This window comes from Falco rusticolus, chromosome 5, assembly GCF_015220075.1.
Source record: "Falco rusticolus isolate bFalRus1 chromosome 5, bFalRus1.pri, whole genome shotgun sequence".
In the NCBI taxonomy this organism is placed as follows: domain Eukaryota; kingdom Metazoa; phylum Chordata; class Aves; order Falconiformes; family Falconidae; genus Falco; species Falco rusticolus.
In genome coordinates this window covers 77,419,712-77,563,890 of record NC_051191.1, presented here as the reverse complement: position 1 = coordinate 77,563,890, position 144,179 = coordinate 77,419,712, and the positions used below count along the sequence as shown (strand labels likewise).

General features: G+C 43.1%; 1 protein-coding gene across 6 annotated transcripts; it reads right to left on the bottom strand.

Annotated features, from left to right (window-relative positions):
• Positions 1 to 32,236: 32,236 nt before the first annotated feature.
• Positions 32,237 to 126,408, bottom strand: PRR5 (proline rich 5). Of its 6 annotated transcripts, XM_037389064.1 has the most exons (10): positions 126,252 to 126,408; positions 102,599 to 102,730; positions 86,820 to 86,933; positions 76,498 to 76,578; positions 69,330 to 69,378; positions 68,584 to 68,641; positions 63,317 to 63,408; positions 60,999 to 61,139; positions 36,411 to 36,549; positions 32,237 to 33,607 (listed from the first exon to the last, which is right to left on the bottom strand). In XM_037389064.1, exons 3-10 carry the CDS (start codon positions 86,921 to 86,923, stop codon positions 33,057 to 33,059), a joined length of 1,215 nt encoding a protein of 404 aa, XP_037244961.1. In that variant the 5' UTR covers positions 86,924 to 86,933; positions 102,599 to 102,730; positions 126,252 to 126,408; the 3' UTR covers positions 32,237 to 33,056. The 6 variants fall into 6 exon arrangements, with proteins under 6 accessions (XP_037244961.1, XP_037244958.1, XP_037244956.1 ...); XM_037389061.1 differs by lacking the exon at positions 102,599 to 102,730 and having other exon boundaries at positions 126,252 to 126,343; XM_037389059.1 differs by lacking the exons at positions 102,599 to 102,730; positions 126,252 to 126,408 and adding an exon at positions 87,369 to 87,458.
• Between the last annotated feature and the right edge of the window lie 17,771 nt (positions 126,409 to 144,179).

Here is a 144,179-nt window from a genome sequence, read left to right as displayed (position 1 = left end):
ATTCTTATTTATATGGTAATTGAATGGTCAGGGAGTTTGACTGTTATTTTCCTAAAACATGGTATGTGTCAATTAAAACTATGTTGCAGTACTCTTCTAATGGGGCCTGGCACCATTAAGAAATCTTTTCTTCCTCCTAAGATGTGATGGGGAAGGAGGCATTGAAAGTCAACCAATTTATGCAACCTACTTTGTGACATGATTGCTGGCTTTTGCCTTTCTACAGACAAAGCAAAATTAATAATTCTTCTCTGTAACAAGTGACAAGAGAATTATTTCTATCAAACCCATCCTAAATAGGAGTAAGAATATTGCTTCTCCTCCCATAAATTTGCATATTTAGAGTGTTCCTAGTAAAATCTGGCATGTTGTACTTCAATGGCTCATATTCTTTGTCAATCAGGCTTCTTTCAAGAGTGAAAATATTTTTAAAAGCCAGTGTACAACTGCAATTCTCTTCCGTCCAAGCAGCACATGTTGTAAATCATGGTGCAGAAAACTCTGGCTTCATTCAGATGGGCAGAGTTCCACTGGCACTGGTGGTGCTGAGGTTGGCCTGAGCTGGCTCCAAGAAGTCCAGCGAGCTCTTCTGCAAATGCATCATTAACAGAGATCATTGTCAGTGCTGAAAAAGCACCCTGAGAAGACATCTCTTACTGTTGTGTAAGTATTGTGTTAGTACCCTTGGTTCATCACTCAAGCTGGAGCTGCTGTTAGCGTTCAAGCCAAGGGAGCCATTCGTCACCGTTTTATGCTTACCTGTCTCTCAATTTATGCAAATTCCCCAGGGACTCACCAAAAAACGAACCAAAAAGACAAATTACTATCCAGTGGTGTGGGATTATTAGCATATTTTGCTGAACGTGCTTACACATATGGCACTAGTTTTCCTCCCTATGTAGTCTGAGCTTGAAAAGGAACTAGCTGAGGCACAGAGAGGCAAATGCTTTAGTGCTGTCAGGAATTACAGAGGTCAAACCCATCATTTAAAAAAGGGTTTGAAAGGGTTGTTGTTGTGAACAGCTGTCAGAAAATTCTAAAAGGTGAATTGCATAAGTCCCAGAGTAGCATGTCTAGATAACAAAGATAACAGAAAAAGACAAAACTCAGACTCACAGGCTGTCCAACATCCGTCTGCTCTAGACGAGTGTCCAGCATCCCATGAGGAGGACACGTCAGAGCATGAGTGTGGAAGACAAATTGCATAAACACTTGACATGCTAAGCACAAGCCCAGTCCCTAAACACAGACTCTGTAATCCTGAAGGGGAGAATAAAGTATCTTCCCAAATAAATTTGTGCTAGATCTGTGTAATGCATTTATCTTATCACATGTTTTGGCCATGGAACATATTTCTGCAAATAGAATTTGGAGGAAATTTTAGATCGGGAATAATTGGGGGTAGGGTGACAGTTCTGGTTTTCATGTGGGCATGAGAAATAATTTACAAAATTATAGTATTTACAAAACCCAGTGATGCAGTCATACAAGTTCTCAAATTTGGATCCCACCTGCAGTGCCCTAAAACATATACATTTTTATTTTATAAAAAGAGGGGATTCAGAAGACAAGAAGCATTCCTGAGCCAATGGAATATATGTACTTAAAACTAAATGACATGAGTTGGCCAAAGCTATGCTAGGCAGCCTAATGATCTTGCAACTGTGCAACTGAGTTAATGGTGAACTTGAAAGGGTGACTGATAAGCATCTAGACTAACATGGACAATATTTATAATCTGTCAGTGAAGAAAAAAAGGACCAAGGAAAAACTAAGCTGGACACTGGTTTCATAGGATGAGGATGTGCAGTGGAGGGAGTCGAGATACTTGCAGGTTGGTTTAAAGCATCTGGAGTGGGTGAAGAACTCTGGTCTTAGCTGAACACCTAATGAATGGAGTTAGGACTTCCCATAAGGATGAGGTAAGCAGCCAATTAACAAGTGCATATAGAAGATGGTGGTACTACTACTGCTCTTTGTATTAACAACAGCAAGTACATAATACATGTCCCAGCTTCAAAGGTTTATCGTGTTTGGTGCTTTTCATATATATAATTGGCAAAAACATCCAGGAAAATGACATGTAACATCTTACTAACACTAAAAAATTGTACTGCTTTAGCTGTACTGCTATACTTGTTGCAGCACAGCTACCTGTAGTAATGGATGCTGATACAAACAGGAATAAGGGATTCTGCCCATCTACTGCCATTTTCATCAAAGACCAGGGTTTCCACCTAAGTAATTAGGGTTATCAACAACAATAACAAAAAAAATAACCCCACAAAAAAGTTAAAAAAAAAAAAAAGTGAAACAAAAACTTAGACCAAATTCATGTATTGTCCTTGTGGGACAATATTGGAAAAATGGAAAATTCAAGAACCCTACTGGTAGAGACATGTACCAGAAGAAAGTGAAGATTTAAGATACCAAGGTTTAAAAAAAAAAGGAAAAAAAAAGAAAGAAAAGAAAAGAAAGAAAAGAAAATAAAAAAAAGGTTGCACAAATTTGCACTGGACTTGGAATTCTCCCAAGTTACAGGACTCTAGAATTTTATAACATTTGAACTTTTAAAGTATAAATTATTGAAAAGCAAATGAGCATTGTGCATTATTCTCGAAAACATTAATTTTGACTTGCACACTATTACAGAAATATTTCCTTTTCCAATACTAGAGTTTTTAATAAAAAAATAATTTGAAAAGCATTCCCTTTCATGCATTTAATTGTTATCTTAAGATACCACTCTGGAAAAAAGAATAGGAAAGGAAAACCCAAACACCAAAGAAAAAAACATAGGAGTACATTTTCTCTACTGAAATAATATTTTTGATCAGGATAATTGGGAAATGGTAGCGGAGGGGGTGCAATTCTGCCTCCCCCTCAGTTGCTGAAGGAAATATGTTTGTTATATACTCCTTCACAATAGGCAGAGGCCCTATGCAAAGACAATGTTGGGGCTTATAGCAGAGCTGGATGTTGGAGCTGATGTACTGGAAGTAAGCTTGCTGGTGGGTAACGCTCATCCATGTCTGCAGGTGGGAATATAGCAATAGAGATTATGGGCACCCGCTGAAGTTGTCTATGCCTGAAAATAATTTTTTCTAACCAAAGAACTCGTGGGGAGGAAGGGGCTTCTGAATGAGAAAAATGATTGCAGCTATGAAGTCTGGCAGAGCAGGGGAGGGGGGTGTTACATTTTATTCATAGGAAGATTTGAGAAATCAGTGGAAAATAACAGGGAGACAGAGAAAACAAAATAATGCCATAAAAGAATTGAACGCTGAAAACAAAGAGTTTGTTTTTTCATGGACTTTTGCATTTTTCATACATATTTTCACTCTGAGCCTTTGCATGCACTCCCAGAAATCTGCCAAGATGGAAGAAAATGAAACCAACCCCATTTTCCCACCTCACCCCCATGCAAGAGATATATTTTTGTCCCTTCTGTTTTTACCCCAGGCTTTCCTAATGACTTATTTTCCTCATTCATCATGTGTGCCGCTCTGCCTGCCTCTTGTTCATTTATACGTCTCGCGCTGCACACCTTCCAGGATACAGGGGTTGCCAGAGTGACGATGCATATTTCAAGGGTGACAAAAGAAGTCATTCATTTAAATAGCACACCAAAACCTGTGCTGAATATTCCCAAACACATCAGTACTTGGCAGATAATCATTCTCCTTGACAGTCTCTTCCTAAGGATGTACCAAGTGAAGATTATTCAGAATAGGCTGTAAATGCAAAATGAGTTGTGTTTGAAAACCAGCAAAGTCAAGTCAGCTTGCTAACATATAGTTTGGAGCTCCTGTAGTTATAAGACCCTGTGGATCAATTTTTGGAATCCCTGGCCCCATTATAAATTCCACAAACAATATCCTGCTCCTAGATGTTAACATGCTGAGTATAGCAAGGAATCAGTTTACAGAAGTCCCTGCAGAGAGGGCAATGATATTGCAAGCATCTGTTGTATTTTCAGAAGCATTATGCTGCCTTTTCTCTTAGGGGTTATTACTATGAACAACCATTGCACAGGAAAAGCCAAAACCCATTGGAAATAAAGCAGGAAAAATTAAAAGGAAGGTGTATAGTGCTTAGAAATTCTTTGAAAATCTCTGTAGTTATGCAGAAACTTTCTTCAGAAAGTCCCAAAATACAAGGGGAATTCTACCTTTTCTATAGATGGTATTACTCAACCTCTGGGCTGTAGCCTTTTATTTCTTTATATGCATTGGAGGAACTCAAGCCTTGGGCTTCTCTGCGCTAGGATCTTCACAAATGCAGAAGAGAAGGGAACCAGGCCCTCGAAAAATTACAATTTAAGAAACACACAGAGAGCAAGCAGCAGGGCAGGGGCAGTGATGAGTTAGGCTATCCTACTAGAAAGTCTTCCAGAGCACACAGGCCAAGAGCTATCTTCTAATTCTTCCTGACAAAAATCTCCAAACCAATATAATTATGATCGAGTAACTTAGAAAAGCCTTTTTGGCCTAAAGGAAGGCTAATCTTTGTGTCATATTAATATTCCTTATCCTGTATGTGTGCCTGCATTTTAGTGTACGATAGCAGATTTGTTTGGTTGTTGTTGTTTGTTTTTTTTAAGGTAGATTCTAGCAATAAAGATAGTTGGAGTTTCCAGTGATAGCAGATAACAACAAATAGGTTCCCCAATAGTTGAATAGTATGTCTGAAGAAGATCTTTGCAAAGAAGAGGAAGGATTTTGCAAATCTGCTTACTGCAATTAGACATAGTTTTAGAACCCCTCATACAGTGTCTTTAGAAGCTGTAAGCCAGATAAATTCCTCAGTGCCCAGGAAAAAAGGCCAAACCAAAAAAAGACTCCAAACTTGTGCAAATAAACATTTCTCTTTGCATTAAAATCTCTAAGCCTATACAGGTAATCAAGCACTGTATGGTGAATTTCAATTAGATTTTCATTCAAGATTTTCATTCAAGATTTTCCTAGCAGGCTTTGATATTTTTCCCTGTGTTACTTGATGTTTGATCCATCCTTGCCAAAAAGAGAGGGGAATTTTGGGGCACAGTGTATACTTTGTACATTTCTCGGTAAGCCCATCAATCAGTACCTATTATGTCTGTTGCCAATTGGGTATTACTACTAAATAATATATGCAGGTTAAGTCCTCTGCTTGGGAAAGTCATTAAATCTGAGATGATCAAAAATCTCCCGATCTAGTAGTGCTCACTACAGCAGCTACTGCCCAGGAGCTTTATCAATAGAAGAGAATTGGTACATTGGCTATCTTGCCATCTCAAACTGCCAAAGACCCGGTGCCCTGTGTACTTCCACACAGAGCAGCTGAAACCTTTACAGCAGTAATTGGTAGCTTGCCAGGTGAAAGCTGAGGTCAAAATCAATGGCACTGCCGGCTTTCTAAGAATTGCTGCTATCCATTGCTGTAAATTATGACCGGTCACCTTGAGAAAAGCACTGAAAGTTGAAGAACAAACCAAAAGCCTTTTTAAGTAGCTCATCATCAATTATATTTAGGCAATCCCCCCTGTACTGAGTTCACACATCTTTCATGTAATTTAAGTAACTATGATCAGAAAGGGGGCTGCAATTACTTAAAGCTGAAGTGCATCCATCCTTCATACATTACACAGATTCTACTGAAATATTGGATTTGTCCCATTCATTTATATCAACACTTTGTCTCCCATTAGAGCTTTAAAAGGACAAGACTCCATGTCTCTGAATCTCTTTTTCCATGTTTAAGACGCAGTGTGATTTGCTGAGGGCTCTGTAGCTCGTGGGAGAGGGCACACAGGGCTAGCAATGAGCATTTGGCAAGAGAATAGAGCGCTGTCATTTCCATAGTACCAATTTAATTTAGCTTTGTTATTTTTTGGCAAGACACAGACGTAGTTGAAACGACTTGTCCCAATATGTAAAACGATAATCTCTGTTCACATATTGCTGTTCTAGGGATATGTGTTTTGCAAAGTAATCTTTAAAAATAGGGAAGTGAGTAACATGAAAGGCAGCGTGATTCTGAAACCTATTTAAGAAAAGCACATTTCTTTGCTGAAACTCATAGTGCATCATTACCGTGATCAAAAGTTAGAGGAGGCTTTTTGATGACGTTGCAAATGCCTCTGGCAGATGTGAGAGGTTGTACAAAGATGTTGCATTAAGTGTCACAGACAGAGGGATTTTTAAACATTGGAGACTGTTGATTGCCCTCATGTCAAGTGAAGTAAGCCGAGTTACACCAATTAGTGCTAATAATAACATCCTCAGCTGGCATAAATATTTTAATGGCTGTTAGGATAGCAGTGCCTAACAAGCAGTCAGGGACAGATCCTTGCCTTGCAAAGGACTCAGTAGAACATGTTTGTAACCCAGCGGGCTAAACAGACAAGGTGATGGCAAGCATCGGCTCTAGAATCATTACTTCTTCCTCCCACAGGTTTACTTTGGAGGTGAAGTGGTATATGCAAATCAAGGCAAAAAAAAAAGGGGGGGGGGAACTCTGGAGAAATAAGTGTGAAGAGAATAGGGGAGTTTGAGCAGCAGCCAGGTAGCATGAAAAGAGAGAAAAATGAGCAGGAGCTGTGGGTTGGTTGTGGGCTCCTGCTTTCCCTTTCTGTTGTCTGCTGGCACTGCCTGGCTCTTGGCTCTAGTGTTTCACCACCACCACACGGTTAAAGGAGACACTGTTGGATCCAAGTAGAATGCTGCAAGGGAACCTCCTTTCCCTGTAGTGGGATGGAGAGAGGTGGCACCCCTCGTGCTGTGCCTACCCCCGTTCTTATAGAGCGACTGCAGAAGACAGTAATAGAGGGACTGCTGTAATGTTGCTGAAGTCTTGCCCTAACGTTGGAGTAACAATCTCTGAAAAAGAGTATTGTTGTGTCATCCAGACTGTCTGCATCTCATTTCAGCATGTGGCAGGTGGCCTCGGTGCTGCAAGGTAGAAAGTATTGCTCAAAATTAAATAGCCTTTGCTGGCAAGGGGTGGCCCAGATTAAATAGCCTTCACTGGCATCTTGCTGGCCTAAGCTCAGTTTTGCTTTATACTAAACAAAGGCAGATGAAAGCAGAAGTCAAGCAAATCTTGGCCTCCGGGGTAATCAAATAAAATACACTACATGCAGCTTTTGCTACAATGGGCCAGTAAAAACAGAAGTGTCAATCAGCTGTTAAGCTAATGCATGAGGAAGCAACTCCAAAACTGAATTAGGAAGCTAATTGCATGCATTTCCAGGAATGGGAATAAAAGGTTTTACTGCATAGTCCTGAACATCCAGGTAAGCCCTGGAATTCAACCAGATCTTCATTTTTTAACAGCATTCCTCATACAACCATATAGCATTAATAAAAATAAAGAAGTAATAACAACGTTTGTACTGCACCTTACATCTCAAGATCTACAATTCACCATCCAGAATTCTAGAATTCTAATAGGGTTTTTTAGTGCCTTGAAAATGCAGTTTGTTCTACGTCACTATTATCTATTTCAGAATCAAAACTTGTACAGTAATTGAAGATTCTTTCTGTCAATTCATACAACATTATCAAATGATGTCTGAGATTATTTCAATACACAAAATTTTGCTTTAGCATTTAGAGACAGATTTTTATCTTCAGTAAATCTGCCTCTGTGCAAGATCCACTAGGTGAATGTAAAGTTATTATTTTGAGCTGCTGACAACCATTAGCACGCAGAGAGCATCACTGTGGCTGTGAATGTTGCTCAAAGTCCAACACACAAACTGAAAAATACCACACAATTCTGTCCATGTCAGATGTCAAAGCAGAAACTGGAAATTCAGAGTCTGACATGCATTAAGAGCCTTTACTGCTCCTCCCCCCCCCTTTTTTTTTTTTTTTGGTTTGTCTGTATGAACTGTAATCACAGCTGTTTGCTTTGAGAAGAGCAAAAAATAATCTGCTGCTCTCAGCACTGCAGCTCATTGAATTTCCTCTCACGCATGTGCATTCACATACCCCAACCTGACAAAGCAGAGTTAACACTGTATTTATTAAATAGGAAGATAAGGACAATTGAACTGATCTCAGTGTTTAAATACGCTGTAACATTTCAATGTCTATAAATCTTGTAAAACAAAGCTGAAAAAATTTAACAGCACTGAATTCAGCCATTTACACTGAGGCTAAAAAGGCTCAGCTGGTATTTCCTGAATGCAAGGTCACAGGCACTGTGGCTTCAGAAGAGGGAAAAAAACAACCTTGGAGGAGCGGGAAGGAAGCACTGTTTAGTTGCAAGACAGGAATATACAGAAAACACTAATAGGAAAAAAAAATCATTTAAATTAAACTATAATAACTACCTAGTTTATAAATATGTAACCTGGACCTCTCTGTCTTAATTTTCTTCCCATTTTTTTTTTTGCTGTTGCATTTTTAGCTTTCCTGCCTGTAGTCAGGCCCAGACACTGCAGTGAAATCCAGAGCCCACCTCAGGCTTAGGCCTTTCACTCTTAAGTATCTCATTTAAATGCAGGCTATCAAGATGTATGATTTTAAACAGATTCAGTCAATCCTGTGCAAAAAGCTGCCTGGGTGCTTATTTTGCTTGAAACCAAGTTTATTTTGGTTCAGCTGATATGAGTTAGCCATGGTTTTGCACAGTTTGTCCTGGTCCGGCATAAATTAACATAAAATACAGCTAAAATCAGAATTTTGTTAGAAAAAAGTGTGCACTTTGAACCAGGAAAATTTTTATTCTGGTCTACATGACTTTGATTAAAGGATACGAAGAGCTGAGCCTGTGTTATTTGTATAGCTAACCCTTATGTAGGGGACATAGGAGACACAACAGCAAAGAACCCTACAACCTATAGAAAAGCTGTTTAGAAGTAGATAAACAGTCACAAATGTGTCTCTTGAAAGTAAAAAAACTTGCATGAGTGACAACAATAGGCTATTCCTCTTGCTGTTCTTTTCAGTTCTGTAGCAGCTTTGGGCTGCCCTTAGTGCTCCACAGTGATTAGGGAAATGAGCACTTTCTTCACTCACCACCAGCCAAGTGTTGCGAACCCCAAAGGAGAAGCTCCACAGTAATGCCCATACAAAAAAAAAAAGCATTTATGATCTTACTGAAATCCATTATTTAGACCAAAGAAGTTGAATATCTGCACATGCCTTGACAGTTTAAAAATTATTCTTTCAAGGTGGAAAGATGAAATTGGCAACATCCCCTTTGTTACAACATGAACTCGTGCGGCTTCCCTTGCTGCTGCAAAGGTGCTTTTGAATTCACCAGCATATTTGTGCAGTTGGTTTCTTTCTTTCTTTCTCTTTCAGGGGTAAGATAAAATAATTATCAAAGTTGTTTAGAGAATCTTTGCTACTTTCCTGTCTTGAGACATTCCCTGCTTTGCAATTTATGTGCTCTGTTCTGCAGTTGATATGTGGTAAAGGCCAATATTGCAGAGTATATATTTATCTTTGTGCTTCCCACAAGCTGAGCACAGATATTTTATCACATCCATTTCAAATTAGAGGGTTTAACCATTTTCTTTCAGGGGACAGAGAGATTACCAAGGGCAAAGGACTGCCCAATAAAGATCTGAACACAGTTGGACCTGATGATCTTAAAGGTCTTCACCAATCTAAATGATTCTATGATTCTATGGTTTTGAAAGAGGAATACTTTTTTGTTCTTTAAAGGTGAAATGAGAGAAGTGTAACTAGAGACAGAAGGTGAAAGCATCTTTCATGCTTTGGTGATGAAAGGGAGATACAGCTTAAGACTTTCTGGAGAAGAAGAAACATATTAGAAGAGATAAATATTTCTTTACAAAAGACACAACCCAAAACATTGCTATGCTTCAATGTAGACATCACAACCAAGTCTGCCATTTAGAAAATAACAGGAATGTGTCCCTGCAGTCAGGGAACCCTGGAGTCTCATCCTTTGAGTAGACTCTTGTACAGTCATGTTAGTATTGACTTGTTATTAGTACTACTTAGGTGTAAAATGAATTAATGGAGTAAGGGACAAAGTTTTCCAAGTTTCATCTCTGGCCTTGGCTTCTTGCATACTTCTTTGCATGAACACCAAAGGATGGGATTTTTTTCCTCTGTATAGCAGCTATTTAAATCTTTCTGGTTTCAAGAGAATCAGCACAGGATGAAAACCATTTTTTTTCAAAACTTCCATCATTACATGCCCTGGTTCATAACTGAAGAAATGCATAAAATATTCTTTTTTCTTACAGATAATGTACTTTCCATTTAGAATCAAGCTGGGGACTTAATTCTCTAGTTTTTGTGAAAAATCCTCCCAGCTTAACATGTCAATTTACTTGTTATTCTTAACAGAGAAACGTAGTCCAATGCTAGTGAAAATTAAGGTTTGACCTCATTTTTGTTGCTGCTTATGCTTTCTCAAAGGCTAACCTTAGCTGGCAAATGCCACATTTCCTGCATTTCTGATGATTCATCTGACCATTTGGAGGAGCCTAACAGCTCTGGACAGAAAGCTGTATTGGCTGGTAAATCAATTTATTGTTTCCACACACAATATTCACTTGCCTTGCCTCCAAAAGTCAAGTCAACTATAGCATCTGAGAGCTTTGGCTCAGAGGCTATGAAAGTAATCAGTATGGTATCAACTGGATAATTAAAACACATTTAATATAACCTCTTTTGGCATCAATCCAGTTCTAGAAGGCTGTAATCTACACCAGGAGAACCACAACCAACAGCTACTGGAGCCAGCTCAGTAGAGAGACCAAAGGAAAAACAGGTCTCTTGCACCACATTAGTCTGATACAGTTTGGACGATGGAAATGAGATTGTTGCTCTTCTCTTCTCTGGATAGAAATTTCAGTTTGCTTCTTCCTCCCATACCGCGGAATTCACACTGACAAAAAAAAATTGACAAACCACTACAATCCTCCAAGTGATGGATTGTCAGCAAGTTCTTTGTGGCTGTTACTTGACACATAATGTAAGACCGACAGAAAATAATTTCCCCTTCCCAGTCATTGTCAGAAGTCACTAAGCCATTTTTACAGTGTCTTCTATCGATTCAAAAATGTCTGTACACAAGAGATGGCCTTACAGAAAGATAATCCCAACACATGGTACTTTGCTGCCAAATGTGTAAAGGGCAGGAGGAAGCACTGTGAAGCACGTAGCAGGAGAGAATCCAAAAGGGAATCAAGCTTTGATAATATCTCTCCCTCCCTGTAGTCTGTCTCCAACATTGTCCCTTCTTGACAGTGTTATTTTGTCTTTAAAGAATGCTTTTTATTTTGTGCAGATGAATGCTCAGAGACAAGCAACAGCAAGCTCAGGGCACAGGGCACCAGGCATCATCATTTAACAGTGTAGAAATACCATGGCATTGCTCTGTAGCTGGAAGTCAGCGAGTCAGTGCAGAGCCGCGTGGCAGTGTGCATCTCAAAGTCACATCTGCAGCTAGAGCCTGAAAACAAGGGCAAAGCTCTTCAGAGGGTGTGGTATGCATGGGCGCTTGGTATTACTCATCCAAATATAGTATGAGGCATAACACTCAAATGGGTAACAGTTTTTTGCTTAACACGGTAGCTGTTGAATGCCATATCCTCTCCATCCTGAAGCATCAGGTGATGTCCAGCACCTAGGTTTCCTGGTGAAACCTAGCTAGTTTTAGTACTAAGGTCCAGGGGTAAGAGGAACAACAACCAAAATCCAAAACTTAAAAAGAGAGTGAAGAATAAATGTAATTCATTAGAAAGCTTGGAAGAGGGAAAAGGGTCCGGGAAAAGGGTCCTTGCAAGAGAAGGGAAGAAGAGAATGGTATGGGAGAGGCTCTGAGCAGAAACAAGCTACGTGGAAAACAGTAGCCCTCATACACAGGCATACTCTGCCCTAAAATGTCTCAAATTAGGTTGTGAGCAAGAGGCCAAAAGTAAGAAATAACAAAAAGATGACCAATGGAAGCAAATAAAATAAAATGTCTTGGAGGTTAGCTGCTGTGTAACTCTCTTGTCCCAAAGGTGATTCCAGTTTTGGTCTTCAAATACTTTTTAGAAAACATCTGTTTTCAGTAATTATGGCTCATTTTGGCTTGCTGATTTCTTAGAGAGATTTTTGCAATAAAGCAGGTCATGTAGAAAGATTTTGAGGAGATGTGTGGCTTTATGGAGAAGCGCCAAGAAGAAATCATGGTTCCCAAGGATGTCCTGCTATTGCCCAAGGACACCACGCACAGGTGACTGCAACGAGGCTCGAGGTGGAAGCAGCATTTGGGAAGAGGCTGTGGCATTTACATCTGCTTATCAACAACCTGAAGCAGAGTGCAGCATTCTGACACCATGCCAACTTGCCTCAGTTGTCCCTAAACTTTTTAGGCTACTAAATGACTTTCAGCATCGTGAGCTCAAGGACTGAGAAGTTAAAATAAATTATTTTTTTCTTATTGCCAGCACCCAATGCTCGCTTGCCCATGCTAGCAGGTGACAGTGCAGCCTAGGAGGTATCTGGACCAGGGCAGGCGAGGTCATACAGGTAATGTGTACTTTTTTGCACGGAGCATAGGATATGGTAGAGGAGCATAGGATAAAGTACAAGTGAGTGAGCAGAACAAAATATGAGGGGAGAGCAAATGGAAGAAGTTCTTTCCAGCTGTCTCCTGCCCTGGTCAGTCCGTGCCTAGGTATGCAAGTGTGCTGACAATTTAGTCTGTAATCAGGTAGCTTTGGTAAAAAAACAGTAGCAACAACCCTTTCTCCCACCTCTCAACAGCCACCAGCATTAAACAAATTGCTAAATGTATTCTCCTGCACGCTGAAGAAGGGACCAAGTAAAGCACTGCATAGCTTAGCTCCCTTTCCTTTCAGCACTGTCTCCTTTTGTGCTGGTACAACTTGGCACAGCCGTAACTTGGGGATACTAAACGCGGAATACCGGCAGATTCACCTACGAGGGCACACAGAAAGCAGTCTGAGGACTCCATGCCTTCCATCCTTTAGATGCGAAGGGTTGCATTCAGATTACTGGAGACACCCCATTCACTTCAGGAGGAACTAACTATATCAGGCCTTTGTGGACAGCTAGTCAGAAATGCCCTGAATTTGCCCCTTTTTCCAAAGAAATTATTTTTCTGATTTACTTTATTTCTCACAGACAGCAAAAATGTATACAACTACTACTCCTGTTTTTTGTAGGTCTCCCCTGGATTCCTTAACACGATTCAGCAGTTTCACTTTTTATGCCATGTTAGAGTGACTTAATGCAAAGTTTCCAATTAAGGATGGATTAACCCTAGAAAGCAGAATCAGTGCTAAGCTAAAGTAATGCAGACATTTTGACCAATTCATTTAAAAAGCAAGTGATCATTGCACAATAGCTTTATGGAAGTCACTATGCGTGTGACACAGCAGGGGTGAGAAATAGCCTGTAGACTTGAGGGCAATCCTACTAGATGAATGGATCAGTGGATTCTCATTTTCAGCTCTCTAAGGCACAATCGATTCCCATATCTGACTTGTTGGGGTGGAACCACTGGGAAAGTCCCAGGCTGGGTCTTATACTTTAAGGGACATATAATTCTATTTCTATCCAAAACAGTTTTAAAGCACTGTCTGTGACTTTCAGGGAAGTAGGTTAAACAGTACTAGGATCCATGAATCAAGCTGGGTTTCCTTTTCATAGTTGTTACTGATGAGGAGGAACATGGAGGTACTGTGATCATAGGATTCAGTTCATCCCTTGTCTATCCCCATCAGCACTGTTGCTTGTTTTCAACAAGGACCTACACAAGGTATGATTTGGGCCCCAGGTGTAGAGCATCGGCATTCTTCTCCCCTTCCTCTCAGTCAGCATCCTACTCCATTAATAGCTGCACTTTTGCAAGACAGGGATGTTGCCAGAAACAGTCTAAGGTCTTTGAAGGTCATTCCTGAAGGATAAGCTTTCTGCAGCAGAGCAACAAGGCGAAGGAGGGCAATAGGTACCCCATGAGATTGTGGTGGGCTCTGTGGGATCCCTGTGCAGTTAGAAATGATATGCAGGATCCACCACCTAAGTTAGGCTGTGGCTCTTGGCTCTGAATTGCTCCTTCTCTTCCACTGAGCATCCAGACCATCTGTGCAGAATAAGCATCTAACTTCAATGCTTTTGCGATACCGTATGAGCTCCTGCCCCACCATGGGTTTGCTTGAAAAAAAGAAAAAAAGACAAAACAAAAACCCCAAAACAAAGTAAAAGGGCTTTACTACGTGTAAGTAGGGTGTAAGCAATGCAAGAAGATGACTAGATTCATACCTCAAATAAGTAGTTCCTAAGTGCCATGTCTCTATGGCTTTGATCTTCATTTATTAATGGGTGTCAGCTAGTGACCTTTTGCCATGGTTTAACTCTTGTTGGTTTGCATACAACTAACCACATAACTAAAATGTATCTCTTCCTTTCTCTCTTCCAAATTTGTACAACTTAAATATGTCTTAGGTTAAAATAGGGAGGAGGTAGAGAAAAAAGTAGAATTAATCCACTGACTTTCTTGAGTTGGGTTAGGAATATGGCCGGGCTATACAGTTTTAATTGGTGCTGCTAATTAGCAAGGTATTGACATCTTTGCTCATTGGCTCAGATTCATGGGATGAGGGGGAACTTTTTTCTTTAAAGAAACTTAATTTCAGACCTTCTATTTAAGTGGGAGACTGTTTGAAGCCTGCAGAATTAATTTCTGTACCACTTCTTGCAGCTAGTCCCAGTGGGAGGGTGGGGAACTGAGTGATTTGCTCTGTCATTTCACCCTCTCTAGATCCCTTTGCACATCCCCACACCTCAGTGCCACTTTGCAAGTATTACAAAAAGTGCACAGTAGCGAAAGGATTTCCTATTTTGAAACCAACAGACCCTTGGCATCTGGGGAACAAAAAGCAGTGGCAAATACCAAAGGTTCTCTGCAGAGAATCCTCGGTCACGCTTTTGGCAGTAGCTTTATAGAGGTCCGCACTCCACCTACAAAATAATAAACTGGGTGCTCTTGAAGGAGAATACTTTCTAGTCGAGAGAAAGCTTTTCCTCGAGGGTGTTTCGAGGCAGGGTGAGAGGATGCTGCTTTGGGGAAATGTGGTTGGAGAAACTATTCCCAGAATTCACATCTGTCTGCAGCTGGTGTTCTTACCTGGAACAAAATGCGGACAGACATACATCCTTCTCCTAATTAACAGCCAGTTCTGTTTTTACAAAGCCTTTCATAGTACTACCCAGCCACTGCCAGATATAACACAGAGTCTACAATAAAAAAAGGTGCTTCCTCTGACTTAAGAACCAGATAATGAGTTTGAAGAGCTTTGACCCAGTACTGCTGAGAACCCAAATGATTTGTCTGTCAGATTCCTAGAGAAGGAAACAGAGCTAAGCCCTTCGTTAAAGCAAAAGACATTTAGAAGGCTCTGAAGACAAAAGACATGAGAAAATACATTTCACATCTTGTTCCTTCTTCATATTCAACAATTAGACACTGACTAGTTTCTGCCTCCAGTCTTCGTGTTTGTAAAGAGAAAATAAAATATTCTGCTGGCTATACCCATACATTTCTCCTCTCTGTTAATGCTCAGTGGAAGCAGAGAGATGAGACCAAATCCCTGCAGATTAGAAATCTTGGAAAAAACCCACCTGAGAGTTACTTACTCTGCTCCAGATGAAAAAACAAGCAATACTGCCACACTGCTCTTTTTCAGTCTCTTTGAAAATCTCAACTTAAAGTCTGATCTTATGTGCATAGCTTTGAGTTCACAGTGTGTTCCTACTCCAAGGCTTTCACATGCCTTACTTCCACTTGATATTCTGTCCCTTTTTGCATTTCTGATATCTGGCTGCACAAAGTTTATCAAAGGGAGTGCAATTTGATGTTCCTGCTATGCTTTCCTTGAAAGGTCATGGACTAAACACCGCAGTCCTTGTTTGTTACAAGCCCTTTTCTCTAGTTCACAAGGTTAAAGAAATCCCATCACATCGCTCAAGCTATTAATTAATCCAGCATACAGCAAGGGCTTGTAATTAGAAGTATTTTTCTAAGTGCTTTCTAGAAAAACCCTGTAGCAAATTCCCTTGGATGTACAAAGTAAAGTGGCTTTTGTGGGACCACAGGATTCCACACAGCCTAATGCCAGTCCATCGTATGACCAGATCATTTAACCACAAAAATACAGTCTGGGTCAAGCATCGATCACATTTCTATCAGGTTCACCAACACACATGATGCAGAGACTTATGCTAGGTGTAAAAAGATGAACAACCCCGGCTTCACCTTGCTATTGCTTATTGGTTTATAATTACTTTAAAAACAAATGTGACCAGTAGAGGAATTTTATGTTAGTTCAGCAATTTGCATCCTGTGGCTGTGGCAGTTTTCATCTGGCCCTACAAACCTCACAACTGGACATGCTGCACTGTTGAACTACAGAGGGCTGAAAACAGGTAAAGCAAGTCTGATAAATCCTGCTATGATTATTTTAGGAAGTTGTTAAAACAGTGGTCTGTTTTCCCCCTCTTCCACCTCGTTCTCCCCATGCCCGTGTCTTTTAGCAGGGAATATATTCACAGCTCAGTTGCTTGAGCCTATTTAATTTAGAACAAGCTCTGGACTGACTACAACAAGAGCGTATGTTCCTTCATATTACTGACTACAGGCCTGAGAAGAAGAACAGGAGACCCGTATTGCCTTTGCTGAGTATCTTGGAGGGTTCTGAGATCAGCAGAGAGGTAAGGAGGAGAGCAGGATGGGGCAATGCCTTAAACTGCCATACGGTGACAATGCTAGGGCATGGGGATCCTAACAGAAAAATTTCCAGTATATGTGTGTGTGCAAACATGGGAGAAATGCAATAAAAAAATAAATAAAAAAAAATCCTGCAGAACGAGAAGACTGTAAGTTACTGGGCAACAAGAAATGGCCATTACCTTGGAAAGGACTTTATAACCTTTTCATATACAATTATTTTTGCTGACATGGGAGGCTGCCCCATGCCTGTCTCCTTGACTTTGTTACTAACTGAGAAAATCCCAACTCAGTTGTGACTGTGCAGGCACAGTGAACTCCCTCTTCTGCTGGATTCCTCCTGGCTGATTTGGTTGCAGCACTGGGCTCGAGAGAAGAGAGATACAAGAATGAGAAACGCCTGTGGAGAGTTATAATGTTTTCATGGGGGGGTAGGGGTGGGGGCGGGGCGGACATGGACACGACACATGCTGATGCCAACGATGACACCAAACTATCCCCCAGATAAAAGCCAGCCTTGTTCTAGTAACTTTGTCTTCATAGCACCTCTACCCAAGAACTGGGTGCATTTCCCAGACCACAGTCTGAAGGCACACAAAACAAACCAGGGATTTGGTTCTCCAGAAGAAACAAATGGAAGTTCAACTAAAACAGAGCCATGTCTTTTGAAAGTGTAGGAGATGCACCATGGTTCACTTTCTTTTTAAGTGTAGATGGTGGGAAATTCCAACCAAATGGACTGTCCATGGGCCTCTTTGACAACGCTTCTTTCAGGGATGGTCCTCCTCAAGGGCCCATCCACAACAGAGGGTAGACATGGTGTTCAAGAGCTAAGGAACCTGCTTCTGAGAGGAACCTTTGAGGCAAAGAGAAACCTATTGACCAGAGACTCCCATTTATGCCTAAGAAGTGCCCAAGAGCTCTTTCTTACAACCACAACCCCCAAACTGATGACATGCTGAAGAATCAACCAGTTCTTAAGTCCTGGCTTGTTCCTGCACCCATGCAGGAACCCTCTGCTGCTTTTTTAGCTTGGTGTATTGGCAAAGACCTCTCTTCCTCCCAGGACATTGTCACTGTTGCCACCCTTCTTTGGCCAGCACTGCCTTTGTGCCCATACTGAGCAGGGCTCTCTGGGTAGCCTGGCACAGGAGACTGATGATCACTGGAGCTTTGAAAGGAGCTGGGCAGAAGATAATCTGGAGCCTTGGCTGGACTGTCTTCTCTGTAGCTTGGTTAGGCCTCTGAAGGAAGCAGCAGGCAGGGACCAAGTGGAAGCTGTGGTCTGTAGGCTTAGCAAGGGCTGATTCCCTTTTATGCAGCTTGAGTGCACCCACACAAGAAAGTTCTGGATCAACCAGAGACATTTGGGTCAAGCTGAACTAGACGTGACTGAGTGGTCCTTCAAAGAACCAAGGGTAGAGGCCCTTGCAGGACCTCCAAGGCCACTCTGCAGAGGGCTGCTAGGCTGCACTGAGCCAAGAGCCCCAGCTGGGTGGCAGACATGGGGTGAACTGGCCTGCTTTTGCTCTTTCAAGGAAAAGCAACCCCTGTAAAGCTCTTCTGTCAGCAGTGGTCCTTGCCATGGGCCTTGGCCAACAGCCAGAGTTTGGGAGGCATTTTGTCACAGGGCTCAAGATCCTGCTCCTCATATTCTTCTCCCAGACACCCAGGATTCCAAAGCGTTGGCTTTGCTTACCTCTTCACCAAGCGTCTTTCCAAGTGGTGATATCACTGCATCTCCTTGGGACTGGGCTCCATCCTTTTCAAAAAGGGCTGTGTTCAGTCTCCCAGACAAGCAAAAACCTGCAGTCCTGTGCCCCGACTCCAATGCTCCTTCTCCAGGAGGACTCAGAGCCACCTCTGTATCCTCCAAAGAGAGAAAACCTTGCCCTGAGATGCCATGGGGCATTGTCACTTATGGTTGCAAGAGGTCAGTCTGTCCTCCTGGCAGAGGAAGGCCTTCATTGGGAAGAACTGTGATGTCCCCTCCTGAAATGAGAACTGTGTTGAGCTCTGTCACTCCACCTGGTGAAAGCGATTTGTGAAAGCTTCTTATTGTGCTCTTCCTACTTGTCCTTGTGTGGCACAGAGCAGAAAAGAGCCTGAAAAGGCTGTATGCCAAGTGAATGTGCCACTTAAAGATTGGACCATTTTGCTTGGTACCGAGGGCAGAAACTGTGCAAGCAATGCTCAGCGTGGGCTCTGTCAGCCTGCCAGCCAAGGTGCCTGGGCACCACAAACCTGTGGAGCTCTCAGAAGCATCTTCTGGTACTGCCTGATGCAGCTGCCTTGTGCTACTTTGATGTGAGCCTTCAGCACAGCTAGAAAAATGAAGTTCTTCCAAAGGAGTAGAGGATCAGTCTATGGTTTTCTAGGAATTAGGCTTTCTCCACTGATGGGAGCTCCTTGCAGTACCCTTACAAGAGCCCTCAGGTTTTCACCGCAGGGTCTCATTCATGTCCCCCAGCTCCCCGCTTCGTGCCTGAGCCTGGAGGACTGTGTGTTCACTGGACTATGAAACAATCTGTTCAATCATCAATTTAGATAGGTTCTTTTTATGGCCTTGGACAAGCCCTTGATCTTCTGGGTCATTTTTGCTGGTTACTTAAGAGGAATAACAGAAAATCCCAAAGGACACTGTTAATATGACAGTGTGCCTAGGTTGCAAGAATGCTGTCCCAGGTTATCTCTAAATACTGTAAAATGGAAGCAGAGAGCTACACCTGCCCTTGCCTTTACCTATACCTTCCTTCTCCTCATACCTAAAGATTTTAAAAAAAATGAGCACAATATTCACCTTCCTGGTATAAAAAATATGTTGATCCAACAACATCAGCCAGTTAACTGTAGCTTTGGTTTTAAGCTAAGTGTGCAAAACAAAGCAGCTACTATGCACTTTAATATGTTACTACACTAATGGCATATAAATAAAACCACAAAACCCGTTATCTCATCCTGTAAGATATATATTAAATTCAGTCATTCATCAGACAAATATTGTAGACATTTTTTTTGTATCATAGTCAGGAATAGCAGCATAGAGCTTTTATCAAAACCAAACTGTTAAGCCTTCTTGCAAGCCCAATTGAATCATCCAAAGCATCCCTGAAAATGACCGAGTAGTTATATCAAATAGTCTCAAACAATCACAAATATTTGGCAACATTCAAAGCTAGGGTACTTCCTCCCTACACTGAGGATTTGTTTTGAAGATATAGATTCTTTTTGAACTCACCATTTCCTAAGGGCACCTTAAATTACAACTCAACAATGACCGCAAAGCTTAACTTTCACATTTGCACAATATATCTGGTTTTCAGCAAAATAAATGCACATTACTTCTTAAAATGCTGGAGTATATTGTATAGATAACCATTCTTGGATTCTCTGTACATACTAGTATCCTGCTAACTTTCATTAGAGTTCTTTTTTAATTTATTTGAGATCTTGGGGCACAGTGATGAAGCAATTAATATGTCTTGCTAGACATGAGTTAAGCACCTCAGTCTGAATTTGTTTTGAAGTCTGCCTTGCCTTAAGACCAGCTATACACGAGCTAAACAACCAGATGCAATGATAGTCACTCCCCTTCTTGCATGCTCTGGGAATGGGTGTCCCTTAGCTGTGTTGGCCCACTGCACCACCCGAGGCAAACCAAAGCTCTTCTGTTTTCAGTGCCACCTCTTCTGCTCCCACAGCTGTACTGGTTGTGTGCAAGCAGCCTTATATCTTTCTCACTTCTCAGAAAAGTCAGCAAGGTGGTTCATCAATCACAGATCATAGAATTGTTTAAGTTAGAAAAGACCATTAAGATCGTTGAGTCCAACCGTTAACCCAGCATTGCCAATTCCACCACTAAACCGTGTCCCTAAACATCACATTTGCACCTCTTTTAACTACCTCCAGGGATGGTGACTCAACCATTTCCCCGGGCAGCCTGTTCCAATGCTTGACAACCCTTTCGGTGAAGAATTTTTTCCTATAGTGCTAAGGTTTTCCTCAGCATTAAAGTTTTGGTCAGCATAACAGAGTCTTTGATGGTGATCTCATTGTCAAAAAGGTTCACAGAGTTAATACCACAGGTTTAGATACAAGCAATCAAGTTAATACTCATGAGAGGAGCAGTGTCACCAGAGGAAACAGATAATATTCTGTGTTGAGCTGTGAGGTGAAAGCGGGCACAGGTGAGATGGGAAGATACAAAAAGTCCAGCCCAGACATCCAGAAGCACAGAGGGCACAGCTGTGGCACAGGCAACAGAAAGGAACAGGACTAAGCACTTGGCTGAAATGCTTCTCCAGGCAGAAAGCACAATAAAGCCCAGGGGTCTCACATACACAATTAGTAGATAAAGAACTACGTGTTTCACGTAAAGATGCATGAAATGGAGAAGTCGACTATCTCATCGCTGAAAGCCAAACCTACCTTTTTGCTTTACCACTTTAGAGGAAAAGTGTGCCATTTGAACCCAGGGAGATCAGGGGAGGCTGCCCCTCAGAGGAAAGGTGTCCGGGAGCTTATTAACAGTATTTTGCATCCTGAAAACCTCTCACATGGGAAGGAACAAGGGACTGCCTTGCTGGGGAGACCCTGGCCCTCAGCCCTCAACCCCCTGCCAGCCCCTCTGTGCCTCTCTGTAACCTGCCCATTGGCTCTGCTGGGGACCTGTGCAGGAGCCTGCAGGGCCTTCCCTGGTCACCTGGCACATGCTGGAGAAATGCCTAAACCCTGGCTTTGAGGTGATGGGCAGCACATGCAACAACTATAGCTGCCAGTCACAACAGAGTCATGGTCCACTAGAGACTTATGACAACTGAATACCAAGCCAAGACTAAAGAGGGTCTAACTGGATGACCAGAAACCCCCAACACAAGCACAAGCTGTGGCAGGTCAGGTTTGGGGAAGGGGGAAGCCCCTCAATGGGAGACCCACTGGTGGACCTAAACATCAATGATAGAGGTCCCAGCCTTGCAGAGTGCCTGAGGCAGAGGAGCTACACATGAAGGCCCTGGTCCAAATCTGTAGAGGGTCATCTGATCTCTCTGTAGAAATGGATGTTTTAGTTACGGAGCCTCAGCAGCCCTGTGGCGGTGCCTGTGTCTCAGACTGCTGGCTCCGGGGCTGTGGTATGGGGAAGGCATTGGCAACTCCAGGCATGCCTGGGGTTAGAGAGGTGACATGCAGGGTGGAAGCAAGACGGATATTGCAAGAACTGTTTTATGCAGTTCATCAAAAGGGCCTTCCACATCCCAGCTCTCCATGTCTCTGGGGATGGCCCTGCTGTGACAGCTGTGTTGGGCAGCCTGGACTCTACCTTTCTGTCCTGACCCCTGCTGTTCCTTCCTCTCATCAGGGTCTTTCAAAAGAGCAGTTAGTTCTCCAAGTTGATCAGTCTTCTCACCTTCACCACAAGATGTCTTCCTCTAAATCACCGTGCAGCAGCTCTTGCCCAGTGCTTCGCCAGCCTGTGCATGGCCAAGTACGCCGCGGGAGCCAGGGCCCAAGGTGATCAAAGGGTGCTGAGGCTGTTGTGTTTCCCAGCCTTTGCTGTGTCAGCCTGCAAATGAAGACACAAGTTTGATCTGAGGCTGATTTTCTTGTAGCAAGCTCGTAATTTGCTGCTGGTCTCTCAGAGGGACTTTGGAAAGTGAGAACAGAAAAGGCGTTTTATATACAGAGCTGGCTCCTCTGCTCTCAGATGCTGCATTGCTTTCAGATTTATTTGGAGCAATGGTGCAATCCAGTGGCCAGTTTGGATAGTAACACAGTAATACTGTACAAATTCTGATCTACTGCAAAACCAGGAAGCACCTAAAGGGAGCTGCGATACCTCTGAGCCTGCAGAGAAGCGGTGATGCCTATTGATAAGTGATCTTAAGAGTTGCACAGAAGATCCATGTTTCTTGATAAGCGAGGCTCAGGACTGAGCTGATGGAATCAATAACGGGGGCAGCTCTTCTTTAGGGGCAGTAAGACCCATCCTCACAAAACTGTACAACCCCCCCTAACATTTTTGTGAGTATTTTCCCCCTGTGGTGCTAAGCACAGGTGCTGGCATCAAACCCAGCACCACACCACTCTGCAGCGGAAAAGACATCCCAGAAGAGGACCTGCACCCCGGACCAGGGAGCACACAACTTCCACCACAAACCTCCAGCAAGGAAGGGGCCCACTGCCTAGAAGGCATTAGCACTGCCGCTGTCAGTAATAAATTAACATTTTGAATATGTTCATTTTCTGAGGGCCAGCATCTGGAGGCAGGAATGCGGATTTATTTGATCTGTATGCTATAAACTAGGCATTTTGGCCTGGAGAGCACATGGAGAGAGGCAAAGAAGTGGACCTGCAGGACCCTTTCATCCCAATAGGAAATGGTGTAAGCTTGATATCACTGCTCACCCGAGGAATCACAGACGTGAGGCCATAGAAACCCTGCAGAAATAGACTGTAGGAAACCTTAGTCTGAAGACTGACTGCTACCCAGCCAGTTGTGAGGCAGGATCTCCCATCTGGGAACTGCCTTTGGACTCCTGCACCGGGAAAACATTGGCTTGTGGCAGTGACTTGAGCAAACCTTGCACTGCGGGGCCCTCCTGAAAAGCCTCTGCTGGAAGGGGAAGCATTTATGCTGAGTAGACTCCTTACTCCGTGTAGTTTTACACATGCTGTAGTCTGGAGAAGAGGATGTGGTGTTGCTGAAGGAAGTTCTTCACCACTTTTGACCATATGAGATGTGAAATTGTCTTCTGCAAGCCAGGCTGCAACAGAAGTACCTCCAAGGAGATGCTCAGCTCTGGGTGCATCTCCTTGCCATCTTCATCTCCCTCATCCACAGGCTTCTTGCCCATGCAAAAAGGAGCCCAAGAAACAGATCCTGATCCCCAACCACGTTATTGTGGTGTCTTTGTAGCTTGTAGCATCAACAGGATTGGTCAGAACGGCAACAGCAGCTAGATTAATGACGGAAAAAAGGAATTCCAGCGGAAAGAGCAAGCAGCATAGGCATTGTGAGTCAGGCCTGTTTACAGTTATGTCTCCCTTCTTAAACAAGCAGCCCAGCCACAGGCACACTGCTGAGGGAGCAGCTCCTCACATGGAACCAGTCATCAGCTTTTGTCACAGTGTCCCAATGAGCTAGCTGGCATGGTTACTGTGCAACAAAGGAAATAAGAACAGTATAGTCATCTGCATTAGAAAAGACGGAGGGATAACCCTAGCGTGTACCAAGAGCAGAAAGGCAGGGCTTTGGGTTTGATTTAAAGCGTCCTCTGGGTAAAAACAAACAAGTAAAAAAATCCACCCACCACACACATAAATCTATGAACTCTACTTAACCAGTAAGAGGAAAATATATGACAGTTTCAGGAGTAAGGAAAAAGAAAACTCCTATCTTTGTATACATGAGACTGTTTAGCATATTTGAATACTACTACAACCTGAACCAAGATGGATACATCCGCTGTGAAGCATTTCAACCACAGCATTACCAGCCAAGAACCCCCGCCTACACATAGCATTTAAGGAACAACTTTTGGAAGATGCAAAAGGTAGAATACCAAATTATGTCTTCGGTGTGAGCAAATCATTAAGTGATTCATGCTGACGGGAAGTTGGATTCACTTGAATCTGCACAGTAACCACGTGCATGGTCCTTTGAGCCTGCACATGCAAACAGGAGGGACCAATGTGCAGTCTCTTTCCCTGCAAAGTGTAGCATCAGTTTTACTGTTTCTTTATCATTTGCTAATTCCAGACTGACAGGGCCAGATTCTGTGCTGGATGCTTGCAGTCTCTGATTACAGAAGGCTCCCTGATGCTCCGTGGACAACCTCAGTGGAAGTATCTGGATGCATCCATGCACTGTGGATGCACCTACAGTACCTTCCAGGGCTTGACCCATGCAAGACCAATTTAAAAATATTAGAGCTGTTTGTAAATAATCAGCAATTACTCATTTATAGGAAGTCAAAGAAAAAGAGGAGGCAGGGGGACTAGCACTGCCACAGATATGTTTGGCTGTGTCTGGATCTGACAGAGAAAAACTTCAAATGCTGCGTTGGGTCTTGGCACCCAAGTGCCACTTTGTGCCTGGAGTCCTTAGTGTTTGACCCAAGGAAGAAAGAAGTGAATCCAGAAAATCACTAATGTACCAACCTTGTTTTTCTCGACAGTGTTCATCATATCCTGGAGAGTGCAGCTGATCGCCTTCCCCCTCGTGGTGCACAGCAGCAGCTGGGGACTTGCAGGAATGTTTGTGCAACACAGTCCTTTCTTCCTCCTCTCAGTCAAGTGCCGTGGAAATTCGGAGTTTTCTTCAGAAAGCTTTTATCCACTTGAGTACTGGTTTGCTAGCAGTACAATGTACTTGACTGTCACCACTCTTCACTCCAGTGGGTGACACAAAAAGCAGGTAAAAATAATTTTAAAAGCCCATTTTGCCAAAAATTGGGAACATTTGTATGACAAATCAGCATTTCAATTGAACCAGTGAAACTGAAAATATTTTCCACCCTTACTCTGACAAATTCATCCCCTCACAAGCCTTACAAAATTCTCTATTCAGAGCTGTGTACCATTTTTTCTTCTAAACAATTTCTGTTCACCCTCCTCCCCCAGGTAGGCTTGAACAAGGTTTAAGAACAGGGTCATTCCTAAGCAGATGTGGGGCAAGATCCTGGCTGCATTTGAAGTCAGTTCAGTTTTGCCTTTAAATTTTTTGCACCTTTTGTCCGCTTTAGCACCCACTTGACACTCTGCTTCCAATTTTTAGGTGCAGCATTTCCATTTCTACTTTTACTGCTCTATCTTACTGTGTAAAGAGGTTGCCTGTGTATACCCCAAGAGGTTGCCAGCTTCGCCAGCTTCCTGCAGCGTGTTACCATCCCAGATGACTGCATACCCATGGGGTTTAAGAATGAAGTAGCTTAGTAATTGACAGCAAACTGAGTATTTATGAAAGACAGACACTGTTGTAGAGAACTGGAGAGCACAAGTACCACACCTGTATTTTAACGTAAGCCTGAGGGTATGATCCAAACGCTTACAAACTCGCAACCTTTACATCTGTATCTGGGAAAAAACAGTTTGAGTGATCATGAACAGAACATTATGATCTCAATTTTCCACAAAACTACTGCAAGTGGGAAGATAAATCTTCCTCTCTGAAAATCAAGCCTAATGCTTTCCAGTTTTTTGATTGGAAAAGATGGATGAAGCATGAAGCAGATATTTGCTCCTGGGGTTTACTGAGTATATTCAGGACAAAACACGAGGAATTTCAGAGGGACCTAAACTATTTAGAGTAATGAGCAACAGGAAGCTTGACATTGATAAGAACAAAGTAACATGGACTGAAGGAAAAAACCCCTTGAAGTGCTTAAAGCACACAGAGTATAAAAGAGGTAACGTCAGCTAAAGAAACAGAGCCTGGTGTCATTGAAAACGTATCTGTGAAGATTGTTGTTGAGGAAGAAAGCCAAACAAGGCATGAGGATAGATAGGGAATGGAACATAAACAAGAATTAATTAGCATGTATAGGCCTAAATCAGTGATGCAGCTACATTAAAAAAATATGATGGCAACAAAGTTACATACACAAAAATTATGGTTGCATTGCTAATTTACGTTCAGTCGTTCTCCGGTACACTGTCCTCTCCTCTTGTTGTGCATGCTTTACCATGAAACCTTCACACGACAGACAATCCACTCCACAATTTAAAATGTGAGGAAGACAGGTAAGAACATTATCCCCATGTTCTGAAGAGGTGTGGAGCTATTAAGTGATGTAAACCTATGCAAAATGCCTGTGGGGGACATGGAATTAAGCCATTCCCATCTCTTAGTTCCAGCCCAGCAATCTGTTCCCAAGACTTCACTGTAAAGACAACAGTGCCCTAAGAATTCCCTTCAAATCCTGATTTTCAAATGCAGGGTTCAGAGGGCTAGGATTTATAAAGGGAATGTATTTTGAAATCTAGCTAAAACTCTGCCTAAGACTATTTGCTTTTGCAAGGGAAAAAAATATTTCATCCTAAAATAATTAGAAAATAAATACATTCTGGAAGAGTTAGCAATCTTAAGGTGAAAATGCTGATGCAGACCCTTAGTAATAGAAATGCAAGCTTAGCCTCTGACACCTCATTTTACAAAGGCAACTAACAATAAACTTCTGGCAGGGTTATTAGCCCAGCAGTTCCACGGGTCTTCACACACCCAGTTTTCCCTTCCCTCTCTCCCCGGGCTTTGGCAGAGCATCCTGGCAGCTCCTCAGGTAGGCAATCCTGCTATAGGCAGGGCAGCAGCCAATTTGCTAATCCAATTATGCAACACAAGACCTGAGGGGTGCACCATTTGTGAAAGAATAGGCCATTTTCATTATTTAATTACTAGTCAAGTTACCTGCCTGAAGAATATTAAAATGCCAGCGTAATTGTGGCATTGAGATACTAGGTCAAAGCTAGTTCCTTTCTGCTGATCACCCCAAAACGCAACTTCTGAGGGTGACACAGAGGAGTAAGCAGCAACTGCAAGCCAGGTAGAGCATTTCAGGGATAAAACACATCAGCCTGATTCTAAGTCTGATGAAACCAGTCACATCTAACCATTGGTTTTGATGAAGCAGTTAGGCCAACACATAGCATGCGGGGAACTTGGTGTCTGCTTGTTTGCAGTATCCTGGGACCACACAAAATATTCGGACTACTTCTCTCGATAGCTTGGGAGGTTCGATTATTTGGTGTCATCTCCATCCCTCAGAAATCCCTAATCTGTTGCTAATGTCAGAAAACAGGCAGAAGCCTGAGGTCCTTCAGGGTGTACAGAGGGAGCTGGAGTCACCTTGGATGCCCCAGCAGCTATTCCCTGGCAGTTCTCCTCTGCATCACCCTCCTGGGAAGGGTGGGCTGGCAACTGAGCCACGGCAGCCCAAAACCCATCAGGTGGTCTGAAGCCTGCTGCCAGTTAAGACACTCTGCCTTGAGCAGCTCTAACCTGAGTTGGATTTTAGGGGCACAATGGCCCAGCTCCTTTCTTGGCACCTTTCACTCTACACCCAGCTTGAGATGCTGTCCTGCTTTTCCAGCCCCAGGCACCGTCTCCTCTCTTTGCGCAGGAAGGAGTTTAGGAACTTGCAAACCACTGAGCACAGCAATCTGCTGCTGTTACTACCACACCATGTGAAGAGAAAGTGATGCGAGAAGGCTCTTCAAGGCAAATATATATTTATTCCCCTTAGAAGAGTATTTCTTCCTTTGTGGAAAGGTACGAACAAGACTTCAATTGTAAACCAAGCATTTTATTCTCCCGGAGAGCATGGTGGCAAGGATTTATGTATTATTAAAATGGCTGCATATGTTATTTGCAGCACTGCGAGCTCCATTGATATTTGGGTTTCTGCTCCCTGCCTCCAAATTTTGATACTTTGAGAAAAGCTCTGGAACAACAGTCACACCGCTGCAGACCAGAGCTCAAAAATCACACTAAGAGCTTTCTGACATCTTTATTTCCAAGATGTTCTTACAGCATATTATCCTAGTAAAGGGGCAATCCATACACCTCTAACCAGAACTTCAGAGAGAGCGCAGGCATTTTCATATACTCTCATGTCTGTGTGGTGGCCTTAGAAGAAGGTGGCCCATAGCTCTTCTATCACCACAGCTTAGTGGTTCAGATGATATCAGCAAGCATGTTTATTTTAGTCAAAAGCACTATCAAAACAAGCTTGCCAGGAGCTAATTGAATAATGGAAAGTAATTTTCCCCACTTCTATGAAAAAAAACCCTCTATTTGGGCAGCATTATTTGCAGCCAATTATTCCGTTGTTTCCAGTTGTGCTCCAGGGAGCTGTATTTCTTCTCCACAGAGCTCAGCAGCTGTTCAGTAGGTTAGTCTCCCAGTTCCTTTTGCTTGCATAACGTTCACCCTGCAGTGCCAGATGATAGGAGATTTAAGTGCTATCTGTTGCTCTGTATTATCCCTCATAGGGTTTTGGAACCTGTCCCAACCAGGGAAAGAGCAGAGAGCTTTTGATTTTTGGATGAGGATACACTCTAATGCCACAGTTTATCATAACAAAGGAAGGGTGGAGCGGAATAACTGGCGTACTGAGAATGTCCCCTTAAGGACAAAGCTTTAGTAACACTGGTGCACTGGGACACTACCATATAGCAGCATTTGAAAGCAGAAAGCCATCGCTTCCTAAATATATTTTGGCAAGGACTTGCACTAGTCTTTTTGATATAAAATTTTCATTTGTAATGACTCTGTGATTTGTCTCTAAGACCACTGCATCCCTGACTTGTCTGCATTGGGATTACTAGGAGAAGGGTCACAAATTAGGGTAGTCTCACATCTGTGCAGCATTTAAAGTCACCGGACACTTGGCTTCGATTGCCTGCACACACCTGGCTCAGCATCACTTACACGATCTGTCCTCCCAGGGCCACCTCTTACTATGCCCCTCTGCACCTTGCACACTCACACACGCGACAGTGCGGCTACAAACCAGACCTGCCCAGAAGCTCAAAGCTAGAGCCCAGCTCCACCTGCATCTTCCCGCAGAGAACGTAGTGCCCCCAGCCATGCCACTTCTTGGGGAATGAGCTGGTGAGAAACTTCATCTCTGAGGACAAAGGACATGCTGGGTTTCACAGGAATCAGGGAAAACACTACACACGTTTTTTCAATTTACAGTCTTATCTGCCTGTGTACTTTAATACAAACTTCGAGGGGGAGACAAGATGCTACCCTATCACCATTGCAGTAGGGAACTTAAATGTGACTTCAGGGTTTCAGGCTCTTCATAGCCAGCCTGCTGAGTTTATAAAGTTTTCTTTAATTAAAAAATAGCCCTGAAACTGCAGCTTGAAGCCTTACAGTCAGAATGCATTTGCTCCTCCTTCAGTCCTTACCCCAGTAGCAGAGCTTTAGCATAGCAGACAGAACACTTTTGTGAATACCACATTTGCTAGCAGAGGCAAGTTTAGTTCAGCAAGCCCTAAACCACAGCAAGAGCAGAGATCAGTTTGTCCCCCTGCAGCATCACCTTTAAATAATAAATTTATTTTTATCATCTAAAAAAAACTTACTTTAACTGAAGCCAGTTGAGAGCCTCTTCATCCTACAGAGAGTAAGTAGAAGCCTTTTACTTCAGCTCAGCAGCACTCACAGAACATCCAATACCTAACAAGTCGCAATGAATCCCAACAGGTCTGAACCCAATTTTCTTAACAACTCATTCAACCCTATCACAGCTGGTAATCACAGTTTTGGTGATAGGGCTGGGCTGGGCTTTGCTTTTCTGCCTTTTTCCAAAGCGGTCCTGGTGAATGTGCCTTGGTCTGTATCTTCTGAAGAGTCTGCGCTGCTGAGAAAAGCCTACAGAAGATCTTTCTGCTGCTAGAGCTCTGACCCCAAAGAGCCCACTTGAAGAATTAGGTATGTAAAGGCTAGATCAGGAGTGCTGGGCTGCAGTGCTACAATGCTCCAGGGTAGCTGCTTTCCCCCGCAGTGCATGTGAGAAGGCAAAGCATCCAAGAACCAGCCATTACACCAGGCTGCCTGCCTTGGGCAAGAGGAAGCACTAAAGACAAGACTATTTCCTAAACCCTGCTCCTCTTTGAGGTTATCTGAGGTGCCTGTTAGGAGTACTCCTCTTCAGCAGTCAGAGTCTTGAACCCAGTCCTCAAATAACCTTCTAAACCAGCTACAGGAGGATTTTCATTCACTAGCTCTATCCGTGCCAGGTGGGAGAGGTTAGTTCATTGCCAGCATACCAGGGGATCCAAGGTCTCCTAATATAGGAGAGGGCACTGACCGTGCAAAAGCTCAGGTGGGGAGGGTCCTAGCAGTGCCTTTCTACTCTCACTTGAAAGTGTGCTTGAATATTCCCCAGTAATTAAGTAAGCTTATGACGCTTATAATATTCCCTAAGGGAAGAAAGTGTGCTGAGGCCTTGATCCACTGGATTTTTTAAATTTTCTTGTAGGGGTTTCGATCTATCTCCCCCTTCCCTGCACTGTGTCCTTAGAACAAAACTGCAGATATTCTTTTTCTCCAACCTAAGTAATAATTGGGCAAACAGTGGCAGTCAGAAGGAACAAGGTCGGAGACTGAGGGTGCCAGCAATGGGGGCTTGTACGACTTTAGGACACTTTTGGAAATCACCGATCCTGTCATATATCAGAGCCTGTTTCAGTGAGACCTCCTCCCTCTCCTGTGCTTTGCACAGGGCCAAATGTGGCACCAAACCTGCCTTGAGACTACAGGTTCATCATGTCCCCAGCTAGGAGAGGGTGGGCAAACACCCACTGGTAGCACCAACCAGTTGGTAGGAACCTGCTGCACCTCAGACGTGAGCAGGCTGCCAACCCACTCAGCTCCACCAGGAGTGAAGCACTCCTGAGCGCGCCTCAGTGCGATCCTGCAGGATGGTACAGGCAGTGCCACGGCCAGGGAGCGGCCAAACAGGTGGCCTGATAATCTGCAACTTTTAGCTGCACATCCAGAGGGCTAGTTAGGTACCTGCATCCTAAGCAGTTCCATTCATTGGACCTCAAAGATCCCATTCCCTCCCCCAGGCACCGGAGTTTCTCTCACTGAGGGTATGTTTTGCTGCACCTGCGTTTCTGCCAACTGGTGTGAAGTCGCCCCGTGCTGACTGTGCCCTGCATCAGATGGTCCCATCCAGGTGCACTCCCTGGCTGTTAGGTTTGAGACTGGTGGCACATAGAAGCAGTTATGTATCTCTCTGTAAAAGAAACTTTTAAGTATGACCTAACGTTAAGTGCTCACCTGTAGGGAAGGCTGCACAGCTGAACATGCCAAATACAAAGAAGCAAAACAGACACCAAACACCTGCTTCACTTATGGGTCTCCTTCTTCAGCTTGCTTCTGAGGTTCTCAAACCTCTGTGTTATGGGGAGCCTGCACATCCATCCAGAAGCTGAAATACCTAGCAGTGAAGTAAGGCAGTAGCAAAAGATAGAGCTAACACTTTCCAAAAGATCAAGTAGTGAGGCCAAAAGAAATAACGCATCAGAAGTGGGGCTTTGAGCCTAGAAATGTAATCAAAGCCTGGGGAAGTTCGGCAAATGTTTGGGTCAGCAGTGCCAGCGCAGAGCAAAGCTACAAACTCCTTGAGCATCTGAGCTAAGTCCCAGGCACTGCCAAACTGAACTGACAACCTGTCTGCTGAGCAGCTCAGGAGTTACCAACTCATTCCTCCAGAGAAGACGCTTAGAATGGAGTGACCTGAAGTAGCTCTTTCTTCACCGTAAAACCATCTGGTCAAAAATCTAGCATGCATCAAGATTTCTACTTCACCTTAATGTCTATGTGCATCAATCCTCTATAAAATCACTGAGACAGCTCTTACACCACCATGTTACTGAGAGAGAATCAAAGAGCTGGGAGCGCTCAGGATGAGAAGAGCTGCAAGGTTCACACTCCCTAAGTATCAGTACATAAATGACAGTATATGCATTATTGTATTTCTTTAATAACATAAATATACAATGAAGATTTCCACCAAGAAGCCATATTTTTATTTATTTAGGAAACAAGTAAGTTGAATTCTGCTGGAGTTTCTCCATACAATGGATACTCCAGGAGTCAATAGTGCACAGATTTCTTGGAATTGCCACTTTCAGAGCAAATGAACTTGGCCTCAAAAGCCAGTTTCAAGACAACTCTCTCACAGACGCAAGGTATTGGCTGTGAAACAGAACATGAGACATGAGGCATCGCGTGACATCAGGTAGCACATTTCTGTTTATTTGCCTTTCTTCAAGAACCCTAACTCACCATTAGGCAAAGGAGTGCATACAAGATGTACAAGAAAAAGATTAGAAGAGACTTCTTTACCACTGTATTCTGTGGCATGAAGGCCCACAGTCTCTGGGTTTTTTTCATTTTTTAAAAGGATATGATTTTACTCTGGCTGCGGTGTTACAGTTCAGAGAACAACCTGCTGTCAACAGGAAACCTCTTGAGAAAATTAAAAGTGAACACGGCTATTTGCTAGGCTGTTTTCCTGAACAAACACTGCCAGCTGCACTAACAGCATTTTACCAGACACTTGTCAGCTTGTGAACGCCTAAGTTTATAAAGACAATAGGAAATCTGACTGCAGAGTGACAGGGAAAGGGAGAAGTGGTCGGAGTTTCTTCCCACTTGCAGCAGATTCCCAGCTGCTATAAACTTGCGTTTGTGTACTTCAGTACAGCTGTGATGACCTACAACAGAGGTTCTGCCCTAGACATACATAGCTTGCCCACAGTCTCAGTGCGTTAGTAACTTTCATATATAATGTTAAAACTCAAGGTTTGTCTCCCAACGTCCTTCACATGATGCTCTGTCTGTTCACATCCACATTGTATGTTGATGAATTGGAACAGCCTCGGCCAAAATCAATAAAAATACCTTCAGAATCAGAGTCGATCGACTCCAAAATCTGATCCACTATGTTCTCAGGGCTGGAAGAGGGAACTGGAATCAAGGAAGGGTCCCTGTCCAGCTCAAAAGACCTATGTGGGTCATCCATTGCGTGGAAGAGTCCTTTCTGTTGCTCAACTGTACTGAGTTTGCTAGAGCATTGCACTGACCCAGTGCTGGGCCTCTCCTGGTCTCCTGACAGTGAGCTTTTTGTGGCTGTCATGGAGCTCTTGGAACCGTTGTCCATGATGGTGGTGAGGTTGGAGTACCCCTGGAGCTCCAGGCAGGAGGTCATTTCTGAAACAGAGTGCCTTCGGATGCCTGTTCCATTGGCAGCCATGCCCTCGGTTTCATACTCGGCCACTGGCGTCAGCAGTGGATTGTTGTAGCTTTTTGATCGCACCACGGGGTTCTTGGCAAGGATGTCACCTGATTTTGAACGCCTGAAGAATCGCTTCTCTGTAAATAGAGAAAAATCCAGAGTAATATCTACAAACTCACCTATTTTCATACAACTAATAATTACGAGTGTTTAAAAGAAAAGTCAAGGCCTGAATATTCATGAGCTTCTCTTGAATAACAGAAACTTCTATAAAAGAACACATTTTACTGGTTTTGTAGATCCGTAGGCCTCAGACTTCCTAGATTTCTTTAGCATACTGAAACCCTCAAACCTATCTTTACAAGTAATAGCTGAGATTCCCTTATATTCAAACAACTTCAGCAGCTGGAGTAAAACAGTAAATATTTTGGAAGACCTGACACAATTGCAAATACTCTCTTTAGACAGGAATGGAAAGTGCAGTTCTGTTCTTGATCAGGCTATAAAGGTCATCACTAATTTCTAGTAGTTCAAATTTAAATTTTCCACCCACCCTGGGAAAATCGGGTCTCTTCAGATTTGGGGCACAAGGATTAAGACAGGCAGTCTTACTAATAATTTGGGGAAAACTCAGATGCAAAGCATCGTTCAGAGACCACACAAGGAGAAAACCCCAAGAGTGTTTGGAAACATGAACTGGAAGGTAGTGCCCACAGCAACCTTTTTGGGGAACAAACCTGCGCTCAGTCCGGCCGGGATTGCTGGCCGTTAGCCAAGCGGGCTCCTTCCAAGGAACGAGCAGCAGGTGGCAGCAAGTCAGCACGGAGACCCGCCACCAGCGGCCTGGGGCTGGCGCGCTCGCCCGCAGCTACAGCAAAGTCATCATCATGCAAACTTTCTGCAGACCTCAGTGCTTCAGACGCATTTGTGCTTGAAAAATAAGTGGTGTGATTAATAGGTCTCACTTCTGAAGCTTTCTCCCTCCTACGTTCACTTTGCCATCCCCATGAAAGGGGCACGGCTGGAGAAGGGAATCAAATTATGCTCTGGAAGTCAACCGTAGCCACTGCATATAAATTCTCTGCTTTAAATCAGGATGCTGGTATATGTTTGCTCCTCTGCAAATCACGCAATATCCTTTACAAATGCCTGTCTCTTCTAAAATTATACTTAGGTATAATTATGTGCTTACCTGAACACAAATTCCAATCATATATACCAAGAAAGCCAGTTTCTGTACTTAAGATTGTATTTTGCACTTATGTCTGCCTCAGTAATTAAATCAACTGAGCCAAGTCCACTTTCAGCCTTTTTCTTTGTTAGGGAGTTTGACCCGGCAAACAGAGAAGGTTCCTTGGGCTGTCCTGCCGCAGGAACTCTGGCTTTTTGGTCACACCAAGGCTTGGCCAGAAAGGAAGGCTGGGTGTGCTAGCCTGACTGGGAAGAAAAGTCAGTGGCCACACCAGTCCCAAGGACCGTATGTCACAGCTTCAAATCACGCTACCAAAATAGCTGGACAGAACTAGTTGCAGTAGCTTAAAAGCAGCAGAGACTTATGCACTCAGCTCCTTTGGATACAGGTTCACTGACTACAGTAAGACCTATTCAGGGGTACTGCTACAGATCTACACCCCAGCGCCCAGTCCGCCAAAACCTTCCTATCTTCTGCAGTCCTATAATACAACAAGACTGCAATTTATTTTCTAACAATATTTGGGTACATTTTCTCTGTCCTGACATACAAAAGCTTGTATTCAGAAAATGACAATTTGGGGCGCCATTTAAATGCTTGTGGCCTTTTAATGGCAAGCAATGAAAACAAAGTAGTAATCCTGAACCATTTTCCATAAACAGCTGGCCTCTATTTATTTATGTAAAACTGATTTGTTTCTTAAACACTTACTGCAATACAACCATTTTTCCATTCAGCTTCAAGGGGAAATCAACTACCTTATTGACCATTTCTGACAAGCAAACAAATTAAATTGCATAGAAAACATACAATTTAATGTATTTCCCTGTTTTCTCTGTTCAAACAGGCCATCACAGTATTTACATTAAAATACTCACATACTATCACATTTCCTTTTTAACTTATGCTGGTAGCACCCCCCTTGCATTTTCAACAGACTGAATTACTGTGTGGGATATTCAAAAGACCTTCATCTTGGCCAAATCTTACCTTCACAGAAGTCACTGAATGCTTCAGAGCTCAAAGAATCATAGAAAATAAGATGGAAAGGACTCAAGCAGGTCGGTCACTCAGCTCTGTTACCAGGCAGGACCATGTTTACCCACCTTGCTCCTTCTGATGCTTATCTACGTAACATGTATATAGGATCTCTAGCAGTAAAGATTGAACAGCCTCCAGGGGTGGTTCATGTGACATTAGAGATTTTTCCTTCTGTGCAATCTGAATTTCCCCTGCTACGTGTGGTCCACTCTATTCTTCTTATCTCCAGAGGGAAGGAGAACAGCTTTTTACCTTCCACTCTACAGAAAGCTTTTACATGTTTGAAGGCTTACCCATTTGCCTTCTCTAAGACAAATTCCTACTCACTTCCCTGCTTTGAACAGCCTTGTATGATCTTTGTGTGCTAATGAACAGACACTATACAGCACTCTAGAAATGGCTTCCGTCCATAAAACATCCTGTGTTAAAGCTCTCTCATTAAAAGGTAGAACGGAAATGCTAAACACACTCTAGATTCACAGACTTTTTTTATTAATGAGCACTGTTATGACGATCTGTTTTCGTCTTCCACCACTGGCAAGTTGCACTACGATTTTGCAGACTCAAAGAGCATGGCCTTAGAAAAGGAGCCTGGCCACACTGCATTAGTACTGGTAGTCTCCTCTCGTGTGGGCCCTGGCCTGTGTGGACCACGGTTTTGGTGAAGCCCTCTGTGCTGTGTCAAACTGAGCCTCTGTTATTCTTACCCAAGATACAGGAAGAGTGTGTGAAGGGTCCGTCACTGGAATACAGGCCATATGTGCCCAAGTAAGGAGAAACGACTTTCTGGATCAGGGATTCCAGTTTCAAATAATCTTCAGTCACACCTTTTGACTCGTGAACCCCCTGAAAGAGAGAAAATACCCAAGATGAGCACTTTCCCCTCCAACCAGAAGCTTTCCTTGCTCGCTGGGGCAAGCAGAGAGGCAGCAAGCATTTTCACTAAATTATATAGCAAAGGTACACTGTCATGCAATTCTGGTTTGTAACGAGAGCTGATTCCTCTCACTGTAAAGCCAAGAGATGGGAGTTGAACCAGAGAGAGTCACCATGCAGGCACTGCACAAACGCTCAGAAAGAGGCAGTAGCTACTTCCAGGACGTTTAAATCCGGAAAGGTGCACCCTGCTTAGTGCAAAGGCACTCAGGGAGGATGGAAAATGTGGTCTGTGAAGATGAATTAAAAACATCCCTGGACTTTTTGTTAGTGCAATCTTATACTGACTGCCTAAACTACTGCCGAGTGATGCACCAGCGGCTGGTACCACAGGGTGTCACTGCCATCTAAGCAATACCAACAGGGTTAAGAAAACGGTGAAACGACTCGGATATCTTTCTTCCAGGATACTTTCAACAAGAAATATGTATAGTGAGGAGGTTTGTATCTCCTTCCTCACTCCCTCCCCAGCACCTGCTACTATCCAGGCAATAGTCACATTATAACTAGCACAGCAAGATTCACCTATAGGCAAAATCTTTTGCCCTTAGCTGTTATCTCTGCACTTCCACCCACAAATGGGTTTATAAGGCTGCAGGGGTGGCAGCAAACCCTGTGAGGCTGTAGTCTCCCTTCCACTTGCAGCTGCAGTGTGCATGCTCCTGCATTGTCTGAGCAGAGCCCTGTATACTCGTGTAAGATTCCTCTTGCAACCCGAAGTAAATTCACATTTTAGTGTGTTGCTACGTGGCCATATGTTTGACATAGCTTGTTGCAGAATTAAGATCCTAAATTTCATACTCAGCAAGAAGTTTGCTTGAATTTAGCCGAATTCCAGATTTCATAATATGTCCCTGAATTACTGTAAAAAGAAACATGTTGGGATGAAAGCCTCCGGAGAGCAATATGCAGGTCAAGTGAGTAAAACTGCAACACTTCCTTCAGTATGTGAAAGGATGCTGATGTTCAGGATGTATTCGCTGCTCAGTATGATTCACCAGCCAGTGTCTATGGGCGGCTATAAGCCTGCAGTTTGTTTGTGAATGGCTTACTTCACCTCTTGGCTGCTGCGCTGCCTGAATGCCGCCTGCTGTTACTTGATAAAAGTTTATGAATGGAAAATAAATAATGGCCAATAGAGAACAGATAGAATTTGGATTCCAGTTCAGTGCATTTTAAATAATGAATAACAATCTTTGCAGATGTGCAATGCCCTGTAAAACTCTGGGAGAGTCACAAATACAAACATGAACATAAGGGCATATGCAGTGAATCTGAAAGCCTGCAAACATGGAAGTAACAGCAGAATGACCCCATAGCTAATCAACCAATGTTAGCCAGAAAAAAATAACATTGGAGTAATTCTGAAGACTTAGTGAAGGTGCAGGCATTATTTCCAAGTCACTGTTAGAATATCAGATACCTCTGCATCAGAGAAAACATTTCAAGTAACCGGAGTAAGGGTCTCAATTTTTGTTATGTTGAGATCTGCTCCAGGGTTTCCCCTCCTATCTTGCTGGGATTTAGCCAAGATTTTTTCAGTCCTCAGAAGGGCAATACGCCTGCTACCTTACTACATATTCATGATGGCATCAAGTTCATAATCCACTGATGAAGGCCAGACCGTTAGGCCATCCACTACAGGCTCCCACACCAATTACCTCCAGAACTGGTGTCCTAAACATGATACATAATCCTAGTGGCAAAAATCAGTGATATTTAGCATTGCTCATGCCCAGACTTCGCAGTAAGGCTTTATTTACTTTTTTGCCATTTGAAGTATTTTTGATACTTGTGAAAGAGGGTAGCTAACTATCAGCTGCAGAGAACGAAACCCAGTAATTCACTAGTACATGCTGCCCACAAAACAGCAGAACTGCGACACTGAGTGATAGAAGTGTCCTTGCTCACTGGCATCTTAACACTGATTTCCTATTGGCTTTACATGCCTAAAAAGTTATTTTGACTTCCCTCCTAGTAGTAAATTATCTGTTCTGCTATACACTCCTTCTTCCTTGATGAACACCTCAAAAGCCCGAGCTGTATTCTGCATTGATGGCTGCTCTGGCAGGGCCACCAAGAGGCTTCCAGCAGCTCTGTTGGGTTGCGGTAGGCTCCTGGGATTAGCTGAGGGGATGAAGACTCGACTCACAAGCTCCAGATGCTTCGGCACCCCTCTATCACAGGGCTGGGGAGCAGCTGTGCTGGGACACAGATGCACCTTGTCCCCACCGCTGCTGCCCTGCAGCTCCTGTGCCTGGAGAGGTCATCAGCTCACTGCTGCTAAGAAACACCCTCTTCTCTCAAAATCACAACTCCTTAACCACTTGCATCAGCTTCCTCTTCAGACTTGCCCTCAACCTTCACTCCTGCTCTCCCAAGAGCAGGGCTAATCTCCATCCCCGTTCAGCCTCTTTTAGTTCTCACCTCTGAAGAGGCCACAAAGTACCACCTTTACAATGTAAACCCACCCAGTATTAACACAGCCTGCCATCAGTCTTATTCTTCAGCTCTGCAATCATCTACAGGATACTTTTCAAAACATACTGAAAAGTCATAAAACATCTGGCGCCTGCTGGAGCCATGGTGACTTCTCTTCTGCTCTGCACCTTGGCACAAATGTGCTGTATCCACCTGCGACATCCTTCCTGCACTGGCCATTGTTCCAGGCCTTCCTGCAGGTGCCTGACGGGATAGTTCCCTTAAACCGTTTTCTCGGTGTGGGGCTTCTGTGAGAAGGAGCATAACAGCCTGCGGACTTGTAAAAGAATGTTTTTCCTGCATTTCTTTCCACTGGAGCAGGGAGGGGGGAGTGACTGAGCAGCCGCATGGTACTTGGTTGCTGCATGGGGTTAAACCACGATAGTTATTCAGTGACAAACATCCTCCGGGCCTCTGTTTAACCACATACAAGTACATCCCAATATTCAGCAAGGACCATCTCAGCTCTCCAAACCTAAACTTCCCATATGACCTAAACAACACCATCACTTATTTAGAAATTATCCCAGCCCAATTGGCCCCGAGGAGTGTCTGCAGGCTCAGAGCAAGCTGGGGCCACCTTCCACCTGGCCCTGCAGTTACTGTGTGCTGCTCATGAAGCCAATGGCCGTGACCCAGAGCCAGCTGGTCCTTGCTGCTGATGTGCAGCCCCTGCTCCTCTTCATGAGCTTTTAAGATCATGGCCCATGAAGAAGGTAAGCGCAGGTTCATATGTCAGCCCACAACAGGTTAGCTGAGATATACCAAAGGTAGTGACGGGGCAGGGCTGCCCCACATCCCTACCGAGAAAGTAGTGCTTCCCAGTTCTGCAATTCATCCAATATCAGTTCTTTAGTGAACCCCAGGCGTGGCTGGTGCTGCCCTTGGGGCAGATGAAGGGCAGCCAGACGGGGGCTGAGGGGGGCTTGCTGTGGCACCGGCGCCTCTGAGCCAGCTGGTACCAGGGAACGGCAAGCCCACAGCAACAGGGGCAGCAGCACCTAGCAGATCCTATGGCTGGGGGGGGGGGGGGAGGAGGGGCTGCAGAATCCCAGCTCTTACTGCCTCACTGGTACTAGTATCCAGCACAGCTGGGTTAGGGAAGGGTCTGAAACAGTGACTGACCTACCAATTCTTATCACCACAGTGTGCAAACCTCACTTCAGAGGGCACTGTAATTCGGCACTGTAAGGGGCTGAGGGAGGCAAGGAGCCTCAAGGGGAAGGACGGACACCTCCTAAAGCAGATCAACTTTAGGAGGCCAGGGGAAGCTTCTGTTTTCCTTTAGCTACCAGCCCCAAGGGTGCATTTAAACTCTTCCCTCCACCAGAGGTTTCCACCTCATCCACTGTGCGACATGCGAAATCACTTGTTTGTGTGACACCAAATTCAGTGGGAAGCCACTTCTGGTGGAAGTTTAGGATGGAGCAAAGTATGGTTATAAATGCTTCACATATCTATACACAAATATACACAGAGATAGATATACATGTACAGACATCTATACACCTATCTACATGGATATCTATAGATACTCAAAGATATATGAAGTCCTTTTTAGATCCTTTCCCAAATTTGTAAGTGATTGTGCATATAAAGGAAAAATAGTTTTACAGTAAAGCCAACTTCGGATTCTTACCTATGTCACAATAGTTTCTGAAAAACTGTTGGCGGGACTTAAAATTCACCAATGAAATAACAAAAGGAAGTATTTTGCTGTTATTTTGGCAGCTCGTGGTTCTTCTAGTACTCACTGCTTGGGGCCTCGCTAGTTTGGTAAGTCATTGTATAGCAATAAAGAAAAAAGTGCTATCTAGCAGGCTGGTTGCTTAGCTTGCAGGAAGCTATATCGTAATTTGGAAGAAAAAAGAAAGCATGGAGCATTATCAGTAAAACAGCGATTCTACCCTTATCTTTAATGCAATATTTGCTCTGCAGACATGCAAAAACTTACTTAAAAAGATAACTGTGACCTTTCATGAACCCAATTTCATTTTAACAGGAGAGTTTCATGCTTCTCTGCAAGTGTGAGATGTGTCTATTAAAATTCTTTTCAAAGGCCTTGCCTGATCTGTTTCTCAGTTGAGGGCCAAACTGGCTCAGTATCAAATAGCTGCCAGTACCTTAGTACTTCTGGAAGAGTGTGGCTGATGGATCAAAACCTCATCTTGGTCACACTGTTTTGAAATGCAACGAGAGTCACCTCATTATCTTTGGAAGGATTATAATGTGATATTATGACAAGAGTCTGCCCTACTCTCAAGGCATGGATAATGGGGATTTGAGCCCTGGATATGTGAATACTATTGCAAATGGAAAAGTTCTGTACTCGGCACCAAGAACAGAGACGTATTTCTGCATGTTACACACTATCCAAGTCCCTTACTTCACTAACCTGTAATTAAATCACTTGGAAACAGAGAATTGTATATTATAGTTCAAAAGCATTAAAAGGACCCTATACACTACTGGTTTTGATATGTAAATCTGTAAGCACTCACAGAAGGGCCATATACCCTAAAGACCACAGGTAATTAAGGTAGCTACTTTATTAAGTTAGTGCCCCATCTGCTGAACCATGGCACCAGCTGTGCGCACGCCCTCCGTTGCTGCATTCAAGTATGTTGCTGGAACAAAACACTCCTTGTGTTTGGGAACAAAACCCCATGAGTCCAAACCATAAGTCATTCCAGCAAGAACAGATACACCAAATTGCTCAGGTTTCCATCCCTATTAATTCTGTAAGTTAACCACAAATGCCTACTGAGTTTCTAAAGGGCGCAAGGGCTTCTTAAGAAAGCACAGATGAAAGAATTAATTAATCATTTGGCACTGCAAATAAACAGGTACATTCAGAAGAAAAAAGCTGGGGGTTTTATAACTCCATGTAAGGCCACAGCCTCCTCTTCCAGTATATAGGGCTTCTCTAAGCCTTAAAGTGGTCCTAAAGCGGAGGTCACTCTAGGCAGGCATTTACAGACTTGAAGAATCCTCCTCAGTCATGACCTTAAAACCTGCCCGAGGCCAAGATTTAACCTTTTGCATGCTGTACAACCAAGATGGATTGCTTTGAAGTTTTTAATGAATGAATGTTTTAACAAAAAATAATATTAAGCCATTATCAACATTGTACCTAAGCAGGGGCTATATTTCTTGCAATGCTGCCAGAAACGTAAACTCTTATGTAGCAAACATTTGCCATAATTTTCCTTTAAAAAAAACAAAAAGTATCAAATGCCCTTCCTTTATTTTACCATGGCAATGAAATAACCACAATCACAACTATCCTGTTATATTAATTTTTAACACTCTGCTCTTCTCTTCATAGGCAGTCAACAATGATAGTGGCACACAGATGAGCAGACCTGCCATCAGTCCAACTCAGTGCAAGATGCCAGCCTGCCTGCAGCCTCTGTCTCTGTGCAACTAGGTGGTCATTGCTGCAGACCCCTTGAGGCTTCAGCTCTGCCTTTCTATTCATCACCATAACTGAAATCCTTTCGGTTTTGGTAAAAAAGCACACCTAAAATATAACTGGAGAGTATCAGCCCTTCCAAATGAATGCTCTGAAATGACCACAAACTGGGCTGCAAGCCCAGCGCACCAGGGAGGCGTTCAGGCTGTGAGTTGCAAAGGAGCCCAGAAATTAATCATCCACCTTCCACGACTTTTCACCTGGTATTGGCTACTTCACTTCCTCAGGCTCTGGTAAAAAACACAGACATGAAGCAATTCCCAAAGGCAGTCACAGCCATGAAAATCTGTTTTGGCTGCTGATGGTCTGGTATGTCTCATTAGATAGCCCAGCTAAATTAGGACACAGTTTTAGGCTTCCCATGCTCCTGTGAGCAGATGTAGGACATCCTACGGAAAAGACTTGGCTCGTGAAACCCTGGTGTGTGGCAGAAAGGCAGCTGGTTTTGTGCATGCTGGCTTTGTTTGCTTCTTGCGTCTCTCACTTCTCACTCCAAAACTGGATGCGAAGCTGCACATCTTTTTACCTGTATTGGTGAGTAAAGAGGTGGCCAAAGCTCACTTCTCAGTGGCAAAAACCGGTGGCAAATCCCCACCGTTAATAACCTGCCCAGGGAGACCCATAATGAAATCCAGCCCTAGAAGCAGCCTGCTCCTGGGCCACAGAGCAGGCTGCACCAGCTTCTGCCTCTTCGCTCTGTGAATTACAGCTTGCTAGCACAGCACTAGATAGAACAAAGATGAAATTTTCTTCTCAAGTACTCCTGGTGGGCAGAGCAGCCACCAGCAGAAGAAAAGTATATTCACCACTTCATCCAACTGACTTGAAATCTTGGGAATTGGTGGGTTACATTGACTGAAAAATGATTTATCCTAAAAATCCTGCAATGCATCGCCTTCTTAATGGCAGGCAAGGCACCAGACTGGAGAACTGAGCACATAAATCACAACAGTTGGAGACACAAGAGCTACAGCTAAAGCTGTCACGTCCTCTGGCTATCAGGTACACCTCAGGGGGATGTCTCATGCATGCCAAGAGGCTAGAAATAAACCTAGCTGCTGGGTGTTGTTTGATACCTGGCTGCTTTTTGTTGATGCTTGGCTCATGTTATTCCACTTTGGTGTCTTAGCTGGATCTCCACGTGGCCATCACTCTCATGCCTGACTCATTTTAACCCTTTGCTTCATCCCCTGGACATCTGCTGTTTTGTAATACCCCACATCCATCTTGAGTTCCTCTCTCAGGTCCCAGGCAAGCCCCCTGCCATCTGCTGAGCTCCTCTGCTGTATGAGTCTCCCTGTATTCATCTTTACCGCAGGCTGCTTTAGTTATGGCTAGACAACTGTAAGTTGCCCCAGGTAACTCCTTACTCATCTGTGTCTGAAAATAATCATAAACCACTATTAAATCACGAACTGCTTTTTAACTGACCAGCAGTAACTTAGTGTTTTGCTGAATACTTATGAAAGGGGATAGGTCCTCTACAATTTCCATTTCTAACTAATAGCACTCACCACTAATAACTTCTAGAAATGGTGGTATCACTCTGTTGCTTTTCACTTCTTTCTTTAGCACAGAGTATTTACAGGACCATTTACTTAATAAACTGTACATTAAAAGGCATCTCCACTGTGATGTACTGTTAGTGTACCCTAACAACTGGATGTAACAGTGAGAACTACTTCATGCCCACCTGCAACTGCAGATGTGCTGAAGTACACGTTGGTCATTGATTACATGATGTAGGACTCAACTTTAGCTTTAATGCTTCAGATGATCAGCATGTTTACATAATTACTGGTGCAGAACACTGCCTTCTATTTCAACGGACAAACTGTTGGATAGCTTTTAAACAAAAAATGAAATCGGATAGAATAAAATAAAATCATATTAAAATAAAACATAAATAAAATCTGTCTTCCCCCAAGTCAGGGTGGGCAAAGCAAGCAGGCCTTCTGGACCCAAGCCCAGCACCCTGCCAGGTCCCAAGGGAGGTCCAGCAAGTCTTGCTGCTTGATGTGGGAGCAGCTCTACCACAGGGGCCACCAAGCAGTAACAGCTGCGAGCTAGATCTTGGTTTACCAGCTTCTGGACTCAGGAAAGGAAGGAGTAAAAGCCAGACTTCTGCATCATTTAATGAAGTAATTTCAGCAGTTATTACTCTTGGTGACTTGATGACCCAGAAGAGCAAAGTCCTCTGCCCATGTGTCTTCTGGGACATCCTTGATGGCTGGCCTCCACCCTGGTCCACCAACAGAAAGCTGTGACCTACCACCTGCTGAAAGAGTCCTGACCTGGTGTGATGTGAAAGGAAACAAACACTGCTGGAAGCATTTACAGGGTCAGGCCCAAATGCAAAGTGAGGTCTTGGCCTCATGTACTGCCCTGTCTTAACCACACAGGAGAACAGCTAAGAAAAAGAAATGTGACTATCTTCTGCTTAAAAGCAGCAAATTCCTTGGAGGAAAGAAGAACCATTAACAACCACACTTCTTTCTTTAACTGGCAACAGGTCAGACCAGTATGACTGAAACACACGCACACAGTGGTGATAATCTCACAAATACTGGATATAATAGTTGCTCAAATACTCCCAGCGAAAACTGAAACTAAAAGTCACAAGACATACCACAAGGCAGACACAGAATAGTATCTATAGTGAAAACATAGATTACTCAGCCAGCACTGCTGGTGGAGAATTGGTAAGGGTGTGTGTGTATACTGCAGTCCACACCCTAATGACCACAGAAATGGCAAGATCTGCTTCTTATTTTAGTCAAAGAGATAGCACCAGCCTTGCTTGTAAGAGACTTGGAAACCCGTGCCCTTACAGGCCATGACTACTTGTTACCCCACTTCGGTGCCATGTAACCCCTTTCACTCACCCTATCTAGCCTTCTAAAACTTGAGCAACACAGAGCAATCCTGTTTCAGGGCATGCATGAAATCACTGGGAGGAGGAACTGGGGACAAATGGGCCACCAGTCCTTGCCGTGTGCACCACCAGTGGCACAGCACATGCACTCCCAGTTATGCTACGGGTCTGGAATAAGGTCTCCATCCCTCAATCCTCCTTTGAACAGACACATGCACATACTTAATATCATCTAATAGCTAATAATCTTATTTTTACTGATCTTGCAAATGCTCACACACAAACCTATGGCAGAGAAGTTATATGTTATGGTTTACTTGGTTGAGAAGAGGCTTTAGGAGTGGTCCCTAGGTGTGCAGAAGTTTCGTTTTCTTTACAGCACTGTGACACTTCCATTGAGCAAGCCCACACAGCCTCATGCTTTGGAGGAGACCACAGTGGCTCTTGGAGCAGCAACTGTTGCCCAAACAGTTGAAGCTGTCCTGTACACAGCTGTTCAGAGCTTCTGCTCTTACTGCACTGTGGAGCATCATCACCGTGGAGCCTCCCACTTCACATTTACTCCATCTTCAACTGACAAGCACAACACTACTGAAAACCTCAAAGATCTCCCTCTTCAATTCCCTTCAGAAACTCTCTGGGCTCCAATACAAAATCAGGAAGCCCAAACAGGTGGAGATACTGGGCTCCCTCATCCCCAGCTGTCCACCTTGTTCCTTGGGAGTCAGCCCTGCAGAATGAGACCCCCAGTATTATACAAATGGAACTACATTTGTGGAGCAGCATCTGGCCTCCATTTACACATGGAGTAAATGCAAACTTATGAGTAAACTCAAGGAGGTATATCTGATGTGACAATGGATTCTTCTCAGCCTTTGCAATCTTGACACCAAGGGTAACAGTGAAGAGAATTACCTGCTCAGTGTCAGACCAAAAGTTAACTGAATTCAACATTTTCTTGATAACAGTGATAGCAGGAGAAGTGTATAGGCAAAAAAAGGAAATAGGGCATGCTCTGTGCAGGCTTTCTTGGAGAGTATGTTGGTTCTTCTGGCAAATAGTGATGCAAAAGCTTGCTGCATGGGACTCTGCAGCAGCCCTTAAGCATAAACAATCTGTGCTAGAAATTATTTAACCAACAAGATGAAGATGGCCAATAATTGCTAGAATAACTAGTTTCCAGAATTAAAGAATCAAGCTAACTACCGAGTCCTCTGGACAGGGAAAAGGACAGATTTCTTTGGTACTTTCACTAAGTGCTTTTCTTGTGTAGTTGCAGCTTTTCTATTTAGGAGGTGAGCAAGTGCAATGCTGAACCCTTCTGCTGTCCAACAGAGAAGCACTGGACTCTTGACAACAATCATTCAGCCTAACCCTGAATGTTAATTGCAGTTAAGTGGAACCACGCTGACTGACATCAGCTGGTGGTCCGGCCCAAGCCAGCAAGGGTGGAAACAGAGTGAAAATAGGTCAAGACATGGAGAGAATGATGAATTTTTCCACTTATATTCCTAAATATTAGGACAAAACCTTAATGTTCACAGAATCACAGAGTGGCTAAGATTGGAAGGGACCTCTGGAGTCATCTGGTCCAACACCGCTGCTTAAGCAGAGCCAACTAGAGCAAGTTGCCCAGAACTATGTCCAGATGGCTTTTGAAGGTCTCCAAGGAGGGAGACTGCCACCTCTCTGGGCAACTTGTGCCAGTGCTCAGTCATCCTCACAGCAAGTCAGTGAGTGTTTCCTTACATTCAGACAGACTCTCCTGTATTTCATTTTGTGCCCCTTACTTCTGGTTCTGTCACTGAGCACCACTGAGAAGAGCTTGGCTTCATCTTCTTTACATTTCCCCTTCAGGTATTTTTAACAATTTGTAAGATTCCCCCCGAGCCTTCTCTTCTCCAGGCTCTCTCAGTTCCAGCTCTCTCAGCCTTTCCTCACATGAGAGATGCTCCTGTTCCTTTATTATCTTCATGGCCTTTTGTTGGACTCTCTCCAGTACATCCATGTCTTTCCCTTTTTTCATCTTCTTTGCAGCAAGGGCACATTGCTGGCCCATGTTCTTCTATTAGCTTCAATGCGGCTCAGCATTTCTAGAAGACTCTCCGTCTGAGAGCTTCAAGTTCCATGAAAACATCGAGTAAACTCTGGAAGCTCACCAAGAGGGACTGCGAGATCAATTGATCCATTTTGAAGAGACATCTGGGTAAAAAGAAATGCTCTGCATCAAGCTAACTGGGAGCAGAAGGGGGTCAAGGACTGGGAGTTCAGTCTTCCTGCTCCTACTTTTAGCCCACATGTCTGTGTTTGCCAGGACAGAAAATTTCAGGTACTTCCTCCTAGGTTTCCCTGGTGATTCATGCCACTTTCATCCTAAGCAGGTAACAAACATTTTTTAGCCTTTAGGAAACAGACTTAAAAGAGGATCAAAACTGCTTCAAGCAGGGCCTAAATTTTGCTTTGTCCAAGCCTGTGTTGACTAAACTGAACCTGATCTGCTTAAACTATGTGTGCCCTCTTCCCTGTGGGGATTTCTCTGCAGCAGTCCAAAGGCAGAATAAGAAAATGTGCCTGAGCTAAGAGGAAATGGAGGCCACACCTTTGCAGACTGGAACAAGCTGGGAGAAAGCAGTTTTCCCTCTCAGAGGGCTATCTCAGCCTGGTGGAGGGGACTAAGAATTCATAAGGGACTCATTTTCACTACATCTCTAAGACTATGCTACGTGTGTTCACAAACAGGTGTATCTCATGGCAGGAGGAAATGTGAAAAGTAGGACTCATACATCAAATTCTCAATTGCTTTAAGTCAGAATAACCCCTGCCAGGTTAATAATTTTATACTGGTTTACAACCACAGGAGGCCATGCCCTGCGCATTACATGTCCATTCCTAGGCACCGGAATCCTTTTTGCTGTTGGACAGATGCAGCTGCACAATTCATGGTTGTATCATTATGAGCCCTTGACAGTGCTGCCTCACGTTATTTTTTCCTCTCTTCATTTTATCCTAAGCCACTGACATTTTGGTAAAGCCTAGAATATTTGAAGGGTTAAATCATGTCTTGTCTCATCTCTGCCTCTTGCTTTTCTCATAGCAACAGTGTTCACAGGAGGGAGAGGCAGAGAAGCTTGCCATTGCCGTATTGACAGAAGTCAGCACTTCAGATCCCTGTGACTGCCTCAGAAATAAAGATCTTGTCATATTCACTTTCATCTCCAGCAAGTGCCAAGTTATGTCAATGTCAGTGTGAGAAGCTGCTCTGTCTCTCTCTTCCTTTCATTGGTGCCACTGAGACACAGACAAAAGATAAAGATGACAAAACACCCAGACACGGTTTGTGTTCAGCTGGTAAGAGTTTTGCAAATCAGAAAGCTAGCAATGGGATTTTTCTTTCCAGAAAGGATCAGACACTAAGAACAGGCTAGTCTTCCACTGACCCACAGAAATCCAATCTATCATTTTTCTTTAAACTGCAATTAATTAAACATTTTATATAAGACTGCAAAAGACAAAGCAGTTGATGAAGACTGAAGATAAGTGAAAGATACGAAATGATTAGAGGTAGGAAGTTGCTTTCAGGCTTTAAATACAGTGCTTAGGAACCTGCAGAAGCTGCACAGCCAGTTTGCTAACAAAGATCCAACAAAAATAATGGTTTGCATTTCTGCCTTTCATAGTTTTAGGGCTAAAGGTTGTCTGATTCCTGGTTAGGTGACTCCCTTGGGCATAGATGAGAGCTGCAATCATCTCAGTCAAATAAGCTAATGTGACTTTGAAAGAACCCACCAAAGGCATCTATGCAGAGGTGAATGTCTCTGAAGAGCTGTTTATGGAATAAATTTGAGCTGGAGTTCATTTATCTGCATTTACAAATGCTTTAGCACTGCCACATTACACTCATGGGCAAACACACATGTGCACTGAAGTTACCAAATAATTAGATGTGATTTTTAGTGTCCAAGAGAATGAAGCTTCTCATTTCTTTTTAGGCTCCCTCCTGAAGTTCTTGCTGATCTCTACACATTAAGCTCATCTAACCTTGCTGGGGAATTCATTACTTTTAAGTCAGAGCATTCAAGTCTTTTACCTAGTCTTGGCTCTCAGTGTTTTCTCATTTAACATTTATTACAAGAAAATCCATCTTGCACTTACTTTCAGGTGGGTACTTAAACAGAAAAAAAGATGGCAGAGCCCTCCCACAGTGCATCCAGGGTCTTTTGAAGACATATCCAAGAAATGCTTTTGAAGAGCTGCAAAGATTAACTTGACTGCTGTTACCTACTTGTGAGAATTTCTGTTACTGCCTCTCACAGCCACACTCCCCTTTTAAATCATTAATGAACATTCATTCCTCAGCATCCTCCATGCTACTTCATCCTTTGCAGGTGACTGAATCTACTCAACAAATTTTTGACTTTTCTGAAATACACTTTAATAGACTGCGCAGACATGTCAGCTGTGCCTTCTGGATTTTTTTTAACTTTTGCTATTTATGGTAGCGACACCATTTTCATCACCAATAACTCATCCCTGTGAGCCAGAAAGCAGCAGATCATCTCCAGATCACCTATCCTGGCATAAGAAGGTGTGTGGTTCAGACACCACCTACATGTAGCTGTTTGCTTGGGTAATCAGGCACTCAGGACAGCTGCTTGCCCTCAGCCTGCTGCTTGGGGGGCCAGAGAGCAACCCACTGGGATTACTGGGAACTGAGCAGTGCACTCTTGAGTGAGCACTTCATGGTTACTCTCTTGCACAAGGAGGTCAACCTTCCATCAATCCCAGAACACAGAAGTTTTGGAGCCCAGGTGCCTGGCAGCCTGGGCCTGAAGGAGCTCTCCTGGCATACAGCAAAAGCTTCGCTGAAAGCAGCACATTTCTACAGAACAAAGTATTTGCCAATCCAAAATACTTAGAAAGTAACTGACTGGATCTAGAGCAGAAACCCTCTTTCAGCAACCCAATGTGTAGAGGATAAAAGGAAACAGAAATAAGCATACAAAATCTGAGTTTAGAGCCAGAAAGCACTGAGCAGCACACTCCCCAAATGCAAACAGTACAGGGATTGGGGATGTGATCACAGAAGTGGCTCTAAAGGGCTGACCTTCCCTCCTTCATCCCCATTAACTGCCAGGGATATGCACACTGGCAACTCCACGCTCCCACAAAGTATTTATTTTTTTTTCTTCCCCCTCCCCTTAATGCTGGCTGGTACTTTAAATTAATTCACATAATATCACACAACCACCTCCATGAAGCAAGCTTTCTCCTTGCTTCTGTTTTAAATGTTAACACATCTACATATATAACCATACTCCAGAACTGTTTAGGCAAAACTACTGCCCAATTCCTCCTCTACTATACATGGGCTTTAGCAGAGCTGCATTAGCTTCTGCCTAAACATCTGTGTGCATGTGGTTCAGACATTTTGAGAAACAATCTTCTCTGAGAAACTGCTTCTTCCAAGGTTTTGCTTTCTTCAACTAAGCAAGGAAACCAAAAGAACAGCTCATGGGTGATACAGGAAGAACGAGGGATGTTTGTTTGTTTTTTTTTTCTTGGAGCCCAATAAGCAACCTACAAGAGGAAAGAAGGACCACATTGCTTTTAAGTCTCTAGAGGACATCTAGACCACTAAGGCTAATGTTCTATTATTTGTTATAAAATCACTTCTAGTATATTTGTCTCCTTGTTTCCTTCTGTTCCCCATTTGTCTGTCCAGATACATCTACCGTCTCTTGCATCAAGGCTGCACGATCTTTAGTGCAGAGACCGTATTTTCATTGTGTTCATACAGTGGTCAGCGCATGAAGGCTCTTGTCCACCCATGCTAGCAAGAAAGAAGGCTTGGAGATAGATGGCGGCTGGTAACAGAAGCAGCTGACAGCTCTTAACTGCTCAAGGAGAAGAAATTTAATTGGTTTTATGCAAGAGCCACTCTGAGTACAACAGCTGTATTTTGTAAAATACCTTTCCGACAGATTTTCACAGGCTAAATGATGACTTCTCCTCTTGCCACCATCTGCTTAATTGCAGCATGCTTGCTTTTTGCTTTGCATTTGGATCAGAGAGCACTAAAGCACAATCCCCTGCCTAATGACTTCAAACCAGACGCCTCTGGATCTGTTTTGAAGAGCACATGAGTCAGGCACTCCCTGCGCCCCTCGCTTGCCCCACTGCAGCTCCCACCCTGTTCCTGATGGATGGTCCCTTCTCAGCAAAACTGTGCCACTGTGGCCAGCCAGTTCGCTCACAGCAAAGCCATAACCTACTTGGGACACTTGGCACAACTGCCCACATGCCTGACCCACAGGTACGACCTGTCACATCATTGTCACCTTGTGCTGCAGAAATTTTGCTGCAACCACCCAGCAGCTCACTGGAAACAGGAGAAGGCTCCCAACAGATAACTGCTTAAATCAAATAATGTAATCTGAAACCTGCTCTGTCACATGATTAACTGTTTACCTTTTAATTGCTTGTAATAATTGGGTGGTGGCAAGTTAATGAATTTCACAGTACATGTCGCATATCACCATGCCACGTAGCTGTTTCTTCTGCAGCCACAGCAGAGCTAAGGGTAAGACTGTGAAATTACTGACAGAAGACAATTAACCCTGTCCACTCACCATGGGAGAAAGGATGCCTCTGAGAGACCCATTCAATCATTCCCCTATCTTTTGCAGAATTCAACACACAGCCTCTTTATTTTTGGAAGAAATCCACTACAAAGCCGTTTTACCCTCTGCACAAGCCCTTGTGCCACCAGCCTGGTACACGCTATCCCTGTGGGCTGCTGGTTCTGGCACTAGCAACCACAGGCCACGAGAGGAAAGGCTTGGGGACAGGGCTTAGGTGGCACTGCAGAGCAGGAGCTTTTGTACCTTTCAAAACTCTTTCCTTTCCCAGTGCACGTTCTGGGGAAAAGGCAGAGGCTAGGACTTTTTATATAATGTGTTTTAACCACCCTGTTGGATTAAATGGAAACACATCTTCCCATAATAATAAATTGTTACAGCATAGACTGAGAAACAGGCAAACACCAAAACCCCAGGAGAAATCACTCCTGACGGAAAGCAAACAGCTGCCAGAGTTGCTTCCAAACAACAATTAATGCAGTAAACTTGTTCGTTTCGTGGCTCTCTAATTATAGGGGAACCTTCCACAAAGTTGCCATTCACATGGATGTGGGCAAACCACTCTGTGCCTACAGTCGGGGGACGCCTCCTTTCCAGAGCAGGGAGTGCTGGCCCTTGTCTGTCCCCAAACCAGCCTGGCAGCTGGCTGCCTGCCAGAGAGCACAGCCAGCTCCAGCTCCCACTGCCTACATGCCAAACAAAGCTTCACAGCATCTGCATTTCTGTCAGCTGCTGTCCAGTCCCTGTAACTTGCTCAGGTCACCAACCAAATCCAGGAGGACTCAGCAGCTTGGGCATCGCTGATGCCTGTCAGTCACGATCGTCTAACAGGCCCACAGCGCAGGGAGTTCCCCCCGTTGTGTCCTGGCACTCTGCAACTAGCTGCTACTGGGTCTTGACCCGGTTTATGGGCATAATCGAAGACAGAAGGGGGAAACTCAGATCAGAGAAAGAGCTGGCTGCAAGGATGAACTTCTAGCTGTCCTCCACGTGACTAACGCTGCCAGCTACTTCCCTCTCTTCCTTCCTTCCTTCTGCCCTGTGGGAAAATACGATGTGGTTGGGGGAGGAAAACAGTCAGAAGGCAACATATCTGAAGGTAAAAGCTGATGAAGCAGCCAGCAAGATAATGGGAGAAGAAGCTGTGCTACCAGCAAGCACCAGTGTTCAAAATCCAGCGAGCACTGTGCAGCCCTGTGTCTGCCGCAGCACAGGCTCAAGAAGGAGAATGAGCACATGTGCTGCCTCTGAAATCTCCTGGCAGGAAGCATCTCTGCTAGCCCCGTGCTCCGCCGGAAAGTTTTGGCAGTGAGAAGGCAGGACCATGGTGGTTACCAGCACAGGGGACTATCCAAGCCATTCCACACACAGCTGCAGCTCTGTACAGATCTGACTGGAAACCAATGTTGATTCGTCTCCAAAAACCATGGGGAAGCCCATGTATGCAACACTATGGAACAACCCTGCACAGCCTTTCTGTTGGAAATTACTTTCGCTGTTCTTCTCCTGAGTAGGGCCAAGCACACCCCAGCAGGACAGAAGGAGGTGCTGTACCAGCGACCCTGACCACAGCATCAGCGGACCTCACTACCTGCATGGACACAATGCAGTCATGGAGAGCAAACGGTCCTTTTGTGCTGGGTGCCACCACTGCTGCAGCTGGTAGATACCACCCACGGTATCTACCCACATGGGATGGCTTCCAGGTCTGTGCCTGTCCATAACAGCCAAGAAGTGACTGCCACTTCTTAGGGAACCCCCTGGGCAATTCAACAGCCACAATACCTTCGTGACTTTACCCGCCGGGGGACACTCAGGAAAACTAAATTATATTCACTAAATTAAGAACAGAAAGCTGTTTAGATAAATTGTGCCTAGGCCTCTGAAATAGAATTGAAGTGTCATCAATTTAACTCACCTCCCTTCTCACCCCTTTAATTCTCAGAATGAGCGTACATACAGAGTTTTAATGAGGTTTAATTAATCTTCTTTAAAAGGTAGCTTAGATTAACTTTCTTATGTTCCCCCTGTAGACAACTCATGAATTATGGTATTCAAGCACCCTGCCTCTAAGGATTCTTGCACTGTGGGAACATTTCCTGCTCAGAGTTCTTCAATAGTCAAAATCTCTATGCTATCTTTTATGCCTCTTTCAGTTTACTGGCCCAAGTGGGTCCGCAAGAGACATTTGTACAAACTACTGCAATTAGTTAAAACCTTCTCCCTCTTACTTGATAAAATTATAGGGTCCGCAGGGACATTCTAATTTAGGAATGATTTTACTGATTTAGGTCTATTTTGTTAAGGATTGAGGATTTGCCTACCAATGAACTTGTACTGGTTTTAACAGGCCCGTATCGTTAATGGAGGCAAACTCCAGGAGACAAGGCATATATTTTAGCAAGGACAACCTGGTTTAGTTGAGGTTCAACAGATGTCTAACTGACTTGAGCTGAAACAACTCACACTTATGTTGCACAAGTGAGTTATTGTGGGCTAAGGTAGCCTCAGGTGCTGTAGGCAGCAGCTACACTCCATGCAGCAACTCCATGCACGCCCACTCTAGCCCCAAGGCAAGTGTTGAGTAATTTGAAGGAGGACAAGTAAGAACTTCTCACCTAGCACAGTGCAAGACAGCAGATGGGCAGTAACTGCAGAGGACCTGATGGACAGCAACAGCATAACTCTGGGTAGTCTAGACAACTGTTGCAGCATTTTACCAACTCTGCCTGAAGCTGTACCTTTGGTTAGCTGTTATCCTTCACAGACGCAACATTTTACTTAACGTGAGGTACTCTTAAAATGCACTATGAGTGTATGTCCAAAGGGAGCCTGCACAATGCAAATTACCTCCTAAAACAACTGTGTTTAATGGGTATGGACAAGGTTATGTTCATGTTCTCTTGAACACTGATCTTTGCATTAAAAGGAGGGCCAAGATGCACATTTGAATTGCTGTGCCATGGTGTTCATGAGACAGGTTCGCATATAACAAAGCAAAACAACTACAACATCTTATGCTGCTTTCCTGTTCTTCCACTGCTTAAGGTTATGCAAGTGGAAACACATAGTGTTGTCAAATATGTTGAGAACGAGATCTGGAGAGTACTCGATTTCAAAATGAAGTTTTCATATGTCAGTGGGCTTCCATTGGTCTTAAGTTACAAAAAGGGTCCACACAAGTGCAGATCTTTCAGGGTCCGTGGTGCAGAAACACTGGATGCACTGGAATTACTATTGAAAAGGCCTCCCATCAGGCAGGCTTACAGAGTGGTTAAGAGCAACCACACTCCCTCCCCCTACCTTCACCCCTACAGAAAACATACTCATGGTAAGTCATGAAATAACTGCCAGGTAGAAACAGAGCTAAAAACATTATTATAGAGGGGAAAAAACCTCTGAAGTGGCTTCTCTCCCTAACTATAAGCCTACAGCTTGTACACGGAAAATGGATAGCCACTGACCGTCACTGACTCACGTCCTTACCACTTTCACCAAGGTCCCAGCTATGGCAGGGCAATTGCTCTTGATTGACATGCAAGCAAGCAAAGGTTGGTTAGTACAAATAACTCCTGCCTGGCACTATCAGCCAACCAAAAAGTCAGCACCACTGTAATGTACGTTTAGACCTTTCTGGTTCCCCTGTGCTGCACTCAGGCTACTGCTGCTGTCACTTTTTTAACTCCCCGGTCCCTTCACAGCTTCTGGTCTCGTACTCATTAACACAGCATATCCCAACCTGCTGGAGGCAGCTCTCCCAGATGTAGATTAAATACTTCTAGCATTTTACTGCTTCCTCACAGAAATGATTCCCAGACCAGAAAACTAGCACAACAATAAAATCCACATGAAGAAATTAAAAATGAAGTGCGACAAGCAATCCTCGCTAGCAAAAAGGTCAAGATTTTATTTTAAAAAGAACTTTTTTCCTACAACAAATGAATGCTATGCCTTGTTAAAAATCATGACAATACAAATTAATTCCAGGATAACAAACCTGTATCAATTTAATTACTGCAAACTTCCCTTGCTGACAGAGAGAATAAATATGACACAGTAAGACAGAGGACATGGCTTAGAAGTAAATGTTGTTTCTACAAACTACTCTAAGGTGTAAATCTTGAGGGCCAGATTCTCAGTTTCACATAGGTCAAAACAAAGCAATGGAGGACTCTTCCCTTGGTGTCAGGCAGTGTCCCAGCTGTAAGATTTCTTACCTGATACCTTACATGCCTATGGGGCTGATGCAAACCACATAGACAAGCCACCCTTTCACCAGGAAGGAAGAAAACACATTTATGCACGACCCAGGGGAAGCAGAGGGTTTTGATAAGGGTCTACAATACCTTTGTTTAATGGGTTTTACTTTTTGTGTCTTATAAACCAGGAATTCACAAAAAGGTAAAGAGAAATGAAGAGCATGTTGAAACCTCCCGCCCACGCCACTTTGTTCAACCTGTGCTTCAGGTCTAAGAGACTAAGACCACCTCTCAAAAGCAGCCACTAAATTTGAAAGCCTAGGGCCATAAAGAATTGACCCCAGCTGACACACACTGTAGTGTTACAGCAAATCTGTTGTTCTAGAGGCAGGTTTTCTGATAGCACAGGGTATTTTGTTTTTAACCACTACACTGTCTGGTTTGCTTTGTGGCTGCTGAGATGGAAAAAAAGCACTCTGCATTTTGCTTTCAGCTCTTGCAATGTGCTTTTCCACTCCTTTAAAGTGCAAGGAGCTGAATCTACATTTAGGAACTTTCCGGAGATAACAAATAGGTCCCACTGGGCAGTTTTATGTATTTATTTTGTCTTCGTTCACAGAGAAAGGCAACAGGCAAGGGAGTTCAAATGAAGCTCAGAGAAGCCAAAAAGGAAACCACAGGGTTTATTTTCCTCTTCAGAGCTTATGTTTAGTGAGGCTTCATCCCTCAGTACGAGAGAGGTTGTGCTGTGTGCTTCTAGAGGTTTTTAATACCTTGGGTCACCCAGACAGATTCTGTGAACTCAAATAATCCTGATGTTGACAGAAAGATGCAGATAAACGCTCTTTAATTCTTCTCTTCCAACTGTCTCAGACCTCTGGAGACATACTTGGAGAGATGTTCCAGTTTCAGTGGCAAAGGTCTTCTCTGACAACACACTTTGGGAACGAAGTCGGATTGTTTATCCTCTGGTGGTAGTTCTGCTCTTTTAGGTTCACAGAGTATAAAAGGAGAAAACTCTTTTCTAATCTCTGCTTCTGTTTATCCCTCTAACTCCAGCTTCCTAATTTCACCAAAAGAGAAAGGTCATCAAGTTGAGACTGACAACTCAGTGTAGTTACATGAACTCCTGTGCATTGCTCCATGCTCAAAAGCAGTTTTAGTTCTTTTACTTCTCTCAGTCATGACTCTACTCTTGAAGGCCCTGCAAGTTAACAGGAGCATCCTGGAGGCGCTTCAGCTTACATTGCCTATAAGCAACCATGAAGCATTAACATTTCAGTTTGTGCTTTGTAACTGGGTCACTCTATGCTGGCAACCAAAAGTTTGAGTGGTATAAGGCCCTTCTTCCAAGCCATGACAAAACTGCCACTGACTTCAACAGCACAGGAGTACCAGTCCTTCCCCCCAGTTCTGGGGGTCTGCTTCTTTCCTCAGAGATTGCTGGTTTGTAATTAGTCCAGGTTATAGCACTGGTGAGAAATGGCTCTACTGGATTAAAGAACCCAAGTCTAATAATTAATCCAAGGACTAATTTCTGATCCTTTAAATGGAGGCTATCTTACAAGAAAGCTTCAGATATGCAGTCTGCTATTACGGTACTTTTAACAGCTTTATCCTAGACATGGAGGTTCTTTCCTTCAAAAAGGGACTGCATAGAGAAGATTGAAGATTTTCCTTCCTCTCCAGCATTTTTTTTTTTCCTTTGATGTCTTAAACACAAAGAAATTGAGGTATTTGTGTCTCTGGGCAAGCTGTGAGGTGGTGAGGCTGGTGACCCCTTCTGTCCCAACATATATACTCTATTATGTCACTGTATGCCAGAGGACTGGTGTGGGTGCTGTATCACATGCTAGGGTATTAAATGCATAGCTAGTAGGCATACGTCCAGCAAATAGTTTACTGGGAACAGATTTGATGCAAATAAGAAAAACAATCACCCAAACAATGAAGTAAGGGGTGCAACGTCATTTCAGGTCCTTTTATTCAGGAGGTCTTTGGCAGGGACTGTTTTATTCTTCTTGCCAAAGTGTGGCCAGCTGAGCAAGCAAGCAATGCGTGCAACTTGCAATAGGTCAGTAACTTCACAGAGGTCAATGAAATTGCTCACATGCTGAAGCCAATGAAGCCAACCCAAGTTCAGGTAAAATGTGTGCTTATTGAGCTCTGCCAAAATCAGCGCCTACCTCCTGAATAAAGTCCAAAGATTGCTGCAGCTTCCATTACCTCTTTAAAAAGTTTCCCTTCCACTCTGTAAGGAAAATGTCTTCTCCCGACAAACTGACAGAGCTTTTCCTCTACACTGTGAGAAGCTAAAACATGAGCAATACCAGATGCACCCTGTGTTAGTTACCAAATCTCTGCCACTTTAATCCAATTTAACAGGACAAACTGGTGCATGTTAGCATGGACCTTTGTCAGCCTGTGACCTTCAGCTGATGTTACAGCTGCTGTCCTGAAGAACATGACTTACTCCTTAATCACGTAACACAGCTGCACAAGGCTGTCAAGGACAGAAATGGGGAAACTTAGCACCACGTTCAACATTTCGTCCAGGAGCAACACACTAGGCTTATATTCTAGCCATGGCAGTCTCCTCTAGTGTCACCAAGTTTGTCATGGAAGAGATATCTACAGTAGACAGAAATAGGGATTAGACAATGTCCACACCAAGACATAGTCTCAGTCTTGGAAACTGATGCACACAAGTCCACGATGTGCTCTTTGGACAGCTGAATTTTTATCTCTCTTCCAGCCCTATTCACATGTTGAGTTAATCAGAGTCAAGAAAATTCCATTATTATGCCATAAATGTATAACATTTGCTTTTGTTTAATGTGACATTTGAGTTCGGGAAAAAGCCTTTGCTCTGAACAAATTATTGACTAACATTGTATATATCTCATTCCCTGATCTTCTCTGACCTTTTCCTGTAATTTCCACAAGATTTTAAGCCACAAGTTTGGCAGACCTATTGCCGAGAAAGGACTTTCACCACCCCCACTACACAACCGTGGGTAATGCATGCAGAAATAAACAGCTGGGGCAAACTCCCTCTCACTTCGTTACTGATTTCCATCAACAGCTTTGCAATAAGAATGGATTTGGCCTTTTACCCTGAACAGGCATCCACCTTGTTAACACTTCTGGTTGTTGAAGAAAGCAGATCTGCAAAGAAACTGTTTCTTGTAGCCCTGATCCTGGCAAATCACTCCACATCACCTCCTATGAACTTTCTAAATCAGGATGTTATTTAGTTCCCAGCTCACCACTGAATTAATTTAAAGCCGGATACTGCCCATAGCCAACACAGACTCTCTAAAGAAGAAAACACAAAAAAGCTAGCAGATCTGTTAGCAATGACACTGCTGAAGCCTGGTTTAGAACGGACAATTTACCTCACATCTAAGCAGGGATGAGGCCTGATAGACAACCTTCCTGTGATTAAGGTTTTCCCATGGTACTCTTCACGTGGAGTCTCTGGTGTGTGTTAACACAGCTGGGTTCACAGTTCAATTATGTGAATTCTTTGATGTCTCATTATGCAGTTAAGCCCATGCTCCAGTTTTTCCCTGAGGCTCCTCTCCTCTCTCCAGACACTAATTTCCATGAAGCTCCTAGGAATCTTAAAATCTCTGATACTGCTGTCACTGCCACAATCAGCCAGCAGTTTCAAGAAGCATTTGGCAAGACAGAGGCTAGGGGGAAGGCAGACAAGGAACAAGCAGGCAGTCCTATCACATATCTTTTTCTGAGAAAACGAGGTTAAACACACCATTATACACTCCAACATGTATCAAGCAACAGCAGGGGTGAAATACCATTTCTTGACCCAGCAGAGAGAATCTTACTCCATGCTCCATTTTCATGACTGGCCTTTAGATTATCCTGCTCTTTAAAACAGTTTTAGATACAGAACTATTTCATATGGTGATGAAGAGGAAATAGATGTTTTAAGTGTGAGAAACTATTTCCTATCACTTGCTGTAAGTCTATTTGTTTATTAAAAAAATTACCACCCAGGAAAATCTCCTTCCTCTTCCCCCTAAAAATCCACTCCTGTCACTCTCTCCCTTGTGGCTTATCCCTCTTATCCCTCCACACAAGCTCATGCTTTTCTTTAATTAAGCAAAAGAAAGTCTTAAATTCTCCTTTTGCCTGGAATTCCCTACTTTGCCTCTCCTCATTGCTACTAAAAAAAATAAAAATAAAAATCTAACACTGAAGGCAAATACCAGTATCTGGTCTTAATGGTTTTGTATCAACAGCTTTGATAGAATTTGTTTCCAGTGACCAAATATGACCACGATTCAACCATAATTGCATATTCACTTTGTTGCCTATGCCAGATGTGAAGCTTCACATCCAAAACCGCTACTGCAGCAACACACAATATTTAATGGAAGTCACGTTATTACCACATACTGGTCTGCTTGCAAAACTGTATTTCAAGGTCTAGAGTTTCAAAACAAGTCTTTACTCTCAAACCCTCTGGATCTTAAGGCATGAAATCTGAGCCTCTGCAGTCTCTACTTTTAGATAGTAGGACCATATTTAACTGCACAGAAGCTCTGGCATTCTGGGTAAGAAATTTTCAATGAATGAGCAAAATTGGAGACTGCTTAAGAAGACTTCAGCAACACAGTACAGAAAGACAAATAAAGAAAGCCTGAGAAAAGTAATGAATTTACCTGCAGTATTAACAGCATCTGAATAATAGAAGGTGGAACTCTGGCTCTGGAACGTGATAATGCATCTTCCAATTTAATGTTGAGGGTAATTATATTCCTAAAGTGCAGAAGAGCCAGCTGCCGAACCGAGGGCTCCTTCCCCTTAGAAACAGAAACAAAGCAAGATGGATTATAAGCAGTGTGAAACTGAGTTTCAAATTCCTCTGTCAAAATTCCTTCCTCCGCTTCTGAGGGATTACAAGAATGGTAAACCTAAATGAAAAGCAAAAGAAACATAACAAAGGACACAGAGCAGCCTACAAGTCTGCACAGTGAATTTGATTTGGCAGTAATGAACACTGAAGACAATGACTGAGTCTGATTGTGTGTGAAGATGATGAAGGGTTGGGGTGGGGAATCATACCTGAGTGCAGGATATATACGAGCATTTTGTATTTTAACAGTAACAAAATGTATCAAATGTTTGGAAAAAAAAAAGGCAGGGTTGAAAAAGGGCTGAATTTCCATTATTTCTCAAGATTTTGAGTATTGGCTGGGTACTGTCTTCAAATTATGCTGGGAATCCTGACTCAGCCCATCTGTGTATCCTCCTTTTCTCTACAGTTAGGGAGGCTTCCCTATAAGGCAGGAGCAGAGATGAAGTTTCATATTGCATTTTAAAAGACATCTTTTTGCAGTTCAAGAATACTTTCTCATTGATGAAAACCTCAACTGAAGAATACAATGCTAGCTCTGCCTGCAGAGATGAACGCCGCTTGCCTTATGAGGGGCTGTAAAACTGTTCCTGTTTCTAGCATCAGGGTTTCTTCCTTGGGTATATATGGCTGCACATACATATTCTTGCCTGCAGTTATGAGTGCTGCCAGACAAACATTAACAATTCTGGAAAGTCTGTTATTCAGCTGGTACTGACTTATCTTAGTTTGGAATAAAGAAGCCTGACCCAACCCCACATCACCCATGCCTTTTCACTTTTTTAATTACTTATACTGAAACAAAGAAAGCCCCAAACTGCTTCAATTGTTAATGAATAAAATTTACAAGAGCACATAAGCACCAGCTGTGCTTTTGGAAGCAACCTCAGAACGTCAGGCGCCTAGATCTATTTGAAATTACATAGGACTTAGGGCTCTTAACCGCTCTGTGTTCCTTTGAAAAGTCAAGCAATTATTTCCATCTGAAAGGTGAGGAGACTTGTGTTGCTAAATTATTTTCAAAGGCCTCAGGAACATAACAGTGAAAAGGGGTATTTGGTGCAATTTTCAGAAACATCTGAGTGAGTTCTAATTTAGTCAAGTGCTTTGGAAAACCAGGTTGAGAGCCTACCTGTATCTGTAAGTGCCAAAATGCCTTGTATTTAAATTATGTGGCACTTAGAAAAATCTCTCATCATGTTCTAACAGGTTTTTAACACCAACTTATTTCTATCATTTTAAAGTTTCTACAGTAACACACAAGTTAATGGGTGAAGTAGCCTGTATGCTTTTAGAGCTCTTTCAAAACTAAATTATGCGTAAAGTTGCACCTTTTCCACTGAGTTGAATCATGCCTGTAATTATCTGCAGATGCAACATTTGGACAACCATTCTAGGCATAAAATCCATTTGGAAAAATGGGAGAAGTTTTCTGAAGTTTCTCCAAATATGTTCAGGCACCAAGTTCCCACTAAAATCTGCAGGCATCTAGGAGAAACTCCAGACGGTCGCTTCTACCTATCCGGTAGAGATTTCCTTAGGAGTTAAGTGATAAACAACATTCGGTGGCCATCACTAATTACAAGATTGAGCCTTCATCCAAATCAGATCAACTACCTATAGTGGACTTTGAATTACTAGAGTCAAGTTCTGTGCTCATGTAAACTGGTCTAACTCCACTGACTATTGCTGTCCATTTACAGTAGCATAGAATTTGACCTTGGAAATAAAATTCCTTTTCAAAAGTGGAGATACTTCAGAGACAAAGTCACACTGCAGAGAAGGAAATGCATATATTTAAGTCAACACAGCTCCACTTATTTTACTGTATGTGTATTTCAGCTTACCATTCATAATCTTTTTTGACTTTTAGTGCAAGTTGGCAGAAGGGCTAACCATCCCCCTTGCACTTCACTTCTGTTTTCAAAGTTCCCCTTCATCTTTTTCACCCAAGCACTTCAAACTTCTCTGTGTAAGTAACTTATTTCCATGACATGACTATACAGAACAGCTGCACTGGGAGGTTGGCCCAGGGAGAGTTACGGACTGCATCAATCTGTTGATGAACCAGTAAAGTTGCTTTTTCCAGTTTTTCAAGATTCTATAATAAGAATAAGTTTTCACCTGCACAGGATAGAAAATAGCCTGAAGCATGGGCAGGACATCACTGAAGAAAAAATCCCAGGTTTCAGCTAACGTATCCAGTAGTTTCTGCCCTGCAAAAATGCAAAACAAACTAGTGAACCATTTAGGCTGTAATCAGCTAATTGCAAAGACTAAAACATAAAGGAAACAACGTGAATCTGCTATTATACACAAAGGTGAATCATGTACCAGCTACTATTAGCAGTACGGAATTAGTATTCCTTTTAGTGTATCAGATCATTCACTATTTGTATCTTTTCAGGTGACACATGTAATGTTCTTAGTAAACTCACAGACTTTGAGGTTAAAGCTTACTTAGAAAAAAACCATGAAGAGCAAAGAGTAATAGCCCAGGTTACCCCCTCCTCTTCTTGCAGTAATACCTACCTACCGGACAAAGCAATGGAGGACAGCAGTAGGAGGAGGACAGAGCAGGTTAAATGCGGAAGCATTCCTGCAGAGAAATCTCCCCCACCGTGCTTCCCTCTGCCCTGCAAGCTGCAAGGCAGCAAAGCAAACTGCGCTCTGTGGAGATGCTCCACAAAGCGACCCCTCAAACTGATCCCCTCCCTGCATCTCCACTTAGATAGAAAATCTCACTCAAGATTACGGAAAAAGACAATAGTGTTGCGGCTCTATTTTTTACTGTAATTTTCAAAGGATGCAGTCAAAACCTGCTATGATGTGAGTTCCCCATGGTCCTCACAGCAAGGCCAACTCCTCATCCATTCCTTCCCCAGCTGCAGCCACCCAGAAGCCTCCCCAGTGGAGACTGGAGAAACTCTGGCCAGGTCATACAACGAAGCTGGATGTCAAGATCCTCACAGAACATTTTGTAAAACACAGAGGCACATGCAGGAGCCGAGGTCTATGGGAAAGGAAGGCTGACTCGACAGCTGGATGCTGGCTTCAAATCCCTGCTCCTCAAAATTGCCTGTGTGACCTTGGGCAACCTGTTTAGCATCCCTGCGCCCCTAACCCGACTGTGAAAGGAGAGCAATGCTGCTGCAACTCCACCAACAGGTATTATGGAGATGAATACATGAATGATTATGAGGTGTTCAGACAAGACAGTATGACTTATCAGGAAGCAATTTCAATAGTAATCAATCAATATTACTACTGGTGTCAGAATCAGGCATTCTTCTTTATTTTTGTATTACAATGTTATTTAGGGTCTTAGCCAGGGCACATTTTGCCCAGAATTACACACATATCACAAAGAAACACTGCATGAAAGCACCTACACTCAAAGTTAGCCAAGTGCCAAACTTTATTATGGGTTACTTGATCTCCCTGCATTTTTAAGCACGTGACTAATAGCACAGCTCTGGCCCATCTGCAACTCCTGAATTATTACTGGATTGATGACTTTAAATGCTTTCAGTGGCAAATGTGGATCACCATGCTATACTGCAGCTGCTGGATTGTGAACCATACCAAGGTCTTAGTTTCTGCACCACCAGGCAGGAGTTCTCTCTGTCCTACACACTAGTGCACAAGACTAAAAAGGGTGTTCTACATTTCAATTTTTTACAAGTGTCTTGCGTTAGTTCTAGTCAAACACTGCAAGGAACCAGGTCCAAAATTTTCTAGCAGCTGTAGCTGTAATAGTAATAACAAATACCTGTGCTGGTTTTGGCTGGGGTAGAGTTAATTTTCTTCATAGTAGCTAGCAGGGGGTTTATGTTTTGGATTTGTGCTGAAAACATGGTTGGTAATTCAGGGATGTTTTTCTTACTGCTGAGCAGGGTTTACACAGCATCAAGGTCTTTTCTGCCTCTCACCTCACCCCACCAGCAAGCAGGCTGGAGATGCAAAAGAAGCTGGGAGAGGACACAGCCGAGACAGCTGACCTGAACTAGCCAAAGGGATATTCCACCATATGAGTTCACAATCAGCATATAAAGCTGAGGGAAGAAGAAGGAAGGGGCGGGGGGTGGGGTGGGGAGCGGCATTCAGAGTGATGGCATTTGTCTTCCCAAGTCACCGTTATGCGTGATGGAGCCTGACTTTCCTGGAGATGGCTGAACACCTGCCTGCCAGTGGGAAGTGGTGAATGAATTCCTCATTTTGCTTTGCTGGCATGTGCAGCTTTTGCTTTATCCATTAAACTGTTTTTATCTCATCCCACGAGCTTTCCCACTTTTACTGTCTTGATTCCCTCCCCCACCCTACTGTGGGGGGAGTGAGCAAGCAGCTGTGTAGGGCTCAGTTGCTGACTGGGGTTAAACCACGACAGTCCTTTTTGGCACCCAATGTGTTTGAGAAAGTGTGTTTGGAATGTGCTAGATCAAATTTATAGCTGTTATTACTGTTTAGCTATTAATTGGCAGGCTTCTGTGCTTGCCACGGGGCTTGCTTGCCTTACTGTAGAGCCCAGCACTCGTTAGTGGCTGCTTTTTGCTTTCACTGCTTGCTCTACTGGGGGTTAAACCACAACAATACTGTTGCATTATAACTTCCATATACTAGTGTCTGAAACACTCAAGTGTTTCAAAGATATAAATCTGATCATGAAGAAAAAGCTCAACCACTCTATGCCCTGAGGGCAGAGTATTAAGTTAAGTATGTTAGTTGCCCACAAGTTGAGGTTAAGTGGAAACTAAGCCTTTACAAATCTGGCTCCAGATGAGAGTGCTTAGCATTGGTCCTTTCAGAAACTTGCTGCTAATATTGTATGAAGTCAAATTACCCTGTTGAGATAAACATGCCTTTCCTGTCACACACTCTTTTCATGTTGTGAGCAGCTTGTTTTGTGAAGTGATGGATTTCTCTACAGCAGCTCAGAAAAGCTACAGAGTTAACTGCTTTTGCCAGGCAGGCCTTTTGCTGGGGGCTGTGAAGAGAATTCGTATGGTTTATTGATGATGAGCATCTTTCACACGGACGAACATGACTTGCATGTCCTTTCAAGAATATGCCCGGATTACTGTCAGGAAAGTTCCCTACATTTACCATAAGCATTTGCTGGATTCCAGAATACTGGGTTATTCAAATGCTCATTTTAATGAAGCAAAATATAGTCAATTTTTTATGGCATAAAAATGCATATAGTACTTTCCACAGTGTTTCTAAAAGTTAATTGAAACTCCTGAAAGAAATACAAGAACAAAAAATCATTGTTTCAAAAGAAAAGTTAGAATTTTCAAAAACACCTGCAGGACAAAACCCCTCCAAAGTGTGCCCAGAAGTGATCTTTTTTCTCTTTTGAAAACTTCAACACCAACTGGATAGAGAAACTCAAACAACGAAACTCAGGGACAACCTGAGATTTGAGGGGCAGACTGCTGCTGCTGCAGACCCAGGAAGGGAGCCCTGCTCAGAATGGGAGCTCCCAAGATTCCTGTGCTCCCAACTTTGCCCCAGGTGTTTTGGGAGCCATGGGGTCACTGGCTATGGGATGGACTACGGGGTGCTGCTGCCTCTGCTGCCAAGAAACCCAAATCCCAGATTTGGAAACTCACATCCATCAGTAGCCCTCCAGGCAAGCTAACAGAAAGCTGTCTGTTAGAAAGACCTTTGCCTCTGAATGAGATTCCTAAATTAATGGTACCCTCCCTCCTGCAACTTGCCAGTTTTAGTAAGATGACATTTTGAGGACTGACATGGAAAAAACATGGCCTTACTAGCATTTCTGATCATATTTTAAGGGGCAATCACAAAATTATATACCAAATTCAAGACCAAAATAAACTTAACAGCTTGCTGAAATTTTGTATTTGCTAAACATGCTCCTACAGCTGAAATCCATTTAGTGGTCTCACATTTAAATTTTTTACCCCAGCTTTGATCTCAAGCATCAGAGAGAGTATTTCTGATTTTCAAGCTAGTAAAACCAGAAGAAAAAAAGAGGTTGGACTTTTGTTAGGTCTGTGTAACTAATTTGCTGATTTGATACTTAGAAACCACCTTCCTCTGTGATTTACAAATCAGCCATGAAGGCCTCAAGATCCTTACAGCTCGCCTTGTGCTCTCCAAGCTGTTATTTTATATAACTGAGGAATTCTGTGTTCAGCTTAAAGAGTTTGGGTACTTTGTGGGGGGGTATTTTTTTAATGTGAAATTTGTTCTCTTTTTGTGCTGTACAGGACTATTTTCATCAGAAAAGCTGGGTCCCATAGCACCGTCTTAATCTGATCAGCTGTACTGTCAGTAATGAAAGGTCACACTTAGGATTTATAGATAGCAGAAACTAATGGAAACAATTGTCTCCAGGCTACTGCTTGAACAGTATATTTAGACCAAATGGCGTTATGACTGCAGCTTTGGAAAAGGAAAGACACATTTCTTTAAAATTGCTTTAAGACTCCCATAAGATCTTCAGACTGTTTACACAGACAATAATTCCTGAAGATATTCTGAAACCATTTCACCCTCTGATGATGTACATACAGAATCATAGAATCATTTAGGTTGGAGAAGACCTTTAAGATCAGAATCCAACTGCAAACCTAGCACTACCAAGTCCACTAATAAAACATGTCCGTAAGTTCTACATCTGCATGTCTTTTAACTGTCTCCAGGGATGGTGACTCAACCACTTCCCTGGGCAGCCTGTTCCAATGCCTGACAACCCTTTCGGTGAAGAAATTTTTCCCAATATCCAATTTAAACCTCCCCTGGTGCAACCTGTATGCCTACATCTAAGACAAAACAGAATATTTAGCAGCACATCTAAATGCTGTACAATAGCATAGGACAAGAAATGAGGGTGACCGTAAAACAACACATTGGGTGGAGGTTATTCTTGATGTTTACTTCCATAAGCTGACACCTCCAGAAGGTGGAGACAGACAAACGGAGCCTTGACTGTAAAAAAAGAGACAGTGTCTGACCTCATAGTAAGCATGAATCCAGAATAACTCTAAAAACAACCTACAGCATTACTTTGGACTTAGCCAGACACTTCAGCTAACTGGGATCTTAGTACTTAGTTTATTAAGATATCTCAGTCTGGTTTTCCACTTTTCCTTAATATTGAACAGTCATAATTGAAGGAGAAGGAAGTGATCATGCTGGAGGTAATCCTTCCTTTACTCCCTTGCTGCTGCTCTAGGCAATCACCTCTCCTTGATGAAAGCCAATGGGAACACCAAGGCAGGACACAACAGGCTGCAGCAATGAACTGATACAAGCTAATCCACAGTCCTGGGAAGACAGTGGAAAGCATCGCACAACCTCCAGAATGCATTTGCTAGAACTCCTGTAACAGACATAGATAACCATACTAAAATCCAACTTACCTTCATAAAACCGGATCTTGTCCCTTAGAATCACCATGCCTTTTGTAAGCAGCTGATTCTGTAAATAAAATACAGACTACCTTTACTCAATTCTGAACTTCCCTACAGCCATCATATTTCACATTTTGTTCATTCTTAACTTTTGACAATGAAGGAGGTTTTTATTTTAAGGATCACTCATCAAAGGACTCCTCCTGTGTCCATCTTGCTTCAATCACTTAGGACACTTGTCAAATGATGATATAATTACCCACTGCTTTCCGGATACAGCACATACTCTGGGAGGTACAAAGTGCTTGTCAAACTTCAAATGGCTGACAAAGCATTGCACTCTGTCTTAAGAGAAGCAGAAAGAATCCTGCTTCAACAGACAGTGTGTACTTACTGCAAAATGTCTTTCCTATTAACTGTACTACAATGAACTACTTTACTCAGGAACTTAAAATTTTAAGTTAAAAGGGAATGTCTGGAGTCTGCTGAAAGACAGCAATGATATACAGGAACACAGTGACTGCACAAATCTATTCCATGGCTTGGGCTTCCACTAACTATGTATGTGTGTGTATATATATATATAAAAATCCAAATCTCATTTCATTAGTCCATAAATGACAGAACACAGAGAAGTCAGTGGACACCTCCGAATGGTTTCAAGGGTCTCCTGATCAGATTTTAGAGTGGGTCAAATGACTTTGCTCAATAGCATATAATGAAATCTGATTTAAATGAAGAAAACACATGCCTACCTGTAGATATTCAGTGAAAAAGGATCCCAGTTCTGTTTTCAGTAATTGCCTGTATTAAAAGAATAAGAAAAGGATCTGTGTTATCAGCAAATTGTATTAGCTCTGCATTGCATGGAAAAGGGGAAGTCACTAATAGCAAAATATTTTCATATGAGCACAGAGGCTGTCAATAATGCCTAACTACAAATAGAGCAGGCAAGGTCAACTATACCAACAGTCCCAAGCAGCACTTCTCTGTTTTGAAAAAAATCTGCTGTGCTTTTAGATGGCCCAGTTGCACAAATACATATGAAAGGAAATTAAGATTTGATTAAAAGAGGATGCTTTCCATCCTACATCTAATCCTTTTAAAAAAGCTTGAATATGTTCTCCTGCTGTGCCCGGGCTTCACTGGCACCTGGTGTTGCAGACATGGGAGAACTCCTGGTGCTCTTTGTCCATCTGTGCGCCTGAGAGAAAAACCTAAGCACATGGCTGATGTGTTAAGAGACACATCATCCCTGTCCTGCATAAGTCTGAAAAAAAGAGCTGTGACAAAATGTTTAGAAAGAAATCTGAAGCACAATGATATTCTGTGTGTTTTGCTGCAGGTGTGAAACTTGGCCAGTTTCCATTGAAAGGGTCACGATCTTCCACTCAGGTGACTCATGACAGCTGAAGTTTCATATAGTTTCAGTGAAAAAGCAGGTAGGAATTTAACAGTTTAGGTCTGCCTTTCATGATTCCTCTACATTAAAACCTTCAAAGCAATCTCAGAGAGCAAACCAAACTCACATGCAAAAAATTCCCACAAACAACCCTCAAATTCAGAAGCTGAATTCAACCCAATCCGCAAGCCAAATGTTTGTATCCAGGTAAAACTCACTACATTGCTAAAAATCTTCTTGTCATTTATGTCTCACGCTGGATGCTAGATACACTTCTCTGTACTCAGGTCACTGTTTAGATGCACAAATGAGAGCTTGGAACATAGAAATGTTGCCTCAGCTGGGTTTTCTGAACACATGCAAATCTGGCATGGAGCCCTTTTGAAAACCTGTCTCTGTCTGCTCACCTCAGGTCCCATGATGAAATGAGGTCAAATTCCACTTAAAATCTAAATGCCCACTTCAATTAGGGTAGTTATGTAAATTATATATTCAGCAGCATGTTATCATCTATCCCTTTGGGTTATGTCTTTAACTAACAAATAACTAATTAATCAAATTATTTAATTAGTAAAAAATACACTTCTGATTTGGAAAGTCCAGCGTATCCCTATGCATCATGAAAAAGTCTGCAGCAGTTGGAACTGATGTTTTTAACACCACATGCTTCAGCACAGCCCCTTGAGATCTAAAAGTCCAGGGAAGGGAGGAGCAGGTCAATCTTTAGGAGGCTGAAATACAATATCTTATTTATTTGTCCTTAAGCACATGTCCACACTGACCTCACAGCACCCCGTGGAAACACTAGGCATAAATGAAATAGAAAATAAACAAAAGGAAAGTGGTTTTCAGATACTCCTAAGCATCAAAATCCTTTTCAGCTAAACGAGATTAATTCAGACAAACTATAGACAAAAAAATTCAAAGCCAGATCAGGATTTAGCCATAGGTCTCTCATTGCCATGAATGGCCATTGTATGGCTAGCCACCTTGGCATGCTGTTGTAACACACAGGAGAGGACAACCCTTGCAGTGCCCTGACACCCCATCCTCAATGGTACCCACTGACAAGCCCTTGGCAGGGTTCAAACCCACCTCCCCCAGAGACTGTTGAAGTCTTAAAGCCTTAGGAGTATGTCAATGAGTACAAGGATGCTATAGCCAAATTGTGGCATGCTCACTCAAAGTGGAAATACACTGTCCAAGTGGTGTGATTTTTTTCTGGATGACAAGCAATAGCACTAAAGGTTTTTCTTACTTTGAGCATGGATAGATAAACCATTTTTAGGTTAAAATAACAAGAAAGTAGCAGTTTTGAATTCTCCTATGATAAAGACAATTTATTCCCAGATATCTCTTTGTGCCACTGTTTCAAAAAAATACTGATATTTTATGCTGACAGGTTTTGCTTAATCTTCTATCTTCTCCTCAAGCTAGCAGCTCTTTGAAGTCTAGTCTTGGATTCCTCATAGTCTTGAACAGGTGATTTGCAAATATGTTCTCTTTTCATATTTTAGGTTCTACTGATAATTCTTGGCATTTAGAGCAGGAAATAAGAATTATGTTCCACTTATCCAACAATTATCCCTCTGATAAAACAAAACCCCACCACATTTCCATTTTTCAGCTGTGAATGAACTAAACAACCAGCCTGTAGTTAATTATATGCACTGGAGTGCATCACACCAAGCGGCACTATGGCTACATTAGCATCTCTGTTTACAGGGTAGAAGAACTGACAGCAAAATTAATGCCTTCTTTTTGAATCCCTAATAATAAAGATACTTCACACTACTTAATTAATTTCTAGTGAAACAGTGAGGCCCTGAGGCCACATCAGAACACTGGTGTTTGATGTTCTCTGTACCCATATTCATTTAAAACAGATCCACAACAAAACTGAATCTAAGACACTGCTTGCAATTTTTTTCATCCTTGCTTAACTTCCTTTAACAAAAATCAGTTAGGTTGTCACCTGTCAGATACCGGATAATTCAGATTACTGAATAACCTTATCTCAGTATGTGGACATCATGGTGGAATCCAGCAAAAATCTGATTAAACCTAGAAGAGATCCCTGATCAGACAGCACACCTCGTTTCAAGCACATCTGACTTTAAAGCCAGTCATTTTGTATTCCTATGAAGCTTATATACCATCGGTATCAGATCTTCATTGCATGTTTAATGACTTCATAAATTAAGATGATAATATAAATTCACATACAATATTCTAAAATAGCTCCTGACTTTTTTGTATCTTCCTGGTGCTGCTGCGTTAGTTGACTTTGAAATGAACTCTTGCAACATTACTCAGAATGGAAAGTCTAACACTGTATAGTATCTGTTAAATGAAGCAAATGGAAACAAGTGATTTTACTGGGTTTGAACTCTTGCTGCGAAAGAGGAAATGCCACTAAAATGTGCTTTGTTTGCATGAAATCAGTATCCTGAAACTCAGAAAAGAGGCAGCTATAAATATGTATTAGCTTTAATACAGGACATCCTGCTTCCACTGTGTTTCCCTTTCCTTCTTTTTCTTCCTTGATTTACAAGTTGTGTAAATAAACACTTTGAAACGACATATGGTACATGAAATGCAGAAAGGAAAAAACACTATATGATTACTAATATCACACATACACCAAGAGAAATACTAAACAGTAAGTATATGCATATGGATTTTTATTACCTGAATTTTGAATCAATCCCCTATTAATTCACCTAGCAAGGGCTCAGAAGTAGTAATGTACAGGTCACACACTGGTGATACTCGCAGTCACTGGAGTATCTTCTCACAACTGTACTGTACCTCATTAGCTTTAGCAGAGTTATTCAGGAATTACAGCGATGTGAAACAGACTCAAATCACACACTTGCTTTATTGGTAATAGGGCTTCTGTGTGGTATGTAACTCCACATCTAAGGCCACTTTCTAATGCCACAGGAATGCCAGAATGGTGTCAAAAGGCATGGGTGTAAATGAGTGGCAGCTTTTATGAGCCAAACCTGGAAGAAAAGTAAATGGTACTGTACAGATTTGTATCCACTGATATTTTCTTAAATAATCAGAGCACACATAATCAGGGTTCAAAGCCTCAAGATGTGTGTTCAGAAAAGGAAGTTACACGTTATGTTTGCACATATGTGACATACAGTAGTTGAATATACGTGACATTCCTGAGTCAAAACGATGCAGATATTGCAGGCATAACCTAACTTAAATATTTACACTTGGTCTGTGAGTCAACATGGATATTCAAGGTTTAATTCTGAAAGGTATCCCAGAAGCTGCTCTAATTAAAGTGGTAAAATAAAATAACTTCTTTTACTATCCTGTAACTGTTGAAAAAATTTACTAATTCTAGCCATTTACCTGAATGCTTCCACATTCAAATTCTGCCCAGTGGGAATAACAGCTATTTGTTTCTTTTTATTTATGTACTTGTGGGGAAAATGCATCTAAAACAATCGTAAGGCAAATACACGCTTGTTCAACTTCTGAGGTCATGTTTATGAATCAGACATTTTTGCATTCAATAATATTAACCCAAAGAAAGTTATTTTGAATTAAATAACAATAGCAGTAATCCAGATATTTTTGGTATGTGCCAAGTAAGTAATTTCTTAGTTAGGTTTCAAGCTGAATTTAAGGGAGGCAAAAGGGCTTTGGTTGCAAATAATCAGGAGGCTCCAAAATGTTACTGAATGTGGTTGGCAGTAAAATGAAGCAAACAGCAGGAGTGCAGTAGCTTCTGCAAAGAGCCAGTGGCTGCACGTGTGTAGAGGCATGTTTCAAAAATACCACTACCATGCTCTCCTCTACAGACAGATCTTTTGGCTGCTGTGTCCTCTTCGCCCACTCACAGTTTTCTCATTTTTTTTTCTGTAAGCGAAGCAAGCAGGACACACATAAGAAGCTTTACAAAACCAAACTCGGTTGTCACCAAGAGGGTGGAAAGCTTTTAGCAATAAATTAGAAAAGGCTGTTCAAGCCAAGTTGGAGGCAAGAGGGAACAACCTCAAAGCAGCAGTAGACAAGAACCAGTCTTGAAAGCTGTGCTGCATCTCGCCAAACACTCATCCCAGGAGAGTTACGCTGCTCATTTACAACAGCAGCTTTCTAGCCTGGTCTAGATTTCACAATATTTTGTCCATCAGCTCAGGTATGAGTCGCCAGGCATTCTCCCCGAAGTGAGTGATCAGCTGAGCTAATAACAAAGCAGCACTATCCTTACCCTAACAAAAAGAAATGGGTCTATCATACAGCAGCAAAGCCTATCATAAAAAGGCAAAAAAAATCAGTCTATTTGCAGTCACTTGCCTGTTCAGTTGCCTGTGATGTTGCAATAAACTCAACACACCTATATCACTGTCTTGGTTTCAGCTGGGATAGAGTTAATTTTCTTCTTAGTACCTGGTGCAGTGCTGTGTTTTGTATTTGGTGTGAGAATAATGTTGATGGCACACTGATGGGTTTGGTCATTGCTAGGGAATGTTTACACTAAGTCAAGGTCTTTTCAGTTTTTCTCAGGCCCTGCCAGTGAGAGGGCCGGAGGGGCATGGGAAATTGGCAGGAGACACAGCCAGGACAGCTGACCTGAACGAGCCAAAGGGATATGCCGTACCATATGATGCCATGCTGAGTATATCAGCTGGGGGAAGAAGGAGGAAGGAGGGGACACATTCAGAGTGATGGTATTTGTCTTCCCAAGTCACTGTTACATGTGATGGAGCCTGGCTTTCCTGGGGATGGATGAACACCTGCCCGCCAGTGGGAAGTAGTGAATGAATTTCTTGTTTTGATTTGCTTGTGTGTGCGGCTTTTGCTTTATCCATTAATCTGTCTTTATCTCATCCCATGAGTTTTCTCACTTTACTCTTCTGATACTCTCCCTCATCCCACTGTGGGGGGAGTGAGCGAGTAGCTGCATGGTGCTCAGTCACCATCCAGGGTTAAACCACAATGATTACCAAGCATCATCATGTTGCAGCATTTATACCCAGGTAAATGAAAGCAAAATCTAGGCACAATTCACCAAATAATGTCTATCTGTCTATCTTCTGTTTGTTTGTTCATATAAGATTATATTTGTCTCTGTCACATCAGCAGGTAATTTTTCCTCTCCTGTCCCTCACCACCAGATAAGCATCCTGAGGCAAATGCTTTGGGCCAGGAAATCTCAGCCCAGAACTACCATTTTTTGTCATTCAGATAAAGATGTAGAATCCTAACTGCACTTACAGTAATAATGATCAACCATTATTCCAATAACTAGCTCAAAATGATTGATGGATCATGGTAACTGACAGCCACCCTAGAAAAGCTATTCTTTGTATGTCATTTTCTCCCCAGAGAAGTACGATATAACTGGAGAATAAGATTATTTTCATTTCAAAATGACAGAGAGGGGAAAAGAGAGATCACAGGCCAAATGCCATTTGCCGGGGCTTCTTTGAAGATATTCCCACTATTAAAGGAACCAGACTGGGCCAGCTATCCCAGACCAGGAACTACACACGGACCGATAACCAGAGAGTATCTGGATATCCTATGGATTTTGTCAGACTCTGGTGCCTGGATAGAGTGGGAATATGCAGTAAGGGAAAGCGAATCACTGAGACTCTTATCAGAAGACAGCCAGGAAATGTAATAAGCTGTCTGTCTTTCTAAAGTGTAGTTTCTTTTCTATCATTTATTCTTCAAAGTGCTGGGACAAATTTCTAAAAGGAAATCTGCTACCTTGCCATTGTCAGTGAAAGAGGGTTTATTAAATAGTAATATATGCTATAAAAAGTAGCAAAAGGTGAAGTGCTGTGTAAATTCAGATACCAGCTTACCTCTTGGTAAACTTTTCTTTGCCACTATAACTTAAATAATTCAAATGGTAGGATTTTCACATGTTTTTTTCCAGGAAAGAAAGAGTTCCCATTATACATCTCACTGGTCTATATTTAGTCTGTTACACACAGTATCACGAAAGTATGAGAAAGAAAGAGGAACCTTAAGGTGCCTTACTCAGGTCAGCGTGCTGACAAGACAGCTTTGTAATGTCTACAGCATATTCAGCCTATGTCAGGCAGGACATGTTCCCTTGCACTGTCGCACTGAGCACTTGGAGGCTTTACATCCTCCATGGATGCAAGGGAAGCACCTCAGAGCTAGGCTGGCACTTACGGAAAGGGCATCGTTGCAGTGAAATAGGGCTGCATTACTAGAAGGATCCAGGTTTTTCTCCTTAGTTTTCAATGCAGTACATCTAGACAGACTGAAATAATCCATCCTCCCCACAGCTGAGTATCTCCCCTGCAGAAGGAGGAGCTCAGCTCTCACTACGCAGCGAGATGTTGACACACATCAGCAACAGCTATTCACTGAGGCCAAACTGACTGTACTGGCTGAAACTACCACTGGGAAAAATCTCCACGTAATACTGCTGTAGAAGCTTTCGAGTGTGAGTGCTAGCAAACAGTGCTATGCACGCTGCCTAATGACACCTTGTGTAGAGTCAAGTCTCTTACCTGACTCCTTCATTGAGGTTGTAAAGTTCATGGTCCGGGAGACCCTTACGCTGGAACACTGCTATTACTCCATTGTGGATACTGAAAGAGGACATTAGAAGTCATTAGCACCCGATCACATTTTAGAAGGGTATCACTTCCACATTAAGCCTAACATCTCCGCCTAGACACTGCAGGACCTTTTTAAAAGTCATAGGTGACTTATGGTACCCCATCCCAGATGCCTTAAAGGGAATTATTACCTAGAAAATAGATTACATCTTCAAAAATCAGTTCCTTTTGATTTTTTCCAACTTGGTAATTTCAACAGCTGCACAACTGAAATAAGTAATTTCAGAAAACTCTGGCTTATATATTTTAGGTGTTTTAAGTATATTAAGTATAACTTTTCATATATTCATAGATTAAATATATTTGAAGTATTTAAAAGTATATTTTTGTCTCTATGGCTCATCGCAGAGACAACTAACAGTTTCACTGTAAGATTGGTGATGTTATTCCCAGCATTGTTGGCATATATTTGTCTGAGCTACGGTTACTTGATTTCTTTATCAACAAATCAGCATTTATCCAGGCTGGACACTACATCTGATGTTTCACTCACAAACACAGCATCCTTTTACTAGAATGTAATCTCAAGAATTGTTAGTTCTTAAAAAAGCAGAAGAAACACTGGACAATTATGAATTTTAAGTCAATTTAACTAATCATTCATTTTCAAAAATGAAAGAACAGAAAAGGGGCAATTGGTTACAAAGACTGTTTCCTATTACCGCTTTCTCATTTCTCAAAGTTTTACGCTCTTGCTTCAGCTAAAGGAAAATGAAGGCTGTACTGAAAGAACAACAGGTCTAGAGTTTCTAAGACAGACAGTGAGACAAGCAGCTATGTGCTCAGCAGAGACCAACCACCGTCCTACAAAAACGCTCCTTTCTCATTTTCAATGCAATTTGTAACTTCTGCAAGCAGATCTTGCTTAGAGGTGGTGACTTTCCGCTGCAATCAGACACAACCAAAGACAGGATGGAGACGACAAAATTCTCTAGCCAAACAGGAAGTCATATACCCAACACTGTCTGTCCCTGACGTGTATGGCCACCAGTACCGTGTATTCCAGGACGCTGAATGGCAAAAACCTGCCAGGTACTGCAGGTACCTAGCAATCCACATGCTTAGCAGGGATGCTTACTGGTCCCACGAACTTAGCAAGACTGCACCTCAAAGGGTTACTGAAATAAGTATGTGCTTCAAGATGAAGCTCTGAAACACTCCTGAAATACACCTGACACAATTAGTTTGATGACACATCAGCCTAAATCACTGAGCTTAGGTCTGAGGACAAAGGTAAAGAAATGCCAGCGAAAGGTGAGACCAAACCTGTTCCAGCATTAGTGGAAGGGAGTAGAAGTCTCCTTCCCCAACCTGGTGCCACCTTTTATAGCCTCACAGTTTGACATGCACACAGGTGCTTCAGCTTCCCAACACTAACACACAAGAAAGTAGCCTTTATCCGCTCCACTGCTTGTACTGCTGCTACTCAATTTCCAATATGACTTTTACTGAAATGACCATTCCCACTGCTGGCAGTGACTACAAGTTATTTCATTTCTGTCTGACTCAGTTACACCATGTGTGAAATAAAGATGATGAAACTGACGACTAAAGGGTATTTTAAGATATATTTATGAAAATGGTAACAAAAGCAATGAGTGTGATTATTAACAGCAGGGTTACATGCTATCATTTTAGCTGTTTTTTCCTTCTTCCCTCTCAACCCTACTAACTGCAAAGAGAAAACACAGATTTTGGCTTGTGGCTCTTCCTATTCAAAGTTGCACCCGAGAAAGGGAGATGACATCTTAAAGCATATTACAAAAAACATAGGGCAGAAGTCTTCCTGCTCTGCACTGTCTCTTTGGGTGTCTTGTTCTACATTCCACCTCCCAGTCTGTACTCAGCCAGAGGAAGGAACAGCAACAGCTAGCCTCAAGGATGCTCAGGAGGTGTATTTAGGAGCCTCCAAATTGAATCTCACCCCTACATCTACTGAAAAGATCTTCCAAGAATGAGAAGCTACAGATGCACATTCCTCCTGGGGATATGGTTTTACCAATGACTCTGCAATATCATTTTTCAGAGCTTTGCAGCTGACCTCCCCCTGCTCACACTGCACTGGAGTCTGGTGCAATGAAGCAGCAACCAGCTTTGGAACCAATCTGAAGGTACAAGGATTTGGGGTTGCCCTGTCTTGTGAAGGAAAGCTAAAAGCAGTATCTGTTTGTAAGGTCTCCCAGAGGGAGGAAGCCTGATTCCTACTAGCAGCCGAGCTTGGTCAGCTCTGGCCTAGTGTCTGGAGCCAGATCCAGCCACACGTGGCTGCTCCCACTGCAAGGGGATGTCATTGCAGGCACCATGCCAGGCGACAGTGGAGTGTGCCTGGGGACCTCAGGCACTCACGTTAAATCTTCCCAGGTCCACTGTAAGACAATCCCTTTCAATGCTTGCTGGGAGCTGAGGACTGGGCTGGAAGATAAACCTGATGCTATTCACTGAGAGATTCAAAATGCCAGGCACACAACGCTGAACTGCAAAGAGATGCACTGTTAGAAAAGCTCAGCCATGTTCATCTGTGGAAAAAGGAAATTAAAAATGGCAGGTGAAGGATATGACCCACTCTGGAGAAATACACAAGCAGATAAAAATAGGAACCATAATCCTCTTCTCTCTTTTGCTCCTTTGACGATGTTTCCAAAGTGTTAAGCACCCCCCTCACCATGGTGGTCCCTCTTCCCTCCCTACACCCACGTGCAAAGATATATATTCATGATCTAATCAGGCTTATTTTGGCTGGCTCAAACAGACACACTCAATTTACGATTATTTGAAAATTGGCAGCTAAATGTCTCTGGTATACAGTAAAGCGACTTGGGTATTTTAATATTATGAGTAATATGTGAAGTACGATTAATGTAGTGAATAAAACAAGCAGTCTTTACATGCTCTTCTGATTCGGAAATGAACTTTGCAATGTTCCCTGCCAGCCTTCTGCAGAGAAGAATGACTAAATATCTCTCCTAAAAGCCAACGTGCTCGCTCCCTTTTTCTCTGGCACTTCTTTCTAAACGAGGGGGAGGTTTTCTCTTTCCAGCTTAACAGGTCCATTATTATTCCTCAAAGAAATAAGAGAGAGCAAGCTTTTTTAACAAGAACTAAAGGGGACAGGTTGTAGCATTTAAGTTATTGCCTGTGTAGTAAAACTGCACCTACATAAAATATCCTAGCGGTGATCATTTAATCTGCCTGGGATCTCACTTGTTGTGAGGGACAACTCACTAGGAAACAAGTCTTGGCCCTGCCACATTGGCTTTATCTTTCCATCACAGACAGCAGCGCTTGCATGCAGGGTTGCAGGCATATAGTCCCAGGCTGCATGCAGGTGACATGTGAATGCCACTGTGATCTGGCCCTCCACACTTGCTCAAGGCAACAAAGAGGAGCTGGAATATCTGGGATGCTATTGGTGCCATAGGTTGGTGTCAGGATAACAAAAATCTTAGATCTTCTTAGTTACCTTAAGCTAATGAAAAAAAAAAACAACAACCCAACCCCTGCTTAAATTAAAGTAATGCTATGGTTTCTATGAGTGATTGTTTAAATGGGTTTAGTCAGAATGGTACAACCTTTTGGTGTAAAGAAAATCTGAGCTGCTGCTTCCACACAGAAGTCCTGCAAGATGCTTCAGGTGGGTGGATCACCTTTACTTGTGGCTACAACCAGCCTCCACTGAGGCTTAAGTCAATAATTTATGTAATTAAACTTTATTTAAATAGTTAACTTGGACTAAAAATGTCTTGTAAACTCCCTTCTGCAACTCTTCTACAACATGAAAGTTAATAATGGGTACACTCATGCACTGATATTACTCTGAACACCTCCCCTGTAGTTGCTGTGTATGTAAATGTGTGCACAAAAACAGCACTGCAGAGGAGACAAAAAAGAGCCCCCCAGAAGGTCAGTTCCTGAACTGGTCATGCTCTATGCTGAACAAGGTGGCAGTCTCCAATCAAGACCAGACCTCACACGTCCAAGGTCATAAATGCTTCTGGTTTGCTGTATTGTATCAACAGATACATTTTCCACAGAAGCTTAGATATAACCTCTTACTGCAGCGCTGCACTTTCTCCTGCTTAAGAAAATGAGCAATGCTCCTCCACCCCACCAGTATCTCCTGCTGGAACAAGGCAGACCTGGAAGCTCTGTGCACCTGAGCAGTGCATCTTTGAGACAAGCTACAGACACCCTCACACAATGAGAAAAGGCAAATCTCTGAGTTATGGGATTATGGCATTTCTTTAAAGCACACCACCAATTCATTAGCCAGCTCCTCAGCTGGTTTGAATCAGGGTAAATACTGCTGTGGCAGTATTATTTAACCTGAGTCCAAGTACTAAGATACACTGTGCAGGCAACTTTCCATAAAAACATGTGCCATGCATAACTCATGGTCAGAAGACTGTAGCTAGAAGACGTTTTGAGAGAGCAGCAGCAGCGCAGAAAGAAGCCTGGGATGAGGCTTCCCACTGGTCAATGGGTGGGCAGGGAAGGCAGAAGCATGGCTACAGCAGGCTGGCTGTAGGAGGGGAAATCAGGATCAGAAAACTGCAGAGACCAGGGTTGTTTGTTTGTTTGTTTTTTTGGTGGGGTTGCCTTCAGAATGAAGACAAAGTGTCAAATGGCTCCTGCAATGTATTGTACTCACCTATCCCACAGTGTCCAGACTGCCAAAAGAAAACTACCCACAACCAAGAAGGCACTCACAGCAACAAAAGTCAATGCAGCAGCTTAAGAAACTTCACCTCTTTGGAGAGACTACTCATTCTAAATTTGCCCAATCCTCCAAAGGAGGCAGTGGCTCCAGGACTCACTAGTCAGCTGCCTGAAATGTGGGGAATGGCACCTCCAGCACACACAGCACAGACCTTCCCCACCATTTGCTTCAGCATGAAGGTGTAAATCCCAAGAGCACAAAGTCTGATGCTTGCTGATGGCACTCCCATTCAGCCTAACAGCGTGAGTGCCAGGATGGGGAGGGTGGGGTTTATTATTCTGATTTTTGCATAATAGAAAGCCACTGCCTGTGTACTTCACTATGATCAAAACATACATTTCCCTTGAGTTGCTAGTTGTCCACCCAGACACCATTGCCTTCAGTGGGTGGGAAGCTGGCTCCCTCCAGCACTTACATACTCTCCACACCTGTTCTTTCATTGACATTTTTAAGAAGCCAAGAAGGAAAAACTACTGGGATTAAAACACTGTTTTCTGCCTGGCCAGAATCAGTTTGTCCACAAAGTTGAGGAACAATTGCAAAGTTGGGCTTGCAAGTCTCTGTCTGAATCATGACCGTTTGCTTCAACCATGGCCATGGACCTCCCAGCTTGGCGTTTCCTGGCAAAGCAGGTGGAGTGGCCCACGTCTTCATTCATGCATAGCACACAGGCAACTCTGGTTCTCTAAAGCAGTCATGACCTTTGTATGCAAACAGCATAGGTGAAAATATCACAGCATTTTTTATTTAGTGTTTGCAAATTCTCTCCTTTCCAGAGCTCGAGCTGAAGTCCATGAATAAAACCAATGCTGGGTGAATAATCACACCCTGCAAGTTTCGGGTAGGTAAAGGCAACATTTTCATTTTCAGAAGGAACTAAGTGACTTAGAGCTCATATCCTCTGGACAGTTATGGGAATAGCTAATTAAAAATAATTAACCTGATATAACTGCATCAAAATTTCCTTGAAGACACCCTCGCTCCAGAATAAACCCTCATTTTTCTGAATTAGCTTAATCCAATCTGGAAGAGTCCATTTTCAGCACAGCTTTAGTCCAGCTGCAACTCCACAGGCTGTCCATGAGGCCCTGACCCTTTCAAAGTCAGCTTGCAGCTGCCAGTTTACTAAGGTTTCTGAAATTTTTACCCAAGGTAAAGCAGTTTACAAAGAGGAACAGGCTGCAATTATGCAGTGGATCATACATGTGAAAATAAGATGGTCTGCAAAACTCCATCCCCAAAAACTTTGAGAAGCATTAGTTCACTAACCTCACCAACTATAAACACTACTCTTACATACGAAGTTGAGACTTCCCTGAGGTGCTACTGAAGAGTTATATCTCTGCAGAGTATAGGACTAAGGAGATTTTGGCTTCCAATTGTACCTGCATTCAATCAAGTACAGCTATGTTTGGAGGGCTATGGGGGGCAGCTATTCACCATCACCACTTTCTATTACTGTAGTCAAGGCTGGCATATCCTCCATGATGCAGTGGTGGCTTGACCAGCTGGGAAGTCCCCTTCATACTTCTGTCCCTCCTCCCCATCCCACAGCTCAACTCCCCCCATGCATGCACACAGCTAAATACTTCAAAGAGTTATTCAAATAAAGGGTCAGGAAAAAGAAGGTGATCCTCAGAAATGCAGAAATATTTCAGAGTATTTCTAAATAGACACTAAATACTGGAAGAAAGAAAATTTCCAAGTAGAAGTCACAGATAAATATGCTGGTCTGGAATGTTTTCTCCACTGAAAAGCCTCCCTGTGATCTGAAAAAAAACATTCATTTTTAATTAGAAGATGAAATATGGTTCTCATGACTGTAAAAATTACAGAAAGTTATTGTGCTTATTACAACCCTGTAAAAATTAGCCCAAACCATAAAACTCTTTCTGATTCCGTATGTCTCCTTGGATTTACTGCTGATCTCACTAATGACACAGGCATCCCATCTATGTTTTCTTCACCTTTTCTTTACTATCTGCTACTCCTTCACATTTCCATGAATTTTCCCCATTTTCTTACACCAAAGAGGATCTAAATGCCTTTGACTAGAGGCTTTCCCACAGCACAACTCAGACAGTATCAGCTCCTGATTAGGCAGTCTGTGCTAGCTCAGTCAGAATGAAAACCTCGCAATGGATTTTATTTGCCCTGAGAGGGCCCCCCCTGGCTTGCAAGCTCAAGATTAAAACCCCTGTGTTTCTCAGTCCAATTGGTTCAGTCAGCATTCAGCCCTCATTTTTTGCCTGAAGCAGAAAAGGGGGGGAGAAAAGGAATTGAAGACAATGCTAGTGAAAAAATCTAAGCTATTTTAATCCAATGCAAATTCTTTGAGCTGTAATGAAATTGTATTGTTCCACTATGTTGCTGTTGGTTGCTAGTTAACGTGCACTGCCGGTGTGTGGCTGTACAGATCTTTTGGGGTTCATGGGAAAGCAAGCTCAGAAAAAGCCATGACATAAAAGTCTAATTTGCATAGTAGCAGACAGCAGCTCAGCACCGATTGCCCTCTGACCTAATAGTGTCAAGAGGTTTTACAGCATTTTAGTTTGGAGGTAAAGGAAAGTTACCAGGGAGGAAGAGACCTCCCTTGCTAGCACTGAGTGCTATGTGCCCCCTGCACACTGAACCCTGCAATTAGGCTCCTGCAGTTTGCCCTCCCCTGGTGTCAGAAAACAGCAGGCATCCTCTGGCATAAACAGTCTGAGGGCTGAGACTGGTCTGCACGGCAGAGGTGGAGGAGGGGATGTCACTGGGCAGCCAAACGGCAGCCACATACCAGTAAACTGCAGAAAAAGCCCACAGTAACAGAGCTACTACCTTGCAGAAGACCCCACCAACAAAACTGCGGCTTGGCAGTGTTTCAGTGCGGTCCCCAGCAGGGCCCAGGCAGTATCCTCACTCCACCTCAAAGGGCTGTCTTTCAGCACAGGATTGGCAGTCTTGTGTGGGGCAACACTTGCCGTGGGGTTGTGCTTTAACTCTCCCCACATCAGTTTTGACGGATTTGGTTCAAAGCCTCTTTCAAAAGCAGTTACACACACACCACACCCAGGCACAGCTGCTAACATTAGGCAAGAAACCAGCAGACATTTAAATATAGAACAGCCAGGCTTGGTGAGAGGGAAGAGCTCTGCTGGTGCATCTTGACTTCCTTGATCAGCAAGCTCTTACGCTCAATATTGCACAGAATGAAACAGCACAGGCAATCTTTTCCTTGGAAGAATATTCCCATAAACCAAAGTATGGTATGCTAGTCCTGTCAGAGTGTTTTAGTTTTGCAGGCGAAAAATAAAAAAACTTCCACAGCCCAGGATTTTCAAAACCCACCCAAGATTTCTGGTGAGTGGAAGTTCAGATGCTCAGTTTGTGACACTAATGTTACGGTCTCTCCAGGAAAGCTGAATATCAACTCCCTCCAGACCAGCCCTGTTACACCTGCCAAGATGGGCACACACTGGTGACAGGCAGAAGCTACATTGCATACATTCTTAATACAACTGATCCAACATCATTTAAGCCCTGGCTTTCCTGAGGATAAACTCCAGTTTTACAGCCTGCAGAATATCTGTGTTTCCTAAAACCAAGACAGGATACAAATCTTGACCCTCACTCTCACCTCCAATCAGGAGAAAGCCTTGCACTATTGATGAAGAAATGAAAGACCTTCCCTTTGCCCATGCAGTGCAACTGGCTCATAATCTGCAGTACTAGCCATAGCTTTAGGCAGCTGATAGCACAGACACGCGATGCCCACTTGACTTGCCACCGCAGGTAGCAGCAGCCCTGCCAGAGCCTCCAAGGCGATCTGGAGGCCACCATGTGCCACCAAACACAAGGGACAGCTCAGCAATTCCTGCACAGGGAAAAGGCAGCCCACAACAGGAAAGCACGGTTAGGCCTGAGTTCATGCAAAGGTGTGACAGGATGCCTCACAGGCACCTGCCCCAGGAACAGGCAAAGGGACAGTTGTCTGCTTGTTTGGATGAGACGTGCAGACATCTAGCTCGCTGATCAGCAATCAATTCTGGCCAGAGCTACACCTGTCCTGTATGAATTAAAAATAAACTCTTGCTCCAGCTCACTTAGAAAAATCCTCTGGCTTTAACATCAGCAGCCTGTAAGCCTGGAGCTCTCCTCTTCCCAGCGTGGCCGGTGCCTGACCTGCCCTCCATGCACACCCAGCTCCACAGCTCCCTCCTCGCAAGTGAGACCTGGAAATGCTAATCCTGCCAGCAAATGCTGTCAGCACACCACCACTAAAAGGCTTCGGGGACCATATTCTGTCACCTTTGCTCACGCCAAGGAGTACCTTACTCCCTGCTGCTTCCCATGGGGCTACTGGTCAACTGAAGTCCCAAATGGCATAAGCCAAGATGGTCCAATCTAGCCTTTAATTATCACCACCAACCAGACCTTGGGTGCAACTCAGGGTCATATAAATAGCCTGGTATTTGAGCAGAAACTCAGTCTCTTTTGTGACTGCTACACTTTCACTGTTTTGTGTGCTGCTGGCATTCAACAACTAATTCATAATGCAGACATGAAACCACAAACCGAGTGGTGAGAGGGACAGAAGATGTGATACTTTGTAAGTCTTTTTTTTCCTCAAAATTGAAATACCTTTAACAAATGTGTCTACAGTTCATTGGTATTATTCTTCCTAAAGCTGTACCACCATACAATTAAAAAACATTACAAATGATGCTTTCCAAGCTGTGACACAGGAAATGACATTTACTTTTCAAAAAGGACATAAGAATATAATTCCTAATGACTTATCTTTAAAAGTGTCACCAAAACAGTCATTAAGATGCTTTCTCAGTATCTGTGCTAAGTGATACATTCATAACAAAATGTTTGCATGGGATTTCTGTCAAACAGTAATAGAATTCAAATGTATAAACACAATAAAGGAAACAATCAGGACTTACTTTTCCCTGTCCAAAGTGCATGTGCTTGCTTGCGCGCATACATGCATGCACAGACGTATATGTATTAATGTGAGTAAACTGAACAGACTTTGTCATATCTGTATCAACAACCAGCAATATATATACTCACGCAGATAAAATTTTATTTTAACAGTTGTGTATGCCTAATTTTTTTTAAACTAAAATAAACCTAATCAACCACAAATGAGAATATCCAGATAGACACAAAGAGGTATCTGTAGCTGGACCCTGTGAAATAAGTCCTTGTCCATCACAAGGGAGAGCAGGCTGAGGCTTCTGCAGGAAAGGCTCTTTGCTATCAGCCTTCAGAGAAAGGTTAACAGCAACGGGAAAAAAGCCACTCCCGTCTTTTACTTGAACGCAAACTCCAGTACGCCTAACAGGCTAAGCAGAAGCCTGGCGTACTGCAATCTTGCCGAGCTGCGAGCAAGGCAGCCTAGCCTGCAAGCTAACAGAGCGGCTACCCACACGTTACATTGCAGCCGCGGGAGGGTGGAGAGGCTGCAGGGGAGTCAGCACATTGTGCGAGACCTTACCTGTTCCAGGTAGCGTTGGAGCAGGCCCGTCGCTGCTGGGTCCCCCGCTCATCCAAGGCTGCCTGCTCTCTCTTGCCCAGATCACTGAGGCTGGGCGAACTCATGAACTTCAACCTGCGAAGAGTCCTCATGGTCAAATGTGTGTTTGCGCGTGGCAGCTACAGATACACCATCCTGTTTACACACACACACACGCAGCTGGAGCAGCAGCAGCGGCAGCAGCAGCAGCAGCAATGCGAGCAGTTCCCTCCGTTTGCTGTTCAAAAAAGAAACTTAAAAAAAAAAGAAGAGAGAACCAGTCTCTACAGAGCACACCTCTGCCAGCAAGAAAACAAACCTTTAATCAGATCAACTCTGACGTCATCAACTGTGGTTAATAATTTCTCCAGTCCTTTCAAAAAATAAAAGTCGAATTTCTGGCTGCTGCTGCAGCACTTTCAAGGGGCCCCTTACAAGCGCAGCTGCCCCGAGTGCGAGGGCTTCCCCTCCCCCTGTCCCCAGGCACCATGGCCCGGGAATGTTGCTCAGTGCCGCGGCGGCGTGCTCCACCTGTCGTGGGAACTGCTCGGCTCCTCCAGTGGCTTGTGGGGGTCTGCTAGCATTTCTCAACCTCTCCCTCTCTCTTCGCTCACAAATGGAAATGAAACTGGAGGGCAACGGACAGGAAAAAAAAAAAAAAAAAAACCACCACCACCCAAGCAACCAATACTGACGCACTGAGACTTTATTGGAAAGTTTCATAACTGCCTGTGCCCTGCCATGTTACGACACTGCACACACGCGCTCTCGCTCCCTCACTCATACATATACATATGCACACTCCGGCGCTCCCTCTCTCCCGTACGCACACAGCACAGCCTCATGGCTCGCCTGGGAGGCTGCTTCGCCTGAAAGTGTCACATAAGCCACAAGATGGAAAGTATTTGCAAGCAACACAACTGCAGAATGAAAAGTGCTGATTTGGGTTTTAGCATTTTGAGGAATCTTTGGTGGTGCATAGAAAAGCCGGGTGCTTTGTCTTTCTCTGCCTTTTTTTTTTCTTTTTTTTTTTTTTTAATTGAGATAACAGCTGCACAACTCGAGGCATACTTAGTTTCTACAAAAGCCCCAGGTGTCTTAGCTTCAAAGGAAAAATCTTTCTCTCTCCGACTGCAGCACTGGAGCTGAAGGTATATGCTGCCACAAGACTCCAGCCCATGCTTAGCTCGCTGTCACTCACTTGTGGTTCTGTTCTAAATTCAGGAGTGCCTGGCTCATCTGCTGGGAAGTAATGTAACAAAACAGCTATTAGCTTTCTCAGAAAATAAATTGTTTGCAATAGACTGAGCCAGAGCGTAAGAACTGCTTTTCTGTTGCTACAGCACTGCTCTGCAAATAGTCTGGTAAAAGCTACGACGGCTCCTTGCAGAGTAACCTTCCACTCATGGGAAAGGGGCTGCAATATAGAACAACTTAGCCTTCCTTTTATCTCCCACTTTCTACTTACTTTTTTCATCAGTGATAGCCTATTGTCTAGATTCAGGCTATAACTGGTTTTCTTTGTGTCCAAATAATATGGCGAAGCTTACATTACAGAAGAACTGAATTTCTCACAGATGAGATCTGCCCTATGTGCATCGTTTACCAACATATTTCAGTAAAAACTGATTCCTCTCACTACACCCCCGAACTCAGCTAAGCTTATTGCATACAAATATTTACTTCCATAATTTATATTTGGTATTACCTCTAGTTGCAGAACTACCTAGGGAAATATATCCATTTTTGCCTTGTGCTAGTTTTAGCAGTAGTAGTTTTACCCAGCTGCTTGGATTAGCATTACTTTGATTGTCCTTCCCACACCAAAAGCCTCAAGTACACAAATAAGCATCGCAGTAGATGGCACATAACATTTCACTTCGGAAGGAACCTGCAGCTCCACATCTAACCTATGTACAAAGGCATTGCCATCCCCGGTCTCTTTCAGATGTTTAAATCCTTCAAACAAATGAACAACAATCCACTATGTACACAGCAGCAAAAGGAAAACAAACACAACAATATATGGCTGTATTCTAAGGAATGAGATGGCTTCTACAGCATACAAATCAGTGACCAAAAATAGATACAGCAGAACACTGCTTTGTTCAAATCAGATGAAGGGCACTGAATTTCTGTGGATAATACAGCCTGGGAGAGCAGGAGAGCAGGACTCAGTCTGAGCTTCTGCTGAGAACTCAGATAAACATGCATCTACCCTGTTAAGTCAAACAACTAGTTAGATAAACCTGTAGCAATATAATTCCATCTAATTTCATCTTCCACCTAGTTCACTTGCCTTTCTGCTTCTCACTTGCTGTGAATTTGATAGGCCTTGCAAAACGTTATTATACTGGATTAAACCCTTGGAATTTTTAACTCTTTGATCCCTCAGCAGCATTGGAGACTTTACAAACTGTACCCTGATGTTGCCAGTATGTCAGCAGCTAAATAATAATGTTTCATCTGCTTTTTTCCTAAAATCCTCAACTAGCTAACTGACTGAACCCAAGGAGCTGCTTTGTCAACCCTGGATATGCCAGACAATGCTGCAAAAAGCAGTACTAAGCTTCCTTATAAAACGCCAAATCCCAAGAGGAAAAATTAAAAAAAATAAAAAAAGAAAAAAGGACCTCTTTTCATCTGTATATTGAAATATTACACCTATAGAAGTCAGACTGGTTTTATGCCACCCCATCAATCTCAGTAACCAGTAGTAGATTCAGAGGCGACACATGCACATAACACATGGGAGAGGCAGCATTCCAGTTTCCTGAAAAAATCTGGATTGAGGTAACAGAGCACAGGCTTTCTATATTCTTCTTCCTTCCTACAATTCCACCTGATGAAATGTGGATTTATGATAAAACAAATAATTTTCAAGAAGGGTTACCTCCACCCATAATTAGAGAGTAATACTTCACATTTACATTGTGCTGCGCGTCCATGGACATCCTTGACTTCACGGCATTCATTAACTCAGCCTGAGCAGCTCTTGGGTATGAAGGTAAAGGATACAATCCACACTTCAGCATTAAGAGTGAAGAAGAGAAAGGTGGTGTGACTTGCCCAGGCCACCCCATGAGCAGGTAGCAGAGATGTCAAGAGATCCCAGGACTTCTACCTCCTGTTCCAGCACGCTATCAAGGGGATGCTGCAGGCACTGGGTAGCTGGGGACTCCTTGGGCCCAGGCAGCCAGAGGGCAATGCAGAAGACAGAGCTCCTCGCCAGGGCTTGAGATGCGGCTGTTCCTCTGTAGCCACTTGTGAAGAGAGTTGTCGCAATACAGCACTGCTTCAAGATCAAGAAGCTAAGTGGCAAAGACCGCTCGCTATTGGTCATGGAGAGGGATAAGAGCACTGACCGGACTAATTGGGAAGGAGGGGAGGACAGGGGATTGGTGGGAGCCCTCCTGTAGGCTCAGTAAGGAGCACTACAAGCTTCTTAAATAGAACTGCACTCAGCACATTTACAGAGCTGAGACTGTGAAGTACTGTTACGTTAATTCATTTAATCCCAGCATGCCATACACAGTGCTAATTCCACTATTTCACTCACACGAAACCTGCATCTCAAAGGTTAAGTGATTTAATCAAAGCCACATAACCACCTCAGTGTGGAAGGCACATCCAGCCCTAGCTCCTGCTCCCTCCCTTCCCCTCCAACATCTCCTCTCATAAAAACAGGCCTGTCTCTACTGGAAGCCATTCTTTCATCCGTGGGGCCCACATCCTGCAGGTGACTACACAGCAAGTCCTGGAGCTGCCACAGTGCCGGAGACATAGGGGAATTCTGCTCACCTGGACTTACTTGCTATCTTGAGGCCTCAAACAATGTATGGTACATGAATATAGGCTGACAGCCCAGGAGGATTTATGCTGTTATTACAAGACAACGTTGGCATACAGCTCCAGGACCTCGTAGCAAGCACAGCTTTTCAAATAATGACCAAGCGTAACTATGTAGTTACCTCCTGGTATGCCTGTAACACCTACAACATTCCCAACTGGAATCTGTGGTTTAAAGACTGTCTCTAGCAAATGTGAAAAAAATATCCAGGCAGACCTCCCCAAGCATACACTTAGTTTCAAAAGAATAAGATTTGCTAAAAAAAAAAAAAAAAGGAAAAAAGGACATCCTACATTTTATTTATGCAATGCTATATGAATTTTCACAGTACAATTGTATTGTCTTCTTACAAGTTTCTTTTTGACCGTGATGAGAGGGGAAAGGCAGCAAAAAGCAACGTTCATGAACAGGAACTTTAAGAAATTCACAGTATATGAAATTTATAATAAAGCTGCCAATGCTGTGACTGCTAGGGTCAGTGTGTCTTCGGCGACACTGTTCTGCTACTGCAATGACAGGTTAACACTGCAGCGATATTGGTGCCAGTGGGAGGCTATAATCAGCAAGAGAATTTGCTATCTCAGCTTTATTCACCAGAGCTCTGCCATGTAAAAACCAATTCAATAAATAGAAATTTTAATTGGGGGGTGGGGGGGAGGGAAAAAAAAAAGCCTGATACTTTACTTTATCTCCCCTCCTCTTTTGGAGAAGAAAGCAGAAATCCCTATGGAAGTGCTGAATGGTGTAAGCTCTGTAAGTGAAGAACAAAGAGGTAAAGTGTATCTATGGCTGAAAGGAGTTAAAAACCTCCCTAGACAAATGCACTTTAGTTTTTCACCACACCACAAAACTTACGGCATGCCTCAACACATGCCAAAGCTCAGGAATTAGTCTTCTGAAAAACCACACTTCTTAAAGGCGCAGCACGTCCTGCTGCGCCAGCAGAGGAGGGGCAAGACGGAAAGGAAGGAGAGGTGACTATCAGGAAAAAAATAAAAAGAGTGGAGGGGGAAATGAAGTTGCAATCCTTATGACTCATCAATTCCTTTGCTACAATATGCACATAAAGCTCCTTTATCATCAGAAAACAAAGAATAAAGAGAATAAAGTATGAAACCAAACAGGCCCTGTTTACACCCTTCTCCCTCCATCTCACTGACTCTGCAACCTCTGGAGATAAAGGCACTCTCAAGGACAGTTTCTGCCTGTTGTTTATTGAGGCTGGTCACAGGACAGACTTGGGTTTGTTAGTCCTTTGCTTAATTTCTCTCCTCACCACAGCCAAGCACTGATTATTAAGAGGGGATCAGGGCTTACTGGGCCATTTATCAAACCTCCGAAACACCTCCGTGTACTCCTATACTTCTGCATTCTGAGACCAGTCATGCCCACATGACCGCAGTTGCCCCCCTTTAGACAGAGATGGGTTTTCTGCTCCTTCAGCTGCACGTAGGACTCACACATGGCATTTCATCTTTTATGCTGTGAAAAAGAAGAAATGTCCAACACAGTATCTCCTTCCTAAGCAAGCAGAAGGTGACACCTAAGAAGAGTCCTTTGACTACTTCTAGAAAGGGATGCTCTGCCCCCCTCACCATTTCTGCTTTAACACCTACAAGCACAGTCCATCCTACAAAGCTTCAGACCCCACGCGCAAACAGCCACGGCTGCTGCAGTCCCACTGCCTGCCTTGGAGATACACCGGCTTGCACCAAACATGGACACCTGCAATCACTGCAGCCTGCGGAGGATCAGAGCCAATTTCCTGGACCTTCCCTTCCCAGTGTTGTTCAATGTGAGGCACAGCAACATGAATGTGCCTAGGAGACTTTCTCAGTAGAGACACCTGCACCTGAGCAAAGGAACATCCACACTGCAGCAACCACCCCTGTCTAGTTTCTTTTCACAGTTTTCTGCTGGATGACATTTCTTACCTGTTCACTGACTGTTTGAGCTTCTCAGTCTCCCCACCTTGCTCCCTTCCTGCCTCTCTGTCACTCTTTGCTCTTGTGCTCCCTCTTCATTTTTTGTCTTTCTTGGTTAGCCAATTCTTCCTCAGGCAAAGTTTTTAAATATAAAGAAAAAGGCAAGGAAAAAGAAAAAGGAGACTAAAACACTGGTACTTAGAAGGTGTTTGCAAACCACTCTTCAGCTGGCTCTAAGGGAATCAAATCTTTGTCCTGCCTGTTTGGACTGTGAGCTCTTCTTTATCTCTTCTTTACCCTTTTCACTTGGTGTTTCTACTCCAGCTAGCAAAACAGTGCCCTGAGCTCAGAATAAGTCCCTAGTCACCAGCCTAATCTAACAGAGGTCATGAATCTAGCAATACCTGTAAGGAAACCTCTGCTCAAAGCATCCATGAAATCCCATCCCCTTTGCCAGCAGCAGTTTTTGGTTTACAGAGCAGAACAATGTAAGCAGTTCTTAAAATACAGTAGATAGCTAAATTGTTTATCCTTGTTCTTCAGGAGATAGGAATTAGGGGAGAATTAGGATAGGAATAGGCCTGTGATGCCTCCACCCAAAATATCAGGCTTTCCATCAAACTGCAATTCCCCTAGCTTGCAGTATCGTTCCTCATTATCTCTTTATAGGTTCTGGGAATTAAAGATAGTGCAGTGATCTGAATAAGCATGATCGTTATGTTGGAGGAGGTGAGGAGCAATGCTCTGGATTATAGGACCTGCAGCATTACCACTTTCCATTCACATCACCTCCAGGGAAGGAGGTGGGTTTCTTAGCATCAGACATGCCTGTTCCAGGTTTCACTGTTGCTCACTCACCAAATTCACAACTCATTGCAACCAGTGCATACTTCAAGGCAAGCCCACAACTTTGCTGTTACATGGAAGTCAAACCTGTAACTGTGAATTAGAAAGTAAGGTCTCAAGAGTTCTGATCAATAAGGAAATCAAATGTTTAAAATACTTTGTGCTCTTATTACAAGATCATGAGATAGTGGAAAATTAATCTTGTGAAGTAACTTGAGTGCATAATGCATACAATTTTTTTCCTTCCTGAGCTCTATGTGAATTCCTTTCTAAATTGCCTATCTTGCATAATTTTAATTGGATCCCAGAACACCATGACCTTGATGCAGCAGCTACAGTATTTCAGTGCTGTCTTCTGCAGTTACATATGGTACAGTGCCTTCCAAATCTGTGAACCCTGGGAGATCGGAATTGTGTGCTGCGCAGTGCTATTTTTCTTACATCCAAACATTTCTGTTTCAAGGTCTTCCAAGAAGGCTCTGATTGCCTTGGAAGGTCACCAAGACAAAGAACCCACTTCAGTAACTAGCTGAGTTTCTAATAAACTGCACTGGTGGCCAGCTGTTAGTTACGAGTGATATCCTGGCTTTACTCTCAAAGCCAGGATATCGTTTGTGTGATATTCTCTCCAAGAATGTGAGCACGGCTGGAAACATGAACCATGCCTTGAGATTACTGCCACCTCTTGTGCATGTCAGGGAGGTCACCAGTACTGAGCAATGCAAGAAACAGCTCTGCAAATTTGAGGGATCTTCTGACTCTGGTGGTGCTATGCTGCTGTTACCCAAATGCTCTCTGGAATACATCTTGTAGTCCTGTAAAAGTCACAAAAGCTTGGCCTTCAATACAAATAGAGGCTTTCAGAAAATTTATTGTTCTCCCTTTGCATCACAAGGATACTCTTCTGAATGGAAAAATCACCAGAGAGATTTTAAAGGTAATCCAAAATTCCAACATCTAGCTGTGTAGTTGGACTCTGTAGCATTCAGCATGGTGGAACTTTCATTAGGAACTTAAAAATGGGGACCTTTTCTCATCTTTTCATACACACATGCTGAGACAGTCCCTGCAGACTGAGGTACTAGGCAGTGGAAACAGGAAGGGTAAAAAAGGCCTTCATCACATAAATTATTGTACACTTGTATTATGAAGATTTTAAGTTTTCATTTCACCAGTTCAGCTGGTCCAGCACTATGACCTCCCAGTATGCATCGTATCAGTGTTTTCTCAGGATGCTCTTGGAAATAACACATCTCAAAGGGCTGACTGCTGGAGTTTTTAGACTCCGCAGCAAGGTTTGGAAAAAATCCTTTCACTCTCACGCAAGCTCATCAGCCAGTCTCAATCTTCAATCAGACATCAACATGACATCACCATTTGAGTTATCACCTGGAAGGAATGCCTCATTATCAAGGAGGTAAGGCACATTCCATTACATTTCCTTCCAGAAAACATTTTTTTTTTCACCACAAGGTAGCAACAACTAGATAACCAGTAGATACTCCTCCCTCTCTGAAGTCAGCATAAACACCAGCCTCCTCAAGCTACTGAGGCATGCAATGGAAGAACAGTGGTGTCATTCCAAAGGTTTGTGCATCTTCAGCAGCTTTGTGGTACTTTTCCTGTTGCTCTTTCCTGATGAGTCCTGCTGCTCCAGCTTTCTTGTTCACCAGGCTTCCCTTAGTCATTTCAAATGATCTGTTCTCCAAACTTAGGCTATATTAACTTTTCATTGCAAAGCAATTCAAGCTCTCTAAACAAGTGGAAAACTAAAATTCCTTTCTCATCTCCCCTCAGAAAACTGCTGGGACCATAAAAGTTTTAAGCTTCATGGTATCAGGGGCTGTTAGCCCTCCAAGATCTTTCAGGCTTGCTGCTCTAGGGCCAGCAGTTTGAAAGCCCATGCAGATTAAGTTCCCCCACTCCAAAGCAGAAAGGTAAGGACTTATCTTGAGCAAGGCTCCCAGATGCTCCCCTGGACCACTGGGATCCTGCTACCAAAAGCCCTGGGCCATTATTTCTAGAACGCATGGCTCCTTCATAGAGAAAGCCATAGGCCAAGTAGCACCAGGCATGCAGCCAGCACTTGCTTGAATTGCTTCCTGCAGAGCATACTCCATTTGGGGAACGTCACTGATAAAAATAAATAAATTTAAAACCTCTCATGAGTGTGGAAAACTGGAATGTGGTGAACTCCACGCTCAAATCTCTGTCTCAAGACCTTTTAATATACTTTGGTCTTCATAAATAGGGTAGTACTAAACTTCACGAACTTAACATTTGCATGGTGAAACAGGGTAATCGCTGAGAGGAGCATCACAGGATGACAAAGCTCGGCCTCATGGAGAAACTGCTGCCTTTGCTCACCCTGACTCAAAATCTGGCAAACTTTGTGTCAGCCTACTTTTTTTTTTTTTTTTTTTTTTTTAATTTCAAGCCCATCTGAGCCCCATGGCAGGTATCAGCCTTATGACACCTGAAGAGGTGAGGTGATGAGGATGCCTGCGAGGGCAGCCAGGCCATGCTGGGCCTGTGTCCTCCTCAGCAGCATGGGGGCTGCTGCAGCTGTGCTGAATACCCACACCCACCGGCTGCGTGTGGAGAAAGCCCTGAAAACAGCCACGTAACACACAAAAAAACCAGTGAAAAATGCACCATAACATCTGTGAAGGCATGCTCTCGGGCACGTTGCTTTTAACTAGAGTTTAACTTTTTGACAGAGCCCCTCACAACCTGTTACAGCCTCCTCTGGGTGGGATGCACATTAGCATGGCCACGCTGAGGAGAGGCTGCCAAGGAAGTGGTGTCACTGCTGCTTGCCAGCGGCAACAGATCCCTCCTCGTGGGCCGCACTGCGCCCCGAGTCCTGACAGCGGCAACGGGGCAGGGCTGGGGCTGCCGGCCGCCACTGCGACCCCTGCCAGCCGGGTGGCCCCACTGGCCTTGGTGGAGGCGACACAAAATGGCAGCCAGGGCGGCCCGCTGAGACCCTGAACGCCTGACAGCTTGGCCAGAGGCCCCATGCCTGAAACAGCTTAACTCCTGCAAACATTTATAAATTGACCACTGTTCTATCTTGTGTGGGTTTTTTTATATGACACGTCAATCTTCTGGTTTTCCAGATAGCATGAAAGGGGCAGCAACAGCAGGGCACACACAGCAGGCCCAGTTACCTCAGGCAGCGTGCAGGGGCAGCGGTGTGTCACCCCCTGTCCAGAGGGTGACAAAAATCTGAGGCCAGTTCCCCTCCCTGGTGGGAGATGCTTCCCGCGGCACACCCTCCATCCTGGGCAAGCCAACAGAACCTCCTCCCCTCCCACTTTTGCTCTGTTCTTCACAGCCCAGCATCGAGTAGGGGGCAAACCACCACTGCATGTTTAAGTGCTGCTTTTCTTGTTTCCCCCCTTTCGAGCCGTGGCCACCACAAGCAGTGGTGATGAGGTGGGTCGGAGCGGCAAGGCGCACCGGCAGCTTCCAACCAGCCAGGGCATCTGGGCATCTCCAGGCGGCTGCAGGGGGTCCCCCACCACGCTCTGGCACACACCCAAAAAGCAGCCGTGGTACCTTAAGTCTTCTAGTTTTGCTGTTCATCTGCTTTTCACTAGGACACACATCCATAAAGCTTTAGTCCCTGCTCTGATATTTTGGTGCCTACAAATTTGTAAGGCACTGATGAAAAGATAGACACACACTTTTTTTTTTTCTTCCCATTCCCCCACCCACCCCCCAGACTCAGAAAGGTCAGATTCAGAATTAATTTTGTCCTGTGTAATGTTTTGGCTTGGTTCATATTTATTCCAAGTGAGTTCACCCATTTCTGCTGCAGAAGTAAAAGGTCATGAAACCAGTGAATTCTCCCTCTCCTAAAAGGGGCGAATCCCTTCTAGGGAGTGAATCACCAGTGAAGTGTACAAAAAAAAAGAAAATGCAGAAATATATTCTGTGGGACTGTTATCACAGCTGGGTGCAGTTATAAAATGCACAAGGGCACTCTGGCTGCCATTTGCTTGCATCAATTTTTAAGCCGTTTGTTTAATTTGATTGATAAACACAGGGGAAAAAAGTAAAACAAAACTTTTACCTTTCTGCTAAGGGGAAAAAAAAAAAAAAAAAAAGCAGCCATCTTGCTTTCTGCATTATTTGGCTATGCAGCAGTAGAAGCCAACTATGCACAAAGATTTGGCCAGACTGGGAAAAGGGAGGAGAACAGGGAAGGGAGCCTTGAATCACTTTATACGTTAAATAAATTGAAAACAATCCTGGCTCTCAGCTAATACTCAGCATGTTAAAAAGGAGGTATGTGCATGTGTATATATGTGCGTGTCATTATGTTAGTTTTGTCATCTGTTTTAGAGATTGACTCCAACAGAGAGTTTTGGATCCAGATTTGAATACTCTGAGCAAGGAGAGTATCCAGAACTGAACTTTTGATTCAGACTGGCATAAAGATAAATGGCTTTTTGTATCCGTGTTTATGGTTCATTGACTCCATTTGGGTTTCCTTGGTTTGTTTAGTATAAGAATTGCATGTGTCATATGAAACGTAAACACATCTAAACTTACTCTGCTGAAATAAAATAGAAAATTTCAATGATTGCTTACTGTAGTGTATTGCTTCCTACCTAATGCTTTCAACAGAAAATATTCTCGGTTCAAATATTCTGAACCATTTTGTTTTAAAGGCAAAAGGCTTTTCAACTCTATTGTTGGCATGCAGTAGTGTTAAAAAAAAAACCAAAAACAGGAGCCTTAATTTCTAGAGGCTGAATCCTTAATATCGTATAACTGTCCCTATGAAGGGACTAAACTTTTATAGCCAAAACCAAAGGCATCCAAAATTATTAGATACTTTGTTAAATCCTAGTAAAGAGGCTTAATGAAAACATGACCAGGACCCACTTGCATTTCACATGTTTTCTTACAGCTTTATCAAGAAGTTCTATCTAGTCATCAATATTAGGTGCTGGAACAGTTAAAAGTCCCATTTAAGTTCAAATGCGGAACACAAGTTCTAAAGAAATAATAAAATTTAAAAAAAAATCCATTTTCAAGCCCACATCATGATTTTTTGTGCTAGGCATATGACTTTTAAAGGCCTTATTTTGTTAATCCTTATTATTTAACTTTTGGAAGATTATTCAGACCTCAGTGAGGTGACCTGTCCTCCTTTTCTCAGCTCTGTGAAAGTTGTTTGGGTTGCAGTTGTGTGGAGTTGGGGGTAAAAAAAAAAAGAGAGGAATGAAAGACACTATTTTCTCCTTCCTTTACTTAAAACAAATTTAAATGTAATAAATGTAAGACTTAAGTTGTCAAATAGTTGAGTTATTTTACATACAGTTAGATAGGTAGATCTATACATAGAATACTTATGTTTTTATCTACACTTTACTATTGTCTGCATTCTACTGAGATGGTAAATAAGTAACAGGAAGAAGACTGGAAATAACATCTGAAATAATTCCTTCCTTTTGATTAAATTCTCTGTAACAGCTTGAAAAGGGACAAGACACTCTTGATCACAGTGACAGTAACATAGTGACCTTGGAGGTCAGAGCTGGAAGGTGCAATTAAGACACTCTTGTGATAAAGTTCAGTCACTCTACCTTGGCCTTCCGTTTTTTGAGCTCATTCAGCACTACTAGGAAATGAGGTAAGAAACATCAGGAGTGGGATATGTATGTCTCACAAGTGGAGATGTACAGGAAAATCCAGACCTCATTCTGTAGTTGCTGGAGAAAACTGGGCATATATATCCAGGGTGCACCTCATCACATCCTATAAAAGGTATTTAAAGATGGTCAGGAAAGTCGTGCTGGGGATGTGCCTGTTCTCTCCACCAACTATAAAGAGAGCATAATGTGAGTAGTTCAGATGTGGATACGGTATTCCAAGCTTTAAGTACCTAAAATTACACGAGATGAATGTCATCCCCAGTCTGTTATTGCCTGATTGATCATGATACAAGTGTAAATAATCTGGCATCCTACTAATGAATGTTTAATTTCCTCAAGTACATGCTCTGACCCTAAATGAAGAGACCTTTGGGAGCTATCTTTGGTTCATAAACTCAGCTGGTATTTCAGATAGGGAGATATTTAATTAGGAATATTTCTAGGAAAGTCTGCTGCTGACCAAACTGAGAGAAAAGGACAAAGTTCGCACTCTTTGTGGGACAGCTTCAACAGAGAGGCAAATGGGATTTCCTAGTTAAGAGCATCTCCTGACTAGGGAATCCACTGAAATTTTAGGAAAGTGTTTTGCTGAGAGTAACACCCACTCCAGCAGTGGACAAAGAGAATTAATAAATAAAAATACTGTCAGGTTCTCCTCTTTGTATTGGAGAAGGAAAAAAAAAAAGGGAGGAAACAGTTAAAACTTTGCCAGGAACTTCTCATAATACTAATTATGAGAAGACTGAGTGCTTATCAGCTGTGACAGTAAACACTGCTAACCTCCATTATTATCTCAACACTCTGCTACTGACTTCTGTCTCCTTGTGAGCTCAGCAAACATACTACCTGGCTGCTCTGATGAGGCTCCTGCCATCCCAAGGCTTCTGCATATACTGGGTTTGAAACCTGTGACATTTCCATGGCATAATATGGGACATCCAGATGGTAAAAACTATGTGCAGCCATTTAAAAAGACCATGGCCTGCAGATGTAAACTAGTGGGGGCCTGAAACCTTCAATATGTGTTTTCTACAGACCTTGTTACAGTAGGACCAGACTCCTAAGACCTTTAAATTATATCATACCACAATGAATAGCAAATAATAAATGTAACTGTGAAAATATGCACACTGTTGGAATATAAAGCTTGAACACAATAAAACTGTAAGCATCACTTAAAGTCTATTATAGTACCAGCAAGTTACGGCTTTTGCAATGAAAAAAACCCCAAGTGGTTATAAAATGCTGGGTTTGCAGCAGGCAGGCAGCGTTTTTTCATAAGGCATTGGTATTCCCAGTCAGCAAACACTGTCAGGGTGGTGGCAAGTTGCTCCAGGCATAATGTTTAATAATGCCTTCTTGTGTGGTGGGAACTCTGATCTGACTGTCCATCATAGTAAGGTTACGGATTACATAGTAACCTATAAACAGTTTACAATGGGATGGTTTGGAAATGCTCTGCTAAAAACAGAAGGCATGCACATGTGTGTCTGTTTACTCTGAGGGGCAGTTATTTAGCATACCAACAATAAAAAGTTTAACAATGAACAAAACAAAGATGGAATATTCACAGTGAACTTTTCAAAATATTTCAGGGAAGCATTAGAGCAGCTTTTAGTTCTGCTGACAATGGCTGAATCCTCCTAGCAGCTGTATTTGGAGCTGGTGCTGACAGAACTCATGTTTGGTAATAGGTTAGTTGGGAGACGGCTAACTTAGTTAACAGCAGACATGGGTATTTGTTTTAGAGAAGGTTGCAAAGTTCAGGAGCAGAGATTTCTAGGGTATGCTTGAAGACGTGGGCAGAGGTAGCAGGGATTTCCTGAGTTATACCCTAATTCTTCCCTCCAGTTTTCCAGAGGAGTCACTTATAAGGAGAAAAGCGATGCCCATACCCAAACGCCTCATGACCTGCAACAACCAAGTTCCCATGGTGCAATACCTCCCCCCCCCCCCCCCCCCCCCGCTGCTGATACTGCTCGCTTCTTAGGGAATCCAGAGAGGCAGTAGCTAACACCACCCTGGAAATCCTTAGGGAAAAAAGTACAGCACAAGTAAAAATTAGTTCTCTCACTTTTAAACATCTGTGCCCAGCCTACAGACCAAGCTAAATTCTGCTGCAGGTCACAGCCTTGCACTGGATTATGGTGCAAGGCGCTGGTGGGAGCTGCAGATTAGAGGGGACCATTTACCCCTGCAGCCTGAGATCAAACCATGTAACCACTGTAGCAAAATCCAGCTCCACTGCAATGAAGTAGCATGGACTAGGCATTCCCATCATTTACTGCTTGATACAAACTGGAAAGAAAGCACGCATTACTACCAAGTAAATCACAATGTACGTTTTCAAGAGTAAACTCTTCAGAAAACACCTCTTTGCTTAAAACCACAGGAAAAAAAAAAAGTTGAAGCCATGGCAGAAGTTCGATTCTGCAGCTTAGCGACAAAGTAAATAAATCTTTAAGAGAAAATAAGTCTCTTAATACATTCAGAAATAAAATTATTTTGGAGGAGGAAACTGACAACGGTTTTCTGAGAAAATTTCTAAGTTGCTTTGAATAAATAAGAACTACTACATGTGATGATGTTTAAAAAAAAAACAGAACACTGAAGACAGGTTAAGGACATTTACTTTCCTTTCACATAAATGCAGACACACCCCCCCATACACACACTCCTTTAATGACTAGCATGTACAGAAAGTGATTTCAAGAAATGTGTAAAAATCTCCTCCTGCCTAAAACCCTTGACTCTCAAACACAGATCCAATTATAGCAATGAATTTTAAGGAACTCTAGAGGTTGTGCCAAGCACCTCTGCAGAAACAGCTGCAGCTGTCTAAGATACTACTACCGCTCAGCTGTTCAGGGCTGCTGCTTGCCACACCCACATATACATCAATCAGACATAAAACGTTAGAGAATTCCTTGTATGCTTCAATGCACAGTCAGCTTGGGCAGCTTAATCTGTTTCTGCAACCGTCCTCTGACTGTGATTTTGGTGAACAGTATCTGAACCCTTTCATTCAGCTCGAGGTCGCTGTGATGGGTAACACCCGAGCTTTGGCATCACCCACTGTGGCTCTCTACTTCAGGGCTTTTTTCCCCCCCAAGGACATGAAGTTATTTAGAGGCTCCTCTCAGAGTGCAGAAAATTCAAGCAATTTTCTGTATTGCTTGCTCACAACCCTGATTCAGCTGTAAATAGATTCACAGCTGAAAGTTCATGCATACCATTTTTTAAGCTGCACTAAAGCTAGAGGGGTATAGACTGACATGAACTGATGTTAAGAATCTCAAAGTACTACAGCATTATTCAGATATTTTTCTATGGTAGGAAATACAGTGGGTTCCGTGGGAAATTTTGGAAGACGTTAAACCTAGTGAGTCCAACAAAACTAACTCTCTGGGTATCTGAAATTGGAAACATTTTCCAGTTGCAAATAGTGTTGCAGAAACAGGTGCTTACCTGCTAAAGTGAGATGAAAACAGGACTGAATAGCAAACAGGGAACACTCTGCAACAGGTTTCCGAGTCACATGAAAATTCTTGACAGATGATACAAGTTGGTTGAAAAAAGCCCCTTGCAAAAAAGGCAGCTCTGCAACAAAAGATGGACAAGTAGTAATATTGCAAATACTGCTCTTCTAGGAATTGTTTCTCAAGAGTGCACCAATAAGCCTACACATGAAATGCAGAAGTAAGTGCAATAATCAGTGCCATTCCACCTCATCACTGACAGAACGGAATGTTTCTTCTTGCACTTTTATTATCTTTGAGGGGACAGACTTATTGACACCAACACTAAGAGCTACACTCACACTAAGGAGGGTAAGAGTCTCCATGAGCACACACTGTGCAAGTGGTTCTGTGTTCCAGCACTTAAGAGGTGACAGAAAAAGGTTTGAAATATGCTGCATGATCTGCGGTCATCACCTTTGGAGAGCAGCTGTCCTATAAGGCCCAGAAAAGCCCTAAATGCATCATTCAGAAATACTCGACATTCCTTTTTAGGCCTTCAAATTATGGCTGTAATTATCATTGCCTGTTCCAAGCTGGTCTTGAAGTGCCTCCCTGAGATGACTATTAACACAATAAACCACCCCAGAGTGGGTATCTCGGTGCAGCACAGAATTTACCATTGTGTGACTTCTAACTCCAATACAAACATCTTCATAATTTAAAGATAATTCTTTTTTAATCACTGGTCAATAAGTATAAAACACTAAAAAACTTATTATAAAAAAATATAAATACACATACATACACACACATATCCGCATCCATATTCTGAGTACAGTTCTTCATGCCTTGCACTTTGCATAGTCATTAGTACCAGCTCTAACACATTGCTAATTTTCACTAGGAATATATAGACGTCCTTTTTGGCTCAGTTTATCCCGGGTACAAACTGCTTTTGCTTTTGTTTTGTGGCATTTCATAGCCATTTTGCAAGCACGTAAATAACTGCATGTGATTAAAAATACTTCCTTTAAGGTTAATCTTGCCTGCATTCGAGAACTAAATAGTCCCCTTATACTCCCACCTTTTGTCTGCTCTATGGGTGCCGGCTTCATTCTGGTACCACTTACTTTAGTCAAAACAAGAGGTGTTAGTTTAAGTAACAGTGTTCTGCAAAGACAGTGCATTTTGACTGCAATGCGTTAAGAAGCACACACATAAGCAGCTCAGCAGACAGCCTGCAGAATGGCAGAAATTACCCGCAGTTTGTAGGCTACAGAGCCATGAACTGTTATGTTGAGTACCTGGGTGCAAGGCAGGGGAAGGAACCTTCTCAGTGACGTGTGTGCATCTGTGAGATGACACAAGTAAATTTGCAGTGAGGGATGTATAGCAAAACCACAAGATATGAGCATAGTACACTGGATACAAACATGCTATACCAACAAAAACTCCTGTGGACACAGCTAGGCATTGGACTAGTATATGAAAAACTGCTCTAAGCAAAGCAAGTTATATCAGACTAGCGCTTCTTTGATACAGCTGGGTTTCTATTAGGAGTGTCTGCCAAAACTGCTGGAGTAGTCAGGACACTGAGGTCTTCCAAAAGCTACGACCAACTGATCTCAGCTGGAGTGGATACTACCAAATCATGTATCCAAAATAATAGGTCTTGTCATGAATGTTGGCTTTGTTTCCCTCCCTGCTTAAAAGGCAAACTGAAGAAGATTCTTAATCTTCTAATTTAAAGTATATGAGAAATCCCACTGCGTTTAGACAGATCTGATGGACAGGAAGTGTAATAATAGCCATTTGGTTCTCAAAAGCTTAGATGCTTATGGGTACGAAAAGAGTATTTTGCATGGAGATCCTGCTTTGACATTTCTATGCTAGCAGATAAAAAAAATAATCCTCCATTTTGCCTGTAATCTGTGATAATTTGATTAGCTGAGATAATAAACCAACATCATAGCACTATTCTTCAGGATCTGATGGGGTTATTTCAGAATAAAACTCCACTGCCTTTTTTATTTAAATCGACCTAACTTTGATGATCAAAGCTCAGCTATTCCATCAATGCATGCATGAAGTATAGATTATTATTTTTTAAAAACTTGTGAATTACATTTATCTTGCTTTCATCTAATATCTTGTATATCTTAAACTATTTATAGGTTCAGGGGAAAGAGAAAAAAGAGAATGCCTGGGAAAAAAACAACCCATGATGCTGTTGTACAGAAGTTCCAGGAGACTGTAATTAAGCATATTCCTCACACCAGCTGAGCAATCAGTATGTTATTTTGGCAGGTAAAGCAAATCAAAAATTCATACAGCCTTTTGTTATCAAGTATTGATGCCATGCCTTAAACCAGACATTTCCCAGAGGCAGAATTTCAGAACTGCTTTACAGTTTTCTCAGGCTCATACTACTTACCCAATCCCTCCACCTTGCTATAGGGAAAGCAGCGATACAAGTCTCTGAGGAGAATCACTATGAACAACCCAAAATACTTTTTCAGGGATAACTGTCATGTTGTAGCTTTAGAGACCTCCTGATCAGCATGGAGAGAAACACGACTGCAGAGATTTTTGGACCCCAAAGCTGCCACAAATCCAGATTTGGCTCAAACTGCTCTGAGCCGCAGGGCAGGGTAATTTCCACGTATATTGTGTGGGGGGCAGAAGAGAAAAAGGTGGAGCATGGCTGGTGATGCTGCTTAAGAAAACAGCTAGTTTGAAATTTGTTCAAAACCAAAATGCTCTTTCTGTCAGAAAGGCTAGTTGTGCAAATGCTAGAGAGTATTCAAAAATATAGGGTAAAGCAAAGGATCATGCATCACAGGTGCATTACAAAGAATACATTAATATAACTGCCCTCCTTTTTTAAGTGACTAACTTACTTGTGAGTGTGGATGAAATTCATTTCTCATATAGCATGAACTTGCTCAGGAAGGGAATGTGAGCTGCTCCTCAGGACTGGCAAGAGCTGCTGTAAATCGGTATTTCAAGGGAATGTGAGCTGCTCCTCAGGACTGGCAAGAGCTGCTGTAAATCGGTATTTCAGTGGAGCTGACACAGTTGCCCCACTTACACCTACTGCTCAGCCAGCTACAGCCAGATGAGTCAGTCACATGGCTGTCATTTTAGGTATTACTGCACACGTCTTTCAATTCAGCTATGAGTGGCCAGCAAATAAGCTCTATCATTTCAGTGACTGCAGCTACACAGGTACAAGCCAAGAATCAACGCACTGGCTGGAAATGGTGATTGTAATCAAACCACAATCAGCCTGGCAGGGTGACATGACCAAAGTCTGTTGTGCAAAAACCCAGAGCAGCACCGTTATGGACCCTTTTCTACTGGAAGATTTTAACTTGGGGCTGCAATGACCGGGAAGCATATCAATGGCTGGAAATTGCAACGGCTTGGTCACTACTTTCAGAATTTTGCAAGCTCAGCTCAATCAACCAGAAGCGTGGAAAAAAAGCACATTGGAAGAATGAAGTGAAAAGACATCAATACAAACCATAACATCTGTACTCTTGGCTTTATTCCCCGAGCTCCACACATGTAGATTTTCCTTAGGCTAGCTAAGCTTTATTTCAGTCTATGAAGTGGCTTGTTGTGGTCTTAGCCTTCCCCTCCCCAGCCACTTAAGAAGCCAGTCTACAACTGGTTCCAACAACGCAAACCGTGGAGTTCAGACTATGCTATACCTGGCTTCCCAAGCACCTTGGATCACTCTTCTCTCAGATCTGTGAACGATTTGCAGGTATAATTTTTTTTTTCTTTTTTTTGCCAGAAATAAAAAGATGGCAATATGTCTTCTGGGCTTTAATTCCCAGATCTTTCTCCTTTAGAGAAGTATTTCACTTTAATGGAATTAAAGCTCATACCACAAATTCAAATTACAACTGAAGGATGAATTCTGGCTACAGAAATGGATAGGGAAACCCCTGTTGACTTTCCCTGGGACAACATTATACCTCAGACAAACAAGAAGATTGTTTTTAAAGCTGACTTCTCATAGATGGGTTTTGGTTTTTTGTTGTTTTTTTTTGCTGACAGACTCTTTCTGTTGCATGTATTGCTGAGTTTCTTTTCTGCAGCAATAGTGACACTTAATCTGCTTTTATATCTCTGAGGACATAAACTTATGGAGACAGGAACCTAAAGGCAGTAATTTCTCCTGACAATCCTTGGTGTTACTCTTAAAAGAAGTCAGATGAAGAAGTTATAGAAAGCTCTGCATTAAAAGAAGTGTCTAATTTCACTCCATGGAGACAAAATTCAAATATACCAAAACAAAAAAAAACCCAAAACCTTTAAGGGGCTAATTACAGGATTACCCTTGTCTAAAAGCACCAGAAGATCTCCTCTGTTATCTCACATTATGACTTTCTCCACACTCAAAGCTGCTACTTAAAATCTCTCTCCACACTCAAAACTCCATCAACTCCTATTTTAAACGTCTCTCATTCTACATTTCCTATAGACCAAAACTTAAATGTAAGGACTAATTGATTGCACGGACAAGTGGCACACAGATAACTGCAAGCATGCTTGCACAAATGTAGGTGGTGATGCTCCATTTTGCAGACAGCACCTTGTGAACTGGATTTCACAGCACCCCAAGTTTAATTTGGATTTAAGTGAAAATATCTCACAAGCAAAGCTTGCAAATGCAACTACATCACTGCCAGCATTTCCATGCTGCAAGCAGGCTGTGAATTTAATTGTAGAGGTAAAACAGCAACACATTTTTCAAGGGCTAACTACGACTTAACAAAACAGACACACAAAAAATCCTGACGGCAGTGCTCCTCAAATTCATAAAAGTCTTTATTGACTAACATTTTTAAATCTTTCTGCACTGACCTGGCTTTGATTTAATGAAAATTATAAAAAATTATTCAACAATTTTAGCAGGAAAATCCTATTCATAATGTGCATCATTTTAAGCTAAATCCATATTTGATTTTAAGTGCCTTAGTTTACAGGCTGCCCATTTAAAGGTCTCACATGTAAGTCAACATCCCACAGCAATCTCAATAAGACATTAAAGCTTCACTTAACTCAGGGAAAAGGGTTCTTGGAGGGTGAATGCAGCATAACCAAACATTAAAAGTTCCCTTTGAATTTTCCACAGGCCCTTTCAGGACAAAACAGAAAGGTCTCTCCTTTGCTTCCATTAAAGCACTCAAATTCATGAATTTTTGAAGCAGCGTTTGAAGGGTTTTACTGGGAAAGGATGCAGTGAGTGTAAATGAGGGCATTTTGGAAGAATTTCACCTGAGCACCTGCTGACACCCCTTTGGTGGCTCAGTCACTTTAGGCAATCTCACAGATGGGGTCTGTCAATTGCTTTACCCCTGTATTTGAGAACTGAGCAAATTCAGCCAGGATTTTTTACACAGCATCTGGCACTATCTCTGTAGCAACATTTGTCCAAAAATAACAACAACCAAAAAAAAAAAAACCCAAAACAAAGAAACACAAGAGTCGTTCCCCTTCAGCTACCTTTGTTTTTAACTGAAATGCCAACATTTCTTACTGGCCTCCTTCCTCATTCCCAAGACTGTGGGAGGTGGAAAAACAAAAAGGGAACATTTCAATTTGTCTTCTCATTTATAATCAATTCTTGCACTGCGAGGAGGTCCTGCCCACCGCCACCCTCACCCCAGTCCCTCTCCCAGCCCACTGCTCAGCCTCTGTCTGCAGAGGTGTGAGACCACATTTGAGGAAGCTGCTTCTGAAGGCTACATGAAAAACACCCGCTGTGAACAGTAGCTTCCTATTAAGAACAGCAGCAACCCTCTAGGGAGAGATTAAGAGACTGATGGATCCTGGGCAACTGAGACTCATAGCCAGCTTAGAGAAACAAATCACACCCTCCTCATCTGATCCATCGCTCCTGGCAGAGCCAGCCATAAACAGGCTTTGGAAGAAGCAACAGGAGAGGCAGAGACAGACAACTGACAGCAGAGCAGAGCCAAAACTGACTTCCAACGCAGCAAGAATTTCAAGTCCGCACAGCAAAAAGGAATGACAAGGTCATGACCCGCAAACTCCCTTGACAACTTTGTCTCTTTTCACAAATCTGTAGACTTTGCTGAACATGCTCTAAGGCCCACCAACATTAACATGGACATCTCCACTCAAATCACCAGGTGCTGAGCCAGAAACTTTTCAGGCATACACCACAGCAAAAGCCACTCACATTTCTCTGTTTTTAGAGAAGAGCTGGGGTTACTTATGGTCACAGTAGGGCTAACCAAACCTAACGACGCCAGCATCGGAACCAGATTAGAGACATACACAGGACCTGTAGCAGAGTTTGACAAGATGCTCAAAAGGTCCTGGCTGCAAAAGAAAATTTTGGTTGGGTGGCATGGATTTGGCAAACGGAGTGTGAAACGTGGTAATTCTCACCTTCCAGGATGACTGAATAATAAAGAGGAGAAAAAAAAAAAAAAAAAAGAAAGAAAAAACCCAAAACCAGTCCTTACATGGGTAGTACTCCAGTCACACATCCTGAAAGCAGAAGTGATTGCCACTTGCATTTCATGATGGAAGAGGGGGGGGGGAGGAAATAACAATAAGAACAGTAAGTAGGCAGTTCATCCTAAGCACATTACAGATGGTTTCCAAGTTTGCAGAGAAATTTAAGAAATTATAACACTACTACCCCTTCTGCCCCTTCCCCCGCTCTAGCGAATCAAAGCTGGCAGAGGGGATGTGTTACACAGTTTCTCTGCAAAATCCAATGGTGTCAGCTCTGCTGCCAGGAAAGGTGAGGTTCCAGTGAAGCTGCCAGATGCAATATTGAGATACTTTTTGCTTTACCAGCCTTGCAGATTTTGAAGAAAGGTAGTAAATAGCTGGAGGTAGCAACTCCTTATATTTCCTCTGACATTTCTACTACACTCTCAGACTCTGCTTCTGACTACACACGAGATGGCAGCTGCTCAGTCAAAACCTTCCTGAGGAAACCCAGTGACATGAGAATACAGCTCACAGCCTACATCGGCTGCCATTCTCAAAGCAGGTACAGCTGCCTGAACCCCTTGAGAATAACAGGGGAAAAGGATACAGTGAGGATGATATGTCTGGATAGCAGAGGATAAACTACTGCTGGGAGAAGACAGACCAAGTCTCTCATCTCTCGGCTGCCAAAGTTTGGGGAGATGGGCATGTTGGGCTTGGACTTATACAGAAGCCAGCAAGTTCATGGCTTCATCAATCCTCCATCACTGCAACCAGCCAGAGGCCACATAAACTGTGCAACCATGTCAGGACTTGGTATGCTGGAGGCAGTACATAGGGAAGGGTTTTGTGGGAAATAAGAGAGTAAGATAGTAAGTTTAAAAAAGAAGAGGTTAATAGACGCAGCAGCAATTACAGGACTATCATAAAAAGCACCTGGATTCAATTTGGCTGTCTTTCTGTGCTGCTGCCATCCATAATCTAAAGTCCTACAGTGATGTACTGTAGACTAGAAAAATACCAGGGATGTAGAAACAGCCACCCCATCATCACCTCCCTGAACAGCTACAAGAGCCACCCTGAGCCTCTAAACAATATTCAGTTTTGCAGTAATGACTCAAGTGCAGAGCTATTGTTGAGGATTAACAACTGCTGGAATGGTCCTTTGGGCTCAGGAATGGAAAACTTGCCAGTGACTAATCTCTGGAAAATCTCTATGATCATTAGGAATACCAGGAGAGGAAAACCAAAAAAAGTCATGTGCTGAATTTTTTTTATACTGGGTACACAAGGTGTTTTTCTACTGATGTCAACAGATACTGGATCAGTACCCAGGTTGTTACAAGACCACCCTGAAGAGCCTGTGGCTCCAGGAGAGGAGACATGGACTTCACACACACTTTATGCTGGGGGAACCCCTCAGACACCTCTTGAGTGCCCAGCTGAACTTTCAAGAAAGGTGCCTAAAGCCATTCACAAAAGCACACTACACCCTTGCTATTTTTGTTTAGTTTTGAATATTCGTTACTTTGAAGTCTGCATTTGCCTGTTTTCCATGTTTCCACCTGCCCCTGGAGCTGGGACTGTCAGAAGCGGTACAGCCCCAAGTAGCAGATGGAAGCCCTGAGCTAACGAAGCATTTAAGCACATCCTTAACTAATTTTAAGCACAGTAGTCCCACTATAGCTCCAACTGGCTATTCCCCTTTGCTTCTAGATAACCTTTTCATGTTCCAAAACTGAACATGCTGCATTCAAAGGTACGGGCTTTGATCCAAAAAAAAGCATGTGCACTGAAATTATGTTTGTCTCCCAAATTGTGGGAAAATCTTCAGTGGAGAGCAGGGAGAAAGGAGAGGATACCTAATCGTTTTCAAGCAGCTAGAGGCTCTGCCTCCAGGTACAGTTTATTCTGACCAGGCTATTTACTAGTATTAATCTTCAGTGATTTGTGTTCACGATGCAAGTCATTTGGCCATCTGCGCTGGGTGGAGAGACAGCAACCTGTCAATGGCAGAGCAGCTGCACCCGTCCAAGTGGACAGATGGCAAGGACACAGCTCGATTCTTTCCTCACTGTATTTCCCTCCTATAATTTTCTTTCCTTCCCCCCGCCCCGATTCTTTTAGCAGGGGGAGGGAGAGCTACTTGGACCTCAACGTGCTTGACGAGCAAATTAAATTCACCTTCTAATTATTTCCTGAGTCTCTGTACTAGCAATCTGTCCTCACCCCAGACAGATGGCAACTGCTGCTGCACAGCTGGTCTGGCACTGGCAAAGCTGCCAGATGAATGGCAGGCAGGTGTAATGCTGGTTTGGCTCACCAGCTGCAAAGAAATCAAGGAAGAAAACACTGCCTATCAGCTGAAGAGAGCATGATTTGGAAGCTGTTCCTGCTGGACTGCTGGCAGTTTAATCAGAGAAAAATCTAATATAAACTTGTCCATTAAGACTTAGATCATGCCAGTTGACACCAGGTATTTATCAGAGGACTGAAGGAGGCTGCAGCATCCTCACTGGCACTGACTCTAGGTATCTTCTCACTCCAAAGAATTCTTACCAGACCTCTTATTTTTTAACAACTGAGAATGTCTATGCATATATATGTGTGTGTATATATATGCATTTTAAGTATCTATTTCCATGTATTTGTGTAAAGTCTAATACAATGGTTATGCTAGTAAGTTGCTTAAGTACAATCATGATCAAATAACAGCAACAGTAGCAGTATCACAAAGTCTCCTTTTGGTCATTCTACAGCCAGAAAATGATGTGACTTTGTCAATCATCATGGCATTGTCCCAATCTGCCACTACTGTGAGCATACAAACACAAAAGCCTCAAGACCATCTAGACAGCTAAACTGGTATCAGCTGAACTGAAAAGAAACATCTTTACCATAAAAAGAACAAAAAAGGAACCCTGATTCACCAATAAAGAGAAAAACCTAAAACATTTCTATTCTCCTCCACTTGGTAAAAGCAATGAGTTATCCTGGACTACCCAACTGGTTCCCAACTTGGCTAAAGGTCTACACAGCTTTAAACTTTTTAAAATTACACCCTTTTCAGTCTGGGTGGTGATGTCTTTTTCTTTCCCATCTGAATTTGCCAGGTTGTCCTAAGAGACTTTCATTGTCATGTCTTTATTTCTACTGAAATTTCCGTGACTGTTGAGATTGTCACACATGAATGGATGGATGAGTTTGTTTCCAGCAAAGGAAGAGTTACTGCCTGCTGAGAGGCCACAGGCAGCCTGCTCCCAGCACAGTGCTCTGTGAGATTTGGGGGCATGTACCAAGACCTGTGGACAGAAAAAACCACTCATAACGGAAAGCCCCAAGCATTAGCCTCTCACCAGGCAGAGGAGAAAAAAAAAGCTGCTAGAAAAACAATACCGGGCAATTTAAAGATGAACGTTTTGCAAACTAACACGTTATCCAGGTTCACAGGAAAACTCAAGTTCTGCCAGAACATGCACAACATGATAGCTGCACTAGTGTTAAATGGATTTATTTAAACCACTATAAGTTTCTGCTCAGATACCATCACACTGTGCAAACAGATCCCTTTGCAGATGTAAGTGGGAGGGTTAAAGTAGTCACTGGTTTAGAGATCACTCCTGCCTGGGGCTGAGGAGGAGCAGCCACACCAGCACCAAGACAGCCACCCTCATTTAAGCATCTCCCATTCACAGTTTAACCAGAGCTTTCTGATTTTCCCTGAAATATGTTAGGGATTGCTCACACTGTCTATTTTGCTAAGCAGACATGTGCAAGACTAACTGCTGGCAGAGGGGCAGGGGCAGTATCAAACAGCTGGGGCAAAGGGGGCCTCTCCATATTTTACCGGGAAACAGCAGCTTGCTGAGTGGATGGCAGCGCAGCATCTTTGCTGTGCTTTATCTGAGTCATCCAGCAAAAGCCTCAATGCAATTTTCTGCTGGTGCAAGGAGAACGTAAACATACAACTTTTTTAACACTATTTCTACAACCCTTTTTTAAGCAGGTGAAAACCCTGTGCAAGGAGGAGCAGCCATTTAAAACCCGAACAAAACTGCTTCTTCAACAAAAGATTATATAGTTGGAGAATTTTCAAGCTTCCATGAAAACAGAGGAAACACTGGAGATCCTGTTATCACAAGTGGTTGAAAGGCAACGTGATTTAGATTTCAGATCCAGCAGCACAACCCAACCAGAAGACCTTGCTACATGTGAAACCAAACTCTGGGAAATCTTATGAAATTACAATAGCCAAAAGTTAAGTGGTAACCAAAGAGAAGGAAAAATCTGGGTATCAAGGCATACTGCGAAGCTTGTTGAATTTGTGCTGGTGGACAATTCTGGCCAGTAAGTGCTCTGACCATGAAATTCCCTGGAGTCTTGTTTGTCACTGTTCTGCATTATGCAGAGACACAATCACCTGTACAGCTTCTATAACGAAGGGAGAGAGGCAGGCTTTTGCCAGGACCACAGTATTCGCACTAAAGCATCAGTTATTCCACTTATGCATTAAAAAAAAAAAAATAAATTAAAAAAAAGTTAATCAGAAGAGAGATCCTGAAGACCAATGGCCAGCTTTGGTAACACCTTCCCCAAGAAAGAAAGAAAAAGGCACGTACAACTTGGAGGAACCACAAGCTGAGGCACATGACCGGGTAGGTGACTCTGAACCTACCCTCAGCCAACATCTCTAACCTTTACCAAACCCTATCGCTCAATCTCTGCTGAATTAGCATCGAGACAGCATAGCTCCTCCACTCCTTCTCAGCAGGTCTGAGAACAATGCTGGAAAGCTGCCAAGGGTTCAGACGCAAAGAAAATTAAGAGGGGGGAAACCCCCAAGAACCAAACCCAAAACAGGAAAACTGCTTGAGAGACTGCACAAGCCTAAGCATCGTTTCTCAGAATGTTTATTCGGAGAAAACTCTCTGAGATTCAAAGGCAATCGCACCTAAAATAAAAATTAACTGCAAGTCAAGAAAATTTTTCCTCCAAGCTTTATCGAGCAGGCTCCTAAGCATCTACAACTACAGAAGTAGTTGTATTTAAGGATTTTGAATTATTACTTGTTGGGGTTTTTTGCATTATTCTCAAACTGTGGAGCCTCAGTCACAGACCAAAATCTGACTGAGGCAGGTGCTGTGGGAAGGCAGCATAAAAAAGATAATTAAGCATAAGCAAAACCAGAAGCATATGTTCTCTTGGGATATGTTCTAGGCACAATCATTCATGGGTAACTAAAGAGCAGTGAAAGCATTTCCACATAATCTCATAGCAGCAAGCCAGACAACTCAAAAACCAACCCCAAAATTACTGCCTATTTCCCTTCATTTTCAAACCATGCAAGAGAAAAAGGCTTTACCAGACACCACAAAAGGCCAGCAGACTCCATTTGTTTCACACTGAGTCTGTATCCAGCTCAATACTGAAGACCCCACTGAGACCACTATAAGGCAGTGGTCCCCAAATAAAGACGGTCCGGGTTACTGGTGCTCCATTCCCCATGCACAGTCAATGCAGCTTTTTTTACTCCTCAGCACTCTATTTAAAGGTAATTAAAAAACTACTTCCCTGCCTCAAAATTAATTCTGAAGCCTCAGAAGTTGAAAGCCTACTATTAATACTATATGACTGCTATAAAATCCTGGTATTTTCCTTCTGTTTATCTTACATATACACCACAACTGTCTTGGTTTTGCCAAAATATTCTTGGGATGATATTTGATAGCTCTCATCCACTAATTAAAGGACAGGAGAAGAAAGATAAGTCTTTCTAAAACATTTTCTGACATGATCATGATGCTCAAAGAAGTGAAAACAACCACAACAACAGAAAAAAACAAAAATCGCCCTCAAAAGTGAGAAACAAAACAAAAAAAACAAGAGAATGTTCCTCCTCCCTAGCTTCCCCAAGTACATTTTATCCATTGATGGAGCAGTCCACAGGCAGACCTTCAAGAGCTGAAATAACATGCTGCCTTTCATAGGCGGCAGGATTTGACCAGAAGTCTGCAGGTTTTGCTGAAGGAAGAAATGCAAGAGCCCCTCTTGCCTTGCCTGACTTACTGTGGTCACAGAGACTCACAGCCTGGGCTGGATCTGACTTTCTATTAAAAAAACCCCAAAAAACAAACAAACAAAAAAAAAAAACCCAGAAATAAAGAAGGGCATAAGCCCACTTGGTTTCCTCTCACAGTAATTTTCAAGTCTTGAAAACTTGGGTCAATCCCCATTATACATATTTGTTACTCCATTTTACCAAATTTGACTTCCACCTTGGGAGAAGCAGAGAAAAAGGAGGCAGCCAGAGGATGGAAGAAAACACTGAATTGCCTGGAAAACGAGAGATTAACACAGATGCCTTTGTGCTCATGGAAAACATACAATGAAATGTGACAGCAGAGAGCACTGCCAGGGAGCCACAAAAGCACAGCAAATAAGACTCTGCAGCAGTCAGCCGGCGAACACACCGGAGATGGGGATTTTCGACTCAGTAAAAAGCTCTGCTTGTTTCTATTTGAATATAAATGTCCTCTGTGGAGCCTGGACTCTTCAGGCTTGGTATCCCCCATAAGAGGAAGGCTCTTGCCCCAAGAAAGTGTTAGCCAGACTGGCTTTTTAAAATAAACAGCTGGAATTCACCCTAAGGGTCAAATACTAAGGGGTTTTGGTGGCTGAACCAGAATTAACTGAAATGAAGACCAGATTTCTGCTCGCCAGCAAGGGCGGTGGGTTGACTTAATGAGTTTTTAAACTGTTTTAGCTTCAGGGTGACTTGACAAGGCCCAGATTTTTCTGGGAGGGAGGAGGGGTAACTGGAAGGTCATTTCCCTTCTGTCCTTGTTCCCTGTTGACACTGTCCCCCACTGCACAGCCTTGCTGGGACAAAGCACAAGGTCACAGCTGTATCAAGCTTGTGCTGTGCCAAACATCCATCTTCCACTTAGGTACCACTTCGGTACCAGGGAGCTGCACTGCGTTTCACATAGGTGTACAGAGGTACAGCAGGGCTGGTGAATCTGCATACTCCCCTGAAGTTATTCCATGCATAGAGGCTGCAGTAAGTATTTCCCTTATATTTCTTCAAGCTACTAAGTGGAAGAGTAAATACTGCAAGAAACTGGGAGTCCCCAACATGACCTAGCATCCTAATTCACATGGTCTTAGCTTTTAGGCTGTTGCGCAGCTCCATTCAGTTAAATCAGCATCAGATAAACATAACCCTAGAGAGTAATAGGTTTACAGTAGTAATTTGCAGTTCTTAAATAGAAGAAACTGAAAAGTCATCAGAGGGGGTGGAGAAGAAGGAGGGATGGGAAATAGAACAGCACACACGACTTGGCTGTCAGTGATGCAAGCACGAGACAGCACTGTTCGCATGGAAAAGCTCCAAGGAAGAGGGCACACAGTGCTGCTTATAGACAGGATTTGTACCTAAAAACTCAATGCAAAATTAATCAATACCTTTAGCTACTCTAAATGCATGGGCATTACTCAACTTCTCCACACTTGTTCACATAAACCCTGCACTTAGATTTCTTACCCAGGCACTCTCCCAGAATTCACCCAACTCTTGTTACACAACAGTGTAAGCCCTGGCCCATCACACCCTGCTCAGCAGCTACAGAGCCACAAGCACCAGGTTCTGTTTGCAGCAGTGCCAGACTCGCCACTCCCAGATACCTTCTGCCACCATCCAAAGCCACACAACCCACTTCACACTTCCTCTCAGTAAGCAAAAAACATAATAAATTAAGAACTAAACTGATGCAGGGGGACCTGCATCACTAGTGCGCTTTAGCAATGGTTTGTACTTTGCTTCCAAGGTAGGAAGATAGGGGCTTTGCTGTAGAGTCAGCAAAAAATGGTGTTTTTAAAACACAAGCAAAGTGAGTCTCTCTTCAATGACTTCAAACATCCCCTATAACTTTGGACATCCCTATCAAGGGCGCCATCCTTCAGCTTTATTCCAGCACACCATGCTGTGCTCCTCTGAGGTCAGAATTGTCTTCAAATTCCACTAAATCCACTGTTATTTCCTATTTTTAATCTATCATCTTAATAAATTAGCTTCATTACTGTCTCATTTGTAGATGCTGGCAGGAGACTGTGCAACACAGCAGATGCAGGAGTTAAAAAAAAAAAAAAAAAAGGCAGTGGGAGGGGACCTAAGCAAATAGCTTTTATTTGCTTGGATCTGGAATCTGAATGCATGCACAGAGCTGCTGGGGCCAGCCAAAAGAGTAGCAATGGTTGCCTAAGCTCCCCACGCCCCTCCAGAAGTCCTCCTAATCACTGTGAGCATCCCAAACCACAACATGCCTCTAAACTTTATATGGAATCGTACAGTGGTAAAGAGTTGGGCCATACCCAAAGATCAAACCCCAGGAGATCCTGCCCCAACTTATGTAAATATTGCTCAACAGGACTTGTGGATAAAAAGCCATTCTGAGCTCTTCAGGGCTCTACCAGATGTATCTTGCCAGGCTTTGGAAAGCTCGGGTTGAAAGAGTAGGAATCCCAATACATGTGTCAGCCGTTTTGTTGGTCTTCACAACACGTAGCATTCCCCACATGCTCCCTAAGAGCACGAAGCAAGTAGCATTCAAGGGTAGGTCCTAGCAGCAGAAAGCCACATCCATCCTTCCTAGCACCTGCTGGTGAGGGCATCAAGGCACAGAAGCCATCCAGGGTCTGTCTGGACATGCCTCCTCCTGGATCAAAATAATGGCAAGCCCCATACACTTTTTTCCACCAGCTGTGCCAGTACAAGAAAGGCGTCATCTAGATATCCGACGTATCTTTCCAGGAGTCATATTCCATTTAATTCCCCAAACAAGGCTACACAGGGCGCTAGGGAGGACATGTAAAACGTGCTGAGTGGTGGCTGCTGTTTCAAGCACGGTGGGTCAGCCTCCATGCTTGGTCCGTTAAACATCATGCATCTGCATGGGTATCTATATATGTCTGTGCACGTATAAGCAGCTGTAAGGAAAACCAAAGAAAAAACAAGGAATGCCTAGAAAAGCCTAGTTAACTGCCCTCTGACATTCCCAAGCTCTTCCTCTGACCCCCTGCTGCCTACAAAACCACACTCCTGGCTGTTGTCTTCAAAGGGTACAGAGTGTTCCACGTATTTGTGCTCAGCAATGCAATGATCTGTAATTTCACTGTGCTTTTATCATTCTTCTTGCATTCATAGAAAGGTTCCTTGCTGGCCCTAAAATCTAGTTTGACCATTTGTGGGAGAAGCAGAACATGGTTCTTCACAGGATTATGTGGTAACAGAATATCTTAATTTTTAGTACTGGCTTTCTTTTCCTGTTTAACACTGAATAGAGAAACTATTGAAAGGCGGCAAGCAAAGATGACAGAGAATAGAAGGGGCACATTTCATCTAAAGCATTCATCAGCCGACTTGTTTGAATGAGGAAAAGCAAGGCAAAGACGAAAGAGCATCATATTTTTGCCTAAGCACACAGATAACAGGTAGGCTTTATAAACTTAAATTTTCACAGCTTCCAACAAGCACTAGGATTGTTTTTGCAACAGCGGTGCTGAGTTTGTTTTCCCTAAAATGAAGATTTACTTTCTAGGGTATCTAAATGCTGCTCAAGTTGCAACTGAGAATCTGGAGGGGTCCCAGTACAGATCAGTTAGGAGGAACCTCACTCCTTTAGTCATAAAAAGAAAGTTTTAATGTGCAGGGCAGGGACTGCACCTTGTTTTGTGTTTGTACTCTGCTTAGCACAGTGTGGTCTTAGCACCTCACCCCGGGGCTTAAAGGCAGGGGGGGGAAAAATCAAATCACCAACAAACAACAGATATTAAGGCAGATAAATGAGGGACTGGAACTATTTGTTAAATAAGCATGACAAACTCTACCAGAATCAGCATCTACAGGACTTTCCATATCCTACAAAACAATTATGAGGATGGGGATTAAAATGTGAATGATCAAGAAACGTTCACAGGAATTCAAGAAAGACCTGGATGTATCCAGGGGGAGGTAACAGCCCTGAAATTCAGTTGCATCTCTCATTAAACATTGTTAAAAACTCCATGAAAAGGAAATGAAGTTAATGGGATTTAAATCAGCTAATAAATATTCTTTTGGATACTCTTTTCCCAGCAAAAGAGTAAAAAGGGATGAGGCCAATAGTGTGTTATCAATGTTAAAAACTTGAGCCTAAAAATGGCAAAAGAAAGAGGAATTTACTATATATGAGTATGCTAAGCTTAAACCTTGCATCTTGTACCTGGCCGGGACCATTCTTCAGATTAAATCTTCTGGTAAACTCTGAGAAATCCTTGATGACTGTAACAAGGTATACACAGTGCTGTAGATGGGCAAAATTCATCTTCTAGCCTGCATTAATATTTTCTGTCCTGTCTGTATAACCGCAGACAATTCTGGTAGTCATACAAACACATACTTAAGCCTGAGTATCTCCAGGAAATTGTTTAATAATGATAGATGAACAAAAGTCATGCAGAATAAAATGGAAAATCGACTCATGCTGGAATTACACATCACAGAATTAATTTGGGAAGCATGCTGTAATGCCAAATTTGATCCACGCAGGCAAATCTCACAAGGTTGGGCCGACATCTGGCTTCTTATCTGAACTTTCCAAGCTGCTTCTCAGTTACACAAAACTGGCTTGGTTATTTTATGAGAACAAGCTCTCTCAAATTTTCCAATACTTTCTATCTTCAGGGATGCCAGAATTACCACAAGAATGTCTTTTTCCTGGCATTTTGAATTGGACTGATCCAGACCTCACCGATAGGACACATTACAGGACAATTTATATCAGGAACTACGCTTTATTTAGGAGTGGAGGTTTTGTTATGCCAAACCAACCCAATCATCTTTTAAGTCTGATAACCTCCTGACAGCAACCTTTGCCTAGTCCTCCAGATAAGAAATTAAAATGAATTTTTAAGAAACCCCAAACAACAACAACAACAAAAACTACACCACAAAAAACAGCAAAACAAGCAAAACCATGACCACAAAGTCATGGCAACCACCAACGGAGCAGTCAGGAGTGAATCAAGACTGTCCGTATGCAAACCTTAGCACCCATACTTTAGAAAGTAATTGATACTATAAACCCAAGTCATACCGATGAACTAATGAAGACAACAGTGGGTGTTCCTCTTACAGGGACAATTGGATGTTAAATTAATTTAGTCATTGGAATCAATGAAAATTGTAAAATTCAACCAGTTCACTGGGATTTCTCTATATCAGAATATAAGTAGTTAATCAAAGGAAAAGAAGCGGCTTTCCATCCCTCCTGGAGAAAACCTTAACAGAATATTTTACAGAAAGAAATATTAATATAGTGGTGAAAAGAAAACCAGCAGTACTGGCTTACAAGAGAGGCTGGATGAACACATCCAAGCTGGGTTAACATACTTTCTGGAAGACTGCTGCTCTCAGCTTTCTGATTTCCTTTGCAATCAAGACAACATTTCATAGCTTCCTTTCTTCTGACCTTCCACTTCAAATGGACAACACAGGAAGTAAAAACCTGGTACCAAGTGACCAGATGGGGAAATCTGGGGACTCAAGTTACATGCAATTGAAGGAGAGTCATCCTCAAGCCAGTGTTGTAAATGTTTGTCAATGTTTTCCTTGTGTGCCCTCCAATAAACCACTCATGCTGAAGACAGTCAAACTGCCTCCAATTTTTAAAGCAGCCACTATGAATCAGAATAAAAATATTCCTCCCTGTCTAGCAACAACATACCATCTTGGAGCACTTATAACTCCACCTGTTCTGCAGTACCAGCCTGTCTAATTTATATAAACTCTGGTTTATTCTGGGATACAACAACAAGTCCAGTGGAGGAAAGGTAACATGCCAGGACATCAAACCACCTGGGAGAGGTACATTATCATACTACCATACATCACACTACTCTGCGGTCTCTTAATTTAATCAGATTTTTCATTAACTCATATCTGAAAAGGGAAACAGAACAGTATCACTAGAAATTGCAACTTTATTATATTCTTGGAACCACGTACTAACAAATACTTTAATCCCAAAGAAACTGATTAAATCCAAACACAAACAAGTATGAGATCTCAGACTGAAGAGCTGCTGGAGCTGATCCAAAGTGGCAGTCTCTCCCGTGACTGCAGTGCAATCTGGATCACAGCCCTTGGCCCTTCTACCCTGTCTGTGCATTGCCTATGCCTGCAGCAGAGCTGTGCGCACCTTTAAAGTTGCTCTTCACATTTCAGCAAGTACACCATGTCATGTCTATTGCAGGACTCGGCAAAGGCGTAAGTAACTACTGTCCAAGAATATCCATTATTTTTTTGCTGATAATGGCTGGAATACAAAGCAGGAAAACACCCCAAGCCTGCTGCTTTCCAGCTTCTCCTCAAGAGGAGAATTTAGCATGGGTCGAAGAACACAAACTAACAAGAGTCAATGTAAACCAAGTAGTATCTGTAGCCTGGCCTGCTGTGCTCACCACAGGGAAGTGTCTACCAACACTTCCCTCCACCCATCCCCCCTCGCCACACAATCAGAAAGGCATACAAGATGCTACAGTGTTTGTTTTACAGCATAATGGCATGTATGTTAGCGGCCAGCCAGATAAGTATTCACGGATTTCCTGGATCACAGGCTAAAGATGGAGTAAGATCTATTAATTCATCTAGTGCATCTCCCTCCCTATAGGCATCTAATTCAAGCTAGCAGAGAATGACCATCCCTTCCAGCAGACCACACCAGGAGTTGAGAAATTGACTCTCACCAGAGGAGGTGGCCTGCTTACTGAAAAGCCGTGTTTCTAAAACCTCCACCCTAATCCCCAGGCACAGCTCAGGCAGGGTAGATGTGACCCTGAGCTGCCAGCCCTGCACATTTTCCAGGGCTGTCTACGAGCTGTACAAAACAACAAAAAACGTTACCAGTGCTTTTCATGGAAGATGATTTAGCTTCAGTGCGTTAAGCAGCTTTTCTTGATGTTCAAGTTACCTTCTCTTTTGCAGCCCACTGAGTCTAGCTGCACCCTCTTGCAAGGCTAAGTGATTCTCTCTTGAGTACCCACACCTGAAATTGTTGGGATCTTTGCTTCTTAGATAACCCATCTATATTAAGCAGTTCTAGTCATTCCTCAGAAACCAGTCACTTTGCTCTCCTAAACAGCTCTTTCCTTTCTCTCTCAAACATTCAAAGGACAGGTGGCCTATATTTAACCCAGGGAGCCAGATGCATCCACAATGCATATGTAAAGCCTGTTACTCTTCCATTTATAACTGGGCTATCACGGACAACTGAGCTGCCTTGTATTACTGCTTCACCGCAGCAGCCGCGCCTGACCACAGGCCCTGGATTTGTTCCAGCCCTGTGACTTTGCACGTGCTCTTTCACACCTAATACACCGTTAACCTATCACTCATTTTATTTTCCCATTTCCATCACTCAGCCTCCTCAGATTGTTCTGCACGGTCAGTCTGTCTGCAGAGGGACAATTCATTGCTAATAACTGCAGACACCCAAATTTTACACATGAAAAGGTAAAACCCACCGAGCTCTTCTGATGCCTTTCAGGTTCCTTCCTCAGTTGTCATCATCCTGGCTTCTACATCAAACCACCACTGAGCACAAACACGTTTTCTTGTTGTATAGATGCATCACCAAGTTCCCCAAAAGAGCTGCTGCTTTGTCTGCTCACACAAGCGGCATAAAGGGTACCTCAGCGGTGATACCCAATATCTTTCAGATCACAACTGCGCCCCGAACCACTTGCCAGCCTCCCAAGCAGATTGAATTTCAGCCTGAGCAACACAAAGGAGTATACTGTGGCTAGCTGATGGGCAGGAAGGGATTTGGGGTTTACAGTTCCTGTGAGTCTTCCAGCAGTCACAGGGCAATGTGACAGAAAGTGAAAATAGCTCAGACTAAAATATGCCCCGTATTTTTTTTTTGCACCTGTCTTTGTTTCAGATCCATAATCATTACAAGAAATAATCTTCAACTCAATTGTCCGAGCAAGGGAATGCCTGGCATCGTTATGTGGTATTTTCTGAGTTAGCTGTCAGGTTTCATTTAGCATTCTGCACCGGTCCTACAGTTTGGCTCGCCTGGGAATTTTAAATGCAAATGTATTTGCAGGGTGGCATGAGAGAACAATATCAGAATTTTACCTCACACCACAGCTCCTCGCTCAGCTCCATTTGACTCTTTTCCTCCCTCCCATACACAGATTTTGCAGCTACTAAAAAAAAAAAAAAAGAAGAAGAAAAAAAAAAAAAGACTTAAGCAAGAAAATCTTTACCTATTATTTCTCCCTACTGAAAGACCTTCCCTGGCCCTTCTGCTTAAACAGACCTTAACTGCGGTTTAAATAATGCCTTAAAATCGCCTACGACTCCAACTTGAGATGTAGAGCAGGCAAGCAATTTCTTTAATAGCAGGGAGTAACAGCACTTAAATCACCCCCATACAGTATTTTCTGCCTTTCATGGGCTAGATACACGCTAGCTAATTAATCACTGTTTTCTCCACACCCCAAACTTGCCAGTCTTATCCTAAGAAACCAAGCAGAAAGCAAATGCCACAAAAAGGACGTGCTTCTGGACAAGCATTTGTCATTTTCTTCTATTCTTTGTGCTCAGTGTCAATGAATTCCTGGCCACAGATGTAGGCAGATACCCAGCTCTCATTATTCAACGGTTCCTTGAGAGGTTGTGGACAGCATTATCAGAGAGGCAAAATTTTTATTGGCCTTAATATGAAGGCATTTATCTAGCCATAATGCTGAAACACTTCAAACACTCTTCACACGATCAGAACCAGACCTAATAGTTTTATTTCTGGTGCAAGGATGCTCTTGCTCATGCGTGGGACCAACAACTTGTGTAAATGTTGGCACCACCTGAACACAGCTCACCAGTTTGCACTGAGCTACATGAGATCAGAATACGTTCTAGAAATTATAGTGCCACTACTGTGCAGCAAAAAAGCTCCAATTTTCCCTTTAAAGAGCAGGTTTTTAGTTTGCATTTGTGGTTTATTATCAAAAAGACATGCATGAGTGATACTTCAAAGGAAAATAAAGAAGTAGGCCAGAAGGTCAGCAGGTGCGAATGGTCAGAGCCTCCAGCTCTGGACCAATCTGCAGTTAATATCCATTACAATATTTAACTCTATTGTTAAAACAGGAAATCCTATTTTTAGCCATTACCTATTATTTTTGTTCAAAGATTAAGTCCCACTTACAGTTCTATTACCAATCTTGCATTTTATCATCTGTATTTAGAGAGCTGTTCATTAATCTCACTGGCTTCTACATTTAAAAAAAAAAAACACAAAAAAACCCCAACAAAACCTTCAAGTAATTTTACTGACTTGCTTTATTGTGGCTACATTTTACAATTATAATTCTATCTGTCATAAAAATTAAATGTGTCTAGAATGGAAATGTGGGGAAGTATGACTGTAACCCAAGGATCAGATTTTTCTGAAATGCTCAGGGCTTGATTTTCTTCAGTGCTGAAGACTCAGAACTCGGCTTACACAGACACATTTCCCTCAAGGTCCCGTAAAGAACTCTGGATACACAAGTTTGAGAACTGAAAAGAAAGACCAAAAAATTTTAGCATTTTACTCTGGAGCCTAAACACAAGCCTAGAAGTGTTCAAAATCTGGCTCTCTCTTGGGTGATGAGTACTTCTGGAAGTTCCTCTTACACTGTCTGCTTTGCAGTGGCTTTTTTACTGTGTATCCACTGGGAACGTGTCTTAATGCCATATTCCTTCCAGAGTCTTCCCCTAATTAGATGATTAATGAGAAAAAGAAAGATGAAGCATTAAGTCAGTCAATGGTGTATATTACAAATATGAAATCCCTGTCAATACATGTTTCACAGTAAGTCTGTATTAATCGTCTACCATAGAGAAACTACAGTTATATGCAGTACTCATCGGACTCCCAGAACTAAGTTTTAGATACGCTATGCCTTGGCTAGGGGGGAAGTTAGGAACGAAGAACAGTTTTGCTCGACAGCACCACAGCTCTACATCCAACTCCGTGCCAGATGCCAAGTGTGTCCATTATTCTATATCTGGCATATATTGAACTATTTATTTTATTTGAATCATAATAAAGCTGCCTAATCATCACCTAACAGTTGTATTTTTTGTAAAAGCTAATAAGCATGTGAGACAGAAGCAGCAAAAAGCATTTATTTTATATGAAGCTTTAAAATGTAGTCTAAGACCTATCTTTCCATGACTAATTTCCACTATTAATCAGCACGCCCGTAAACACAAAACCTGATTGTCTTCTGCAACTTAAAACAAAATGCTTAAAAGTACACTGGCTGGAAACGATGAACATTAGAAAAGCTAAATCATTTCCTCGATCCTTTTTCTAAGGCTGTCTCTCTTGTTGCTTCTACAATATTAAAACCCTGGCATGCATCCAACTTCATGTATTCTTGAAGAAAACGAAGACACCGGACCTTCACCAACGATTACTTACGAGCTGCCAAAATTAACAGCGACTGCACACGCACGCACACACACAAATTGAAACGGACAAGCCCATCTTCTGCAAAAGCTATCAGAGGTTATGCACTTCAGGGTGGAAACATGCAAAATCATTCTGAAACGAAAAAATAATCTTACTCATGCATAAAGATCTTACTTGTGTGAATAAGGCTTACAGCAGTCAACCCACGGGAATCACATTTAGAGTCAACTCCAGTTACCTGAGAAAGCTATTGCAGACTGTAGAAAAAGGAGGTGAGTGTCTGCACGGCCGCTCGTTTAATATTCACTCAGTGTGCACGCCCTGCGCGCCCGGGCTGCGGGACGAGCAGCGACCGCCGACACGGCCGCGAGGGCAGCGCCTCACCGCCCTTCGCAGCCATAAACAAAGCCGGGCGCCCCCCTCCCGCTGCGCAGACCCCCCCGCAGCATCGCCCCTCACCTCCCACCCGCACGGCCCTCGGGTGCCAGGAGGGGGCCCCGCAGCCGCCCCCCGAGGCCCCAGCCCCGCACTCCCCCGCGGACGCCGCGCCCGCCGCCGGGAGGGGGGACGGGGACAGACCCGCTCCCCTCGCTCGGCCGGGGCGAGCCCCTGGCTGGGCACCCACCCGGCGGCGGCAGCGCCCGGCTCCCCCCGGCCCGCACTCACCGTGCACGACCCCGGCCCGCGCCGGCGCGGGAGGGAGCCAGAGGCCCGGTGCCGGGGGGGTCCGGCGGCCCCCGCAGCCGAGAGGGGCCGGAGCTGGCACCGCCGGGCGGGCAGCGGCGCGGAGCACAATGCGCGGCCGCGGGAGCCGCGCCGGCGGGGCGGGGCGGGGCGGGGCGGGGCGAGCCGGGGGGCGGGGGGGCGCCTCGCCGCCGGGAGGGGCAGCGGCGGGGGCAGCCGGGGGGAAAACGACCTCAAACCCCTCGCCCGCCCTGCGCCGCGTCCGGCGGCAGCGCCTTCCCCCGGCGGGCAGGGTCCCTCCCGGTGCCCGCGCCCGGCAGGTGAGCGGCGGCCGCTTTGGGATGGCTCGGCGCTGCGCTCGGCCGTGCAGCCTGCGGCTCGTTTAGCGGAGCGCCGGCGGAGCTGCGGGCCGGCCCCCGGGGCCCCTCTCCGCTCCAGCGAGCGGCCGGACTGCGGCTGCCGGCGGGGAGAAAGGCGAAGCGCAGGCAGCGCACCGGCGGCTCGTCCCTGTAGATTGAGGCGGCGGCGCCAACGGGCCCCTCACGGGCGGCGAGCGGAGGGGCCGTTTCCCGAGCAGAGCTGGTGCCGCTCCGGGCGCCCCGGTGCCGGCGGAGCTGGGATCCCGCCGGGCAGCGTCCCGCCGTGTGCCGTGGGCGCACGGAGCCGCCGGTGCGGAGGGGCCGGACGAGGGTGTCGCTGGAGCGCGGAATCCCGTGCGGGGCCAGCGCAAGGCTGGCTGACCTGCACATCGACCAAAACTTGTGGGTTTGCTCGGTCTGTAGTTGGTAGTTTTGATCAGGGTTGGGGGATTTCAAGTACACCCTGCGGGGACTTAAAGCAAAGGAAGTTTTATCCAAATCAATCCCACCGCGAGTTTCAGCCCCATCAATCGTAGCTGGGTCGGGGTATCTGGCGAGCGCGCTGCTTCGGCTGCCTACCTGCTGCAGCAGTCCTGCCTGTGGGAATGACGGTGCCAAGGAGCGGACTCAAATGGTGGCGGTGTTTGGGTGTTAATGCCACAACACCACGGCACAGTAGGCTTCAAAGTACGTGGCCTTCTGATACCCAAAGGGGCTGCTCATGCTTCGCTTTCTTCCCATTTCAGTGGAAGCTGGGCATCTGTGACTTGCTGTATTGATCTGACCCAGTCTGCCTTCAGGCTGTAATGGCTTTGCACGGTAACAACGGTAACGCTACAGGAAGGAATCTAATAGAGGAGAAGGAAGGATCCTACAAAGAAGTCCTCCTGTGCAGTGGTCAGGGCAAACTGTTACACTTTACAAGGAATTAACAAAGCACACCGTTGCTTAGTTTCTGACTGCAAAGGCAACAGCAGCAGTGCATGAGTTGCCATTGGGTATTTATACCTTCTGGAGTTCATGGTGTCTTTTGAGATTAAATGGTAAAACGACCAGGTTCATGACTAAGTAGTCCAATAACCCATAGAGCTATGCTCTTGCACAGAACGCAGCCGTGACTTCTCATCAGCTTAACTGACCCAGAAATCTGGAGGAGGACAACTTTGTCCTTCTAAACCTGTGGTGGAGGCATGAAAGGAATGTCCCTGATAGCCCTTGTCCCTGCATGTAAAGAAGAGTTAATCTGAGCATCGGGGAGCAGTTTCTTCTCCAGACCTGGCATTTTTTCAAAGGGCGGGTTTCTACGACAAACTAAAGCCCTTGAAAGAGACATTTTTATTACTGTCTGTTTTCTTTTAAGTTGTCTCCATTTTAGAAAATCTAAACTGAATTACTAAAACAACTAATTAACGTGCAAAGGAATCTGAGTTGGGTCTTTGATCAGTGTTACAGAATCACTATAAAATGATGGGGTTTTGTTAGGAACTGGTATCTAAATTTGTCATCAGAAACCTCGAATACATTAATTTCTTTATTTAACACAGCAAAACCATACAGGTTACATTCTCTCTGGAAGTTTTCTGAAAGCTTTACTTTAAAAACTACATGCTCCCTAGCAAGATAAAAATGGGAGAATTGGTACATCATTTTTAATGATGACTACCAGAATCACAGCTACAACCGAACGAGCAACCCCTCCGCACCCCACCACAGCCCGTCTGACTTCTATCAAAACTAGCACAGGCACAAACTTCCTTCTATTAGGAACCTCTTATGGGAGCAGAGCCTCATTTTACAGTATTTGTGATTACTCTGGGCAGGTGAAATACCACCCCCCAATATGGCATCTTGGTGTGAGAAATATTTAATTATGCTTGGTTTTCACAACAGGAAAAAAATATTAAAGGATTCAAATTAATCTCAGTGCCAGATGAAGTAACATCCATCAAAATGCGCTCAGATCCTTTGCTAACAGCCAAATGCATCCAGTTGCTTCAGAAAAAGACCCCACATCACTAGCAACTTCTTCCTACTAAGGTCTAATCGGTATACTTACACTTTTTACTAGTTTAAGTGCAAGAGATGATGGGCAGAGTATAGTACAGCATAGTTACACTGGTAACAGTTCTAACATGGAGACAGCAACAGTTCAGAGAGAGTGTCAGCTGATTTTATTGCTCCCCATCAGTTCAATACAGATATAACCACATCAAGAAGCAATTAGGAAAGTTGTAACTGTAGTCAGCCCAGGCAGCAAAACAGTCTGGTGTACAGTTATCTTTACATAGGAACTAATTGTTAATTTTTTTCCCCTGTCCTAAAGGACACAGCCAGAGAGAAAGCAAACCTTCTTCAGCAGAAATGATCAACCAAAGCATGCCCAGGAAAGCAGCAGAAGCCAAACCAAAAAGCAGCTCAGCCCCATTCTCTGTGTTTCAGTTCCTCCCTTCCCAGAGCCAGTTTTAGATTCCTGTCCGAAAATGCTTCCAGCAAAACAGGAGGCACATGGAGCCAGCTGGCCGGCGTCGTGGTGCAGGATGATCCTCTCACTGCTCTTCACCTCCTCACAAAGATGGCTTTGCTAGCAAACTGCAAGAGGGAGCTGGCAGGGCACACTCCCACAGTAAAAGCCAAACTGGTGCCTTGCACATGCAAACGCACTGTCTCGGTTGGCTGCTGCGGGAGGCAGAAGATTGTATGGCCGGAGTAGGAGGTGAGGTTCCTCTGTCTGAGGGAGCTTGTCTAGCAGAGGGTCTGTGCTAAGCTTCTCAGGAGGAGCCAGGTCTTGGGGGCTGTTCTACTGACAGGACCTTGCCTAACTTCCCATCTCATCTTCATCTTTGTTTTCCTGTAGTAGGTGACCAAAGGGAGCAGCAGCATCACACACACATATCCTGAGATGTGGATAGACACAGCAGCAGCTCTTATGTTAGATCACCAGGTTTATGAGCTCCTTTTCTCTCCCATAGGTGATGTCACTGAGGAGACTGGCTTGGATGGCAAAAATCAACTGGAATATCAGCGAGGAGCAGGGCTACCACTGCCAGCAGTGTTAATCACCGGGGCAACTTGAATGGCAGCAGTAAAGACTGAGGTGAGCAGCGAGAGCATCTATATAAGCAGCGCTAAGCCAGGCTACCAAGCTCTGAGAAAAGCTCTGCAAGAAACATAGTCATGCATGTGGTGTTGGAGAGTGCTGCTCATATTCTCAGGCTGCCAAAGAGACAGGAGATCGGTAAAGTTAATTTTTAGCAAACATTTCCTAGTGCCGAGTGCGCTGAAGTGGCACGTTTTTTAGATGTCTCAGCTATGGCAGCAGAAAGAATATGTAGGGCTTTGGGAAATGCAGGGCATTAGCTGTTAGCACTTTTTTTTTTTTTGGTGCCCTCAGCAGTTCACAATTATCAAAACAAGGGCAAACCTCTTGCCTCCTGAAGTAAAAGCTGCACAACAAAGTTGTGGATGGAAGGAAATTTGCACAGGAAACCAGAGAGCTGCAGAAAGGATGAGTTAATGGAAAAAGGTTAATGTCCTGATACTGGGTAAAGGCTGTGGAAAACTACCAGCTCACTCTGTCAAAGAGTGTGACTGCCAGCGAGTGTCCTCAGTTAAGCTGTAGCATGCCCACTCCAGGCAACTTCATTCCACAGATATTACTGGAGGCAGAAATTTCCCTCCATCTAGAAGAACAGTTCCTTGCCAACCAGTCCTTTTTCTAACAATGAAGTAAGAGCACAGAGAAAGCTCAGTTTTCACCAGCTGGTTAAAATTAATACGAGGCCGGATTTACTTTATTGCACACAGTTACGGGTTTTGTGTGCACGCTTGTTTTACATGTCCCTGCTGTTGCACCTCCTCAGATTACACAAGGAATTGCTGTCAGAGGAATTGAGGATGGGAAGCTCGGGGAAGCGAGGATGAACCATAATTGCAACATTTTAAATTGGGCTTGTAGTACAGAGGTACAGTCACAGACAGCAGAAAAGGAAAACCCACCTAGGCAACCAAGGCGCAAGTAGATGATTAAAACACTTTCTCAGCTATGGGACAGCTGGGATAAAGACCTCTAACTTCTGATTCTTAATGAAGCCATAGGACTTTAGCTTCCTTCACAACTGAAGTGGCTCAGAAGTAGGATGCTTGGCTCAACCTCTTCCCACACCCCTTCCCTAGCCGCAGAGTAATTATCACCTATTTAATTTAGCATGGGAAGTCTTTTCTTTGTTGTTTCTTGGCTAGTGAAATTGTTCGCTGTAGATGTCTCTTTCATCTGAAAAGTAAAGATCTTCTCTGGTTAAGGATGTCCTCAGGCAACTGTATCTTACTTTTTTTTTAAAATGAGTTTGTTGGTTTTTGCTATCAGCCTTAGATAAAGCAAGTATTTAGGGACTGAGTGGAATCTGATTTACAATGTAAGGGATGAAAATTTTTCTGTAGCATCTTTTATCCAAGAATACCAAATGCTTCCCTAACATTAATTAATGTTAAGTTCTCTCAAACCATCTGCTTGAGACACTGACACCTATTTTGCAAAATAGCTGCAATAGGTAAAACACCAAAATACATGTAAGCGTACTTAACACCAAAATAGATGTTCAAGAAGGTATGAGCTGCTGAAGGGCATGTAGCGAATCAGCAGGGTAGCCCTGATATGTGTCTTAGATGTCCTGTATCCCATCTCGTATTGCTTCTCCATGGCCCAGGAACTTTCCAACCTTAAGATATCTCCAAGTGTTCTCATAAGTTAAATTTAAGTACAGCCGTAGATGACTGACACCAAGGATTCAGCATAAACAAACAGGTTTGAACATTAGAATGATTTTTGATTTCGGAGTTGTTTTGGCCAGCATTGGAGGATATATGAAATAAACCAGAGGTTTCAATTTGACAGCAGAAAAGGAAAAGGAGCTGCAGTTCAGCTGACATTTCAAACCCCAGAATCTTTGATGATGCAGTTCAGTGCAGTCAGCCCTGAGCACAATGACTGGTAGCAGTACTGCAGTACTCTGCAGAGATACCAGCTGGGGTCTCTGCTCTTTTTGCAGTTGTAATTGGTGAAACACACACTTCGGTGAAGTCTGGCAGGAGCCCACAGTCCCAAACCCACCATCCTAGATATGAGATGGCTATGAACCACAGAAGGGAAAGAGGGACTATCTTTCCTCCTGTTTTTACCTTGTCTTGTAAACTAACCAGGTTTGGGTAATTTTGGAGTGAAGCTTTGATTGGGAAGAGAGTCTCAAATCCAGACTGAAACTTTTGATCCAAATCAGTGAGTCTGCCCTGAGAATACATAATGCACCTAAGGACTGAAAACGCTTGTTCAGGATGTCAGGGACCCACGTTCCTGCTTTGATTTCAACTGTTGAATGTGCAGGCGAGTCTCCTGCAGCTTCTGTACAAGCAAAACTACAACTGTGACTTTGGCTGCTTGAGAGAGGACCCGTCTCTGTCTTGTCTCTGGAACTATTTGGTGTGAGTTTTCCACTATGAGCTGGGCAAAGAAACTGGGCTCTTACTCAGTGACCTTCCTGCTAGACATCAGGGAACTGCACAGTGATAACAGGAATCATGGGAATACCTCCATCCCTAGCCCATGAGATCCACCAGCAATAGGAATTTACCAAAGAAGCTATTGCTGTCCTCTCACCCTATTCACCCCTGTTGGCAAGGGCTGTAGAGAGGCTTACTCTCCCTTACCATGTAACAGGGCTGCAGACACCACCATTCCCTCCATCCCTTCATTTCTCAAACCTCCCTCCTGCTCCACATAGGTCTGGACTGCCCCTGCCCGCAGGTACTGGGGGCTTTTACAGCCGTGCAGAGTATCTGCTGAATTCCTCAAAGCAGAACAGTTCCAACAACAACAACTATTTCAAATCTTGGGAAGTGTTGCGGGAAGTAAAAACTGTTTCTGCACCACTCTGCTGTAGGTGCTGTCAGGAATGATGCTGGTAGTTTCTTGCTGCCGTACTCTTGCCCTTCTGGATCAATAACTCACTCTGGTCCAGGGAACTAGGTTATAGGACTACTCTGGCCATGCCTTCTCATATTTTAGATGAATAAATTGGAACCACTGTGTAGCATGTTTGCCCTGCTACTAAGTGGTTGCCACAATCCACGCCAGTGCTCGCTGTATTTTCCTGACTGCAAAAGTGATTCTTACACCTCATAATATCATTAAAAGTTTGTTAAGTGCTAATGGTCTTTGTCAAAGAAGAAATGGTACATGATTATCATGATTAAAATTTCCCAGAACAGTGAGACACTCAGAAGCAAGTGTGAAATGACACAGAGACTTTAAGGAGAAATATTTTGCTAAAGAACCCACATGTATCATTCACAGTGATTTCAAGTTTTGGCAACAATATTTTCATTTTGGTATTTTTCACTTTGTAATTTCTGATACGTTTTTTAAACAATTTGTTTATCACCCTGCTAAGGCTCTTCTGTAAGAGAGTGTTTTCTTTTTTAAGTACTGTTTTTAACACCCTGAAGATCAAACTCACAGTAGTCCTGTGTAACAGATTTTAAATATTAATAGCAGCACACTAGTAATGCTGTGGGGAATAGTATCATCTTCTTTAAAATCCATACACCAAAATGACTTTAATAAATAATATTACAAATCTGATGCTGGAGTAAAAGTAGTAAGGTTATAATTCATACATATTTGCTCCTTTATACCCAGTGTTGTAACGGTTCTTTCAAAAAGATAACCATAAAAAGACACGAAATTTTTGTAAGACTCCACCAGCACATCCTATTTGTCCTTGCACAGCCACTGCTGTTTCCAAATGAAAACCTCCACATTTGTACTCTCTTAATGCATCCGGATATATTGTTTGCATAACGACTGGCTGCCCAGGACTGTTTAGATCTGCTCCATCTCATTTATACTTTGGCTAACGCTTGTTTGCAGCAGCACCTGTAGCTGACCTTTCTCCAATAACAAATACAAATTAATTCAAATCTTATATATTTGTGGGTCAGGAGTTTCAGCTGCTGGCCCCTGCTGGCTACATAAGGCAGCGAGGCATCGTTACAGACACCTTTATACAGCTCACTTTGGGGGGGAGGGGCAATAAAGGTAGATGGAGAAAATTCCAGCTGTTCATGACCACTATCTCTTTTGGAGAATGGCTGAAGACTTTGGGAGTTGCATAACATGGAATATCAGTAGTTAGTTTGCTACTCAATCAAAAGTCAAAGTTTGCAACTTTTATGTTTTTCAAAATAGATATTGAATGATGAATGATGTACTACTTATCTATAGGATGATGTACTTACATTTATCTAAAAGTTGGGAAACATCCAAGGACCCTTATTGCTAACATGACGGATGTACTAATTGCTAAGTCCTTGGATTTGTCATCTTTAAAAAGGCTATCTGGTCCTAAGTTCCTGTTGTTTATACAACGCGGCAAAGACAAGGACTTAAATCATGGTCACTAGTTTAGTGAGATATGTAAATGAGTTCCTGAAATTGTAATGAATACGTAAACGATTTCCTGGAAAGTTAATGAATAGGTATGAGTTGCTTGTATAAAGAGGGGACTGAAAAATCCCCTCGGAGAGCATGACTTTGTTGGAGCGATCCCCCATGCACCCAGCGCTGCCAAATAAAGATAACCTCCGCTCACTTGAATATTGGTGACTGATTCTTTAAATCAATATCAAGTGGCATATCCATGTGGATAGGTAGGTACATAGCATTCCTGCTTAAAGGACAGCTTTTCTATCATGGGCAACTCTACTCCCTGGTCAAAACATGACACTTCCAAAAAATTTCCAAAGAACAGCTCTGTGAAAGAGAAATATCTTTGATCATGGAGCAATGTACAGTCATTAAGGAGTGTTTCTTGTTGATACTTTGAAGAGAGACAGCCCAAGAAAATTTAAAAGAGAAAAACATTTATCAATACAGAAAAATGAACCACCTGTACAAATAACTGGAAGAAAGGCATGCATGCCACCAGAATGGTAAACATTGCCTATGTAATTAAATTCCTTTGAAGAAGGCCTTTGCTCCAATACCAAAGCCATTACCAGGCAGCCAAAACATACACAGGTACAAGTTTAATAATCCTTTCTGTTTTCATCTAAACCAGGGTTTTCAATCTCCTTTTCGCTGTGCAATTGTAAAGCCTTCCAAGTAACTGTAAAGCCTCCTACGTGCCAAATGTAAGCCCACTTGCCAGGAGGATGGCTTTTTAGTTTGTGCCTTTGGGTGGAGCCCTTAAAATCAGAGACGCTCAGGAGCCTACAAAAAGTCAACAGTGAAAGGTACCAGTGTCAAAGGCTGCCCCTCAGGAGCAGCAGGGAGCCTGCTGCATGGAAAGGCAGAAAAACAAGGTAGGAAAGCATACCAAGAGCAACAGTCACAGATGAATGAGGTGGGTGGAAGCAGCAGCAGGGCATTTACTGGCTCCTAACTGCTCCAACAGTGGAAATCCTCTGTGTACTCAGGCATAGGTTGTCCCTGCCAGTGAAGGAACATTACTTGCCATTCACACAAAAGCAAGGTGTGTTCTAAAGAACGGTTAGCTTTTTTTCCCTGCACTAGAGATGTTATCTATGCTTCGTGCTGCAGTTTCTGCCCTAATAAATACCTTTGTTTAATGAATAATACGTAGGACAAGATTCCGTGACGTAGAAGACTGGTTAGACCAGCTACAAACCCACTGAAAAGATTCAGAATGATATTGTATAACATTTTTCAAGTTCAGCTGCGTACCGATGATGCTTTTTTCCCTGTGGGAGGTACCTATTTTCCTTTTGCTGTGTTCCTTTCTGACATGGACAATATGGACTTAATATACACCAGCATATTTGTGAATACTGGGCAGAAAAGAGCTTCTTTCTCCCCAAGAATTTTTCCTCTGCCTTTGCCAAAGCTTAAGGCTGGTGATAAGTCTAAACCCAGAGAGCAGGACGGAGGGGCTGGAGCCCAGAGGCAAATCTTTTAGGAGTCAGCAGAGCTACAGAAGTAGGGGAAGATGTGCTTCTGCCCTGGTCAGGGCAGGTAAGCATAACCTACCCCAGAACGCTACACGACTTGAAGACGCATTTTGGGGAGGCAGTTTCTCGGTGTGAGAGATGTACAATACCCTGATGTGGAGAACTGAAGTGTCCACTGCTCTGCAAAGATGAAGTCCCTCCACTCAGGCAGAGGCAGCCCAACCTTGCACTTCAGATCAGAGTCCAGGAATAGAGGATCGAAAAGCACCTTACCTTCATGGTTAGCTGATGATTCAGTCTCAGGATTTTCTGTTAAGTCTGGTAACATGAGGACAACGTGTCATTTACTACTATGGTGATTCAATTCAGATCAGGTCAGATTGCTAACCCATTTTATGAAAACCACCAGATGGTGTGATGGGATCCCAAACTAGCCCAAGCTTTGTTGCAAACCTGTCAAGACCTTTTCTTTCACAGGGAGCTCCTCAAAGACAACCTAAAAGGCATTCAAATTTAGAAAAAGCCAACCTTTATTAGTTCAAAACCCCGACTTGTTGATGACATTTTAGAACAGAAGCAGCCAAGGGACTAGGTAAGACAGAAGAACAGTTTTAAGAGGCTTGTAAACAAATCTGCCCTGCACACTGTATCCTTTCAGGCTATATTTTGGAGGTTTTTTGATGGGTTGCAACTACCTGCAGAGTCCCCTCAGCTCTCCAAAAAGTCCTCTCTTACATCAGCACAGAGCTCGAAGTGTGCTCACTGCTTCTCTCAGCGGTCTTCCGCTGTGCTGCAAATGGCTGCGTGGCTAAATCCGTGCTGCTGCTTCCTCTGATCCACCCCGTAATCTGGATGTCTCTCTCCCTCAGACAGATTCAGTTGTTCCCTAAGAAAAGGAGCATCCCTTCTCCTTCCAGAGGCCTCTTTACCCAGGTGCTCTCTTCTTACAGGGAGATAATCTACCAAACAAGAACAAGCAAAACAGTCTGTCACAGGTAGCCGTCACTTTCAGTCAGCAGGTGGCAATTAAATGATTAATACTAACATTAATTAAAAAACTATCTGCACTGTGCTGGGTGATCTGGTGACATGACTTGACTCTCTGGCCTTTGCTTGTGGTAGTGATGCAGGTGCCGATGCACAAGATCCTGCTCACAGGACGGGCACAGCCAGCCTCGCTTTCCAGCCTCATCAGTACACACAGGCAGGCTGGAGGGGTGCGTGCACTGAGGGATCAGCCATCAAGTCTGCAGGATAGGAAAAACTAATATGCTGCAGATGAAGATAAAAAGAAAAGACGTCATCAGATCCTCCCACCAGCTAGACTTCGTAAATCTGAAGAGGAACTTTCATCATGCAAAACTTGGAAAGAGGACATTTCTAAAGAAAGCTGCTTGCTCTGACAGTATTTTGGGGGTGGTGGGTGTGAGATTCACAGTGTTGAGACACTGAATTTGTCAAAAGATTGGGAAGATGCTTTAGCCAAGAAACCCCAACAAATATATGTTGGGAACAGACACCTTGTCAGATCTGATTGAAGCTATCAAAGGAGTCAACTTTAAAATGGTATTGCCATATCTGCTGCCAGTAAGTGTCCTGGGAGAGTGATATAAAACTAAAATACATGTATTTCAAAGTAAAGGAACACAAGACTTACTCTATTACTCTTACTTTCTGTTACACTGGGCATCAGAAATGCCTGCAGAACCAAACACCAGCATAATGCTATTTTTTTTCAAGCAGTTGCATAAATGTACAGTCAATCACTGTGTGTTATGCATGCCAAAATAATTATCAATAAGAGCCTGATGACTGAAGGAGTAAAGAGAACAAGCTCTTCTTTGTTCTGCCAACAGTTCAAGATTTTACTCCTGCAGAGCCCATTTTTTTCAAAATGCACTTTATTTGTTTTAACCTATGCTGCACTTGCACATGAGGAAGTAACTTCCACCCAGGCAGCCACATCTTTCCCAACTTTTAAATACAGTGTGAAGATCTCTGGAGCACCACCACAATAAATGCAAAGTAGATGGAAGCTGTTCCACATACACGTATGTGCAATGTTGTCTCATCTTGAAACTAAGACTGAACCAGAGTGGTCAGGAATTCTCCAGTCTGTTGTCCCCAGAAAAGCACCCCTGTCTGTCAGTGAATCCTGTTCATAGGCAGTTCTTGTTAGCCAAGGCAAGAGGTTCTTGCTCAGCCCCAGCAGTGAGACTTCTGCAAGGTGCCCTTGAAAGAGCAAGACAAAAAAAACCCTGTTAGCACACATGCACGGACTGCCCCCCTAACGCAGGCTCCTTCCGCAGTCCATGGGAAGAGAGCATTATAGCCATGCTGTAAGCCAGACAAGGTCAGCAAAATCTGGAAAGAACCACCTGAAGCAGCCAGGCTAAAGGTGCCCAGTCCCCTAGGACAGCATTTGGTGACAAACGGCCACTGCAAGATAAAGACTGGGATTCTTGCAGGAAAAACTACCATAGTACCACCCCCACGTACAACTGGCTCTCAAAATTTATTTCTCCTGCACCAGCATGCTATTAATGCAGGCAATAAAGTCCCAATCCTGCCAAAACACTGTGAACTTGCTCCTGCCTCTGTGCCCATTTCATCCATTTTGCAGCTTTCCAATGGGAGAGCTTGTGGTAGTACTTTTTAAGGACGCATGCAACTGTCTGCAAGCCCAGAGCAAAAAAACCCCCTGATGACTACAAGAAAACCATCCATGCCAGGAACAGGGCACACCCAAAACTCAGGGAGGCTGAAACCAGGGGCTTTTGTGAGTTCCACCCATCTTGCTCCTCCAGCATTTTCACCCAACACCACTGAATGAGTTGAGAAAGCTTCAGAAAAACACTCCGCAGTGCACAACCTCACTGCAGAAAATTATTCCTCACTCAGCAAAAAAGATAAGTGAGTAAAACAATGGAAACAATTTATATCATTCCACTTAAACAGCTTTTCAAAGGGTGGTGTGTGGGCATGCCACAATTATTCATTTTTAAGCTGTATCTCGCTACTGTTATGATGTGGATTCTGTGAACTCGCTGGCCCCCGACATCCTCCCCAGCGCTGCCTTGCAGAGAGCCTCTGAGGTTCAGCTCTGAGCATCTCATTGTATCATGGGTGTCATTTCCACAACAAAAGTAATCACTCTCTTAACAGTAGCAGTTACAGCTGAAACAAGGAGCTATGGGCGTTTTGTGTGCAGAAGTGCCGGCCTCAGCTCTCACAACATCCAAATTCAGCTTTTTACTTCAGGTGGCCATAAGACATGGGTGTGGATAACAAGGTGAAGCTTGTACTTCAGAGCTTCCTCAGCCTGCCATACACCTATGGTGGGGACAACACTGTGGAAGAACAAAAGACCATGGCCTTGAAGAGATCTTTTTCTTAATCTTGCCATATATTTGATAAACCACACAAGTATGATTAAGCACACACATGTGCAAGTGCCTGGACCCAGAGGGCAGTTCTTAGTGAAACCAGCAGCGGAGAATTACACACACCCTTTTGAGCACCTTTTCCACTTCTGGAACAGTGTTTAATAGCCCCAGTGTAAACAAAAGTTTTCTCTTTTCCTGAACTGCTTGGGCAGGAGGTCACAGTATGCATTATGTGAAGGTGGTGAATATTTAATTTTCCTACATACAATCTGATATCACTCATGGGTGCGTCCACTCCATAACCTGGATTCCTGCAAGCACCCTGTACGAGCCCCTCTGCTAAGGCAGTGCAGTTTTCAAGCGTACATGAAAGAACCAATCAGAATCTTATATTTTTGCTTGAGCTTTAACTGATGTTTTGCTTAATTAGGCCATTCTTTCATTTTTGATTTTTTTTTCCTCCAAATGTCAAAGCTCGTTGCTTCAAAGGATCATTTCAATCACCCCTGCAGGAAGAGAGAAAATTGCTCAGAAAGATTAAAGGGAGCGCGAGAGAGGGAGGTGCAGACAGATAGACAGAGTGCGGAGCAAAATATCTAACGAAAGCCTGATCCTACTCCCACTACAGTGAATCTGCAGAGAAAGTAGAGACATCAAATATAATTTTTGCATTTAAAACACATTCATGACAATACACCAGAATAGTAAATGCAACTTTTGTGACATTCATGAAAGATACTTTGGATGAAGCTCATCTCCTTCAACAAGGAAGATCATAGCAATTTGTGCTCCAGGTATCACGTTGCTGATACACATTCCAGCTCGGAAAAGCTCCAGAAAATCCAATTTTAATCCTGCATTCTCAATTCCTTTCTTCTTTTCCCCAGTAATTTGACTTAAGTGGGATAGGCCTTAAATCACAATATCTTTTTTTTCCCCCCAAATACACACCACAATGTGTTAAAGTTTTATGATAGAAATGTATTTTCCAACATATTTCTGAAATATTTTCATGCTCTGCAGTCACTTCAGTGGTTTCTGTTGTAGGTCGTATCGACAAACAGAGAAATGTGTAAACGTAGAATTCAGAAGACTGGAGTCTAGCTGCATCGTTGTGCACATATAAAAGATACCAGCCTTGCTTCAGCCTAAGCTGCAGTGAAGTATATGTATTTTAACAACCGAAGCTGAGGACCTGATACTTCAAAGAGTCTGTAAATACAGAACCACTGACTTTAGTGGGACTCCACAAGGACATAAGAGTAACTTTACAGAGCACTGCACCCTGTATATGTATTCAGATGGGAAAATTCACACCAGTTTCTTGAGGCATTTAACTTAAGCTTCTTTTGCATTGGGAGTAATGCTGATGCTGCTTACGTAGCTAGTGAATAACAGAGGCTATGTTTCCTGGTGGGGGGAAGGGATGGTTCAGACCACTGAGGTTTAATGCCAAAAGCAGCTGATTTGATTAGTGTTTCCCAAAAACATTCAACTCAAATTCTGTGAAGGATCAGGATCTTTTAAGGCATTAAATAGACATGTCCCGGATCTTGGTGGAAGAGCCTACCCACTTTTTAAAATGTTCTTAGGAAAATATATCTGCATTTTATCAAGAAACACAAGTAAATCTAAGAGCCATGCATATATCTAGCCTAAGTCTAGTATTACCCAAATATCTAGACTCTTGTGTGAAAGGAAAAGACATTCAATGGCAAAAAATGAAGATGTTCAAAGATCATCTACTGTCTCTGGACTTTTTTCTTTCCCAATTACGAGGCAGCAGATTATCTGCTGTTGTCCATATTAAAAAAAAAAAAAAAAACCCACAAAAAGAAGGTATAAGGGTAAGATGGATGACCTCAGGACTAGAAAGCCTGCCTTCGTTCCATTACCCAAGATAAACACTTGAGGAGACCTGATAATGATCTCTTAACAAGCTCCATACAGAAAAGACTTGTGATACTAAATGGATAATTAAACTAACAGCAAATAGTACTACAAGGTGCATTGATTGGAAGATAAAAAAAGTTCAGAGCTAGACAAACAACTTTTTTTTTTTTTTTGAGGTATCACACCAATTAGGGAACTACTACACTGATGTCACCTCCCAGGTCCTGGCTCTGTAGTGATCTAAACACACAACTGAGATGCAATTCGTTTGGCTTACAATTAACTTTTGGATGTGTTATAGGTGTAAACATATGCATGCAGTCACATAGGCACATACACAGAAATGTCATGTGAATCTCACAAGACTACTGCATTTCTTGACTCTAGCCAAGGAATACAAGAAATACACAATCTAGGCAAAGTAAAAAGCCCAGTAAACATCCTCGCCTCAACGTCTTTGCTCTCTCATGTGTTCTTTAGTTTGGACCCAGGGCCCTGGAGAGCCAGGGCCTCCTACTCAAAGCTTTTCTTGTGAACTTTTGATTGTTCTTCCTTTTCAGCTGAGTATTCCTGGTCCTTCAGCAAGGTCACAGGCAGCAGTCTCAACTCAGGGAAATTTTTATTTCATTCAATTTATTGCCTCTTAACACAAACTTTTTATTGTTAATTCACGTAATTAATTTGAGGGGGAAAAAGGAGCGCAAACATTTAAGGCCTTTTCTTCTTTGTAGTGGTGGACATTGTAGCAATCTGAACATAAACCTATTACACACACCACCCCTTGCTCCCATCAGCTAGATCATTGGATTAACATCGTAATACCTACTGCAGACTTTGCTTCTTGCCCCTGTGAAACACACAAGCAAGAACATCATACTAGTTTAAATTACTCACTATACCTTAGCATAAAAAGTATAAACATAGTTCAAAGATTTATGTTGCTACTAGAGATTCTAGTAAGTTCTTCAGTCCCACCAGGCTTTGTCCAAGCCCCAGATGGGTGGTGAAAACTGCTCACTTGATAAACGTCAGCCTTTCCCCTTTTGGAGAGTAAAATGGTGCACTGAGGGGTGCAGCTCTCCTGGAGCTTGCTCCATGTCCTGCAGCATTAACTGAGCTCTCACCTTGCTCCAGCACTTGCACTCCCTTAACGCTCACCTCAAACTCTGAAGGGCTTTTTCCTATCTTCATCTTACCCTCCCTGCTCCCTTCAGGAGCCTACAGGAGTCCCTACACATTAAAAAAACCCAACACAATAAAAATACAAAATTTGCAAACTATTTGCTTGCATTTACGACTCCAGGCAAATGGGAGATTGAAGAGAGAGTAGCTATGGTGTTCTATTTTATTTCTCATTAGCCACTATGAAGCCAAACATGCTGGAACCACACTTGCTTCACATGGCCTAGGCTCGGTCTCATTTGACACGATTTCAGGAAGACACGTGTATCTGGTTAACATTTGAGTTAAACCAAATGAGATGTTGCAGACAAAGCTCTGCAGAAACTACCCAGGCAGTGCAATTAGATTTAATTAGGTTTACAGCAGAAGAAAGCTACATAGGCGCCACACAAACACACATGCAAAAAATAGAACAGTAACAGAGAGGGGAAAAAAGAGAAAACACAGAAAGAATGTCAGTAAAATGAATGGGAAGAACTGGGAGGGAAGGGGGTGACCAGGGCAGGCATGGACCCTTGCCTGGTTAACAGTACAGGGAGGGTCAGGCTCATTCAGAAATATCGTTTGGGCAAACAAGAGCCTAACGTCACCAAGAAGCAACATCTTTAGCTCTCCAGGGAATTTTGGGCACAAGATGAAGACAGATTTCTGGCTGGGATTCATAACACGTGTCTAATCTTTACATCTTTTTGGCCTCAAAGTATTGCAATGAATGCACAGGATAGGTTTGCAAGGTTTTTTCCTTCTGCTAGTCTGAGGATAGCATGCTTTTCACAAACTGAAAAAAAATACTTTGGAGAAACTATAGATTAGTAGCTGTGAACTTGCAAAAAAGGGAGGCCTTTTGATCCATTCTCTTGCTCCAAAAACTTGGGCTATTTTGCTTGGCCACAAGACCTGAAACCACCAGAGTGAAAATTCTAATGATATTCCAGTAAAATAATCACCGTTTGCTCCATAGTTGCCTGCATTTGTTTCTGCTAAGGAAGGAGACAATCTGTGGGGGCAATGGGCTTCATAAATAATTTTCTAAAAAATTTTTTTACATGATTGAAAACACAAATGCACCAGAAGAGAGGCCAATAAAGGTATTTGTCCTAAAAAAAACCCCATAGCTAACAAGGCAGAAACACTTTGCTGCATTTCTTTACTTGGCATGCACATATGGCAAGTGACATTCCTAAATCTTTGCTACACTTACTAGTTCTTTACATGGGCCAGCTTTTTGCTTTTTCCTGTATTGACAGGAATTCTCTCCGAGGCAGCCCTCTTTACAACAGGCTTCTTTGCAGATGAAAGGAACATGATACATTTTTAGATGACCAGCATCACATCACTTCATGCAGGGCTCCTCCAAACTCTTTTAAGTCAATTCATTCTTCATCTGAGCTGTTTGCCATTTGATTAGGAAAAAACCCGCAAACAAAAACAAACCAAGGAAAGCAAAGAAGAAATATAATCATGAATGGGAATGCTGACTTTGATCTGCTTGCAAGGTTGACTTGTTCATCCCTCAAGAATACTCAGATGACCTGAGGTTATACCTACTTATCTGAAGAGAGGCAAGTTTAGGATATGAACTATCCTAGATATGAGTCTGGATCAAGTCTAGATTATAACAGCAACAAAAACACTGTTGATACAAAACCTTCAAGAATTGCAAAGGACAGGATTGTTTTCTACAAAATGAAGAAAGTCTTCTGTTCCCTGTTTGGGGTGATGTTCTGTATAAAACATATCTTTCAAACAATGAGCACTCCAAAAATTAAAGGCAAACGCTTATAGAACCTTTCCTTTTTTGTCTATTTGTAGCTTGGACTTTAGAATGCATTCTGGAAACCACCATTACAAGTAAGTAAATAATGAATTACATTTGTCACTTCTTATTAACTCTTTTTCCACTTCTTAGTCTCCTATTGAATGATTTAGGAGTAACTCAGAGCAATTGCCTTTAAATCTAGAAATAATGTGAATAATATTTAACTATACCACTAAATCCCACTTACATTATTCCTAACCTTTTTTAACCACAGGTGCTGGTCTCTCCTCTCCTGGCTGTACCCTCCCTCTATTTTCATTGCATCAAATACACATTTTTCAGACGTGGGTTGAATCAGATCAGTTTGCAG

Excerpts from the sequence above, each read along its gene's own strand:
- PRR5 (XM_037389059.1), bottom strand. The coding sequence starts at position 87,421 with ATGCTAGCAGACCCCCACAAGCCACTGGAGGAGCCGAGCAGTTCCCAC. Across the intron at positions 69,379-76,497 it reads AACCTCAATGAAGGAGTCAG|GCAATTACTGAAAACAGAAC; the intron begins GTAAGAGACTTG and ends CTTTTAATACAG. Across the intron at positions 63,409-68,583 it reads CAAGATCCGGTTTTATGAAG|GGCAGAAACTACTGGATACG; the intron begins GTAAGTTGGATT and ends GCATTTTTGCAG.